Below are 121,942 nucleotides of genomic sequence, written 5' to 3' on the forward strand. Positions count from 1 at the left end.
ATAAGGGCTCTCCCATTGACTTCACTTTTCGTACCTGGAGGCTAGGCTATTTGTTTAGCTTGTCTTGTGCATGCAGTTCTGACAGTGTTTTTCTGATCAAGCGAACTCACCATTTGCTGCACACGCTGAACTTCTAACTGACTGTCATTTGTATGATTCTATCATACACTCTACACTCTGGCATAGCGGACCTGTGTGCTATAAATTTGTCTTATGCTTGTAAATAAGCCTATTCTTTGTTCTCCAAAATCAAAGTCACTGTATGACGTAATGGCCAACAATAATAGAGCACAGAGCCACATAAAGCAATGTGAAGTTGTCCGAGGAGAGTGCTGCGAATATTGATGCAGTCTTTGATCTGCGTTGGAGAGAAAGAGTGACTTTGCTGGAATGAATGAATGTAAAACCCCGTGTTGTTTATTTGGACAAGAGGAGAAAAGATTACGAATGAGATGCTGAGACTGGAGATGTTGTGTGATTTTAACATGAGTGCCGCAGATTCCTAGAAGGAGATAAGGAGCACATGTCTGTCTGTCTGCTGGCTCCATATTACCTCTCTCTGCCACTAATATTAAGGTTTCATCCAAGTAAGTTAATGTGTGTGTGTGTGTGTGTGTGTGACAGCAGGGGAGAGTATCCAGTGTGTTTCTTTGATCAGTACCAGCTGAACTGGGAGAGGAAAGAAAACATATGGTCCCTCCATCCTATTCTTCCTTTGCACTCTTTCTCCCTCTCGTTTCTTTCTCTCTCTGCTTTTCATCGCTGTCTTTTTATCATTTGGCTGGTTTAGTCTCTGAGGAGCGCCATGTCAGATGTTTGACAGGGACGTTTGAGAGAGTGAGCAGGAGAAAGAGTAAAAGAGGTAAAGGTCTGTAATGACGGGTTCCTGGGGCAGATCCTCTGTGGGGGACCTGAACTCTGGTGTGGTGTGTGTGTGTGTGTGTGTGTGTGTGTGTGTGTGTGTGTGTGTGTGTGTGTGTGTGTGTGTGTGTGTGTGTGTGTGTGTGTGTGTGTGTGTGTGTGTGTTTGGTGCAGTGGTGTAGGAGGCTCACCTAAACATTGGGTCTCGTTTCTGCAAAAGGCGTGTTATTGCATTCTTCGCCATTACCGACTTAATTACAGACTAATCACAAACACACACGTACAGCCACACATGTACACAAAAAGCACTTCACTCACACACACACACACACACACACACACACAGACATACATCTGGTTTCCAGAAAATCCATCGTCTTTCCAATGTGTTGCCCGTTAAGTGGTCTGTGTGTGTCAGTGTGTTGTTTGTGTCTGTGTTTCTACTTCACCGCTCCACTTACTCGTGTGTCCTCTACATATGAATGTGGAACCTGTGTGGAATGTGGAAAAGACAGTAGCCTCCACTTACGCTTCACTGCTTCACTGCTTCACTGCTTCACGTTTTTGTCTGCCGGCATTTTGTAACAGATCTGTTAAGTTCAACACTTGTGCCATCAGTGTGGAACTCATTTGATGAGATTACGAATGATGAGAACTCATTTTGGGATCACTTCAGTCATCTCCAGTCTCAGCATCTCCTTCGTAATCTTTTCTCCTCTTGATCCAAATAAACGACACGGGGTTTTACATTCATTCATTCCAGCAAAGTCACTTTTTCTCTCCAACGCAGATCAAAGACTGCATCAATATTTGTCAGTCGCAGCACTCTCCTCAGACAGCTTCACATTGCTTTATGTGGCTCTGTGCTCTATTATTGTTGGCCATTACGTCATACAGTGACTTTGATTTTGGAGAACAAAGAATAGGCTTATTTACAAGCATAAGACAAGAGAGACAAGATAAGTGTGTGTGAGTGTGTGATAAAATCATACAAATGACGGTCAGTTAGAAGTCCCACACAGTGTGGAACTCATTTGTAGATGAGTAGATGTGGTGAGACAACACTGCTATCTGATTTGATATCAACAATGAGTTAGCTGAATCAGGATTGGTAGAGAAGAAAGTTGGAACTGCACTACCCTGTTTAGAGCCCAGTTGAAAGATTTATTATTAGACAGAGGCAGATTCTTCATCCTGTTGCCTCTCGACTTCAGTGCATTGGATTTGAAATGGAAAAAAATGCTTATGAGGATCAAGTGTTGACTCTTAATTTATGTCCACACCAGATGAAAGGTGATATAATCTTTTTCATACACTGGTCCCAGTACTAAAGGGTTGGTAAGTAACTGGACAAATGATTATATATTGTTATTATATAACGGCTGTCCCCAGCAGGCACATACTTGTATTGCTCTTTCGTCTGTGCTGCAGCTTTCTTCATTTCTTGGTTGTTTCAAGGGCTTTTTGACTTCAGTCTCTGCAGGTGAAACACATGATTAGTTGGATTTAGGTCACGTGACTGACTCTGACAGTCAAGAGCATTCCTCTGTTTGGTCATAAACCCCCACCCACCTCCGGTTGCGAGAGCACCCCACAGGAGCACCAGGAGAGTTCCTGGTGGCCGTGACCGATCGATCACTTGATCAGATGGCCTGTCTATCTATTTATCCAGTTATTCATTTATCCTTCTACTCCAGTGTTGTAGCTGAATAGTCAGCAGCCACTCTGCTTTATGTTGAGGCTTACATTTGACATTTTCTGCATGTGTGTGCATGTTGATCTTGGTGCCCCTCACTCTACAGTTTAGAGCCTCAGGATAAAACCAGCAACTGATGGAGACCAGAACCCTCCTGTCTATCTACAGTACAATATGTGTGTGTGTGTGTGTGTGTGTGTGTGTGTGTGTGTGTGTGCGCGCGCACATGTCCACATTATGTGAATGTGTTGTGCTTGTACACACATACTTCTGCATCAACAGTTTAGGGAAACATTACCTGATGTGTTTAAAGGCATACAGAGGAAGAGCAAAGCTTCCATGTCTCATCTTGTCCTCTGCTGCATTCAGATGTCAGTGCTGCCGATCATTTCTTGGTATGTATGGCTGAAGCCCCTCTTCTTGTACAAACTTCTCAAGAGTGTCAAGAGGAGTTGCTCTAATGTGTGTGATCACCAGCATGTTAAGAAAAGCATGTTAGCAGGTAGTCGTGGTAACATTTGACCAGAAAAATAAACCCTCTACATATTGTAATGCAATCCTATGGATGGGTCACTGTGTTCATGGGAAAAGACTTCTGATATGAGCCTCTGATGTGAAGAATAAAATCGAGTGGAGAATTTTAAAGGAGTAGTTAAACTTTTTGGAAATTAGCCTCACCGACAGCAAATATTCTCCTGCATGTCAACTTTCTGTTTCTCAGTCCATAACGAAAAAAATGCAATATGGTTATGTTATAATACTTAATTAAACGTTTGATTGCGTCTTTAAAAATGACAATTGTGAAATAAATTGCTCTAAATTTACATTTTGAATATTGATTTTAAAGAAGCAGCATCCAACATTATGTAGAATACACACAATATAGCTGTAGTATGTGCCGGTACTGCTTTTGTAAGAGTAAGTTGTAAATACTGAATATGGCACATGCATTTTGTTTGCATTGAAAATGCTTTGAGATGTTTAAAGAGAAAAAAGAATAATAGTGGAATAAAATGTTTTGTATTCAGTTTATATTACTTTTTTGAAATCAATGGATCCCATAACTAATTACAAAAACTGCATTATAATTTATATTATTGACTACAGTAAAGTAAAGTAATCTGACCCAGCCCTTTTAATCACACAGTATTGGCTGTTTTATACAGTTTACAATATTGGGTGTAATAGTGACTATATCAGTAAAGGACATGGTGCCCTGTAAACGATAGAATTAGAAGCTGACAGAATGCCAGCAGGCTGGCTGGCAGACAGACAGATGGCCAAACTGAGAAAATGGGCGGCGAATACATCTGGCGCTCAGACTCAGACATTATGCCAACCTCTTGTGTGCATTCATGTGTGTGTGTGTGTGTGTGTGTGTGTGTTACTGCATGCATGTGTCTGTTGAAAGGTGCAAGGCAGATGGAGGGTTTACGTAAGCCCTAGAAATACGTGTGAAAAGAAGCAATACCAGTAGAGGCATGCCCTCCTCTCCCCTACCATCTATTACTTCCTCTGTTTTCCTCTACTTTCAATATGTTGCACATTTCTCTCAAGTCTCTCCCCCAGTCATGTCTTTTACATCCCATCTTTTTCTCCTTAGTCCATTTTGCAGATCTCTGTGACCATTGTGTCCACAGTGTTTAAAGGAATGTGTGTGAGCACATGATATGCATTTCTGCTTGAGCAACAACTTTTGCCACATCTTTAGAATCCCAAATGTCTCTTTGTGTTTCTGTGTGTGTGTGTGTGTGTGTGTGTGTGTGTGTGTGTGCGCGCGCTCTTTGGATGAATCATTGTCAGAACACATGTATACTTTATTGCCCTCTGGTATTAGCCTTTGTTGTGTGATGCAGACTGGTTCATGTGTCAGTGCCAAGATGGGCGTTATCATGTGACTACAACAAGCTTCTGCAACAAGTATGAGGGAGAGAGGGAGAGAGAGAGAGAGAGAGAGAGCGAGCACATGGTCTGTGTGATAAAGTATTTAATTAGTTTGTTTACAAGGTAGCTTAATTATAGGTTCTGCGTGAACCACATGTCTCAGAGGTAACATCACACAAAAACAGACAAACAGTTGTGGACATTTACATTTTGTTTGTGTATTTATGCCAATGCTGAGGAAAATTCGTCTTTTTGAAGTTCATCAGATAGTCAGTTACTTTGGTACTCTGGTGTTTGGTGTTGGTTAGGAAATTGCATGATGCATTTATCAGAACTTGTTTGCTGAAAACAAACTTTTCGGTTGGAAAAGAGGTTGATAGGAGAACATTCAAAAACCAGCTAAAAGAGGTTAAAACACTCTCTGAAACAAGTGTAGCAAGACTTCTAAATCATAGCTTTGCTCAACAATTCCCCCACTCTTCTAAATGAGTTAGCAAAGTATGTGCAACAAAAGGTAATCATAACAACAGTAAATTTGCTTCAAGCTTCAACAAAGCCTCTGTGGAGAAATGGATCTTGAGTAATTGGCCATAGTATAAGTGCTGTAATACACTCTGAGACATCTTGATAAACAGCTGTCAATCAGGTTTTAACCAGCTTGACATTATTTCCCTCAGTCTCTGAATCGGAGAAAGTCTTTTCTGCCCTCATGTTGTGACGACAGACGCTCTGAATCAGACTGATTGCCCTTATGGTCCAGAGTACTAACAAGATCTACAGTGCAGTCATAACAGGACAATGGCCCAGAGCAGCAATGAAGTACAAACATTCAAACAAAATGTGCTTTTCATCTCCCAGACAGTTGTCATTAGAGACCCTCTGGTTCCTATCCAAGCTTTTATTTCTTTTTATACTTTGGTAGCAGTCAGCAGTCAGTCTCTGCGTGGTGTAGCTCTGTTAAAGAAGAAGTCATGTGGTGAAAAAGCTTTGTCAGCGGCCAAGCCAATGTTAAAGACCTCCCCTCCTACGGCATCTTTAAGAGGCAACATAAAACATACTTTTACTCACTGGCTTTTAAACATATCCTGTATGCATGCAGTTTGAAATGTGACGGTGAGTGTGTTGGGTCAGATTGTTTTTCTTGCTTTCTTTCTTTTCTGCATTACGACAAAGTGTAACTGATGTGGTGATGTTGGGCTCCCAGGGGTATTTTGTAGAGCCGGGGAAGGGCACAAGGCCGGCCAAGGTATTGCTGACTAAAGGCTCTTTCAGAATGGGATAGTGTGAAACTCTGTCGCAGCAGGAAATGAAGTAGGATGTAATTGTTGCACACAAGAACAAGCACAAATATTTCTATAATTGTTGTTTGTTTTGGCCATGTCAAATGTCTGCTGCCTGCAGCTTGTGACCTCTTTGGGTCAGAGAGATAATAAACGTTTTTCTTTCTGTACCTTGACTGAAGTGCTCTGTATAGACACCCTGACAAATGAAGATGGTGGCCAGGCGAATGCACTGATGAGCGACAGAAGATCAGCTGATCACCACAGCCACCGATCCCCTCAGTCACACTGTTTCTTGCGCCTTTTCAGCCAATCCTGTTGATGTCCTGAAGGTCCTGGAGCTGTCGGAGGACATGGAGGGCGTTTCGTTGGAAGCAGGACTGTGCACCAGCAGGACGGGACGAGAGGAGACAGATCTCTCCTTTAAGATCGACAAGAAGATTCAACTGAGCGCGCCAACCAGGCAGCTCTTCCCTGGTAGGTCAACATAAATCTATGTGGGCTTGTTTGACAGAGTAGATAATAAAGTGTATGTATGCGTATACTTGGTCATTGAGAAATATATGTGTGCATCCCCTGCAGATTCGCCATTCCCTATGAATTTCTCAGTGATGACAACAGTTAGAGCCGTGAAAGGCTCACAGGTGTTTCTCCTCTCCCTGTACGACTCGCAGGTACGCATCATACTCGCTATGTCAGGATGGTGAATCCACACTTTTGCTCAACTGAATAAGTAACAACTCTGTGTCCATTGTAAATTATGTTGATAAAAGAGCAGCTTTTTCCTTTTAATCAGATAATTCAGCGTATTGATCCACCAAACAAACACGTTAGTCTGACAATTAGCAAAAAACTAAATCCATACCAACCAAGCCCTCTGCAGGAGGCACTCCTACTGGGATCAGCATCTCATGTTGTCCTCAAAGTTGAAATAAGTTAAGCTAGTTTTTTGATAATTTGATGAATATTAATTGACAGTAATGTAAATATTATGTAAAAACCATATTTCTATATTTATATTTAAACTGACCATTGTACAGTATATTCCAAATACAAAGAAACTAAGTACACCAGAGTTTTTTTTAGTTGTCTCTTAAGAAAACAACCTTTTCAAATCATCATTTTATCCCATCATCCCTCTTCCTTCCTCCTGTCTGTGTCTCTGTGTGTCTCAGGGCACACAGCAGCTTGGTGTGGAGGTCGGCCGTTCTCCTGTCTTCCTGTATGAGGACCATGAGGGTCGTCCACCTCCAGAGCTTTACCCCACCTTTAGAAAGATCAACCTGGCTGATGGCAAGTGGGTAACCAACACACAGGCACCCAGACACACACTTTTGAGTTGGCCTTGCATTCCAATTTTGACATAAACTTTCCCTTTTTTCTCTGCATCCTAAAAACAAATTCAAACATAAAACCCTCAGAAAAGAAAGGTTGGAAAAAAGGTTAATTTCCTCTTCTGTGCTTTCCGCCAGGTGGCACAGAGTAGCGTACAGTGTGGAGGGCCAAGCAGTGACTCTCTACCTGGACTGTGTCAAACTGGACACCCTGGACCTGCTCAGAGGTTATGACTCCTACGTCAGCACTGACGGGGTTACTGTGTTTGGAACACGACTCCTGGACGAAGATGTGTTTGAGGTATGACTCGGAGTCAGTGTGTGTGTGTGTTGACTGCACGTATGAGTTAATGCGTAAAAAGACACGGAGAAAGTCAAAAGGCAAAATATGAAGAGAATGGAGGTGAAAGTGTCTGATTCAAACACATAGCAAAGGGAAGATCATCACCTCGACACCACGCACTTTGTCATTTTGTTTAGCTTTAGTAAAAAAAAAAAACTTGGCAAAATATACATAGAATGAGATCACACAGTGAGCTCCATGTGTGTGGTAAGGAAGTACCTCCGCTTGTTGCTGCTTGTTTGATTCATCCATCAAATGGTGACAAGTGAATAAACATTAAGGCTTTCTCTGTACACTGCCCTGTAGTGGTTAAGAGGATGTACTGCATGTTTACCTCTGCTCCAAACCTCGAGTGCTTGAACTTTATAAAGCTGCAGATGATTTGAATTCATGCAAAGGCCAAGCTTATAACAAGCAACTTGTACATATCCTATAATGTGAATATTTATTTTCTGAGCTTATGAGTAGTTACTGCAGAAATGAACACAGTCCCGCTTAAGCTCTCAAATGTCACAAAATGTCCTCCAAATCTGTAGCTGTGTAAAACCGTTTAGGAGTTCTGTTTCTGGTGTGTCCTGAGCTGTGTGAAGTCATTTTGACTTATCTCAAGAAGTGACGTGAACTTTGATCTTTGTTTTCAGTACAATGTCAGGTGGTCCATCTGTTAAACTGAACAGCCCCCAGCCTATGTTTGGCTTGGACTCCCTTCCATGTGTGCGTAAAACAGAGCGAGAGGGAGAAAGAGTTTGTGTCTGTCCGTGGACTTAATGTGCTGGCGCCACTTGAGACTGAAGCTCTGGAGGCGATTAACTGCAGAGCCGCGATAAAAGCGGCACTTTGATCTGACTAAATGAACACATACAGTCAAAGATAAAGACATGCGAGAAAGATGACATGTATTGATATAATTAATGACATATCGTACAGTGAGGACCAATGATGACGCTAATGCGTGGTCGCACATTGAATCTGATCTTTGCTCTGTTTATGTGTGTCACTGTGATAACAGGGAGACATCCAGCAGCTGCTGATCGTCGACGACCCCAGAGCAGCAGAGACATACTGTCAGGACTACATCCCAGACTGTGACGCACCTTTGCCTTACGACAGCATATTAGCAGAGGCTGATGAGGTAAGTCTCCTCCTAACAGCCAATCGCACAGAGAGAGTTGAACCACATGTCCGCTTTAACACGCAAGGAGCAATAGAGTCGCGATAAAGCCTTTCGGTCTACCGGGCTCATTCCACGCATAACAAACACTGTGAGGCATCTCAGGTGTTGAATGTTGTAAATCCAGACTGTCGTTTTAAAACATTAAGGTGCCCCCAAGGTTTCGGTGCAAGAAGAAAACTATTACAGGTATTTATGGGCAGTTTAGAAGGCAGATATGACAAAATGACTCATGCTTTAATTATTTTTGGTCATATATCACACTCGAAAATCCTCTGGGGTAACATGAATTAAACAGAGACATTCGCTGCGTTGGAGAGTCAGACAGACATTTTGCTCTGCGTTATTTGGTTTCTATGAGCTTTTTATCTCCTTGCCCTCAGTGTGATACTTCAATTTTAAAATGAGGTAATAAATCTTAAAAAGCAACCAGTGTCCTCCGAGCTCTCACCCTCTCTTTCTTGCTCTTTATCCATAGTGAAACACACTACATGGTTTTGTAATCCAGTGTACTTTGCCAGATTCTTTGTGCCAACGCTCCACACTCCCGGAAAAGGTTTCAAATCCACCTCTGCTGCTGCGCTTTAATTTATCATCTGGTTTACAGCTCGAAACACTCCAGGATTCCTGGTTCTTGTGCTCAGTTGTTTCATCGTAACCCTTTGATGAAACCTTCATGCTTCAGGCTGTCCTGAAGGAGCTAAAATAAAAAGACTTAACTGTACCATTGTCATGTGTGGGCTGTATCATGTATTATTGACTTTTTCATGACATCTGTCTTGTGGCAGAGCACTCAGCCAGATAGTTCTGCCAAAAGAAGCAATGAGTATCCTTTTAGTCCTAAACATTACATTTCTGATCATTTTACCAGTTATATGAATCAATGTCTGGGTTGTGTGTCCATGAAAACAAAAAGTTACATGTAATTACATCATGCATCATCTCTGTTTTGATTCTTTTATGGTGCTCAGGTGGAGAGAGCGCCCAAGAAGCACGTGGTCGAGGAGTTTGAGGAGTTTGACTACAGTGAACACTACGATGACTTGTCTGTTTCCACAGTGACTGCAGGTCCTAATGTCACAGAGTATGAGGTGGGACTCAGCAGGAAGAACAGCAGCATGAGCTTTTCCTTCTGTCTATGTGGTTTTATCCCCTCTTTCTCTGGTCCCTCATCATTTGTCTCCGTGTATGTTTAATGGACAGATCGTAGAGTACGAAGACTACGACAACACAACAGATTTCTACCATGTGAATGAGTATGAGTATGAGGAAGAGTACGACGAGCGCTATGGACCGGCCGAGAGAGAAAAGGAGTACTCTGTTAACACACAGGTACCATCGGAATCATCACACACCAAGATTTGTGTGCAGTTATACATAAAGAAATCCTGTGTAGAGAAAATAAATTAACCCCTCTGTGCCTCTTATTCATCTGTTCATGTGTCTATATCCAACTGTTCTCGCTAGGATCTACCAGAGAAAGGACAGAAAGGAGAGCCGAGCTATTTGGGACCGGTGAGAAAAACGCACACAGACAGACTTAAAAACACAACTAAGTGTGGGCTTGATATTGGTCCTCAAAATGTTTTGGACACCAACTAAACATATCCAGAGAAAGAAATGCATCAAATGCTTGGTCACATTCCTAATTTTGTTATTCTTTGACTAGATGTTCAGTCCCTCTGATATCTATACTTGTTGTCCAGTGCGTGGTTGACCAGATATTTCCTCATTTGGATCAGGAAAATAATTTAAGACAGATTCTTGCGTTATGCCATAAGACAACATTGATGAATCAGAAAGTTTGGCCTATACGTTTTTAAATGGAGAAATGGTTTTATTTTTTTGCCGCATCAGTGTGAGGAAATACTTTGGGTTTTGAGGTGTTTCATTTACTATATGAACCAAACACTAACATTTTTGACTGGTTATTTTATCCACAAACAATTTCTCAATTAATTTTCTACAAAATTTTAAGAAGTAATTTATTGTTATTTGCATTAAAATGCCACCAGTGCATAGTCATACGATGAAAAAAAAAAAGGTCCCACTCAGTCCATATCTTATTTAATTTCTCACTGGGTCAAACTCTCTAATATGAGGGAACATCCTGTATTGGTCAGACTGTACGTATAGGGCTGGTGGCAAAATAGAAAGATTAATTGGTGTCACCTGATGAATGGTTACACCTTTACCAAACAAGTTAATTTCTGTGAAATGTCTGCAGGGAACCCAGATTACAGGACCACACGGGCCTCCAGGACCTGAGGTTAGTGAATTTTGCTGCATGTAACTTGAAACACATTTCTCTTCAGTATTCAGACAAGAACAGAAACAGTTTTTTTGCAAGTGGGAAAGATGGACACAACTACCACTGCAATGACTTTTATGGAAATAGAAGTTCCCAATTCCATCAAACTCAGCTGGCTTTTTGTGGTTTCTGTCTGTGTGTGCAGGGAGAGCCAGGGACTCCTGGAGTCACAGGACCGGTAGGACCTCGAGGAGATCCCGGGGAGCTGGTGAGGACTGTCCTGTGTTTGTTGTGTGAGTGACTGAGCCCACCACATGTTGGCATGTCTCCCTAACTATCCTCTTGTGTCTCCTCTCAGGGACCTCCGGGACGGCCAGGTCTCAACGGAGCTGATGGGATACCAGGTCCCCCAGGAAACATCATGCTCATACCGGTAACATGAAGATCCGTCTGTGTTGCCTGAGGCCTAACAAGCTGCAGTGATGTTGCCATGAAAGTTATTTGGTCCTATTAACCCTTAACAGAACCTCAGGGCAAATGGGAATGTTTGAATGTCGTAACTGAGAAATGGGCTGGCTGACGAATGCGCCACAAATTTCACTTAACCTTGAACCCATATAAAACACTCAAGTTAGCACTTCAGTGTGTTACTTGATATAGTATAAGTCAGCTGTGGTCAGAAAGCATGAGTATGTCCCTTTGTTCTGCTGATCTCCTTAAGACTTCGGATTTTTACTTTGGTTGACATCCAGTGATTGTGAAGGCCATAAGATATGATTCAAATAATTTTCCTGCTGATCAACACTCCACTAAGTTATTCAAATTTTTCCTTTAATTTCACCCATGTGCACCTTTTTATACAAGACTTGAATAGCAGTGCTACATATTGGCCACAGGGTGGGGTATTGAGTTTAACTTAAAAGCATCTTGTCTGCTTGTGTGTGTGTGTGTGTGTGTGTCTGCAGTTCCAGTCTGGTGGTGATCCAAAACTAGGAACTGTGGTTTCTGCGCAGGAGGCGCAGGCTCAGGCCATCCTGCAGCAGACAAAGGTGCACAAATGTCAGAGATATTACCATCACATGTGATAAATTGCACACAGAACTGAGTCTGACTCCTTCTTCCTGCTCCTCTAGCTGGCTAGGAAGGGGCCTCCGGGGCCACTCGGTCTCAGAGGAAGACCTGGACCACTGGTGAGTGAGATCACATCATGCTGTCATCTTAGTGTTTAGTATGTGTTCAACCGCTGCTTGATTTTCTCCAGATTTAGAAGACAGGGAAGTGCAAGTGAACAATGAATAACTACCGACTGCAGAATGCAGCATAATTATTTCTTTTTTTTTAGATGAAGCACAATGAAGTGATGTTACTGCTCTGCTACTTAGTGGAAAAAATAAATTACTTCAAGAAACGCAACAAGATTTAAAAACACCTAAGCAACCAGAACATTACTTGGAAATGTACTTAAAGTGGTAGTATATGCCCCAGCACTGGCACGACAATCTACATTTTATGCCAACAAATGCATAACAAGGCAGCAAAACATATCATATAGTGTGATTCAGAATATGACACAGTTTAGTTTTTCCAGTGCTTAGTTAAACACAGGTCCTTCTTTATTAATTGTGGTGCCTTTTTTCTGTTGCAAATGAACTGTTGCATGCAACTCCAGGGCAGTGACAAACATTTAGGTTCAGGAACTCACCCCCAAAGCAGGCGGAGATCAGCAGAAACCAAAGCAGAAGCCATAACAAGGGCTGCATGCTCCAGGTCATTAAGTGTTCAAAAGAAAGCTCAATATTGGGTGGATTCACACAGCACATGTGTAGGCACACACAGACATGCAGACCATGGACATCAAAGCAGAAAACTGAAGTTACTTTTTCTCCCCAGGGTGCAGCGGGTCCCTCTGGGTTGAAGGGGAGCAGTGGAGAGATGGGGCCAGCGGTGAGTCAGCTGGTTGTCACGGCAACACCTCACTCCTTTGTATAACACTGGAACTCATTTAAGAACCAGCTCGACCATCAGCTGTTCTCTTTCCACCCTTTTCCCCTCAGGGTCCTCCAGGACTGCCAGGTATCCACGGTCAGAACGGACGACTCGGGAAAAGGGTGAGTTATTTTACCAATGCTTATCATGGTCTGTGATCTGTTATTATGCTGTCGATTGTACTTTCTCCATAACTCAAATGCTTACAGTAGTATGTCTGTGAGGAATCTACCATGTCTAAGTTGTTTGTGTGTGTGTGTGTGTGTGTGTGTGTTTATTAGGGTCGAGCGGGTGCAGATGGGGGCCGTGGTGCAATAGGAGAGCCTGGAGCAAAGGTGACGAAGAACCGACGTCACAGTCGCACCATTAACTTGCTGGCTGTCATTTTAAAATATGATTTAATGTCTCTTTTTCTCAGGGGGATAGAGGGTTTGATGGCTTGCCAGGTCTCCCTGGCAACAAAGGACATAAAGTGAGTTACTTGACTGAAGGATTGAGTAGTGTTAAGCAGATAATTCACAACACCAATTTGCCAACTTGCGTGTGTTCATTTTCTCAGGGGGACAGGGGTAAGCCGGGCACTGTAGGTCCTCCTGGAGAACTAGGAGAAAAGGTGAGAGGCCGCTGTGTTTGTGGGTATTCATGTTTATGCAGGTTCTTTTTCCAGGATGTATTGATGTTTGTGTTTGTCACAGGGCTCCGAGGGGCCACCTGGGCCAAGAGGACAACCAGGTGATGCTGTAAGTGTTAACACACAAATAGAAAACACACAAATACAACATGCAAAGACAAAATGATAAAAGCACACACAATTACATGCAATTTTGTCTCATTATATCTAACTGATGTGTATTTCAGGGTTCCAGAGGTCTGCCTGGCTCCAGAGGTCGTCCTGGGCCTCCAGGCCAGGCTGTGAGTGTGAAATTTACACTTTTTCTATACATACAACCTCTGCACACACACACACACACACACACACACGTAATATTCATAGTCACACAAATTAATCTCTACCTGTGACAACAGTAAAAGACATAAGATACCAGTAATTACCCAGTTATCTTGCCTCTGTGTTTATCCATACCGTGAAAGTAGGGCTCTTCTCAACACCAGCAGAAATCTAGCTGTGGAGTCACAGTGAGATGATGCCACATTGATAAGGCCTAGTCATGATGTTAGTTCTGCATTTGTTAGCATGATGTTATGCAGTTCTTATCTCATCAGAGAAACTTACTCGGCCAAATACGACATCTCCAAACACCATAAGCAGTGTCTATCTGATATGAATAACTTACAGTGTGTTTGCACTCGTGGAAACACAAGTTAGCACTTGAAAGCATCTGATAGGACGCAAAGGAAGCACTTTTCCTTTTTTCAAAAGACAAATTCATGCTTGATGTTGATTAATTATTAAAAGCCTCAAGCAAGGAGGTGGCACAGCAAAAACCAAGGGGGTAGATGATAATTTTCAGCTTTATTTAGCTGTTGTCCCACGAGGCTCATGTAACAAGCCTCAGGAAAATTTCTGTTTAATATAGTAAGCAATGAACCCTACTTGTATCTTTTCCTTAGTCAGACAGGAAATGAAAATTTGCTTTAGGGATAGGGAGTTCATGTGACAATAAAACTCGTACAGGGGAATTAATAGATGCAGTATACAGCTCAGTCTTGATACATGCTCCAACAGTGTCATATTATTTATAATAAAAAGATGTTTTGATATGGAGGCCACACGAGTGCACTCGGGGACACAAATGAAAAGATTAGCCCCTTCCTTTAACTGTCTCCCTTTCTCACTAACACAGGGCATTCGAGGAATTGATGGGGTTCAAGGTTCAAAGGGAAACATTGTGAGTATAATAAAAGTAGCACACATCAGAACCTGATAACAAATTACATCCCATGACATTATTTCCTTTCTGTAACAGGGACCCCCAGGAGACGTCGGAGCACCTGGACAGCAAGGCAACCCTGGAATAGTGGTGCGAGCAGAGAGCAGATACTCACAGAAATGGTAAAAATGAATGAATACACAGGACTACTAATGCTCCATCTCTCCTACAGGGTTTTCCTGGTCCGCAGGGGTTAGTAGGGCTGCCAGGAGAGAAGGTAAGATACTTGTAGCTGGATTTTTCCCTTTGCCGTGAAGGAATCGTGATTGACTGATCTTTGTCTCACAGGGTCCTCAAGGGAAGAAAGGGATGCAGGGCTTACCTGGAAACGACGGACCCCCAGTAAGTTTAGGCATGTTTGTACTCATGTCTGAGGACATAACGCATTCCCTGGTCCCTAATCCTAACCTTAACATCACAACCACATGCCTAACTACAGATATTAACATGTCTTCTTGTCAATAGGGTCACCCCGGGAGAGAAGGTACTCCAGGTGAAAAAGGCCTGCCGGTAAGTCTGTTGGATGCATGTATCTGTGTCTGTGTTGCTGTTGTGTTGCTGTTGTCAACCAGCTTTCGACCATCCTAAAGGAGGAGGTTGACATGGACGCTTAATTGCTTTCTTGCCAAGCACTCTCAACTCCATTTAAAATCACAACTTGTATTTTTACACCTTTTTGCAGATTAAACAAACAGAATATATCATGTTGAATAGTGAGTTCTTATAGTAGGTTCTCTCTATTTCCAGTGTTTGTGTTAAGGTATCAATCCTCTTACTTGACTCTCATTTAATAAACAATGATGCGAATTTCCTAAAATGTCAAACTGTGCGTGTGTTGATTTAGGGTCCTGTTGGAGTGCAGGGGCCTGTTGGATATCCTGGACAACGAGGAGTTAAGGTAGTTTATGCAAACGCAAAATTTTCTTGCTACTGTGTAAAAAACGTACCTCTAGTTTTACCGATCCTCTGGCTTTCACATCACCTGATGAATTTCATGGTCCTCTGTTGGTTGAGAAAAGCTTTTCAAACCCGATTCGATTCAAGGAATAGCGTGTTTGTCCTTTTGAACATAAGGCTGTATTTTGTAGCTCTAGAGAAGTTAACTTTTTTCCTAGATATCATTACCTAGCCATCTTCTAGCCAAATAAATAAGCGGATGATTTTGGTTTTCACTGCCAACAGTCAAGTCTGTTGGCAAAGCATGGCAGCAATTCAATATGCTTTCTACCTCATGAGGATAACACGAGAGGCCAGTGATATTGTGTGGTGTGTTTTCCTGTTTTCTTGATGACTTACAGTTTGTTTCCCTCTTTGACAGGGAGCAGATGGAATCAGAGGATTAAAGGGAAGCAAAGGCGAAAAGGTGAAAGAAACAGAGAAGTGGTCTGTGCACACTCAGGATGTTTTGGCTTCTGACGATATCATATTACCCCCGCAGATCAACTGCAGTCAGCATGCTGTTTTCACTACTATCTGTGATTTTATGTTATTCGTTAAACTGTCTTGCTGTCTCCTCCAATTCATCTGTCTTCAGGGCGAGGATGGTTTCCCAGGGACCAAAGGGGAAATGGGAGCAAAGGGGGACGTTGGCGACAATGGAGTTACTGGTGCCCGAGGAGAAGATGGGCCTGAGGGGCCGAAAGGCCAGTTGGGTCCACAAGGAGATGCGGGCCCCTCTGGTATTCCTGGAGAGAAGGTACAGAGCTATGTTAGCATGTAGAATGCTAATCAAAATGGATCTAAATATCAGTAAATGTACAAAAAAAACATCCACAAGATGACTCACTCTGTCTCTCTTTTTTAGGGGAAACTGGGAGTTCCTGGGCTGCCAGGATATCCAGGGCGACAGGGGCCAAAGGTAGAATATTGATTGAATGAAAATAAACAAGATACAGATATAGCAGATATCATCTATACAAAGTGAATGTGTTGCCTTCCTCCTCTGCAGGGTTCTGATGGATTTCCTGGTGTTCTGGGAGCTGGAGGAGAGAAAGGGAAGAAAGTGAGTAGAGAGTTCAAAATCTTGATGTCAGGAAATCAGACTTTCTCCATTAACATCCTGTCTTTCCTGTGGCGTTACTCAGGGTCCTCCAGGTCAACCAGGAGGCGCAGGCCAGAGGGGTCCAAATGTGAGTACTGTGTCTCCAATTAAATTCGATACTTCAGTAGGTAATGAATTGCACAGAAAATTGTATAGACCATAGATTTACTGCACAGACAAGTAGAATTTTAGCACCTTGTAATTTTAACAAAGATCAAGTAATTGTTCTATCAGCATTTAACTGTAGCTTTGATGCTGCTTTGACAGTATACGAAAGAATTAAGGCATGTTGTGTTCTAATTATCAGTTAACTGTGTCTCGGCACAGCAGTACATACCCATTTCGGTTAGATATGAACGTACTTGGCGAATATGGAGTAACATCACTAGCGTTTACTACACCTAAAAATGTAAGTACTTTGAGTAATACTTTAAAGCAGCGATAATAAATAATGTTATAACATTTCATCAAGTGATGTTGTGTAATGTGACAGAGGTTGCTCATTGTGACAAAGACCCGATTCTGTCGTTCCACATAACTGCATTTATTTAGTCTTTCAGCTCATTGCTTGCAAATCTCTAAAAGCTGCACGCTTCCAGCATCAAACAGCAGACAGACTCAGTCTGTCAACACATTAGGGCATTTAGCAGCTTAAGGGTCAGATGTGTTTTTTTATGAGTTTGTGGAGACCAAAAACAGAGCTAAAAGAGTGTGAATGTTGGACTTAACATTTTTGAGGTAGACAGAAACTCAACTTCAAATGAACACTAATGCTGGTAGGTCTGTTGGATGTGTAAATAGGCAACTGTTTTCTAACAAGTTGACTATATTAACTTAAAATGTGATAATATGTCACTGTTGTGTTTACAGCTTGTTGCCACTGCTCTGAAGTAACTAAAAAAATCAGTTGTAGGTTTAGACTGGTTGACCACCTTGTAGCAGATCACTGAGTCATCTCTGTGTTCACTGAACCAGTGATCTAATAAGTCTATAAACGTTCGCCGTATAGTGACTCACTACCCACTGAACCACAGACTGGTTTGAACCTCACCTTCTGTCACAGGTCAGTAAAAGTTCATGGCTGTCCACTGTTTGGACTCATTCATGTTTCTTCTATGACAGGGTGCAAGAGGTGCCAGAGGGGCAAAAGGGCCTACAGGGAAACCAGGGGAAAAGGTCAGCTGACTCTCCTCTCAGCCAATAGTAAACCCCGTCAGTCATTGTTGATGGGTGAATACACTTTCACTATTAGCTGTGCTTCACCAGTTTCTAGCTGTCATTGCCTTCATGTTCGTCTTCCCTCCTTCATTTTCACAGGGCGCCTCAGGACACGATGGGCCCTCAGGATCTCCTGGAGAGAGGGTAAGAAAAACTGTTATTATATGTTATTGATTGATTGATCAGTTGATTGATCGCCTGTTATATTAAGTGGTTATGCTTTTTTAGGGACCTCAAGGGCCACAAGGAAGAAATGGAGAGCCAGGACCCAAAGGATCAACCGTGAGTTGTGACAAGACACACCTTGACAACAAACACAGATTCAGTTGATCATTAGTCATAATCTTCTTTTTAATGTAGAATGTCAGTAGGTATACTTCCTGCTGCTAAACCTCTGCTGCCCTTTTCACCATCTAATCCACTGTCTGTTGCTCCTTTTTCCAAGTCGATTTAAGCTCAGGTCCGTCTAAAATCTCAACAATATTTATAAAAACAAGACTAAAAATAATCATCAACAAGCCTTGACAGTGAGAACAAAATATTCCAAAAGCACATAATGTGAAGGTCCCAAAGCTTGGCAAACAGATGAGTTTGGCTTGAGTATCTGCTTTTTCCAGTCCCAGAAAAGTTTCCTGACCCAATGTCTAAAGGTTGAAGTGGCAAGGATTTTTTATTCTATATTGTAGCTTGGATGGCAGTGGTAGGTTGTTTTGGTGCAGGCTGCACTATGCCAGTATTTCATACTGCATTTTCAGATTTCCTCTAAGCGAGAATGCACTGGAAATAAACCCTAGTCATATCCTGCTATGAATCACTTACAGTGGCCTGCAGGGGACAGTTCCTGCATTCATATTTGAGTATTTGACAGCTCAGTGAATGATTAGGTAGCAGGGTGACATGTAAAAAAAGTGCTTGTGATTACTCAGGCCATTTTTGACTCATCTTTAACACCATGAATATTACATTTGGATTAATATTAATTTCTCACCCTGTCTGTGTGGTTCTGTATGCATGTATGTGTGTGTAGGGTCCAGCTGGGAAGGACGGACTTCCAGGTCACCCAGGTCAAAGAGGAGAGCCGGTGAGTGAAGTCAAATTTCATGAGAGTTCAAAAGAGGTCATCAGTTACTGCACGTTTCTGTGAGAGATGGTCTTCACTGTACACACACAAGAAAACCTTTTTTACTCATCTTTTTCTGTGACTGCAGGGATTCCAAGGGAAGACGGGACCTCCGGGACCCTCAGGTGTTGTGGGGCCACAGGTGAGCCCAACAATGTCGATCAGCTCTGTTATGTGATATTCCTCCTGCCTTGTGTTTCACATACTGCTGTACTTGACTCAATGGTTTGTGTGTGCTTCAGGGCAAATCAGGTGAACCTGGTCCAACAGGGGACCGTGGTCACCCAGGGGCACCGGGCGTACCTGGAGAGCAAGGTTTACCTGGGGCTGCTGGGAAAGAAGGTGGAAAGGTGGGTGCACACACAGTCACTCACACGTAAACACTGATCGCCGTTTGTGTCTGGATTGTACAATTTTTTTTTTGTTGTGTTTTTCAGGGCGATCCAGGTTTACCTGGGACACCCGGTAAGAATGGTCCTACAGGACTAAAAGGGTTCAGGGGCAGCAGAGGAGCACCTGGAATTATGGTAACACACACAAATACAAATGATTTGATTTCTTAATATTATGAATTATATAAGCTACATCGTATAGATTATGTGTTATCTTTCCAGGGACCCACTGGTCTGAAAGGAGGATCAGGACCTAATGGATCCCCAGGTGCCATAGTAAGTGACAGTATATAGTTTTGTTCCTACAGTTGATGTTCATGCCCTCTTTAGAGGATGCCCTCTAAAGCTGTTTTTTGTTTTTGAAATGAAAGCATGTTTCTTCAGTCACGTATGATTTCAGTACAATATTTTACACAAGTCCAATGAGACCAATCAGTCGATTTCCACTCAACAAATTCACACAAAAAACGGACATCTTCGAAACAATTTCGTGATTTCTCATAATTAGAACCAGTATCAAATGATTATGATTGTGATTTCAGCTGTTTTTATGCATCCATTTTTTATTGCCTCAGTACGTTTAATTGGCAAAAAGTTCAAGAATCAACACGTCCTGTCTTTAGGGGCCAACAGGTGAGAGGGGCCCTCCAGGATCAGCAGGTGCCATCGGACAGCCCGGTCGGGCCGGAGCAATTGGAGGACCTGGACCAATGGGAGAGAAGGGCGAGCCTGTAATTACATCTAACTGCATTTTTTTATTATTATTTAAACTTCATTCACTTTCAGTGACACTGAGGTGACTGAGTGACTTGATTTTCTTTAATGTTTTCAGCACATTCAGTAAAAGTTCAGAATCATAAATGCAGAAATACAATAACATGTGTTGAATATGGTTGTGTTCCAGGGTGAGAAGGGTCCGATTGGACCAGTAGGTCAGGATGGAGAGCAGGGACCTGGAGGGATGCCTGGGGCTACAGGCCCTGCAGGACCTCCAGGAGACGACGGGGATAAGGTAAACAGTGTGTGTCTGCCAGGTGGAGAGAGAGAGTGTTTGTACTTTGTGATAAATTGTGTGTTCTGAGTGTGTGTGTGTGTGTGTGTGTGTGTGTCCACAGGGAGAGCAAGGAGAACCTGGGCAGAAAGGCAGCAAAGGAGACAAAGGGGAAGGAGTAAGTCTAAAGCAGAAGTACATCACCACAGACTGTTTTCCATAACCAGAGTACATCTGACCATGTCTGAACATTTCTCTTTTTTTCTTCCTCTCTTTTCACAGGGCCCCCCAGGCCCCACTGGCACTCAAGGGCTAGTTGGTCAGCCAGGACTTCCGGTGAGTTTGCTTTTCTCTTTATATCCTGGTTATCTGTGTTCAATGTCTTGAAAACAAAGACCTCATATTGAACTGTATGCCAAATATGATGACAAGTTTGTGAAGTCCAAAACTTCCACAAGTGAAATTTCTTATGTTGGATGCCTTTTTCCCCTCTCACTGTCTGGCTGTTATAGCTCTGGGTTGAATTTTTATCTTGTACTCATAATGCATTAATCATAACAGGAATAATTAATTTTTTGGAAGCTAAGCTTATTTGCTTTCTTGTCTAATTCATTAGACAAGGGGATCGACATTTCCCTTGTATGTGTCTGTTAAATATGAAGCTAGTCAGGAGACAGTTAGCTTAGCTTGAGCATAAACTACCAGCTGGAAAGCCGGCTTATTAACACATTATATCTTGGTTACTTAATACAAACAAAAACCACAGAGTAAAAACTTCAGCTTGTGAGGACCAAGTATCTAGCTAAGTTAACAGTCACTGTAAAGTTATTTGTAGCTATATGGAGTATAGTTTGTGGTTTATGTGTACTGCTGTGTACGTCATTCACGCTGTTACTGGCCTACGTGTGCATGACAGCCTCCTTTGTGGGGCAAGCAAAGTCCACTCACTTCTCAATGTTACCAACTGCAGCTTTAAAAGTCCTTAAGACACTCACTCACTCTCCTCTGTGCACCAGGGTGTGGATGGTCTGGTGGGTCCCCGGGGCCAGCAGGGCATGTACGGTCCAAAAGGAGATGAGGGGCTCCGCGGCTTCAAGGGCTCTAAAGGACCAATAGGATTACAGGTGAGATTTGTTCCGCAGTCAGGCAACAGATCTTGGAAGCGATGTCTTCTGAATAGCTGGAGTCACCTTGGAGTTCTTCACTTTTAATCCTCTAATCCTGTGTGTGTTTTTCAAGGGCATGCCCGGCCTGCCAGGAGAGAAGGGCGAGAGTGGACATGTGGGACTAATGGTGAGTTGATATCCTGTCCAAAGATCTGTCCCTTATTTACATCACTTTTTTCCTTCATTTACACAAACTAATGATTGATGTTGTGTCTCTCACATTACATACCTGGTTTTAGGGTCCACCTGGTCAACAAGGTCCCTCTGGTCCTCAAGGACCTGTTGGGGGTCAGGTAAGTCTCACAGTAAAATTCATGCATCGTCATTTAGTCCAGCACCTGTTTTGGATTCTGAGGAACTACTGTGATCTACTCTGTGTTGTGCAGGGTCCAAGTGGTCGGCACGGGATGATAGGACAGCCAGGTATTGTTGGAGAGAAGGTAAAGAAATTGACAGTAGCACCTTTTTACATACATATTGTATGACAATGTTCCCAAACAAATAGTCTCCTCCTGGATTTCTTATACATATTTTATTTCTCTCTAAGGGGGAGGATGGTGAGGCAGGTGACCCTGGTCCGGTTGGTGTTTCAGGAAAGATAGTGAGTTTGTTTGCTTTTTATGGGGCCCACATTTTGATCAAACATGTCTTCAAACCTGCTTCCACAATCCACAGTTTTTAAGCTTCTCTTGCTCTTCTCTGCCTCAGTCCTCTTAATTGCTCACTCTGCTCTTTTGCTACTTTAGGGAGAAAAAGGAGACCAGGGGGAGAAGGGAGATACAGGCCTTTCAGGAGCAGCTGGTCCTCCAGGAGCCAGGGGCCTCACAGGGGAGGACGGAGCCAAGGGCAACGCTGTGAGAATAAATCCTACCAAAAATCACTCTTCAATACTGTACTGTTATGCACAGGCCGAGAAAGGCTAAGCACATGTATGAAATCTGTGAAAACAGCCTTTTAAATGATCAGGAGCTGCAGAACAAGCTGCCTTTAGGTTACATACTTGAAAATAATTGAATTATGCATTACTTGTTTATATAGATTCTAATACACTATTAATTATAGTAGGGCAGACAGACAGTACCTGGCAACATCACTACAACGTAATGGACTGTAAATAATCAAAATAAAGTTTATTTTTCTTAAACAAAGTCAAAAGATAGATAAGAAAGCTTAAAGAATACGTTTTGATCGAAGACATTAAGGTATTGTATTTTCCTCTTGAATGCCACAAATGTTATGAGTTATTATTATGAATATTATCCAGTGCAGCATCTGTATTGGTTTTTGTAAAATAATCAGCCTAAAAAGACATATAATGAAGGTATTACAACCAATTTAATTGTTTGTCTCAACTTGGCAGCTTCTGTCATTACTGCTCTCTGCGTCTCTAGCCTACTACTCTATGCTTTACAATGTAACACTTTCTCTGTCTTTCCTCAGGGTCCTATAGGTGTCACTGGGGACCTCGGACAGCAGGGAGAGGCTGGACCCAATGTAAGTGCCTGTTCTTTCTATTCATCTTCCCTTTTTCCCTTCTTCATCTTTATGCTTTTTGGCAGTTATGGAAAGATCTTGTCCAATTGTCAGAGCAAAAGTTAATCTAAATGTCTTTCTGGGTTAAAAAAAACAAAACAAAACATGATTTTCCTTCATTTTGAGAATGTCACTGCAATATTTTGTCCTTTTGTCAGTGTATTTTAAAAACAATTTTCTGTTTGATATAAATTAGTATATACGCATAAGTGCATAATTAAATGATCCTGATTCGTTTTGGTTGTCTGAAGACAATGTGTTCAGTTGAGGAAACTTTTAAGATTTAGGGAAAATTAAATCTGAATAAAACTGGATCTTGCATCATAAATCCATCAACTAATCATCTGTCTCGCTGCCCTATTTTTCTTTCTTCATCAGGGTGTGGACGGTCTGCCTGGCTCTAAAGGAGACACAGGAGACCCTGGGAATTCTGTAAGCTGCTCTTTTCTTTATCATACACCATGACATGACACAATGCTATGATTGGTCACATAAAAGTTTCTTTATACTGCTCAGGGACCACCAGGAGCTGCAGGGGAACCTGGACCATCTGGACCTCCTGGGCGAAGGGTTTGTAGTGTTTTTTGTCTTCATGTGTGAGTGCCTGCAAGAGCTTATGATGCACTCAGAATCCTCATTTTCTAACTTTTGTTTGATAAAGTAAAAGATGTAACCATCTTCCCCACTCAGAATGAGGTTGAGGTATTTTTCTTAATGTATTCTCACAGTGTGTGCGGTTTGTTTGTGCATCAATGCATCTGTATGACAGATTCAGGTTAAAATGTTTTAAAATGCTGTTCTTCAGGGCCACTTGGGAAAACCAGGGAAGGAAGGAAAGGCAGGTCTGAAAGGAACAAAGGTGAGAGTTAGAAACAACTCTTGAATAATAATATCTGAATGCTCACAGCTTCTTAAGGGCACCCTGCTATTTGTCTGTTTCAGGGTGCTCCTGGTTTGGAGGGTCCCATAGGGAAGACGGGTCCCGTAGGTGCCCAGGGACACCCTGGGAAGCCTGGTCCTCAAGGTTTAAGAGGAATCCCCGGCCCTGCAGTAAGTCACATAGTGAAGAATGAAGCAATGGAAGGGAAACATGAGAAAGATGGAGGCTCACGTATTCCCGTCTGTGTCTTTTCTCTCAGGGGGAGCAGGGTTTAAATGGACCACCTGGCCAGACAGGACCCCCAGGACCCATGGTAAGATGTCTCACCAACTCAAGTCCCACAAACGAAATCAAGAAATAAAATACTATTACAAATAACGTAGAGAAGATTAGTTATGACTAAAACACTGATTATACATCCTTAGTTGTTAAAATAGAGGAGGTTTAATAGATAGTACCAATCAGTTATTTCCACCGTCAGGGTGGTAAATGAATGAGTTTTTATATGCACTTGCTGCATTTTAACTTGTGTTTGGCCTCATCATAAATTACAACATCATATCAGGGTCCACCGGGATTGCCAGGACTAAAGGGAGATCACGGCAAGAAAGGAGACAAGGTGCGTGTGTTCCGTACACCCATAAACATTCACTGTCACCTCGACCTTGGCTTCGACCTTGAGCTCATTTGTGGCGTCTCTGCAGGGACACGGTGGTCTAATAGGTCTGATCGGGCCACCAGGAGACATTGGAGAGAAGGGCGACAGAGGACTGCCAGGAAACCAGGGACTACCGGGTCCAAAAGGAGATGAGGTGCTGAAAATATACACACACACAAAACCTAATAAACGGGTTATGTAGCCGTTTCCAGGCATAATGTTATCTTCTTCTGGTTGAACTTTATCTACACATAGTTTCTCTCCCCAACCTTTTTTTAGGTTGCTGGTACATTGAGCGCAATTAGACTTGATAAGTATAACAAGTGATTATTTGACACATAGAGTGTACCAAACTGAACATGTAGTACAGAACCTGTGTGCTTTTATTATGCATGTTCCTAAGCACGTTTCAGATTAATCAAGCTAATCAGCTTGACACACTGTGAACAATGGCCCAAGTAGTCCACTAATGCTGATTGCTGGTAGTAACAAGGAGAGACAGGGTCAGTAGAGGCAATTAGTTGATTTTTTTCATGGGTGGCCCTCAGCAGGTTAATCTATCTTAAAGGATAAGGTTGGCAATATTCTAGAGTTTCTTTTCATCCAATGAAAATAATTTGTGGTAACTACCTTTAGCAGTTCTACTTGTTATCTTTGTTTGACATTTTTTTGTGTTTTATATCAGGGCCCAGGTGGTCCAGCAGGTTTCCATGGTCCCCCCGGCCCCACGGGTCTGTCTGTGAGTATACAGGATAGTCTTGACAGTATATGTAAAAATATACATCACCTTTGTTAGCATCAGGATTATTGGGACATTGTTCATCTGTAACTCATTTCCTCTCTCACAGGGTGCTATCGGCCTAAAGGGCTCTAAAGGAAACCAGGTGACTATGACACTCATTGTTTTATGGGATTGAATTTGTTGTACTATCACGTAAGAGTCTCATCTGCCTCCATAAATTGATCCCTTTGCTCTCTCTGCATTTAGGGTCCAATTGGTCCCAGAGGAGACACGGGACCGGCAGGACCTCCAGGACCACCAGTGAGTCCTGCTTACTGAAATTTATTGCATCCAACAACCATCCAGCTCTCCTCAACGTATAATTAGTAAAAACATCATCTGTATTTCCTGTGCTCTTTGCTCACCTTTTCCACCAAACTCTCCTCTCCTCTCCTCTCCTCTCCTCTCCTCTCCTCTCCTCTCCTCTCCTCTCCTCTCCTCTCCTCTCCTCTCCTCTCCTCTCCTCCAGGGAATGCCAGCAGCTGCAATTTCCCCTCTGCCAGAGCGAGGACGGAGAAGAAGAACCCACACCTCGGTGGATGGTGCAGCACTTGAAGCGGAGGAGGAGGCAGTGGAGGAGGAATGGATGCAGGGGGACCAGGCGGAGCAGAATGGTTTGATGAAGGAGAAGGAAGGTCAAGGCATGGAGGAGGTGTTTGCGTCTCTGACCTCTATGAAAGTAGAGGTGGACGGCCTGCGTAACCCACAAGGGACGTACCACAGTCCCGCCCGCACCTGCAAGGAGCTCTGGTTCCTCTACCCAGAACTCCCTAACGGTACTTAATCAGTTTGTGTCTCAGGCGATTTGCATGTCTAGACTCATTTTATCTGCCTGACTTTGTTCCTAGCTGTCTGTGTGTCTGCTTCTCCATCTGATATCATCTGTCTGTGTGATTTTTCTCTCCTTTCTGATATTGTTGACAGTGGTATTAGCCTTGAGTATTTTTTTGACCCCTCTACCCTGGTCTCCCTTTTTTCTCTCTCTCCAGGTGAGTACTGGATAGACCCCAACCAGGGTTGCCATAGAGACTCCTTCAAGGTGTTTTGTAACTTCACTGCACAGGGAGAAACGTGTCTGTACCCTGACAAGAAGTTCCAGTCGGTTAGTTTTCATACAGACACAAACACACACACACAAACACTTCTTTTTAGCATTTGAAAAACTGTGGTTGCCAAAATCTTAATCACTTCTCAGAAGGAGACTAAACATTAAGTCATCATCTGTGTCTGGATTTAGTTTTGTTTTCTTGCCATCAGGTGAAGTTAGCAGCCTGGAAAGGGGAAAAGCCTGACACCTGGTACAGTAATTTCAGGAAAGGAAAACAGGTATAGTGTGATGATTTTGCTATGAATGTATGCCAGTGTATGTTTTTGCACAACACTTCATGGAAAATGACTTCAAATGTGAAATAGTTTAGTCACAATTACAAACACTGCTGCAAGCTTGGGGTATTTTTGGTTGAATGCCAATTAGCAGCATTGTCAGCTATAGAAATGTGCTCAGCATTTTATTAAGTCAGTTTTCAAAGCCTCATTTACAGCAGTTGGCAGATGCTGTTACTCAAAGTGTCTTACGGTGCTGCTCAGTTTTTATGATGAAGACAAATTAGATCAACTGAAGTCAGACATTTGACAGCAATCAGATCATATCAGTGATGAGCGGACCAGAACTGCGGGAGCTGCTACTGGGAGTAAAATCTTCTGATTGACTAACAAGCTTCATTTGATTCTGAACTGCAGATTACCATTTGAGTAAAGTCGTCCTTTCCCTGTTAGACAACCTTACTGTAATGACAAACAATAAGTGGTGCATTGATGGGGTGGGAATAAAGTCCCCATCCACCACAGCAGAGACCCTCTGTGGTGATGATTCCAGCTTGGTCATGGTTTCAGGTGTTTCAGGTGGTTGTGAGGGTGAAACAACAAGAAATTGTTGCTGCTGCACTGCAGAAGAGAAATAGGTTACAGTAAGGGTACACATTGCCACAATAAAAGCTGCTACTACGGGACTTATAGTAGTAGTAAAACAAAACAAAAGGCTAGCAGCTCCCACCATAACAGGTAATATGTTATCTAAGGAGTGTAGAGGGTATGAAAGTCTGTATGTGGAGACTAAAAAGTATCACCTATTGTTTCTGAATGTAGCACTTAGAGCAGTTCAGCTTATTTGATGAAGTCAATGTGTTTGCATGATTCTTGCAATTCTGGAGTTTTAGCCACACGGTTGAATGCACTTATTATAAGTCGTGTTGGATACAAGTGTCAGCTAAATAAATGTAATGTAAATGATGGTGAGGCACTCTGTAGTCCAGATCTCTCCCGGGGCTTGTACCGCCACTGAGGAGCACGCAAAATTGTTTTTGAAAGGATTTTCTGTGTGAGGACGGCTCCGGGCAAAGAGTAGATCAGAAATATGTTTCTGCAGCAAAGAGACGGCTGTGGCCTGAAGGGAGACAGGTGCTGGTCTGTGGTGAGCTTTGTAAGCTTTAAAAGTCTTTTAAAATTATGCGATGGGTTGTGGTCTTGGAAAAACAAGCCCCCATAAAGAAAAGTACATCAAGAGGAAGAGGAACAACAGCAAAATGGTGATTATGGTGATGATTAGCATGTTTCTTATAATGAGGGGGGGTGACAAAAACTTCTAATTGGCATTGAGCCTTGTATGATCCGCCAGTGTTGAAGTATTGCCAAAGTGTTCGAGAGACTTCAGAAGTGGGAAATGAGACAGAGAGTATCTGCACAATGAAATAAAGCGGGATTCAGGTGATAAGGATTGATTGGGAGAGTCTGACGGCGTCTGGTGGACAGGTGGAGAATGGCACTAAGATTTAATAGAGATGAATGTGGCAGGGAGGGACAGGGAGGCAGGACGGGCAAAATAAACACAACTGAGGCTGCTGTCGCTCAGGATAAATTGTAAGAACTTTGGTGGCGCCCTGATTTTTCATGAAACGCCACCATCAGGTCAAAGTGACTGTCGGCATCATTAACTGCTAGGCACGTAGATCAGTGCGAGTCAATGGTAGGTGTAACGTGAAGAATCTTGACAAGTTTTCAAGGTGACAGTAAATAAGTTGCTAAAATGGTGTGTTTTAATATGCAGGCCCCACAACCACACCAATCCACTGGATATATATGGAGCTAGAGAACTTATTAAGAGTTTTCAGCAGGGCTGAATTAATTGACGAGTTATCACCACAGTTGCAACATGAAACAACATGCTGTGTTTATTAGAGCAGCTCGAGGTGCTGAAGGCAGGTTGGGATCCTCTACTAGCGATAAGCTTCATTAAAATCAAACTTTGAAACAGGTTTATCATTATTATCATCCTCCAGACATCTTGCTTCTTATTAGATATGGTGTTGTTTTGTTGTGCTGAAATATGCACACACTTATTGTACAATTCAATCATTTTAATTTTCACGATCAGAGTAATGTAATTTCTTCGGCTCAGCAGTCATTTTTTATCTGTTTAATGGTGCCAGTGGATCTAAGTGTGTAACCTCTGCAACGTGAACGTCGTGGCAACTATCACTGCAATAAAATGTGTCGCCGTGGACACGCATCATCTACAAATAGTGTAGCTGTGCCTAATTTTAGTTTTAGAACGTGCAGCAGGTATAAATATTTATCCCAAAGCCTGACGTAGATAAGAGCTGTTAGGGTTTATAGACAACTTTACGACTGACTCCAGGTGTTAATTATTATTTGAATATATGTTATAAATTATACAGGGTTCACAAAAAGTTAGGGATATTCGACTTTCAGGTGAAATTTATGGAAAATGTAAAAAGTTAATGCTACAGTGATATTATATCATGAAAGTAGGGCATTTAAGTATCAGCATGCAATGGTAATTTCTTCATCTTAAACAATTTATTGAAAGAAAATCTAACAACAGTGGAGGGTAAATGTAAAATTGGGATGTGGCCAAAGGACGTCCACTCCTCTCCTTTCTGTGACTCTTCCAGTCTCTGTATCACTGTTCCAACCTCCTGATGACACTCTGTGACCCTCTAAGCTCAGTGGACACTTCTGTCTGAGGACCTGTTTGAAGCCTCCAGTGTTGAGGTGCTACTGATGGTGTCGTCTTGGTCTCATGATGTCAGAATGTGAACAGCATGATGAGGAGGACTGTTTAAATACCAACTCTAACTGAAGCAGGAAATGTATTGGTGGTGGTTCATCCTGAAATTTCACCTGAGAGCCGAATATCCCTAACTTTTTGTGAGTAGTGTAGATATTATATATTATCATTTATTTTGTCACGTTAGCTTGATGAAGACCTTGAAGAGCCGAAACGTTGCCTGTTAATTTGAATAAAACTTGGTAGTAATTGCCCGGTGTTTTCTCACCTGAATCTGTTTTCCTGGTGTAATTACAGTGTCCACAGCTTCCTTTCTGTGCACTTAATGTATGTTTACGTGTTCCCCTCCAGTTTTCCTACTCCGGGTCAGATGGCGTTCCAGTCCACGTGGTCCAGTTGACCTTCCTGCAGCTGCTGAGCGCGACAGCCAAGCAGACCTTCACCTACCACTGCCTCAACTCCGCCGCCTGGCTGCACACCGCCACCCTCGGCCATGAACACGCACTACGCTTCAGAGGCAGCAGCGGCGAGGAGCTGACACATGAGAACACACATTACATCAGTGCACTGTACGACGGGTGTCAGGTGAGCAACGCGGATATACATTTGAGTTTGAACGCATACGCCTGCGTTTGTTTCTTGATTGTTCGATTGTGTTTCTCTGCTGTAGACGCGCGCGGGGCAGGAGAGGACAGTGTTGGAGTTTGATGCCCCGCTGTCCAGCACGCTCCCCCTCATTGACGTGGCTGTGCCTGATTTTGGGAAGGGCAACCAGAAATTTGGTTTCCAAGTTGGCCCGGTCTGCTTCAATGGTTAACCAAGCCGGGGGAAGATTACAACAGGAGTAATTTAATAGGAAAAAGAGCCATGGACACTTTTTACATGCAGGGAGAAAACTACATTCAAGACTTAACCTGGTGCCACATATTTATAAGTTGATTTACCTACAACAGTGTTCCTTCATCTAAACATTCTTTCTTTTATACAGACATTCATTCACTTCTTAATTCATACACCTTATCATCTCTAACAACACACAAAGAGCAGCGCATGAATTTATTGACTGTCAACCGCCTCCTCATTCACACTGATTTTCCGTCGTTCCTCTTTGAAGGAGGGAGTGGTGCTCTCACAGTTTCATCCATATCTGTTCATACATCTATTTATCTATGCACTCAAGTTTCCATTTATACATAATCATACACAGTTTTCCAAACATTATCAATGAATCGTGCTCAAAAATGCAGAAACACCATATTTCAACAACGTCCACCCTCCATGTTGTTCTGTGTTATCAAACCTCAATTTGTTGTATTTTTTTGTATGTTGTCGTCATTTTGTTGTTATAATTATCTGTAATGTGATGTATATTGGAGTGTATTTCACGGTGCTAATCATGTAGCTCCTTGCGGAGTACATTTCTTTCTAAAAGGGAACTGGGGCAGTGCATTTTTTTTTTTATATATAGTGAAGCCGTGTTTTATATTTTTTCAACATTTCAAACCAAACTGTGGAAACAGATTGCCTCATGTCTTTTCATGCATAGTTTTGTGGGGAAGTGACTGAGAAACATATTTTAATAAAAATAAAAAGTACATAATGTACATTTAAGTTAATATGATGGGGTTTAGTTTTTGTAATGCATTTGTAAAGCAAAGCCAAGAAAATACCTTCTGCTGCTGCTTTCCAGCCAGGAATTCACATCAGTGTGCTACTTTTAGGTCTGCACTCTGGTCTGTTTTTCCTAATACTCGTACTGCCATTCCCTTGCCATGGTTACAGAGTGCTCTTGATAATTACATACAATATAATACATGCCGATTAGAAGCAATTTTCAGGGACGTCAATGTCAGTCAGTCCACCACTTTGATTGGCTGAAACTGGCTGAAATGACTCAACAACTACTGGAAGGATTGCAAGGAAATTTGGCACAGATGTTCGTGGTCCCCAGAGGATGAAGCCTACCGATTTAGATTATGCCTTTTTCACGTAGCACTAAAATTAGATTGATATTTTTGTTAATTGTCTCAAAAACTATCATTAGCCTCAGCAGTCATAAACTCTGGTACAGATGTTAGTGGTGCTGAGAGGATTAGTCCCATCGAGAAAGCGGCGTTAAAGTTTTAATTTGTCCAGCACTTTTTGTTTATGACACAAAATCTACCAAAACTGCCCACGTGGTGTTGGTAAACATGCTAACATGCTAAACTAAGATAGTGAAGACTGAGAACATTATGCTTGCTATAGTGGTTGTAGCCTTGTCTTGTTAGGTCTGTATTTGATCTATAGTTTCTACTATTAATATAATAATCTAAAGATGGTTAATGGGGTGCATGTAATGCATGTCAATTAAAAGCAGTTAATAAAAGAAGTACATTAAAAGTAAGAGTGGTCATAAAAAGAGGTCAGTCCATTTAAAGTGGAACTGATTAACTGACAGCGCCCTGAGATCCAGTTAAGAGCCCAGCAAATGCATTTTCGAACCAATAATGCAGAATATAAGGAGTTTAAATTGTCGGGGTAGGTTGAAATAAAGGCATACGTAACTTTCTAACTCAAAATATTTCAACAAATACATAGATTAACCCTTGTACTTTATTTTTTTTACCCCAAATTTGATTCAAAGTTGAAGCCAGGGTCGGCACAAAGGATTTTCTATTATTTCGTTGTGTTTAAAAGGGTTGTGTGTGTGTGTGTGTGTGTGTGTGTGTGTGTGTGTGTGTGTGTATAAAGCATGATAGTACACTGTATTTGATTGTGCACTGCAGCTTGAGCACACACCTCTCATATTCTCTGTCCTGCCCCAGTCTTCCCTCATTCTGCCCTCAGCGGTGACCCTCATCTCTCCCCCTGTCTCTCTCTCTCTCTCTCTCTCTCTCTCTGCTCTTTTGTCTGTCCTGACAGCTGCAGTACATAATGATGCTGAAACTTTAATGAGGTGCAGCAGATGAACATAGCTCATCCAGGAGTGTTTAGCGGCTAATTTTCAACAATGAAATATAGATGATGTGACATGAAAGTCAGTCACATCATAGTAAAATACACCCAGTGTGGGAGCAAGCATGGGAATCTGCATATTTGTACAGTTTGAGCTTCAGCCACACACTGTATACCTAACCTTGTCAGAGAGGCACTGGTCTGACACTGTTGAATAATTAATACCTTTTCAGTTTGTGTACTGAAGATAGATGTCAGAGCCCACAGAGATCATGTGAAAGCCAAGAGAAAGGTAAAAGTTTGATCTCTTCATTTGAAGCCACTAAAGGTTAGCAGTGTGGGGAGTGATAGTTAGCAATGTTGGTAACAGTTCATCGGCCCATTTTGACAGAAGTGTGAAGTATCTCTACAACTACTGGATGTGTGGTGCAGATATTTATGGTCCTCAGAGGTTACAAGAATACTTGAGGTGGTTCTGTGACTTCAACCAGGCGCCAAAAGTAGATCAAATGCTCATGCTAACATGCTAAAGATTAGCATGCAGACTAGCTAGCTGTGAGAATGATAGCATTAGCGGTTAGCATAGAGCACAGTTTAGCAAAATGCTTGAGAGAGTCTGACACTGACAGAAACACTTTACACTTTCCTGGCAAATCTATTTTTAGTAGAAAAATATGTTAATATCACTAAAAAGAGCTGAAGGAATATTGTTTTTGGTTTGGTACTGAAACATTAGTACTGCAATCAGTACTACTATGAAAAGATGTAGGGCAGCAACTAATTTTCATTATCAGATAATCTGCAAATCATTTTCTTAGTTAATCAGTCAATTGTTTGATGTGAACAATGTCAATAAAGACGCCCGTTATAATTCTCTAATGAGAAAAGCAGTCTTTAAATAACTTGTTTTGTTCAACCAACTGTCCAAAACATAATGACTGACTATTGTCTCATTAAACGATACATCCTCACAGTTGAGGGATTGTAATAAGCGAGTGTGACATTTATTAATGATAATTTTAAGTATTTTCAGTTTATCAGCTAATTGTGTCACCTTTAAAAATGTTCAAATGACACCTGACTATGCCTTTATGGTACAACGCTGGACTGGTGTGAGTCCATGAGGCCAAAACCACCCGTGCTCTCTCACATGCAGTCTGTCACTCAAAAGTGCTCCCTCACACCCGTTAACTAACTCTAATCCACTGCCTGTGTTGACGTAACAGATAATCATCCATTTCTCCAACTCCTCCTTCCCTACACCCTTTCTTTCACCTTCTCCAAGACACTTGTCCTCTCTGGTTGGTGCCTGAGTGGCTCTCGTCAGCATGCAGCCAACACTAGGACTGTGCTCTTCTTCCACAGCCAGAGGGGATTCAGTCACTCCAGTTTGGCCACCACACTAGTCGATTACCCCCGAGGACAACTAAGGGAGGTGTACAGTCCCCAGTGGCACCTGAAGTCGGAGTCTGCCCTCAGTGGTCTGCAGGGTCACAGCTTGTGGTTTCGCTTTTTATGTCTGTGGTGAGGTGGGTCAAGACCAGGGAGACCTGAAGGGAAGAAAAGGATGATGATGGGTCTAACTGAAGCCCTTTGGGTGCTGCTGCTGTTTGCTCTCTGCTCATGTAAGGTAAGAAGATGCTGTAATCAGTCCCTAATCTCAGTGTTGGAAGATGGAGTGAATCAGACAAGCCACAATTATTGCAGTATTCCAACTTTACATTAAATGTTCAGAGTTAAAGTTCATGGAGAATTTATATCTGAGCTCTTTGGAGAGAAGTCCACACATTTTTTTCAGATTTGTAACTGAACATTTGTGCTGGACTTGAAAGTATAGAAGAAGTGAAGTTTACTTTTGTAATATACACTTTGGCAAATAGTGTATCTCTTTAATTTCCCACATTTAAAGCATGCGTTTGTGTGCATGGGAAATGTATTTATATCTCCCAAAACACACGGCTCGTTCAAATTTTCCATTTGCTTTCACCATGGATCTTTCTGAGCCTTTTCTACAGTGTGTCCAAAGAAATAAAACGCTTCACGAATCAACAGCATAAAAAAGACTAGATAACTATGATATTGCTGTCAGAGAAGTTCAGACCAGCATCTTGAGAGTCAGTTCAGTTACTCCTAAAATTACATTCTCATAAATTTATTAAACTCAGAGAAACTGCTATCATCTTTATCTTTGATTGAGTCTTTTAATGTGTGTTATTTTGGGTTGTTGTTGTGGTTGATGATTCTAGGTTTCAGTTTTGTCTGATCTATTGTTTTGTGATGTATTTATCTTTGCTTACATGATATTATTACATATTTCCTACAAAGGCAAAGAGGGAGCTACCTGAATTAGTGACCATAAATACCCTGAAGGTGTGTCACACTGCTCACTTGTCATGTCGGCTCCTTTGTGCTCCTGCATCTCCCGACAACTGTGTCGCCCCTAAGTGCTGCTGATTGAAATATTCATGTTAGTTCAGCGTATTTGCTGAAGGGCGTTTCATGTATAATCCATGTGTATCCTGGGGGCTCTTTACTGAGACAAGAAAGCTTGAGCATGTAACCGCTGACGAGAACAAAGGCACAATAAAACATTTAGTGTTGGTTAGTTAAATTGTCGACATATGATCCCTCCAGGCGTGAAGCACCGAGCAGCCATGTTCATTTGTCGTTACAGTACAGAGGTGCTCGTCTTGTTATGGTACAATGAGAAGCTATTAGCACTACTGTTCTGGAGGGGGGCTTGGACGCCCCAGGCCCTTTGTAATAGCTCTAAAAACACACATAACTTTGTCTCATCAGCTTGATGACTTTTCCTAATTTTATGATGAATGCTAAAACATGAAACATTTCCTTATTTCTAATGGTTTATGGTCCTTTCCATATTTTGTCACCTTCATCAAATGTCCACTTTGTGGCAGTAGGATTAGTTATCACTTACATTTCTACACATCAAGAGTTCAAAGGAGGACAATGGTTGATTTTTCAGTTATTATCAGTATTGTCACAGATACAGTTGTGTGGTCTGCGGGACCCCAAAGATCGAGGAAGTAAAGCCAAAGTCAACAAAACACAAACTCAAAATATTTGCCAATTATTTTTCTGTCAGTCACAGTTCGATAAATCCACTGATTGTTACAACTCTAAAATACAAAAGAAGGAGAACATCTTTCGCAAACAATAGTATGTGGTGTGTTTACAGTTGAAAAGTGACAAAATAAAGTCTACTCTTTAGAATGTAGACTTAAACAAAAACTTTTTTTAAAAGATTTTTTTTTTTTTAGCTCGCTGTTGATGGACTCCTAAAAAGCAATGCACAAAGGGAATGGAGTTGCTGCTCACAGCTGGAAAAATAATAAGACATAAATATAACAAAATGTGGACGGTGGTAAACCTGTTTGTGACAAACAGCTCCATGGAAAAATGTAATTGGCATAGTCATTACAAAGTTGCAGTTTGACAAATCGGTGTCATTTCCTGATCGTTAGTATAGGAAGTATATACATTTTTTTATGTACTTACTGCAGAAACAGAAACTAAGACAATTGCATTTTAATATATACTGTGTACACTTGCTACGGAGTGTGGAATCAGGACATACTTCTGCTCTGTAGCAGATTTACCACCCAGCTCCTTTTCATCTGCACTCCCTGGTCAAACTAGAAAATACAACAGTGGCACATTGGCTGGATTTCATTTGTTGAGCTTGTTACTTTCATGGAAAAGCTGCAGACACAACAGACCAAATAACACCTTGTGTGAACACCTTGTCCTTCACCTCAGGTTTTGATCAAAACTAGCGTCAAACAGCTTCCATAATGAGTTTGAGGTTGGGAGCCACCACCAGCCACATGGTGGCAGTGTTGCATCAGGCTGCATTACACACAAAGCAAAAACACACGCACGCACACACACACACACACACACACACACACACACACACACACACACACACCAGGCGGAGGTCAATCCAGAGCATTGTTCTTTCATGTAGACATTTGCATTTAATCAATATAAGGAAAATAAGGGCAAATGGAGGGAAAGGAAAATAAATTAATGTGTTCATTGCAATAAAGGTGAAAAGGAGGACAGGAAAATAGGGTGAAAAGGAGTATGGGGTGGAAAATAGACAGCATAATGAGAAAAGGCTATATTTATATTTCTTAACTTCATATATCTGTATACATCTGCTCGTTCATTTGAGTAACATTGATCAAGATGAGAATGTGCTCACATGATGAATGAGCTGAGAGAATAGGTGAGAGCATGAGTGAGAGTCAGAGATGGAGGAGCGTGTCTGAGAGAGAGGGAGGGAGGGAGGGAGGGAGGGAGGGAGAGGCAGAGAGTTAGTGGATAAGTGAGAGAGCAGCGCTGGCTCAGCCACAGCATCTTACCGCCAGGCGAAGGAAGCAGTCCAGGAAACACACACACAGCTCAGCAGGACCTAAGCAGCTGTTTTCAGGAGCATCTCCTGCAGCCTGAGCCGAGTGTTGGATGCTTAGACTTGATACGTCTTCACATAGAGGCATCTGGAGTGGCTTGTGCTCCAGGATTTATTCTCTAACCTGTGGCAGTGGAGAAGCGGAGACTTCAGCAGTGGGACGATCCCAGCTGTGGTTTTATCACAAAACCCCGACTTTGGATTCTTAAAACTCTTGGAGCGTGTACACAACGTTTTACCTGTAGCATCATGTTGTGTACTTGCTGTTTTTAGCATGACTGCTGTCAACAGTTTGGACTGTGTGTGAGAGCCAGTCAGAGTTTCTGTTTGTGTGTGTGTGGTGTGTGAATGTGTGTGTGTCAGGATGAGCGTTCCCATGTTGAAGATAGGCGCGGTGCTCAGCACCATGGCTATGGTAACTAACTGGATGTCCCAGACTCTTCCGTCGCTGGTCGGACTCAATGGAACCATCATCTCCTCTGAGGGCACACATGAGCGGATCGTCAGTGTATGTATTCTGTATGAACACACACACACACACACACACACACACACACACACACACACACACACACACACACACAGTATTTCTAGAGCAAAAAAAAAAAATGTTTTTTTGTCACCAGAAGTTGATCTCTCACATTTTTTTAAATGTGTAGGAATCAGTTTAACAATACAGATGATTTTTTTAGTCAACCAGCAGTGAAAGTTATCTTGTGTTCTGTCAGTGTGCACTCATGCTTTAATAGCTGTTTTGTACACAAGATTACACATAAGATTATTTATGTATCCTTAAATACAGAGTCACTGTTGCAGGTTTGATACAGTGTATAGGGAGAAATAATGGTAACCTGTGCTTTTGAATCGTGGCAAAAACACCTAGATGATTAAATTTAGGGATGAATACATCCAGGAACATTTAGCCTACATGCAGCAGATATTTGATCTGTTAATTGATGCAGAAAATAGAGCAAAGACACAAAAAAGAAAAAGCTTAGAGGGACAGATTTAGAACAGAATTTGAAAATAGAGCACAGCATGCTGCAAATAAGAAGCATAAATAGCTAATAAATAAATAAATAATAACCTATTCTGTTGATATGAGTCATAAAGGGCACATGTACAGTATCCAACGACTGCTATACACACATGAACACTCACACACACACACACACACACACACATACAGAGGGGTAATGGGATTGCGCTCTCTCTGACTTACTCGGGTGATATTTCTCCTGGGGAAGGCTGACTCACCCATGGGACAGCCAGCAATTTGTTGCCCTAGCAACACCCTGGCAACCCCATGTAGATGCTGGACCACTGCACATGCAGGTCTCTTAACTCTTTGTATAAACTGTGTATGTGCATTTGTGTGTGCGTGTGTGTGCACTTGGGCTTTGCATGATTTAGCTTTCTGGCTGGAGAAGCACCTCGCAGCTGCTATGTGGCGGCACTTTGCAAGTTCAGCAAAGTGCATGCAGTCTCATGCAAGTGGACGCCTACACATAACCACACACACACACACACACACACACACACACAAACACGCAAGAAGTGGCAGAGAACAGATGGAGTTGTTAGAGGTGCAGTGTAGCTTCTTCAGGCTGCTGCGGGAGAAGATGGACAGAACATTTGAATTCTTAAGCTGTCGTGTTAGTGCAAATCAGTTTGATGATGTGTGAATGTAATTGTGAACAGGCTTCCAACTGTCAGAGGAGCTCCAGTACTTGACACCACCATGTTCAAAATGATTTAAATGAGTTATTATTTAATACTGTTAACCATATAAATGGATATGAATATTGTTACGGTGTTGTTTCATACAGTTGGACTGCTGTATATGTTTAGGTTGGTTCGGTCAAGTTTATGCGTTACTGAGAAACATTCAGCCATTACTATTAGCTAAATATATCAACTGGTAATCCATTACCTAATCCATTTATCTATTTCTTTTAGCTATCTATTTTAATATTCATCCACTATTTTTAGCTATTGTAACCATTTTTTCCATTTCTTTCAGCTAACTGTTTAGACTTGCCTGCTTGCTTACTAACCAGTGTTCACTCATTTGCAGTACATAGTGTTCAGGTTTTGCAGCTGACTCCATATGTGGATATATTTTTTTAAATCAAATTGTCTGTCAGACCAGTTGAACTACTCTACAGTCTTTCCACGTACCCTCTGGCAAGTGCCCCCCTGGGTACAAATCCCCCTGGTTAATAATGATTTAGACATTCATATTTCTGTGTGTAAAATAAGCTGTGACATTATTTGGGGTATTGCATGTTGTTGTAACTCCTGTGCTTCTGCCTCTGTCTGTTCAATTCATGCAGGAATTTTGCTCTGTTAGCTCTGTACTCTCTCTCTCTCTCTATTTGCACTGATCACAATCAGCTGGGCTGCCTGAGTAGATTTTTATCATTTTTCCCCTGTGTGAAATGAGCCCTTAGGTGCCGTATGTCCTCCTCTATTTAATTACATGGAGCAGTCGGCACAAATGCTGCCTATATTCTCTTCCCGTCCACGTCCTCCTGCTTTGAACACCCCCTACCCCCATTAGCTTCATTGTAAACGGGGACTTCAAGGTTACCACACCAAACCCAGCTGATTGATTTATCAGATGTTTCCCTCCAGGCCTCCACCTCCCCTTCCCGTACCTCCTCTCCCAGCTTCCTCCTCTGTCGTTATTCTTTTCAGGGTTTGTAGGGCAGCTTCTCAGTGAGATTCCCGTGACAGGCTAGTGTGTGTGTCAGGTTGAGCACAGCTGTGCCTTTACATTGTTCTAAAATGTTAACACTAAGTAGGTCAAACTGAAGACCTGGTTAAATCTCACTAAAATGAGCTCATGATTTTACATGTGTTCTAATTTAATGTGTTGGGACTTGGGTCCGACGTTTAAACCGCAGGGAACAATTACTGTCACCTCGGCACTACCTAATGAAGTCCTAAATAACCCCCAAAAAATAAAAACAGAAACACGTGTCATTATATAACAACTAAGGCGGTATTTTACAACTATTAATACATGAAAAATAAATCTAGATGTCTTGCTAAGTCCTGCAGCCTTGAAAATTACATCCCCAAATGCAGGTTGTTCTCATTAAAAAGTATGTGCTCTATTCTTTGTGGTACAAAAGATTTAGAAAAATGAATTTGTTCTCTGGAAGCAAATAATGGGCCTCAACAATTTCAATCTTTGAAGGAACTAGTCATAACACTGACATATCACCTTTTAAGTTGATATGGTGAACATACATTCTCTTAGTTACACATACAGCAGATACAGAGAAACATTGGCATTAAATTAGAGTTGTGTTCATGGTCACCTGATGAATTTAAGTCCAGTGTTCACTCTCTTTTTGCTAAATTTGCTAAATGCTGCTAATCGCTCCACTACGCTCTCCAGTTATTGTGTCTGTTTGCTGTTTGATGTTGAGCAGGTAGCATACCGTCACTGTTAGAGCCCATTCGCTGAGAACAGCTGCCTGCTGCAGCCAAAAACAACACTGAGAGAGAGAGAGAGAGAGAGAGAGGGCGGTGAGAGTGAACCAAAACAGTTAAGTTGTGGGAAAACAACAATGAGCTGAAATGATGTAAAGTTTGGAAGAGCTGAGGGGAACAGCAGAGTCTCTGTGGATTTGTCACTGTGAGCGACCCCTTTCACCTACATGTAGTCATACGATCCAGTGACGATAAAAAGTATTGATTATAACTGCTTTTAGCTGTTAAGTTTGGGTTCAACGTTCAGATTAAAAGTTTTAAAGTTTCTCAAATTCTGATCTTGGAGTTCAAGTCATGTCCAAAGAACAGGTTGCTGAAAAATGAATCAACCCCGTCGTCAGTCATGTGATCTAAGTGTCTAATCAACCTCCTTTGAATGTTGGATGCTTTGATTTTCTATCTGAATTTGTAAATCCTAAAAAAACCAAAAACCTTTGATGAAATGATGAATTTCAGTCAGATTTTGATTGACATTATTATATAATAATAATAATAATACTTATCATATTTATACTTACTATATAATAAGGTATTCAGTTGCTACAGAAATAGGTGCCTCTATAATTTCCTTCATTATCATTCAGAAATCTTTTTTCTAGTCTGAACAACAAATGAGGAAAGAAACACTGCACACACTAAAGTATTCAAGTGAGAAACATGGAAACATATGTGGATGAAATATATATTTAATATGTGAATGAAATGGTACCAGCGAGAGCAGGAGTGAAGTTGTGCATTAGTATGGACTGTGAGTAGGGCAGAAATCATTTTTGTGCAGATTTGTGGGCGCTCTGGGGAGCCGGTGACTTTTTGCCAGAGAGAACAGCAGCTCCGGCTGTGGATGGAGAGGGTGGAAACTCTCCAGTGCTGCTGCTGGCTTTCCTGGACACAAACATGTGGGAGATGTCACAGCTGATTTTAGCTGCAAATGAGAAATATCTAATTTAGACATGGATGTCTATAGTGCAGTCAAGTGCAATAAAGTGCACAGAGCACGCACTCTCTGTTTTACAAACCGAATTGGACACTTAAATCACAGTATGTGTCCGGGCGAGGGCTCCTTATAAATCCTGCTGTGATTTTGCCAGCTAGATAGAATTAGACAGACACATTTTTAAGAGGAAAATATTTGTCCACCTTCAGGTACAGCCTCACCAGAATGTCATGCTGGGATCTTGGGCAAATGTGTGTTGTGTTAAAACATGCACAAAAGAAATGGTGTGACTCATTGGGTCCTTCTGAGAAACCTTTCACAAAATACGAGACAAAAGTCACATAAAATAACAAAAAAACTGCAATCACACAAAAATCAAACATGGACTTACTTCAAGGGCAATGAAATAATATCTTAGGAAGTCATTTAAAGATAATTTTCTGCCTTATTGATATCCTGCACTCCTGCACCTCTGCAGTATGATTCCTGTTTGAACACATGGGCAGGATTTATATGCAGCCTGAAGGGAAGCAGCTCCTGAGGGATGTGATTCAGATGAAACTATTCCTTAACATGCGTGTTGTCATGGAGCTGGTGGTGTTTGCAGCTGATAGAAGCACATTTGATCAATATATGGTTTCTGGGTGTATTTTTTTTAATCTTAGTCACATTGACTGGATGAAAGGACATTTGCTTTTCTTTTCTTTTTTTTTAACATTTTAGATTCAATCAATCTCCAGGTTTTTAGAGGTAACTAAAGGAAGTTGCATTTTGAAAAGTGTTCGTCGGAGTGAGAACATTTTTATTTTCAGTACAACATAGTAATGATCATTTCTCATCATTTTTCATAATGGAAATGTATTAATCAATTGATGAATTGTTTAGTCTATAAAATGTCCACAACCACAAATCCACACCCTCCTTGTTTAGTCATAGAAATAGTCCAACACCCAAAGATATTTAATTTAGAAAGATTTTAAATGAGTAAAAGTAGCCAACTGTGACATTTTAGAAGTTGGAACCTGTGGCTGTTCTCAACTTTCACTTTACAAATGACTTCGATCGATTATCAATATTGTTGACAGTTCCTACAAATTACTTATTTACATATTATTCTAGCTCTATAACATAGTATAACGTGTCACAAAATAATACAGTGAAGGCCATTAGTGGAGAATTGTAGATTTTTAATAATAATAATTTAGTTTTAATAAGAAATAAATCAAGGAGGATGTAAAACTCATTTATAAAAGCATATTTCCAATTCATGAGAACAGCGGTATCCCCAAAAATGGGAGCTATTGACAAAAAAAAAAAACTTAAATCCCCTGATTTACTTTGAGTTTTATTTTACCAACCTTCTCCTCTGTTGAATGCACGGCTGACATGGTCTCCCTGCAGTGACTTGATTAACACTGAGCCTGATTGTGTGCAGGGTGTGTACCCGGGCTCAGAGGAGGGCTGGCAGGTGTACAGCACGGCTTCAGATCCTGATGGCAGGTGTGTTTGCACAGTGGTCGCTCCGGCACGAAACCTCTGCAAACGAGACCCTCGGAGTCGACAACTACGCCTGCTGACTGAACAGGTGTGTGTGTATGTGTGTGTTTGTCTTTGTCTGACTCTAGAGTGCATCCCCGCATGTTTCGGTGGTCAACATTGCGATGCAGCGCGGGGGAAAGGCAGCGTACTGGAATGAAATATTCACTGGACTGTCTCTTTGTTTTGACACTTGCCGAAAACACACATGAACTGACACAAACACATTCAGGTTTCACTGACAGATGTATCCCTGATACATCAGTAGCTGTATCCTCTAAAGACTCCTAGTCATTCAACATGCCAAACTAGTTTAAGCTCAAAGGAAACATTGACAGATGGGTGGGAAAGAAACATTTTGTTCTATATTGCAGGGCGCAGCGCTGTATATGAGGTTTTTTAAGCTTGAATATCTATGTGATTCATACGTGTGTGTTTATGTAGAGATATGCATGCGACTGCGTAAGCATATTTCACTCAACGTATATGTGCTTCCTGAGAGAGAAATAAACGTGATTTGTGACAGAAGTTGATGAATTATTGAACACCATCAGGCCAGCAAACATCTCCCAAAGCACGCACCACTGCAAGGCTCACACATCAGGATATATCAAGCCTGTATTCTCGCCAAAGTAAAAATGAACCACAGCGCACTAAAGGTAACATCATCAGGATTATAACTCTTTTTTCATTTGCTGCTAGAGTTACATCCTGTACTAAAGAGTGAGAAAAGAGAAGATGAACACTCTGAAACAGCGCTTTCTCTTCTCTCCTTGCTCTGTTCCTGTTGGGAGGGTTCTGTATTTATGAATCCTAATTAGCTCAGCGTTCCTCTGGAAGTGACACCTAGATCCTGCTGTGAGTGTGAATGTGTGTGTGTGTGTGTGTGTTTTTATATGTTGTGCTCTCTGATTTTTCCACCCGTCTCTAGCCTCCCCACCATGTGTTACAGCGGGAGATATGTTGTGTGGGTGGGTTTTTGCCTGGGTGTTTGTTTGTTTGTTTGCCTATCACTTCTGGATATCTGGGTCATTTTGATAATGGATTTCTTTTTTTTTTTTTTCATACTTGTTTTTCCATTCAGTATCAAAAGAGACTAGAAGGATCTGGTAGCATTTCAGGGTTGTTAATGAGAAGAAGCGTAGGAGTGTTTGTTTCTTTAGAGGAGAACTCACTCTTGGTGAGACACTCATGTTTAAATGGATCTAATGTGAAGCTCCATCAAAAACAAGTACAATCTGTGTGACTTAGCATCATGTTATTGAGCTATGGTGGTTGGAATATTAAAGGGTCAGTTCACCCGAAACGTAGCCTGCATGTAACTCCAAAACGTATTTTTTCACAACTCTTTTGATTTTATATGTCAATTTTTGCGCCATCTGTCCCTGAGTTTTCTGCTGCCTCCCCTCTAAATTGAAGTGAATGGAGTTTTGTCTGTGGTGCCTCACAAAAAAATTACATGAAAGGAAAAAAAAAAAACAGTTGCAGTGTGTCTCACCCTTAATTTGGACTATCACACACACACACAAGCCTCGCTGTAAAGGGTTTAAACTGGAACCACTTTCTGCTGAAAAAACAGTCCCTATGACAACACAATGTTTTTTTTGTTTTTTTTGTCTTGTTTTTCATTTCTAGCCACACTCACTGTGTTCCTCTATGAGAGGCAATCTAGGACTGTTCTTTCAGACTGAAATATACCAAGAACTACTCAACAGATTGCCATGAAGTTTTGAACAGACATTTCTGCTCCCCTGAGGATGAACCCTAATGACTCTGGTTAGCCTTCAGTGCTTCTTCTGTCCTCATGAGATTGAGCGTTTTAGTTAATATTGAAATGAAACGGTTCAGAAAAACAGCAAACTGTGACCAAAAAGCATGACTGACAGGCAGACAGCTTAAGATGGAGTTTCACGCAGATGAGCGGTTAAGGTCAGGTGATACGAATGGCAGAAAAGGGGTCACTGCGGGAAAGGAGGGAATGGCTGGATGTGGGAGTCAGGTGGAAAAGTCTGAGGCCATTTGGTGCACAGGTAGAGAATGTCAATGAAGGGGCCTGGGGAAGTGGGAACGTGACTCTAAATGTCATTTTTCAGGACTGCAAGTTGCACACATGAAATTCATTTTTTTATCTCTATTGTAATGGGATGGAAGCAGAAAACTCACAGATGGATACTCTTGGGTGGATAAAATATATCTAATAAAACCAAATTTATCTGCATGGCTTGACGCAAGTAGTATGTAAGAAAATGTGTGTCTTTGCAGTTTGGATGAACCAACGCCTTTTTATCACATCACCACTCTGTCACACTGGTACGCAAACAACAGGTGTTTGGAAACAATGGGAGCAAGTAGCGGGTGGCAGCAATGAGACAACAGCCAAAATCAATCAGAAACATTACAGGCAATGCATTATACTAACAGTGATCACTCATAATATCAACCATGTATGTGTGTGTGTGTCAGGTTCAGAATGTGAGTCAGTCCATGGAGGTTGTAGACCTGCGGACATCCAGAGACCTGCAGTATGTCCGAGACTCTGAGCCCCTGTTGAGAGGAGTGGATGGACGCTTACACACTTATGTGGCCAACCCCCGCACTCTGACGGCTAAGGGCCTGCAGGTAAACACACAGACATACACACAGAGTCAGACGCCCAGACACACACACACACACACACACACACACACACACACATACACACTGTAAGACGGTCGCTGTAGGGAACACATAACCTTTGGTGTGAAAACATTGATTTCACGCATGCCAAGCTGAAGTTTCCTGCCTGCACTCAGACACGCGAGCATCTTTCATGAAGGGGACAAAATTTGTCTTGAAGCTGTCAATTCACTGGCTTCATGTCCACTGTGTAAACTCGTCACAGCTTTGTACAGAAGGTGCCAGCAAAGCTGCAGCATCACTGCACACATTAAGACTTCGAGCTGTCCGAAAAAAAAAAAAAGGGATCTGTCTGGAACAGGCATGACATTTTAATATTAATGATGAAATTTACATAATACTGACACACAAAAGCAGAAGCCGTCAGTGTACAACATGCAGCTTTTCTCAGCTTTTAGTGTCGACTTTTTAAATTTGCAGGAGAGAAGATAGATTATCTCCCTTGATAAGGTTTTTCTTTTATTACGGGAAAACTAAATGTATTTCATTTCTTAAATTAGGAGTACTAATCTCATCAAGCTCTGTGTTTTCTGCCAGGCGTCTGTGCCAACAACAAACCAGCAGGCAAGCGGAAGATTATCTCAAGAGCTACGGAGAATGAAAGGCTAAAGATGTGGTGAATGAGGGGTGAATGATCTGAACACTTAAATCAGCTGTGACATTTCTGGTTTAATGTCTGCAATTGGCAGCTCAGGACTCCTAATGACCCTGACACTCAAAGGTAGTAAAGCCCTGCACGCTGTCTACACGAGCATTGATTTGGGGATTTGTGTCTTGTTTGACGTCAGTGTGAAAAGTGGGCTAAATTTGGCTGACAAGTGAAAGTTTTTTAGATATCTAGGTCACATGTAACAGTCGTTTTAACAGCATTTCAATGACTATACTTCAGTCTGTAGTTAGGACATGCTTCACATTTAAGTGTAGTCATTTTCAACCAATGTAGCCCTCATTTAAACCAGATTTCTTTTGATGTGCAAATGACCAAATCAGGGTTTACTGAGTAAAACATCTTTGACCACAGGATCTCATTAAATCTCATTAGGCAATCATCGTTGTTTGCAATAAGTACAGACCAGTAAGAGCTCTGTTTTTTAAGGAGAACGGCTTCATGATGCAGTTAGAAAAAACATGTCTCTCCCCAATCCTGTGGATGAGGAGTGAGGCAAAGGTATTCACTTATTTTAATTGATCCTGACTCACTTGAACAATTATCTGCAAAATCGCAAACATTCAAGCCTTTTTCAGTCTTTAGGTGGTATAAACTCTTTTCCAGGAAGTACTGATTGTTTTTAGTCCTTAAATGCAAGGACAATGATACATTGATAATGATAAAATTTCTCAAAAGATGTTACTATGCTAACTCCACAGCAACCATACTGTTTGTTCTTGTCTTTGCCACAGTGAACTGCATCTTTAGGCTACCCTACCTTCAGGCCATGATACTACCAGAGAAAAAACAATCTTTCATACTTCAGTGGCACCAAAACTAGAAAAGCCATTGATACCGTGTTTAGGAATAGTTTGACATTTTGGGACATTTGGTAATTTGCTAAAAAGCTACAGCAGCATTAGTTTTTTTTAGCATAAAAACAAGGAAAAGGGGAAACAGCTAGCCTGTTTGTCTATCCAAAGTTGCTAAAATCAGTCTACCATCACCTCTAAAGCTCACTAATTAATATGGTGTATTTCATTCATTTTATCTGCACAAGAACCGAAGATCAAAAACAACAATTTGCTGTTTTATGGGGGTTATATGCCGGAGCTACTGACTTATATATTGCCACATATTTATCGTACAAATGCTTCTTGCCTTTTCTGCAAGATAGCAAACAAGTGCATTCCCCAAAATGTCAACTATTCCTTTAATTTAATCTGTGTTATGTTTACCAAACAGCAAACATAACACAGATTTGTTTAAAAATATTTATTATATTTCATTAGTAATCAGAAGCTCATAAACCCAATATTATGGAATTATATATCCAATATTTAAAAGCATGAGATGCTATATTAACTGGACAGAGGCACAAATATAGATACACTAAACAAGCAAAATGCTCACAAATACACACACACACACACACACGACCCCTTACAGTATTTCCCCAAATAGAGAAAATTTCCGCCTCCCCATAAATCCATTCTGCCTTTCATCTTTTGCCGAGCATCTTCTTAACAACATCGTGGGGCTCTGGGGTCTGTTTTTAAGTTTTTATGCAGTTAGGTTATGTGTGTGTGTGTGTGTGTGTGTGTGTGTGTGTGTGTGTGTGTGTGTGTGTGTGTGAGTGTGTGTGTGTATGAGGGGGAGAGAGAGAGAGAGAGACAGAGTGCACATGTTGGTCCTTGGGGGTTTTCACAGTCACAAGCTTTTGCCTTTGCACTGAGCACTGAGAGGCAGAAGAACTGGTGAATATTTATGCGATGTGCAGCTACAGTAAGTTTATCAATAACTAAAAAGTATTTCCATCCCATGGGGAGAGGAGAACAAGGGAGAAGGAGAAGGAAAGGTCAAACCGAGAGATTAAGACAGACAGCCAGATGGATTGATAGAGGATTTAAGTGAGACTGAAGAGAAAGGGAAGGAAATAGAGAGAAAAAGATGTCTTATTGCATATTACCATTTTTCCCCGTGGGAGGGAGGGATGAGAGGAATGAGCAAAGTGCAGTAAAATGGGAGGTAAAGGTTATGCAGAGAGCTTGGGCGAGATAAAAGAGTGAAACAGGAGGGGAGAGATTAGAGAGGGCTGAAGATGAAGGAGGAGACATGGTAGGGGAGGGATTAGCCAGGTAAGGTGTTTATCATCTAACAGGCCATGACATTTTTAGCATTTTGTCAAGATTGATATTAATACATATTAATGATACAGTTTTATGCAAATAACGATGCCAGTCCCAGTCAGTGGGGATGAAGTTTAAGGTCAGCCCAAGCATGTACAAACTGATGCTAAAGCAGGTTACAGTTATTTTGGGAAAAGTATTTAGGTCCTGATTAGAAGATAAGGGGAGGAATTAGTCACATAAAGTGTTTGACTGACTGCCAAGCCTGTTTCCTGGGTGTGTTGTTTCGTTTGTGCGTGGGGGTATGTGATGTTCTGAGAAAATGATAAGGTTTTGTCTTTGCTTTTTGACATTTCTTTCAATCCCTCTCTTTTTTTCCCACATCAATTCTATCTGTCTCTAAACTGCAAACACTTTTTGGGGCATTTTAAGGTGGAAAGATAAGTGCCAGAGCTAAAATAGAGACATAAAGGGGTTTATAAAGAAAACCTTTTATCCTCCTGCTGCAACTCACAGCTGTGTCACACATATCATTCACACACTAGATATTGATCTTCCTTCAAGCTGATTGCTGAAAAAAATCCTTTTTTCTGCTTCCACACTGGCTCAAATTTTCAAAAAGATATATTTTCAGTTATAGAAAAAGCTGTGACTGTGGATGGAAGGCCAAAATGCAAAAACAAAAAAAGCTTCTTATCTGGGTTGCAGTGCCAGCAGAGTAGCCACATCTTCCATCTCCTCCTGCAGGATTGTGAGGCGCTCCCAGGCCAGATGGGATATGTAGTCCCTCCAGCATTTTCGAGGGGTGCTTTCCATTTGGTTTGCAAGGCTCCTCGCTTCGCTCACTCGCATCTCATCTTCACGTTTAATCTCCCAACGGATGTGAGAGAGAGAGAGAGAGAGAGAGAGAGAGAGAGAGAGAGAGAGAGAGAGAGGGATGCAGTTGCTCATGATGTACATCATCTCAACTGTTAAAAAATGATGAAGGAGAAGAAAAAAAATAAAACAAAAAAAGGAGAGCTGGGATATTTGTGTGAACAAGGTCAGTCAAACAAGTGTAATCACACCCATTTTCAGTTTTAGACTGTTCCTTTCTAGACTGTTCTTCGTTCTTAGATGTGAAAGTCAAACACAGGAAGAAAATGCAGACGTTCTGGCTTTGTCTTCTTCATTGAGTGATAGTTCATTAGATTCATGGTTTTTTAAACTTTTTGCCAACTGGAGCACCAGTAGTCAGAGGCGTCGACAGACCTGCCTCACTGAAGCATATTCACATAGAGAACTGAGTAAATGGACGTCTATCTAATTGATAAACGTGTGAGAAGAACTTTTGTACTTTTTTAGATACCTGATGACTGCTGCACCAATACTAATTAAGAATATTACAGGGCAATAAAATCTGTGACAGTGTGTCTGTATGTATGTGCTGTATAACTGAATATTTTTTTTCTTGAATGAGTCAAGATGCTCTTGCAACAGAAAATAAGAACAGAGGAAGAAAATAAAATTTGCTGATGAAAGGAGGCAAAGTTGCAAGAGAATTTTTATAATTTATTCATCATGCAGACTATACACACATCTAATCATTTTATTTTATGAATAATGAATAACATTAGAGCTGCCGTTGGTGCTTTCTTCCCTGTTTCTACAAGTAGTTTGTCTAATCTACAGAATTTAAATCATCCGGTTGCATTAATATTACAGATATGCTATTCCTATTATTAGCCCATATCAGATCAGCTGAACATCATTAAACAGATTCACAATCAAGGGGTGTTGCTCTCTGGTAAAAAATGACTCCACAGAATACACTTGTGGTTCCTGGGGAAGCCTCCTCTCTCCTCACTTGATCAGTTTCTGGGTCACAGGCTGCAGGATGGAGCAGTGAGGACGGGAAGAAGTGTAATTATCTGAATGGAAAGCACCTTGAGTCTAGTCTGGGGTCTCCTCCCAGTGAGACATGCCCAGACTTCATCCACAGAGAAGTAATGACACTCAGAGGACGTCCTGAGCAGATGCATAGACTAATTCAATTGGCTCTGAAAGCGCAATAGCTTTACTGCGTGGCACCACACCCAAAAGAGAGAGGGAAATAGCTGCTTTATCAGATTAAACCGCATTAATGTGAACCCCATTTTCTGTCTAACTTGTTTTTCTTCCCGTCTTTCATGCGCATACAGGAGTTAAAGGGCCAGATGTCTCAGCTACGGCCTCTTCTGTCGGTGGTGGAGCAGTACAGATTGGACCTGCAGACGCTGGCCACCCTGCGACTGGAGCTCCTCAACCTGTCAATCATCCTGACAGCCATTCAGGAAGAGATCGGAGCGTACGACTATGAGGAGCTTCAGCAGAGGGTTTTACTGCTGGAGACGAGGCTACACAGCTGCATGAACAAACTCGGTACGTGCTGGAGGGTTAGTAATACTCGCTAATACACAGAAACATGTTACTTGTGCTGCCTTTCACATTTGATGTAAACAAAACACAGAGGGTCTAACAGAATCATGTTGCATTATGGGAATTGGAGGATCCAGTGTTTTGGGAGCCAGGAACCCATACTTTGGATCAAAAGCTGGGATATCTCAGCTTTACCAGTTTTGTCTGGCTTTACAAGTGTTTCTTGCAAGTCACCTAATTCTATATAAGTACAGTACTAAATTGCTGATATTCCCCTTTAATTGAACACCGATGACATATGACTGATAATAACATTGGACATCATATTGTTATTAAAAACTGTTGATGATTTTGTGATTCCTGAAAGTCAGGAATAAGGAAAGTTTGATAAGAAAAAGTAATTTTTGAAATAACCTGCAGTATAACACAGCTGATGAACTCTGCTTATCTCCTTTCTTGCTGAGAGGTAGATAATCAGCAGCTACCTCGAGTGCACCCAAGTGGAAGACAACCAGTTCTCCCCTATTTCCAGTCTTTGTGCTAAGCTAAGCTAACTGCTAGCTGCTGTCAGTAGCTTCTTATTTACCGGACAGACATGAGAGGTTTTGAATTTCTCATCCAACTCACCAGACAGCGAATATGTGTATTTACCGAAATGGTAATTTACTGCTTTGAGATGCATGAGTTGGACAAGGTCATAGATGAGGATAGAGACAGAAGTAGAGTTATTTAGGCATATTTTGATTTAATTATTAGATAATGAGTGGAATAGAAAATTTGATAGTCTGGGAATTATTGAGTCTATGAATAGATGGCATATAAGTATATTATACTGCAGAGGTGGTTTGAGAAATTCATGTGGATGTTTTGATACTGTTTTTGCAGCAAACTGTCACTACTGAAATGATACCATTATACTGCTGACCTCAGTTTGCAGCGCAAGATCTACATTTTACAGCCTGTTTGAGTTTAAGAAGAAGTTTTCTAAAATGCTTTTCTCAAAATTCCACCTCTTTCCAGTCATGTCTCTCTCCCATCGTTTTCTGTTACGGAGACACAGTTCATGGTTGGGGCACAAACATGTTTTATTTGAAAAGTTCAATAAATGCTGGTGATCTGGCTTGAGACCGGTGGCAGGTGACAGCTGCTCATAAAGGAGCTGGCCAGGTGACCTTGACAGGAATCATCACTCACTCCAAACCAGAAAATATGAACACACGTTGGGCCTTGTTCACTAAAATGTGCGTAGAAATGACCTAACTTTGCACACATAATAAGTCTTACCACTGTGCGCATGTTAGTGAATCAGAATAATTCTAAATTGACAAGCACTTGCTCGCTTTCTGCTGTCAGCATATTGCCATGCCCCCATGTCGCTATATGAGGAAATCCATTTGCCTGGAGGCAGGGATTAAAGTGGGCCTAACCGATCCGTATCAGTGTTTCAGCACAGTAATGCTTAGTTGATCCATCTCTCAGGTGCTCAGCCTGGGTGTGCACGTACTTGCAGAGCTGATCATATTTAGTATCAGTAGTATTTAGTATATTTAGTTTCAAATCAATAGCCACAGGCAACATGTTTCATTTTTTGCCATTGTGTGATAGGCAGTATTTACTCATTAGTTTTACTCATATTTTCTTCTTAAAATAAAAGCATCCAGTAAGATTTAATGGAACTAATTAATGGAAAGACTCTGCTGCTTTATTTCAAAAGATTTGACTGGATAAACTTGTAGTCTCTTTGTTACATACTTGTTCGCCTGATGGGAAGAAAAGCACAGAAGAGTCATTTACCATTAGATCCCGACTAATCATGTCGCCCCGACAGGATGGTTAATATTTAATAATAAAGAAATTATTGTTGTAAAAGTGCCCTTTCTGACTGTGGAGAACGATGCTTCATTCCTGCTGCTGTGTGATAACCACCTATATTTGATAAGTGATATAAATATAGGGACTGGCACCTTAATGTTAAATTCATCCAGGGCTCAGCCCGGTTGTGAACTCCCTCGCCTGGTTGGGTGCTTCTTCGGTGCACCACATTACAAATTCCACTTTAACTCCTGCCTAGAGTTGTATCATGAAGAAAGCGCCTAACGCAAAAAAGCTAAAGAATTTCGCAGCTGAAGTAGTTGAACCAATAGTGTCTGAGCTAGAAGGAAAGAAAAGGCTTCTTTTGAAATTGATGGGAGTAGCTGATCGTTATAGGCCAAGTCAATAAAAACAATGAAAACCAAAACTTTAATTTCATGGACATTTTCATGTACTCCATTATAAGCTGGGAATGGGACACTCAGCTTTTATAGTTAAAATTTTAATTCTGATAATAATTGTTGAGGATGAACAGGCGCTAATTTCATAGTTATTTAATACATTTGGCCAATGCATTAGTAAATGTTGTCTATTTTAATGAATTCCATTTTAATTTGCATTTAGTTAAAAGGTGTGTGTTTGTATTTTCTAAGACAGCCAGGCTTTCACCATTTGTGTGTATGTGTGGTCTGAGGCAAGTCTAAATTTGTTCACAGAATATGAACATTTTTAAGGAAATATTGATAAATTTGAGCATAAAATGTTTGCTCATGGGTTTTAAATGTTTGTGAATGAGGCCAATTGTTGCTTTGCTTCCACAATCTTCTCATTTGCAGATTAAACACAATATGTCCATCATTTGTCAACAGGTTGTGGTCGTCTGACTGCAGTGAGTAGCCCAATCACAGTGAGAGCGTCGGGGTCCCGCTTTGGCTCTTGGATGACTGATGCTATGATTCCCAGCTCTGACAGCAGGGTATGTGAACAATATGTGTGTGTGTGTGTGTGTACATGACAAGTGAAGCAGGTGTTGTGAATCTGGTCACTAGGCAGCTTAGTTCTGTATTTTTCCTAATGCATTTTTTCTGTCTTTCTGCCTTACTTTTAACGTGACTCCTGTGTGCATTCTGTCTTCACTCGCGACAAGCTTCACCCATTTCCCACACACACACACACACACACACACACACACACACACACACTCTTTTCAGGGAGCGAATATTAAGCTAGTTGTCAAGGCGACTGTCTCCCAGTTGCCAGGTGTGATTTATATCGCCATGGTGACCCTTGCCTGTTCCCTATTAGAGTTTTTCCCTGGTGATGAGAACGAGCTACACACAGCAGCACTACCCCAGTTATTACATTCAGTTTCCCAGTTACCAGTGTGACTCGTACTGTTACAGTTAAGAGGTTATGGGTGGCGTCTCCTTCCCTGCTCCCGTGTCAGTTTGCATCTTTGTCCCAAAAATAAGAACCTTTTTCCGTCTCTGGCGTTTAATGTTGTATACGAGATGTTTCTGAATCCGAGTGTGACATTCAGCAATGCTCAAGTAATGCATTTTATGGAAATCCAGTAAATGTTCTTTCTGGATCTGTATTATAAATAAGCCAGTGAAACTATAAAAAAGCTGTAATCTGCTGAATTCACTTTCATCCTCTTGCTTTTCCTCGAGCTTAGAGGAGCCCTGTGGAGTCCCCTTGTAAACAAACACAGTTATGTTTACATTAAGTATTTCTTACCAAAATGCACTGTGTGTATCGTTGAGGCCTAACAAACATGTCAGATGCAAATGTTTTCTTCCTCAATAAAACATTTGCATCGCTGATTTTTTGAATATTTTCAAATCTCCATGCTTCAGTTTGAAGAAACCTGAGAAATTCTGATAATGCAGTGTCATTCTTGGGTGTGTGTCACGCTTGAAAACAATGCATATTCAGCATTCAACAGCCCCTCTTGTACTGGCATAAAAAGCATTTTTCCATGCACAAAGCACGGAAAAAGAGCGGCTATAAGACAGTATATATTAGTGTCACTGCAGCTGGTGACCGTCTTTTATATACAGCGAATGAAGCACCATCTTTAAACGTGGTATCCAGTTAATCCCTCCATTGTTTGAACCCGTGTTTTCAAGTGAGCAGCCTACTTCTTCTTAGCCTTTTGTTAGCACATTGCTACGTTTCATAGTGCATTACCACCACCAACCGTACAGTAGTGGAATGGCATGAAACTGTGACCGTATCACGTCACATGCTTGTGCGTGTGGATGTGCGTCCGCATGGTGTATGCATGAGATCAAAACAAAACAGGGACTAGCTCATTAAAACATTACACCATAGCACTGCTGTTGGTCAAAACCTCCACTGGGTAGCTACAGTTGTTCTACAGTTGTTCGCTAATTTGTTAGCAAACACTGCCAACGTACATTTCCATATCCAGTTACAGAAGAACATCATTGCCCTTTTCACTAGGTAGTCAGCTCCACTCTAACTGAGTTGACTGCCCGGTGAAAAACCTTTTGCAGGTGTAAAAGGCCGACTGCTGCTGTTGTGTAATCTAAATTCCAACTCCAGCATTTTACAAAACATGATCTAAATGTCATTTTCACTACTTCACTGCGCCCTTCCACCAAGTTTCATGACAATAAAGCCAGTATTTTTCCCAAATTTCTGCTGACAGAAAACATAACAGAGCTAAACGTGTGTTTTTATTGTTTAAATCTTATTTTCTTAAATGAAATCATAACAGATCAGTAGATTTCCTGGCTGGATAATCAATATTGTGTGGAGCTATTGCCACACACACACACACACACACTCTGTAAGTAAAGTCATTCTCATACATCCTTTGGTATCCATGACTACAGTGTCTGCACAGGGTCCCAGGTTGGCATTTATGAATTCTTCATTAACTCATCAGTGTGTGAATGTGTGTTGATGTGTGTGCACTTATTATATTTTAGACACTCACACACACACGCACGCACACACCTGTCGCTGTATTTGAGAACAGCTGCTTAGGTGTGGAAACCCCCCTGATCTGTCAAGATGTCTCTGCTGATAGTGTGAGAGGGAGGGAAAGGATGAGAGTGACACAGCGAGGGAGAGAGAGAGAGAAAGAAAGAGAATGGGGCTTGTTGGTGAGGAGGTGTGATGCAGGGACAGGAGACAGGAAAACGAGGGTGGACGGAAAGAGGAATAAACAGAGTGAGGGGCATCAGGAGAAGGGTGATCAAAAGTAAGACAGTAGTGGGAGACCAGTAGGACGGGATGAGAGAAAAATGGGAGGCAATTAAGAAGTAAAAACAGAAAGGAGGACAGCAAAAACAATCCACTGTACAGATTTACACTCACACAGGCCCAAAGCACTGACACGTACACACAGGACCGATAGACATGCAGTTGTGGAGAGAGATGGTAGAGTGAAGGGGCAGCCACATAACTCCACTCCTGGAGCTGTTAGGTGTTCAGTGCCTTGCTTGAGGGCATTTCAGCAGTGCTCAGTGCCCACGTGGGTCTATGTAGCGCTGATGACGCAGTATGACAGTCACCAAATCTGTCCAATCAATGGGTTTCTTGTCCCTCGTTATGACTTCATGTTTAATCCTCTTAAATGCAAGAACACGAACTGGATCAGACATAAAAGGCAGAAATGTATAATTGTTTTCTTTTGGCTGGACCAACTGAACCAAACTGCAGTTGTGAGAATAACAGCACACAGCATGGGATATGATACCCACCTGATTTGTCTAACTCACTGAACTTTAAAATAAATATTTGAAAAAGAGAAGTGTGGGTTTTATTCTCTTTTACAGTGTAGGTGTGCTACGAAGCGAGCACATCCCAGCATGGGAGTATTGTATTAGGATAGACTTCAAAAAATCCTTCCCTTTAGGGGAGTAGGCCACCTGGGAAGGAGCAGAAAGAAAACGGTGCGACAATCTTTAAAACTAAAGTGAGACTTCTAGAAACGGTAAAAAGCTCCTTTTTTGCTCGCGCTGTTTGTGGTATAATCAGCGTCTGGTGCTTGTTTATATAAAGTAAATGGTGCGATCAAATGCAAGAAGATTACAGCTGCCAGAAAACAAAGGTACTTGTGAAACTGGTTTTTAATGGAATTAAAAAAGAGAAAGTTTCATCAGAAGAGCAGGTGAAGCAAGGAGAAAAACAGGGAGGAACAGGAGGTATTTAGAGGAGAGAAGAGGGAGAGATGAGTGTGTTGGTGGTTGTTTGGTGATGTGCAATCAGTCGTCTTTTTTATTGTCTTTGCAAACCGCAAGCTGAGTCTCAATTATATATTGTGCTATTAAGATCTCGCAGAATCACTGCAATCAGATACCTTTGTCTCAAACTCCCTTATTCAATGGTAATTTTGAATATTGAGACAACAAATTAACTCTAATTTTTAAAATGGTGCTTCCACTGCAGGACATCTTCTTTTCTTTGACCCATGGAAAAAAAAATCCTTTTCATCTGCTTCCTCTTTTCTGCCCTCTGTACTTTTCTCTGTTTGCAGAGGGAATAATGAGCATCGTTTTCACCAACAATGCACTCTCTTGCAAGCACTCTCTGCTCTTTTCTTTCATCTATTTCACCTCTCGCCCCTCTTTGGGTAATTAATCCTCCAAGCTGTCTACGCTCAATTTTCCTCCCATCTCGTTTCCTCTTCCCCCTCATCTTGTCTTGTTCTCTGTCCGTTTGTTTCTCCATAGATCTCTGATTGTTTACCATATTCACTGAAAAACCATCTAGCAGACTTTATTGGCTATAGCTAGCCAATTAATCTAAACTGTGTGTGGGTTTAAAATGGTCTTCAACTGACCTGTTTTAAAACAAGAGCCCTTTTAAAGGCTCTTAAATATTCACTTGATGTCGAGACATAGGACACATAGGACACTGAGGCTAAACCTGCATGGTCTTAGAAAAAGTCAGGAAATGAAGAAACAACATTGCTGTTGCTGTTTTATTGCAGGAGCCAGTTAGCTTTAGTATCATATTGCAGTAATGATGAGGAGAAATACACCATCTGGCTGTTATGTGGATGTAACATAACTGTCTGGATGCTTGTTATAGAAAAATATGGCCCACTTCGACGAGCAACACAGACATTAGTTTTATGCTTTATTTTCAAACTGTATGTTTTACTTTTAGAAGAGAAAACTATTTGGGGATGACAGATGTCGTTGATAACAAGCTATCTTGTGTAACCTGTTTCTCGTTTGCTGGAGTTTAAACTTCCTCCAATACAATAAAGAGCAGGACAAAGTCGCTAACGTTACCATAAAATCTCTGATAGTGTAGCATTCAGACAGAATTTCGGTTGTAACCAAAAGCCACAAACTATGTCATTATTTCAGAGAACTCCTGGTGAGCATGGTAGGTGACCATTGTGGATCTCTCTGCACATAAGATAAGATAAGATAAGATTAGATAAGATAAGATAAGATATTCCTTTATTAGTCCCATGACAGGGAAATTTACAAAGTCACAGCAGACACAACTATGTACAGCTACGGTAGAGGAAGTATTGAAAAATAGAAACAATATAGTATACAACACTATTTACTGCCTGGTGGGTGTTAATTTAGTTTCCTGGATACAGAGGTAAACCATGTGTTTCCCTCTCTTCCTCCATCAGGTGTGGTCTATGGACGGCTACTATAAGGGCAGGCGTGTGCTGGAGTACAGAACCATGGGGGATTTCACCAAGGGGCAGAACTTTGTGCAGCATCTGTTGCCCCACCCCTGGGCAGGAACCGGCCATGTGGTTTACAACGGGTCACTTTACTACAACAAACACCAGAGCAACATCCTGGTAAGAGCCTGGCTGGAATAGAAACACAGGAGACAACAGTTTGATAATTAAATGATCAGAGTGATGCGTCTGTCTTTCCAGGTTCAGTACCATTTCCGCTCTCGTAGCGTGTTGCTGCAGCGCAGCCTTAGTGGAGCCGGATACAACAACACGTTTCCCTACAGCTGGGGAGGATCCTCTGACATCGACCTCATGGCTGATGAGATGGGACTCTGGGCTGTCTATACCTCTATCCCAAATGCTGGAAACATTATGGTACAGTCTACCCCAGTGTGTGTTCTTGCACTAACTAAACAAAATAACAAGCAAAGTGAAAATGTGTTTTTCACTGTATTTGAATAAGGGACGGCTAATGTTCAGTGACTAAAACACAGGGAAAAACCCACTGATGACGCAGACATTGTTGCTGTCAGCAGGTTCGCTTTACCTTCCAGAAGTCATAAACTCCCACGGTTTTTAGAAATCCATTAAAACAGCTGACAGACAAATTGCTCCATTGAATAATAATGTAATCTGCCATATAGAATAGCAAGTGCACTGCAGTTTTCCTAACACGGTTTGATAAAGTATACAGCTAATTTTGTGTACTACTGTGCACTTGTTTCAATCTCCTGCTTATGAGGGGGAGGGCGGGGGATGTATGTGACATGAATCTAAAGACTGATGAACAGATTTCAATAAAATGCCAACAGTTCAAGCGGAAGTAAAACATCTTCACCAACATAAAATGATAAACAAAACATGATCCACCCATCTAAAAAAAACGTATTACTAATATTTAATATCTTGAACTCCATATTTGAGCAAGGAGGAAGATGCCGTTTTTGCATAATATCCAGAAAATTGGCAAAAGAAAACATAAATGAATGCACATTTCCATCCCCTACTGGTGTGATGAATTTGTGAGTATCAGGAGTTGAGCTTATCGAGATAAACAGCTGGTGGCGCTAATGCTCCAGTGGGGTGCCATTAAACCATAGCACAAGAAGAGGGTGCAATGAGAGAGTGAAAGAGCGCCACTCAAACCTCACATAAGAAGTGAGTTGTTTTTGTTATCTTTTACTTAAACTGTTTAAACTGTGCGTAAAAACAGATGGATGGAAACGCACTTACATCTTATTTACTGTGACCAGGCACAGTGGATCTGTCAAGCTCTGACAAGCCTGTTTGTACATAAACAAAAAACAAAAAAACATTTCTGTGAATGTAATTAGTTTCTTAAGAATCCTGACCAAGACCCATACAGAGCTGGTGGATTTTTTTAAAATCATACTTAAAAGTTATCTACACTACGACGTTCAGAATAATCAGTCTGAGCAGAAAATGATGTCTCCCCACTCTGTGTGGGTTGTAATTGAGCTTCTCTGTCCCTACTTTTGATCAACAGGACGGCAGTGTGTGCATGTTAGTGTGTGAGAGTCTGTGAATCTGTCAGTGAGTGAATCCGTGGCACAGTGAAACCAAGCCGAAAATCAAGTCAGAGCAGCTGCTCAGCGACAGACTCAGCAAAGCTATTGAGCTAATAGAGGCAGCTGCAGAGCCACCATGGGGGGAGTTTGGATGCACATTCCTTTTAGTTTGAGATGCTGAGATATGATATTTCGAGAACCTTTAAGCACAATTATGATAAAGGACACTTAGTTACTGTCCATCAGTGGAGTTAACTAATAGCTAGACACACAACATAGGCCTCCTCTCATTCAGTTCAACAAACATTGTAAGGTTATAAAAGCAGGAAGTTTCAACATTGTCATCTTGTGCAACAGCAGTTTTTAATGGATTTTTTTTTAAACTACGTGTACGGTTTTATGATCTTGTGCTCGCTGTGGCCATTCCTCCCTCTCTGTCTCCAGGTGAGTCGCCTGGACTCTCGCTCGCTGGAAGTCCTCCAGAGCTGGGACACGGGGTTTCCTAAGCGCAGCGCGGGCGAGGCCTTCATGATCTGTGGCACCTTGTATGTCACCAACTCCCACCTGGCTGGGGCCAAGGTCCACTTTGCCTACCACACCAACTCCTCCACGTACGAGTACACCGACATCCCTTTCCACAACCAGTACTCCCACATCAGCATGATGGACTACAACCCCAGAGAGAGAGCGCTGTACACCTGGAACAACGGACACCAGGTTCTCTATAACGTCACACTGTTTCACGTCATCCGGAGTGATGGATAGATCCACACAAAGGAAATGTTAAAAAAAGAGGGTTAAAGTAGAGGCAATGGGTTGTTTAAGGGCACTGCAACACACACACACACACACACACACACTCGCAATGGTCATTCATGTCAGCAGGAAAGTAAGAACTGTCTGTGTTTGAATTTGAATGACTTAGACTGCAAGAGCTCACTGAGCTAATAACTAGACAATACACGGTTGTTGAACACATGTCTAAAGGTCACAGACAAGAGTATTCATCACGGCGACGTTGAAAATTAACTGCCTCTGCCACGGGGACGCTGATAGAAAGAAGAAAGTCAGACAGTTTGAGCTCATCCATATTCTGTTGCGTTTCATTCCACTTGTGTCTCAAGACGTGATTTTGGAAGTTGAGGCTGAATTGTCTAAAAAAAAAAAATGCAGCTCGTGAACTGAATTTCAACTAGCTTCAAACTTCGAGCTTTGACGACGGACCTGCTGGAGATATTTTGGGTTTGTGATGTGATCGTGGACGTGTTCAGTCAGCATGGTTGTTCATTCAATAAACCTTACTGTCAAACTTTGCCAAGACTGTTGTCATCTCTGTTTTGGAGCAGGAAGAGTGGAGAGGTGACTTTTTACCTTTTTTTTTAAGCATAAGCCTATGTGTCTGTCTACATATATGCATGTGTGTTAAAAGTGGATAGAATCTAGGTTTGAATCTTTTTTTGTCATGTGTTCGACCTTTTCACATAATAGAAGCTCAGCGAGAGGCAATAACAAATGAGACCCCAGCTGATGGATGCTTAAAATAAACTATATTTATTGCTAACTAAACAAAAGTAACTTACAAATCAGACAAAGGGAATTGGAGGCCCCAGTCAAACACAAAATAAGGAAGGGAAATGTCAAGGATCAACCATACAAAAGGCCTCGCAAAACAATATAAAGCTTACCTAACCAAAATAAAACCAAGAACAGGACCACCAGTGACCTCCAGCATAACAAAAGAGCTTTGTGCCAATAGGGGGAGATGATCTCTCTCTCTCTCTCTCTCTCTCTTTCTCTCTCTCCCTCCACTCTGCATCCATATTTTACAGACGCGCAACCTCAGTCAGAACAGGTGCTCTCTGGAGAGGTGAGACGTTTTAGAGGACACAAACAACCACACCAAGAGTGAGGACGCACCAACAGACATAACACCCTCACCAGAAGTGAAGCGATGGCAGCCATTTACATGTTACATATGTCCACCTCTGGGCAGGAGGATTTACAGTATAACTAATTAAAAAACAGCCACACATGCTCATCAGTGCACTTCATGAAGAGCAAGGCTTCAGCAAGGCTTTCATATAATCTGTGGGAGATTTTTGTTCCCTTACTTCAGCCTTTAAGGCAGTGCCTCCTCCCAGGCAGCATTAGTAACCCCGTAAAAACGCCCCCAAGACGTAAGTCCATTACCTTTCTGCTGTTCCATGACCCACAAGCTTCATGTGACGGGATGAAATGAATGGGTTTGATTAGAATATTAGTCACAGGCTAATCGGGCACACAAGACTGCAAATATGAAGCACGTTATTAGCCTTTGTAAAGAAGAAGAAAACATGTGGCAACAATGACGTCAGTAACGAGCCCTCCCTCACAGAGTGTAGAGGGGTAAAGGATCTCCACAAGGAGATGATGAGACAATGTTGGTTAGCAATGTACGACAGCAGTGTGCCACCAGCTACACCCCTGACTTTGAATGATGAAACATGGAGAAAGTGAGAAATGTGTACACTCTACTTACATTGTTCATACGCAGTTTCAAAACTCAACGGCTTCACAACACCTGAGCCAACACGTCCGACACGACTACCTGACTACCAGGGTGAATTGTTAGTGAAACATTTCCCAGTTCTGACTGGTGTTTCTCGTTTGATAATGCCAACATGTTAGATCGCGCCAGAGAATTTACCCAACACACTGTGCAGTTGCTGTGTGGCTTGTCCCAGGAGCTCAAATTTACAACTCTATCATCCAGAGAGGCCCTGTGCCCGTCCAGACACCTCAGGCAGAACCATGTTAACTGAATGCTGAAAAGTAGCAGCTGTGTTTGCAGCAGGAAATGATCAGAAGTTACACCAACAACCAATAAAAGCCAATAGACTTTTTGTTATATTGGTAGCATTGCTGACACATCCACACAGACATATTACATAAAACATAGCTTTGTCTCCTGTTGTGCATAAGACCAGTGTTAATTGTGAGTTTTCTTTGTGTTATAATAGATCTGAGCAGTGTTATTGACCATTTGGGTTCAGAGGGGAACGTCGTCTTGAGTTTTGGTCAAGTGCAGCTGCAAAGGTTAACTTGATCATTATTATTTAAGTGAGCTGTTATGAGCAGAAATTAATACTGTCTCAGACACACACACACACACACATAATCATATGCTAGCATACAGTATAAGGGCACAGATACAGGCAGCACAACCCGCACAAACACACACAAAAGATGTACAGACACAAAGAAGAGGAGGCTGGTATAACAGACAGCAGAGGTCTCTCTGATAATGAAATGAAACGCTGGATCGATAAAAAACGATGGAGGATAATAAAGAAGCCCGGTTATATGTGGATCTAATTGTGGAAACATCACAAATGGCCATTCTGTTGCCATGGTGACTGTGATGATGTTGTGTCTAACTGCCTCTAGTACGGGTCACTGCTTCGAAAACCAGATATGACTCCTCCACTGATTTTCTCCCACCTAATTGTATAATTTGAGACATTTGAAAAATAGAGTGATGACATTTTTACGTTTTATTTCACTCAAAAATGAAGCGAATAAAAACTTTTCTATACAGACGCATTGCTACCCGTACACCTGAGCAAAAATCCAATCTCATATATCAGTAAACTGTGAATTTCACAGCATTTGGGGACATTTTTTTCAGCCTGCTTCGCTGAGTCCTTCTTCAGCAAGTGATTTCCAGCAGCCGCCCTGAGAGAGAACAGGTGTGAACCTGCCGCATCCGTTCATTTCCTCTCCAGCAGCAGTAATTAATAGATCATAACCAGAATAAGGCAGCGCTCTGATAATCACAGTATTTATGGAAACACCTTAACAAGGTTGTCTTTCTTATTTCAAGGTTGTACTTTAAGTATTGGAGGAACTGGGCTACTTAATTGACCCTTAATTAGCCTCAAAAAGTGTGACGCTAGTCTGATGAATAAATATTGGGCAGCGTATTATCAGACTGAAAGTGTAGAGTATGAGAGCGCTGCTGCAGGTTGTAGTCTGGTTTATATTGTGCTGTGGGTGCTGATACATTGTGCAAAAAAAGATGATGACACCTCCATAATAATGACTGCTCATTCTATTTCCAGACACAGTGATATTCACAGTGTTTCTGTTCACAGGTCAAAGGTGAACACAGCTGCCTCTGACGAAGCGAATATTCCCAGGATGTAAGTGTAGTGTCACTTTACCTTAAAGTTGCATATTTTTTGTCCACTTGGTCGCAGCAGAACATGTTGTGAATTCAACATTGACATATTGTCACATTTTAGGTTGATGCTGCAAACTTCTGAGCTTATTTACACGTCTGGCAATTATGAATCAACATTTGGCGTCTTGTTTTTGGCCACCTGATGAATATTAGATCAAGATTCAGCTGCTTTTAGCTCTGTTTTATACAACAGTGTATCTGGGCCATTGTAGGTAAGAAAAAAAAATTGTGCAGAGCCGAATTCTCTGAGATTGAAGACACACTAATTTTTGAGAAAAAATGAATATAATTGCGAGAAAAAAAGGAAATTGTATTTCTTTTTCTCTGTTTGTTAAAGGAACGACATTGTTTCAGTTTGCAAGGCTGAATCAAGCTCATCACACCACAGACACTGAAAATATGTCTTATGGTGATTCTGTACAAGCAGATTTTCCTTACTGCTAAATCCAGTTTGATCGTCCACTCCAGGCACAAGAGGTGACATCTGTGGTGCATATTGATGAATATTATCATTACCTATCATTGGAAACTTATTTTTCTTATGATTTAAATTGTATGCTTACCTTTTAAGGAAATTAAACATTTTGCATGTTCAGCTGACCTGCTCTGCTCTGCTCTGCTCTCACTAAGTGCCCTCTAGATTAGCAGCCACGTGCACCAATTGAACACTGTCTCCCTTCTCCAGATAATTAGCACTAAATCACGTTGCTCTTTCCAGAAAGCCTCACAGGAAATCATTAGGAAATTACCAACCTGCAACTTTGTGTTATCTAACAGTCCAACAACTGTAATATTAGCCCAAACTTGCAGTGCATCATCTGCTTTTTGGTTTTTATACAATATTAAAAGTATATTTAAGGATAGATTCTCCCTTCAGCATTGCCTCATTGCAGCCTATTGCACACAGTAAACCACAAGTCCATGTCTAGTATTGCAGTTTGTGATGTTATCCTTGCAGACACGTTACATAACATGTTGGCACACATTCTATCTCTGCTTTCTGACACAAGTGAGCATATTATTGGATTCACTTTGCATCGACAGGCCGTATAGACTCCCTGAGAATTTATTTTGCTTTACTTCCACCCCTTTGCGCTCCTCTGCCTTTATTTCCTTCTCTTGTCTTTATTTGCCCACCTCCCTGCTGTCTTTGGCGAGGCCCCAGTCAGTTTGGCACGATCCCTGCTGCAAGGTTCCCTTCTCTCCATCTATCACCATCATTGGCTCCGATTTTCTGCATCGTGGAAGTGCTTCTCCGGAAGACCTGCCGGATTTCCACACAGGGGCACACACACACACACACACACACACACACACACACACACACACGTCCTCAGACAAAATGCTGCCTGCTGCAAAGTAGACGCCGGATATATCATTTTTACCCTTTTATTTATTCATCTCTAGCTGTCCATCTATCCATTGGCTTTTGTCTCCTGGGCGAATATCAGCCTGATGAATAATTTACTGCTGTTAAAAGAGACCACCTGAGGGGGGCAGAAGAGGGGGAGAAGGAAACGGAGTGAGGAGAGGTAAAGTGAAGAAGGGCAGATAAGAAAGAAAGAAAGAGAGTATGACCTTTAGTAGAGAAATATAATCCTGATAAAGGAGAGAGGGAAGCCTGAACGCACGTTGATGCAGAGTTGAGCGCAGTGAGAGACACATGGCCTGTGATCATGTTTAATTAATGATGGAGGGATCAGCCTATTAAACAAGACGACTAGCCTGGGGGGGAAACATGGGCGGGTGGGGGGAAGAGGAGGTCGGGGAGGTGGCAGATTGTTTGCTCTTTTTTGTTGAACGTAAAAAAAAAAAGAGAGAAAGAGGAGAGTAAACGGGTAACAGAGAGGATGAGGAGGTCTGATGGAGAAAAGAGAGGCATCAGGTTCCACCCGGGCTCGTCTCCTGTTCTATTAATAGAAGTCAGAGCACATTGGGGAGGGGAAACCAACCAATTAGAATCAAGCTGCACTACCAGTAGTAAACCCTCACCCAGTAATACACACACATACATACACTTACAAAGATGTCAGACTTGCTGTTGTCACTTATTGTCACCTGGATCAGCTCTCCGTGGGAGGCTGAGGTGTTATCCGACCCAGACCGCTAATGACGACCCCCACTGATGTTCTGTCGGCCATGTTGTGCTGCAAAAGTTGAAATTCACTCATCTGAGCCTGAGGGGCTGTGATGCACTTGGGAATGTTGTGGTAGCGGAGATGTAAATCAGAAATGTTGCAGCAGTTAAGTAACAAAAAGACATACAAGGTTTAAGTCTGGTTCAAATGTCTCCTGTGTACCCGCTGCTGCGGCGCAGAGGAAGCATACTTTTATCTCAGTGTTGAAGTGAAGTTGCAGATTCTGCTCCTACGTTTTGGGTCTAACATGTCTCCCGTAGGTGTTCAGGTGACTTGAGATCTGGTGGCCATGAAGGTCATGCTGCATTCACGTAAGGACAACAGAACAGGAAGAGCAAGGAGAATTTCCCATGACTGCGGCTTTTGCTGTGTTTTGCATTTGGAGCGTCTCACTAGTAAGTGAAACCTGAAACAAACAAACAGAGTAGAGCATCTTTTAAAGTAGCTGAATTGATTCTATTAGTGTTGATGCTGACTTTTATATGGATGTAACTGGATGCGATGGAGGCTTTGCAGTTTTTGCCAAGTGGAAGATATTGTACAAATCCCTGATTTCTCAGGGCACGATTTTCTCCACTCGCTGCTCATAATTATGATCTAAACGATATAACATGAACATAACAATAGCATCTGATTCACATTATACTTTTTAAACCCTTCACTGAGCTCTTGTGTCCTGCTCCGTGAGATATTTTACAACAGCTGTGGCCAGACAAAGGATGTTTTCATGTTGTCTGTCTGTCCCGTTCTCGTGATATCTGAGGAACGCCTTCTGGGAATTTCTTCAGATTGGCACAAACGTTCATTTGAACTTAAAGCACAACTGAATAAATTTTAGTGATCAAAGGTTGAAGGTCACTGTGACCTCACAAAACCTGTTTTTGGCCATAAGTCAAGAATTCACACAGTAATTATAACAAAATTTCACACAAATGTCTCGCAGGATGAAATGATGACACGATGACAACAGTCAAAGGTCGTCTTCACTGTGATATTAGGATGTTTTGCAAAAACACTTTTCTGTCCGTCATTCATCGCCGTAACACATCTTATAACATATCGTTAATTTATTTTATATTAACTTCTTATTATCCGTCACCGCTCTGAAGTTGTTAGATGGGTTCGATATCTGGACCCCCTCCCAACTCCATTTTATATTCAAACCAGACATTTGTCTGAGAAAATGTTTTAACCCTAATGACACACACAATTTATCATAATTCTGTCCATATACAGAACTCGATATAGACAGGAAGGACAAACAGACACAAAAACCTTTTTTTTGAGTTTCATAATCAATAAAAAAAAGTCAACTGGGATGAAAGTTAGATTTAAGATTAGTGCTGTATCAGCAACGTTTGAATATGAAAAGCTATAAAACCTTAAATGGCAATATAAACGGTGTGAACACATAAAACAAAGCGCACACAGACTGCACTGTAGAATCACTGGGAAGCGTAAACTTAATGTAGACAGCAGTATTCTCCTGTCAGATGGCTGATAATGATGAGGGTCTTATTATTGTGTCTTGCATACAAATATGTTCAGCCTGCTTGGGCCTATAACTCATCACACATTAACGTAAAGCAGATCCAGACTGCAGTGCATACATTTTCATACAATACCACCAAAAGTCCAAAAATCTTTCCAATTTTTGATGTTTTTTGTCATATTCAAGGTATCAAACCTCAATAACTAGATAAAGAAATACCAGTTCTTAGTTTTGCGACTAGAGATCTTTGGCTCTGTGATATTGTTTTTAAAGGAATAGTTTGACATTTGGGAAATATACTTTACAGCTGCCGGCTGTAGCTGCATGTTGAACGGACGGACCTGAGTGTTTTATCAGTTTTCTCGTCAATGAAGCGAACAAGCATAATTCTCAAACTACTCCTTTCATTTTTGCCTGCCTAATGTTGTTTTTAAAATGTCACAAAATGCCACTTTGTTCCCCCTGAATGAACTCCTTTTGTTTTTTCTTGACATAAATGTTAAGAGTATTGATCTTCCGCAGTAAACCCTAACGCACATAGACTCAGCTGAGTGTATGGTTTCTGGTGTTAAGTACTGGGGACAGACATGAAGATAAATAATTGATTGTGATTATGTACACGATTGAACTTTAAGTCAGCAGAAACATGCAGCAGCGTTGAGATGATCTTCTTTGTAGTAACCGTTTAGCCCTGGACGCCGAGGTTCCCTTTCAGCCAACATTATTGATTCTCTGCATTACTCCATCCTCTCTACCTTCCCTCTTGTTCCCTTTCATCCTCTAATTTGATCTCTCTCCCTCCCTCGGAGTCTCTCTTCATTGAGATGCCGTCCCCTTCCCCACATCCATCAGAGCATCGCCTCCCTCTCCCATTCCTCTTATCTCATTACTCTCTCTAATTAGCCCCAAACGAGCCCGTAGGAACCAATAACACGCCTCCACTCACGCATATCAATGAGATTCATAGCACACACACATCTGTAAAGTCATTTTTGATTTGTGTGCATGTGTGTGTGTTATTCACATTAGTCTTTTTGATATATGGATTTGCTGATGCGGCCATGAGTTTTGGCAGACTTTACTTTGGTTGATTATGCAAGAGAGAAGTGTGTGTGTGTGTGTGTGTGTGTGTGTGTGTTTGTGTGTTTGTGAGCGCTTGTGTGGCCAGCTTGCATCTCAGTTGGACACAGGAAATGAGTGTTTGGTCAGGAACAGATGATTGTGAGGCACTGTCCCAGGCAGAACTCTGTACCAGGTGGTTGCCAGTATACACGCACGGGCGCACACACACACACACGCACACACACACACACGCTGACCACTCACAAATAAACCCATGCACAAACAAGCAAACAAACAAGTCCAAGTTCATTCATGCGAATAACTCTGAGCCACGCCAAACCTAATGAGAATATTTCATGTTTTTATAAACACCTATAAACTCACTAGATTTCATGTTTTTCTTTATAGTTCTGCATGGATCGTTTGGACATATGCAGTAAATAAAGTGACATTCAGATTAAGCATATCAAGTGGTGTGTTTGACTGTGGCGAGCAGGTTTATTAGTCAGTTGTGTGTGACTGAGATGGGAAGTAACCCAGGCACAGCTGCAAGTGCAGCTAAACAAACACTCATACATAAAAGATGAGTTCCTCTCCCCCCCCCTCACATGCACACACACAAACACACACATCTATACATATATATATATATATATATATGTGTGTGTGTGTGTGTGTGTGTGTTTACCTGAGTTTATTGACTAATCTTTTTGTAGGATTTCATTCACCACCTCTCTGTGTACCCAGGAACTGGACAAACAAGGCTTCTCAGTTTCACTTGTTATTTTAAACTGGTATGGATCTGTGCACCTGTGTGTGTGCATCTGTGTTTATTTCTGTCTTTTCTCCTCTCCTCTCCTCTCCTCTCCTCTCCTCTCCTCTCCTCTGGCCTCAGTTTGTCTGAGAGTACAGAAAAATACCTTTCGGTGTTTTTATCATCGCCGCTCAGCTATGAATCTGTGTCCGTGTATGAAATGGGTTATGCCGCTTCTAACCGAGCCACAGCTCAGCTGGCGTTGTGTAATGAATTAACAGCATTGCATATTATGACTGTTTGTGCAAGCGGGTCATGGTGAATCAATAGCATCTGAGTGGAAGGCAACAAAATCTCTCATCCTCATCTTTGTTTCACAGCTGTATCTGTCTTTTTCTTTTCTTTATTTGTACATGTCTTTATCTGTACACCCCTCCAACCCTTCTCTCTCCCTCGTTTTCCCTCATATACCCAGAAGCAATGAGTGACTTGAAGGGCAGAGGGTGAAAACACAAATTAACCACAGAGAGCAAGTGAGTGACAGAGGCAGGGAGGAGAGGGGAATGGAGGGATAGACCATGTAAAAAGAGATGGGAGAGGGAGATTGTCTCCGATATTGATCTGGTAATCCTCGTTGTGCTCTCTGGCGATTCTAATCTTCCTCCTACACAAGATGAGGAGACGCAGGGAAAGGGCGAGAGAGAAAAGGAGTACATGAGGGTGGGAGGGATGGAGCGAGGGAGAGAAGTGAGGAGGGGATGACAAGAGAGGAGGAGCAGTGCCATCCAGTGGTGCAGAGGACTGCTGCAGCATCGAGGGTTCCTCCCACTGCTTCATTGATAACATCTGTTAATGGTTGCTCATCTGTGTTGGTTTGTGTGTTAACAAAAATGGCTGCTCATTCATAACTACACGAACCAAACCAACCTGTCGGCTCCTCTCAGTCTTTGGCTCAGAGGAGGCAGTGAAACAGTGAACATATGGTTGCTGTGACACACTCTGACCTTGAGTGTGGTATTTTGGGAGTAAAGCACATGCAAATAGAGCCAGCCCCCCCCCCCCGTGACCCTTAAGGATAAGTAGTATAGAATTTGTAAGTTTTATATTGAGATATGCAAATTAGGCTTTCTAATTTATCCTGCTTGCATATATTCATTTGTATAATTTGCATACATTTCCAGAGCTGATATCTGGACGCTGGATGAAGTCAGGTTAAAAATTCTTGTTTCAATTTGTTGACATATTAGAGTCAAAGGTTTTAATATCACACCATAAACCAGAAAATACTGTCCACAGTCATAAAAAGATATTTAGGAATAAAATGTTGTGTAAATCATGCTATTAATGATGTAACTCCTATGTAAAAGCTTTCAGATTATAGATAGGAATAACACTGTAAGGTTTGGTGTAAGTACGTGCTACTGAAGTGGAGATTTCTGGTTCTGGAGTATGAGAAAAAACTAATTTTGAAATAACGGCCTTTAAGGATATGAATTTTTGAAAAATCTATAGACGCAAATAGGCTAAGTGTAGTAAAATAAACCCCATGAATGTGTATTTTGTATGTTTTCTCTCCACTTGTCTGAAAGAAGAAGCCCAAAATTGCCCCAAATCTCAAATTTGACCAGTGTATAAAAAATAAAATGTGCCTGTAGTGTCTCACTTTTGCTGCATATAATTGATATTTTTATGGATAACATGACACGTACGTATTGGAAGAGGTGTTTCTTATAGTGATGAAGCCTCAGAGGAGAATTATCATCTAACTCTGCACTTCCCCTCAGCTCTACAGAGCATTTTGGTTTTGGTTTGCATTGTTTTTGGTTTTATAGGTCGCAGCTTAAAGCAGCAGTTGGTAACTTTTCTGAAATATCTTTGACATATTTGCTGAAACTGTCACTGTGTCCTCATAGAAGTACATGAGACCATCAATCTCTGAAAAAATCTGTGCTCCTAATATCATTTGCAAGAATCCACCACCTGAATTTTTATCTGCTTGCGGCATAAGCAGATTCACCATAATAACTTCTGAAGATGAAATGCTGTGCTTGCTTTTTCTCGTTTCACACTCATCACAATTTTACTACTGCATCTGTATCAACCTAGATTACCATTTGTTAAATATAACTGTAAAACTATTTCATTTCTTAGGTTATATTAAAAACAAAATGAGCATGGTTTTTGAATGAGACGTTCAACAATCAGACTTGGGTGAAATGTTCTGGTGTCCACATACTTTTGGCCACGTAGTATATCAGCATACACTCTGTTCAAAGCTCTTTCTCACACACAGAAACCTATTTTCTGCCTGCCTCTCTATCTCCTCTACGCTCCCTCCAGCTACACTGTGATGACCTCAAGAGTCATTTATTAACATGGATTATATGTCGACAGGAACAAAACCTGGCAGAAAACCAGCGGATACACTTCACTCTCTCTCTGTCTCTCTCTCTCTGTCTGTCTCTTCCTCTGAACCAATACTCCACCAGAGGCCTGACACAGAGATTGAAATGAAAGGAAAGACAGACGCAGAGAGAAAAGACGGAGGAATATATGAGAACAGAAGAAAGATTGACCATCACTGGCCTTTTCTCAGCTCATCATTCAGAAGGCTCTGGGTTTGATTTTCTCTCTGTGCTCGAGATGAGCCATCAATAACTGTGCTGTTAAAGTCAAGCGGCGAGTTACTCCGCTCGTCTGGTGGGGAGATCAGAGGAAAGGAAAGGGAAAAGGAGGACAGGTAACTCTGTTGCTGTGCAGAAACACACATCCAGTCTCTTGGTGTGTGTGTTGTACTCAAGCACAGGGGATTGAATTCAAATGGACCCCTTTAAGGAAACACTGACACTGGTGCAACGTCTAATAATGTCCCATTTTCCCCTTTGTTACACATACTAGCAAAACACCTGCAAAACTGATGACGTTCCCATCAGCCTCAGCTGCTTTTACAGTTCTTTAGTTCTTGAAGGCTGGACGATCTTCACATACCTGGAGAGAGGGGAAGCCAGGTGTCAACAACAAACATTCACAGATTGAAGCTCGGCATTCACCATGAAATTCCTGCCTTCTAAGCAGTATGAGAGCACTCTTGCTCTTCTCTTAAAAAGAAACACGACTTTCAGTCCAGCAGTTTTGTGTTTTCTGGATGCTGTCAAATAGACAAAATACCATTTTTGTCAATTTTGACTCAACATGAGATCTGCCAACTTCAAACTCTGACGGGAAATCAATGACAGGCCACTCTATATACCCACAATGCCCCACCTTGGCCTCGCTGTGAGCAGCGATGTAGCCCATGAACAGGATGCTGGCATACATGTTGAGGGAGAAAACGGAGGTACCAAAGTCGCAGTGGACCAGCAGGATGATGACCGAGCTGCTGGCGGAGGTGGTAATGCAGGTTGGGAGGCAGAGGCAGAGCAGGAAGTCATAAAACTTCATGATGAAATCGTTGAGGAGGACACCCACCCGCTTTAAAAACTGGGGGTTAATGGTTAAGATTTAGACATTAACATACAGCACATTTTTAACCTTAAAAAAGGATTTGACCTGATGGACAGAAGATTCACCTCTGACTTGAATGTGTCCAACTAAAAAACAAACAGAGTATTGTTTCAGTCTTCTAACTCATAGCCAAATAAAAGGCTGTCTCAGAGTTTTTTCAAATGTGCCATCTTGGATGATTATTGAGAGTTTCTGCAGCTACACGCAAAGGACGCTGTAAAAAACTGATATCAACGAGGAAATGAAAACACCCGCTGTATCATTTCTTCAGGGAATTATTAACTCATCCTGAAAAGGCATAAATCACCTGAACAGGCAGGAAAGTGACTGTGACCTGAGATGTTAAAACTCATCAGAAACACCAGAATGTAGATGATCAGGGCTGAAATGTCGATCTGATCATAATTAGTCTATTGGTTGACTTCTGTCTGGTTAGTAACTGACATGTTGAAGCATGAAGTCACCTCTCCTACTGGGTCACTCATTTTTCTGGTTGATTTTAACAGATTACAGAACAGCATAGGCACAAAAACACACCCTCTGTAATGCTCAAGATTGTTTAATTTTTAACACTAACATAAGACCTACAGAAAAACCACAAAGCACGAGCAAGTACAGACATGGAAACAACACCAAAACAGCAGTAGTACCCTCTCAAGATATATCACTTAAAGGAAGCAGAGGATGGTTTCAAATCAAATATTGTACCATCAACTCTGTGTTATGTATCCTGCTGAATGTTCAGCGGATCTGATATAAACACAGATTTGTGGATTTAAAGATAAAATACCTGCAGCAATTACTGTACCTGTCTGCACCTGTCACTGTCTAATAGAAACACTTCTCACTTACTGCTTCCTCCTTTGAAGCCTCGACAGCGGACACACATGCAGTCACACACACACACACACACACACACACACACACACTGCTGGTGTGATGACCTTTTATCTTCCTGTCTAGCTGTAACGAACAAGCCACAACGACCACTGCAAATACTTTATAGCCACGTCTGTGCTTCATATGACGGCAATGACTGTTCATCAGTCCACGTTATTCCAGACTGAAATATCTCAACAAGTATTCAACAGATTGTCAATTAAATTTGGTGCAGATGTTCATGAATCCTAATGACTGTGGGGAAATCCTGACGTTTGTTGATGCAGAACCACAAACCTTTCACTCATTGAGTGAAAAGGTTTGACATCTGCTCAAGTGGAGTGGCACAAACCTTTCACCATGACTCTGACTTCTTTGGTTTTGAAATTTGCCAACAGGTGTTAAAGGTCCTTTGAAGGTAAATTTTCATGACTTTAGCACTTTGGTACTTTGGACTTTTGTGATGGTGTCTGCACATTTTTTCTGTCCATCTATCGACTCATTATCTGCTGTTTATTCAGGTCCTGGTCTGAAAGTAGCCACATCTTCGCTGAGCCATCAGGCTTGATAGGATATACACTATAATCCCTCCTGTGGTCTGGCTCTGGGGTCCCCTCTAGTTCGACTTACCCGTGTGTCACAGGGATGCATCTTTATCAGACGTCTGAACCACCTCAGCTTTTCCAAAGTGTTGCAAAGGAACAGCAGTTCTCCTTTGCACATTAGGTTTAATGAGTAACTAGTTAAGGATGACTGTGAGTGTTACACATGGACTTCAAATACTGACGCCATGAGTGCAAATCCCATCATAAAAAAGGTTCAAAGGTTAAAGATTTTAGAATATAACATTCGTTTTGAGCTTAAAACTGTCACTGACGTTAAAAATATCAGAATCTGTTTTAAAAAAATAGAGAATAGAGGAACTCTGTAAAACCACCAAATTCCCAGAAACAGAGCGATGATGTGACCTTGGCTTGGTAAAATCCCTGAATAATAATGCAAAGCTTGCCAATGGCACATGCTTCCACAGACACACCCATACACAGACTGTTTAAAAGCCCTGTTTACAATTTACTTAACAGACTGACCGATAGAGTCCAGCTCAGCTGTGGACCCTCCTCTCCATGATGATGCTGCAGGTAAGAGCTCAGGCAGACTCTATGCAACCTGCACGGTTAATGACGAATTATCTTAATGATCTCTGCTCCTGTTTTCATCATCCTGCCTGGATGTGCGTTTATAAATGATTCTCATAATGTTTAATATTTTAAATTGAAGTAAATTGTATGAAACCTTAAAAAATAATGAAACACTTTTATGACCTAATGACTTATTCTCATAATGTGCCGATTAGAATTAATGTTAGTAATTATAAGGTGTTATTAGTTCCAGAGCAGCTATGTACTATCCAAATTCAGAAAACCAAAACAAACAGCTGACTGTGAATACAAATACTTATTCAGTGAAGCAAATGCTTGTGTTAAAATAAACAGTTAAAAATTAATGTGATCTATAAATTGACGTCTATTGACAGGGAGTTAAAGTTTTTCCTAAATCGTTAAAGTATTTCATTCAAATTAATTTTAACTTAATTCAGCCCAATTGATTACAAAAATATGCCTCTCTCTCTCTCTCTCTGTTGTCATAATGCATATTTGTTGTTTCATGTTATTGAGGGTATTAGTGTTGACTTTAGAGTGTTGTTAGTTTTTGTTAGTTACATATTAACAGGCACACTCAGTTCCAGTGAGCAGATGTGATCTGTTTACAGATTTTATATCTTTGATACTAGCAATTACAATAATAGTAATAATAATTATATTAGATATTAGAATATCTATCTATCAATCAGTTTTGTGGTTGTTTTAAAATGAAATTCATTGAACCAAACCTGATTTAACACCGCCCGGTTCAGAAAGGCTCAGGCTGATATCAGACGCAGCTTTTCTGTAATGTAAACACCCAGTGGGATGTGTTCAAACTCACACAGTCAGCAGGAAAAACACAAATGTTGTAACTGATGTTTGCTGCCAGTGACGTAACTGTAGTTTCCTACGAGGCGAAACAGTCAATGCACACAATAAAATAAAAGTTATCTAACTTATAACGCGACAAAAAGTAAAGGAGTGGAGATGGGCTTGGTGGATGGGGTTAATAATACTTTAAGATATAATGTCTCATTTCTACATATTTATGGGTCTGTCTCACACTAGATTTCGCTCTGGGCATGTAAACCCATGTATTCGCTGCTTCTCTGCAGCTGTTGTGTGTGTGTGCCACTTAATTCAGAAAATCCCCACAATAAACACATTAAATTAGCATTCAATTCTGCCCTGTGTGTTAATATGCATATGGGGAAGTTATTAAGAAGAATTGTAAATCAAATGATAATGTTTGTGCAATTACTCAGAGTTAATGAAAATGTATTCAGAGGTATTCGATGAATCCTCCTTATTAGTTATGACAAATGGTTCTCCCATTAACATTTTGTCACAAAACATTAATGAAACATCTGTCAAGTCACAAAATTATTCAAAATATCAGTAAAATGTTCACAGACAACGTATTTCATTTGGGGACATTTAGGGACATTTTTGGCGCAGAGTGGGAATGAAAGAGGCTCCATTCTCCCTATTACAAGCCAGTGTACCATCAAAATGATGCTGAAGCTGTTAAATAGTTGCATAATGCATATACAGAAAATACAAAGTCCAAACAAAACAAACATTTAACAGCGAGGCACTGACTTTGGCATCATCAGTTAATATTAAGCATCAATAATGAAATTCTATTCACCTGTTTAGTATCGGGAAAAGAAACTTTTCTCCTGGTGCCTCCATGATTTTGAGTGAAATATTTAAACAAATTGTGAATTGGTCAACATTAACTTGTGTATAGACGTTCACGTCCTCCTCAGAACTAATGTTAACAACTTTGGTTTCTTTAACTTTTCATTTAGCGGCATCATCAGGTCAAAACTTTAATTTTAATAAAACTAATGACATCATCATCAGCCTCAGCTAGACTTTGTATTTAGTTCTAATTAGCAAATTAATAAGCTAACATGATAAATTAAGATAGTGACCATGGTAAACTTGTTTTAGTAGCCTATTTATTCAGTCTCCATATCCCAACTTAATGAAACAGTAATAAATTATTGGAGTCCTGTTTTAAACATCTAATGTTCCCCAGACTGAAATGACTGTTGCTCCTGCAGTCATTGAATCGAACTGTAGAGAGGATTTTTTCTTTCCACTTTATTTGCATTGCCTTTTATGAGTAATGTCTATGGTGAAATTAAATCTATTAATCACTGTAAAAGGTGCTGTAGATATCATTTATCTCTTCGCTTTCACATCCAGGTAACATTATTCGTAGCTCTGCTGGTCCTTATGACCTCAGTTCACTCTGACCTGCAGTTTCATCTGCCCATCGACTGTGATGACATCTATCGCCGTGACAACACCACCTCCAGTGGGGTGTACATCATCTACCCGGGAGGTCCCACCACACCCCTGCAGGTCTACTGCGACATGGACACTGACGGAGGCAGATGGACTGTCAGTACAGCTCCTGGTTGTAGAAACACATGACAGTCATGTTAGGGTCATTCATTTGCTCATTTTATCACTGAGCTAAAACATTTCTATATGAATACTACTACTGTAGTGTTACTTGTTGGTAAAATTTTAACATCTCACCTCCTCACATTCTCCCTCTCAGGTATTTCAGAGGAGGATCGATGGGACTGAAAATTTCTTCAGGCCCTGGAAACACTATAAAACTGGATTTGGGAATGTGGCTGGAGAATATTGGCTTGGTGAGTTAAAAACATGGAGTGAGGTGAGAGTTAAAGTATGAGGGGTGTACTGTGTCACTCTCTGCCCCTGGAAATTAGAATGGCAAGCTTTCTCTGTATTTTTAAAAGAAAAGACATTTTTAACCTTTAACCCTTTAAGTCTTTTTAACCTGGCTTTTAATTTTGATCTTGAGCAATGTTGTGGTCTTAGTTTTCAAGTTCTAATCATTGTTTTCTTTTTTTATTATTATCATTTTCATCCCTGGTGTTCATTTTATTGACTGTTATTGATTGATTTCTTGACATTTTATAATTTTTTATTGTATTTTTGCTAGTTTGTTTTATTGTTCCTATGTGAAGCATTTTGAGCTGCATGTGTAAATGCAGGTGCTATATAGATAAAACTGAGCTGATTAGGTGAGGGGCTTTGGTGCAGGAGGTGAAATGAAAGTGACGGTTGTGCACCTTCTCAGGCCTGCACAACATCTTCCTGCTGAGTATGAGGAAGGAGAACGAGTTACGCGTCGACATGGAGGACTGGGATGGAGAGAAGGCATCCGCCCAGTACTCCTCCTTCTCAATTGGTTCTGAGAGCTCTGGATATCAGCTTCACCTGGGCAGCTTCACAGGGGGAGGGGCAGGTGAGGACCACTGTGATCTTCTTTTGGGAAGTTTTGGATTGAATGATGGTTCTGTAAATAATACAGGATGTTTTTTTTTATTGAAAAACATTCCTTTATTCCTTTTAGGCTTTTTAGAATGAAGACTGATTTTCAATATATAGAAAAATGGGTCCTTTAATCATTTGTTTTTCCAAGTTAAGTTTTGTTGTGTCCTTACAAAAGTGGATATGATACTGTGAACTAACAGCCCTGGAAACCATAATGACAGCTCACACTGATTTGTGTGATGCCAGTGAAAATCTTGTTCTCCAGAGACAAAAAAAAGAGCTTTCCAAAACAATAGATTCATTTCTAAAATAGTAGGCCTGTGTAGCACATTTATATGTAAAAATAAAAAACCCAAACTTGTTTATCTTTAGGATTTATTAAGCAGAGCATCCAGTCTGAAAAGGTAAGAGATTGTTCAGCTGGTATCAGCTGGTATGGGACTGTGCAAGAATTATTACAGTAAGAAGGAAGCTGATTAGATCTATGCAGTGTATCACTTCATTTGTTTGTTTTCTGTCTGAATGCATATATACAGAAAGCTACAGAAGGATATCAGGCAGCTCAGCCATCATGAACTATGCAGAAGAACAGCACTGGATTACAGCATCACACTGATATCAAAGCCCTCGCTGAGGCTCGTAGGCTGAAGTGTATCTGAGGAGTCAATCCAAAAAAGCTCCCTTTGGCATGTCTTTCTTTCCATATGTCCTCTTCTTGACCATTCAATGTGCTCAGTGCCCTGGAATCATAGAGAGGAGATAGGGTGCGAAAATTTACTAAAATCATGGGCAACAGGATAGTTTACATCATTGCATCTGATGTAGCTCTTGTGCTCAACAATCCTTCGTTTCAGTATCATCAATAATTTCTTTGAACCTCTCCCTTTGACTTCTTGTATCAAATATATACAATACTCACAAAAAGTTAGGGATATTCGACTTTCAGGTGAAATATATGGAAAATGTAAAAAGTGAATGTTACAGTGATATTATATCATGAAAGTAGGGCATTTAAGTAGAAGCATGCAATGGTCATTTTATTCATTTTAAACAATTTATTGAAAGAAAATCTAACAGTGGTAGGTATACCACAACAAAAAATGTTCGGTGCCTCAATAAATTGGGATGTGGCCAAAGGACGTCCACTCCTCTCCTTTCTGTGACTCTTCCAGTCTCTGTATCACTGTTCCAACCTCCTGATGACACTCTGTGACCCTCTAAGCTCAGTGAACACCTCCGTCTGAGGACTTCCTGTTTGAAGCCTCCAGTGTTGAGGTGCTGCTGATCAATAGTTAGGTGTCGTCTTGGTCTCATGATGTCAGAATGTGAACAGCATGATGAGGAGGACTGTTTAAATACCAATTCTACCTGAAGCAGGAAATGTATTGGTGGATTCATGGATCAAACCTGTTGTGAATTTTGTTGTTAAGCTTCTTGTTAGAGAACAGCAACTTGTGCAAAAAGTACTGAGACACTGAACAGTTGGACATGTGCATTCAAAGGTTTAGAGAAGGTCACATTAAGTTCACCTGGAAAGGTTAGAATGCATTTTAGGTTCATCCTGAAATTTCACCTGAAAGCCGAATATCCCTAACTTTTTGTGAGTAGTGTATATGTTTTTTCATTATACTGTAAGTAAGAGGACTGAAATAAAATAGAATATAAATCCAGATTAAAAGTCCAAAAACTCTAAAGGCACAAAAAAGTTGAAAGTAATGCATCTCTTCTTTGTTACCTGATGTTTTCACAGCAAATTACTTTTATCCTTTTCAACATCTTACATTTAACACACTGGATCTTCCCTTTAAAGCACAAACATGTTCAGGTGATTATACGCTATTGAAAACATAGTTATGAATACTATATTCCATTTTTGTTAATAGATCCCCCCTAAAACCTAGACACTGAACCATCTATAGTAGGGCAGCAGCCCTGGATGGACAGCAAGTGCTTCTGAGTTTCAAAGAGCAACTATGACCTCGTCTAATGTCGTTTCTGTCTTTATTTCTAGAGGACAGTCTTTCAAATCACAACAACATGAAGTTCACCACCTTTGACAAAGACCAGGACGCGTGGGATACCAACTGCGCTCAGAGTTATCTGGGTGGATTCTGGTACAACGAGTGCCACATGGCCAACCCCAACGGCATGTATGCACCTAATGGAGCCATCGCATTTGAAAACGTCCACGTCATTTGGTACCATTGGAAGGGCTGGAACTACTCCCTCAAGACTATTTCCATGAAGATCAGATCAGTCGCTGCGTGCGCATGCAAACATTAACCTGATTAGCCGCAGATTAACTAGATTATGGTAATACTTCACCCTCCATCAGGTGAGGAGAGTTTGTACAAGGGGGAGAATCATTTCTAGCACCTGTGTTGTTCCTAATGAGTTTTATACAAACAATATGTACTGAAAAATGTGAGAAAAGTCACTTTTCTTTCTTCATTGAATGATTCAAAAATACAATCAGTCAGATTATTTTATGTCAACAAGCTGAATGCATCTGCCTCCAGTGTTATCATTATTCTATTTTATTTTATCATGACAATTGTGGAGAACCACTCAATGTAAATGAAATAAAACACAAATGTTTCCACATGCATCCCTAATTGACTGACATGAATACTTAGAGCAGCACCCAAAGTAAAACAGAAGTCACTCCCTGCCCCTGATCACAGGAACACCAGATATCTATTAAAAATTTTATAGATGTTAATGTTGGAGCAAGTCGTATAATTTTAACAGCTGCTCTCCTCTGAAATGAAAAATTAATGTTTTCCCCACAATCTCCATTTGAGTGTGAGTGACTGAGCAATAAGCTATGGAAAGCCCAACAGCTCAAAAACACACTCCTTTCAACACATTAACAACACTAATCATGTACAAACAACATGTTGTCAACGTGTTGTCAGCACATTCACAACATGCTGATTTTACTCATGGTGACATGTTGACAATGAGTTGATAACATCCGACTGATAACTTTGGTAACATTAAGACAACTGATTTTCCACACATCAACATGTTGTCAACATGTTAATAGCATGTTGTCAGTACATTCTTAATGTGTTGACAAAAGCTGTTCGCATGTGGTTAATATGTTCTTAATGTGTTCTTAACATGTTGAAAATCTTTTATATTTGAACTGTTGGACTTTCCATATCTGTCATAATTGTTACTTGTCCTAACCTGTAAAATCTTTGGCTGACGCATGTAACATAGCTAATCCACGTCCCTCTGAAGATTAAAACAACTGACTAAAACTGTCTCATAAACACCAACAGCACATCTCCTGCAACGTTAACGTTAACAGATGGTTTTTTAATAAGTCTGAGGGCTAATGTTAGCATGGCTAGTGAATGGTAGCAAACGTTTTAACTAACATTCACTTGCTGAAGTTGTTCACTGGTATATAAACTGGATAACAGCGGAGTAACAAACATGCTGCCTCTGGAGGCCCACGACAAATACTCCAACATGACTGGTGATGTTGAAGCTGTTCCCGGGAGGCTCTCCATTTTGAACAAAAAGAAACTTCTGTCATTCATCTCGACATGATTGAAACTAGTAGACATTACATCCCTCAAGATTGAAAGACTGACATACTGCATGTTCAAAACAGAAATATAAATCAGTTGTGTAGTATACACTAACTGCATATTGGAAACTGAAGAATCTATTATCTCCACTTTTTTCAGCTTGTATGTGATGTACCTCATTATTTATCTGATGTTTGATAAGTCTGATAACTTTTTATGATAGCCACAATAATTAAACTATCTGAATAAATAAGCCTACCAGTTTGTAATCCTCTCCTCACCTGCTCCTTCTGCTTCAGAAATCTTCAAAGCCAGAGGTTCAACTGTTGAATGCACTTTGACTTTAAAAGTTTGAAAAGCCAAGTGTTTGTTAGCGTTTGCAGGTTAATAACAGACAGGATACATGTTAACTAAACACACGGTGTCACCCTTGTGCTGCCTTTAAGGGACCGACAGGTGTGGTTTCAACAGGTGAGCTGACGTCATCTCACACATGCAAAGAAAAGTCAAAAGATGCAGTGACGTGGTGCTGGATGAAGAGGAAGGCAGAGACATTACACCGGTTATATTATTACCACTAGACTGCAGTGAAAACATTAACATGTCACTGCAGTAAACTAAATAACACAACAGAGAAGCAGAAGTTGTCACTTCAGACATGAATCTACGCTCTTTTTTCCAATTATTCCAATTTTAAACAATAAGGTTAGTGGTTCAACATCATGCAAATGCTCTCTTGTCCCTGCAAAAATGGCACAAAATGACCACAATTTAAAACTTTACTATCAGTTGTATATTTTACTTTTGTTTCTTCACACGGTCCTTTAAAATATATATTAATATTTCACTTGTACTTTAGTTAAAGAAGAAGACATGTTTGTGTTTGTGGTTACTGGGATCACAAATGCAACTTGAGAAATGGGTTAAAAATCTTTTTTTGATGCATTTCTTTTTTTTTGGAAAAGTCTTTCAGGATTGTGGAAATACCTTAAAAACAGCAGGAAGTGTTGTTAAATGATTTTCTGAGCTTTTCAAGGATCAGCAGGAAAATCTGCTGCCAAGACCTTAATTTGAAAGGCGCCTGGGTACCGTGGCTGTTCATTTAGTGTATTGGAGTGAAACATTTTCATCTGGAGTATAAAAATATTACCGATCAGCACACATAAATGTACTTCACTTACTTTCCACCACTGTCAGGATTCATCCTGCTGGGAACATGAATGTCTGTACCGAATTTGATGCCAACTTATATTGCAGACGGGAAGATTTTCCATTGGATCAGTGAAACCTTTGACCCGCTGGAGAGTTGGGGCATGAGGAGGATTCATCCTCTGCGGAACATGAATATATGTATGTCAAAAATTTCACAGCAGTCCATCCAAATACTGAAAAATGTAGTCAGTCAGGATTAACAATAGTTTTACTACGACTTCTACAACTGGTCGCTGTAGTAGTGACAGACATGCATATCACTTGATTGTCATTCAGGAAGAGCCATCATACAGATTTAGAAAATTAAATTATTATCATTATTATTGCTATTATTATTATCCTCCATTTTCTTCTGGGGTAAAATACCTCAAAATTAAACCAGCTTTAACAATAATTAAGTAAACTTTCAAGTAGGTTAGTGAAGATCATCGAAGTCAGGATTCATCCTGCTGGGAACATGACCTAAATGAACGAATAAAAACCAGGCCAAATTAACCCTTGTCATTATTTTACAGGTCCCACCGCCTGGTGATTTATTTAGGAAATGTCCGCAGCGATTAATGATTTATTTTTATTTATTAATCTCGGGTGCATCCTCATAACTGGAGTGTTTTACTGCCAGAAAACATGTGTTTATTTAAAGGTTCCGCCTTACTGGAGCGTTTATGATGGAAATAACCTCAAGCTGCGTCTTTAAGATAAAACAAACAGAAACGCCGCTGGTAGGTTTTCCCACACCAGGTCCTCCCCCTTCTCTCTCTCTCTCTCTCTCTCTCTCTCTCTCTCTGTCTCTCTCTCTCTCTCTCTCTCTCTGTCTCTCTCTCTCTCTCTCTCTCTCTCTCTCTCTCTCTCGGACCCAAACTTGTTTCAGGAAAAAGCGCCTGAACATTTTTTTTCTCTCTGGAAGAAACAGGACAGGCGCGTCCGTGCCAAGGAGAAGGCGTAGACTTCCTCCAAACATTTCCTCCGCCATCTCCGCTTTCGAGACTCAGAAAGTTTTGTGTGTGTGTGTGTGTGTGTGTGTGTGTGTGGAATCTTTGAGAGGAGAGAGGACGTTTTTCTCTTTCTCCTTCCTCTCCCCCTCCTCCCGTCATCCATCCGTCCGTCCGTCCGTCCACCTGGTTGTTTTCTTTCTTGTGCTGTAAAACAACAGAGGATTCCTCCATCTGAAGTGTTGCAGACATGGACTGGGGAACAGATCTTTGGGTAAGTTGACAGCTGACACAGAAGAAGCGAAACCTTCATGGAGAAGTCATTACCAAAAAAAAAAAAAATGCCTTCACTCATGTAAAAGTTGTCCTGCTATTGTTTTCCGACGACACAGTGTGAACTCAGGACTGCTGTTTTTCCACGGCAGGCCTGAGTTATGTGAGTTTGAACCAGCAGCAGGAGGCTTTTTCTACAAAAACTGCAGCCAGAGGGTTTCGCAACTCCTGCTGCATACCTAATCATAAGTAGAGGGGAAAGAGGAGAGGTTTATTGCTCTCTCTGGCCACCTTATCTACACACTGTGGGCTACACACCTATTTCTATCTCATTCCTTCTTCACGCATGCTTGAGCCCGAGCTTTGCTTTGTGGCAACACTTCCCTGGAGGTGCTGTCCTCTGTTTTGAAGTTTATCTACTGACTGTGTCTGTTCGGTGTCTCTGAGCTGAAGACCACAGTGACAGTCATCAGGTCGGGCGACCATCCCCATCACTCACTCCAGCCCGACACCAGTGTCCTCTGTGGAGTCGGTGAGCAATAAAGTTAAGGGGGGCTGAACTGGAGTGGCCGCTCTTTTAGTGCTGCAAGTAACTTTTGTTTTCATTTTGATGCGTTTCCTGGTTCCACAGTCGATCGTTTGGCCTATTAAATATCAGAGTTTGGTTAAAAGTTGTGTCCAAGCTGCTTATTTTTGTCCGAGCAGCAGTCTAAAACCCAAAGACATCCTGTTTACTACCTCATGCAACCCAGAAAGGCAGGAAATCCTCACATTTGAGAAGCTTAAACATAAGAATGTTTGGCATTTTTGCTCCATAAACTATCTGTCAATCGTCAAAATACCTCCTGATTAATGACGATCAGTTGATCACTAAGAGCACTTATTTCAGCTCTACACTGGTTATAGATGGGCTGATGTGGATCCTGACAATGCATGCTATGCGCAGTATGTGTTTCAGACTAGATACCCTGGCTTGAACTGGTCATGATCGTTGGTTTAATAGTTGGCAATGACGACCAGACAGGCCTAATTTTCGCAAATCCTGCTCAGATTACGGTCAAAGTCTAAGTGCATGCCTCTGAGATTATTCCACAGCGAAACAGACTGGGTGAGGCTGTTGGGCAGTTTAATGCTGCGATTGTTGATAAAGAGTTATTCAAAATCATTCAGCTGCTGCTGTTTGTCGTGTGTTGATAGGATATGATAAACAGCAGCATAGTCAAACTATTGTGGGAAAATTCAAATATATAATGGCTAGAGCTGAAACCATAAACCTTTAGAATGATAAATCTATTATTAATCTATAAAAAGGCCCATCAGACTCTCCTAAAGCCCAATGTGATACCTTAATGATGCTTGTTTTGTTTCACCAACCGTCCACACCTGAAGATATTCAGTTAAAAATCACATGGGGCAAAGAAAAGCAGCAAAAAAGCTCACATTTGAGAAGCTTGTGAATCAAGAGATTCATCGTTTTCTCATTTCAGCTGCATGCACGGCTGTTTTGACAATCAGTGCGATCATTGTTCAAGCATAAATGTCAAACATAAACCAGTTCTACCTCAAATGTTTCTGCTTTTCTTTCTCAATTGATAGTCATCTGAATATCTATGAGTTTAGGACTACTGGTCAGACAATACAGGTAATCTGAAGGCGTCACCTTTAGGACATTGTGATTGGCTTTTTACTCTACCTGATGGTTTATGCTATATCAGCTTGTCCCAACATCACTGAAGCTTTGTGACGTTTACACTCACGGGAAGATGAAACTGCAGGACTTAATGGTTTTTATGGCTGTATCATATCAAATAAGAATATTCTAATTGATATAAATCAAAATATTCTTCTTTATCAATTTAGACACATTTCCCCCATAAATCTGCCCAACATATCGGGCAGAATTGGAAACTTTGTCTAGTTCGGAGGGTTTGAACACTGTTCAATACTGCGGCTCATCATGACCGACTCAGCTGCCAGTCGGTGAGATTTAAGGTGTCAAAGCCACCACCTATCTGTAAATATGGCATATACACACAACATAACCCAGTTAGACCACAACGGTTTTTGACAAAAATAACCTAATAGCTGCTCTGTAGTTAATCTGTCAAACTAAGATATTTCATAGGTTTAAATGGTGCAACCCAATTTAGTAAATCAGCCAGAAACCAGAAGTTACCATTAACTTAATGAGGACTTTACAGGCATCCTCGCACAGATTTCTGAATATCTGATGCAACCTAATCTGGCTTTTCAAGTTCAAACTTTTAATGTAGCCTCGGTAAATGTTTACTAAGTGGAGATTTACACTTACCAAACTAATTCTTATGTAGAGATGAAGTCCTAGCCCACTACGACCCATGTGACCTGACATTTGATGAAGTCCTTGATAACAAGGACTAATAGTGTAAACTGTAATGTAATTGTTTACAGGTCAACTAAATCAGACAATACAATCCTTTTTAATCTCTATGAGGTGTGTACACACAGTAGGCCTCCCTACATCACTGGAATACAACATATATACACATATATGTACATGCAAGTGAACTGGGAAGATTCAAAATTACATTTCACAAAAATAATATAATAATAATAACCTCAAAAGCACAAAACATACAATAACATTTGGATAAATGATTAGAGGATCTGTTCTAAACTGCATGAATACTCCACAATCATTTCTCTATCGATGCATGCATCAATAAAACAATGTCATATTTACATTTTAAAGGACTGGCAGCTAAGATTCAGTGTAGTTTGTCTCCCTAAAACTGTCATTTTTGGAAGTTATGGTAGAGAGTTATGATGCTACAGTGACCTGCATAGTTGCTTTCAGCAGAGCAGAGCTACAGATATCCCCCAGCAACAGATTTGCTGAAGTCTTTAGTAGCTTAGATATTCAAGTTTTAATGGCGCAAAACCCCCAGTTTGAACTATTTATTAGTCATTAAGAGCTTCACACAAACTTAGAGATGGATTTACGGATAGCTGGTGCAGCCCAATCCCTATTGTTTTGCAGCTTGCATTATGATTAAGGTGAGCTAGAATGTGACCTCAGATCAGCCTGGATCAGGAAATACTGCTGCTGCTGCTGCTGCTGTGTTTCGTCACAGTGAGGGGTGGGACTAGTCCGACTGGTTCCAGGATCTGGAGAGGCCCCGGGGACCGTCAGTCACAGGGCGGAGGTTCACAATGAGCTAATGATTATCTCATTCCTGAACCCTCACTGCCTCACTATCAGTGTTTCCCCCTCTCACAAAAACACATCCAAATGTACCACAGTAATGTAAAGTAATGGGGTAAAGGAAGAGACGTGCTAAAAACATGTTCTTGAATTTCCTCATCACCAACGGTATTTGTTTGTTTCTTGTCCAAGTGTTTACCTTTTCCTGGTGCAGGTTTTAACAAGGAAAAAAGCACCTATTTTACTCCATCATCCTCTTATGATTTTAATCCTGTTCCTTCCTCCTTCCCTGCCTCCTCCCAACCCTCACGTATCCAGGACATTGCTAACTGTGTTACTGTATGATCTCCATTTAGCTTCCCCCTCCTCTGAGGACTCAGTATCTATGTCTCTGGCTCCGAAAGACCCTGCAGTCTCTACGCAAACACACACACACACACACACACACACACACACTCACACAGACAAACAAACCAAAAGGTGGAGTCTGTCTTTTTATCTCACAAGAGACACAACAAATGAGCAGCTGTTGCTTTGTTTGACCATATAATCACGCTGTAGGTCTTCAGCGAGACCTTTACTGTATGTCATGACTGTGTAAATGTAAGACGGAGAGGACAAATGCTACCTGTCCGACAGGTTTGAGAGTGTGTGTGTGTGTGTGTAAGTGTGTTTTGAAGGCATGCATGAGTGTAAAGAGCAAGAGAGGAATGTAGAAAGGAGAGTCTGCCTTTATTCTCTGCGACACCTTTGTGCTTTTTGTGTGTGTGAGAGAAGGGAGGATACTGTGTGTGTGTGTGTGTGTGTGTGTGTGTGTGTGTGTGTGTGTGAGCGTGTGTGTGTGTGGGGTTATTCTTAGGCTTCTAGTTTCCATTTGTGGCAGATCCACTGCCTGATTAAATGCGATGCAAATGTAATGCAAGCAGTCCAATTAGAACCGAAGTGCAACTATTTTAATTATGGATGAAATAAAAACAATTTTTTAAAAGCAAAAATTCAAACAATGTGAAGATTGACAGTATCTTTTTTTGCACTTTGCTGCCGTCTCAAGATCAAACATTGCATCAAAAGAAGCAGAAGAAAAAGATAGATGGATAAATTGATAATGAAAACAATCATTAGTTGCTTTACAGTGTATCTCAGTGCCAGAGGTTTTTTTCAGCCATCTTTGTCTCAACAGTTTGCTACGACCTTTTATTCTCCATCGCTCTTGGCAGTCGACACTGTAGGGAAGGAAAATCAGATCTGACAGAAGCAGAAACATCTACGGATCCTTATCAACAAAACACTGAGTATAGTTTACAATAAGAAAGTAGTGAGATAGACCCTACACAAAACAGCTCAACGCATATCACAACAAGAACAATAAAATAAAAAGTTCAAAAGACAAAATATAAGAATAAACATAAGAAAAATGTCCATACTTAGTCTAGTTTAAGGGAACTGAAACATAAAGGACACATTAAACTATTAACACATTCAATTATTAATTAAACATTTCCAGTTTAGTCTTACTTAAGACAAAGAACAGCAAGAAATACAACTAGACAGAGTATTTTTTCATTGCAGATTCATTTTCTGTCAATTCAGTTAATCAACTAGTTTGAAGTCTGACTCTGAGACGCCAGCAGACACTTGTTATGTTCCTCAGAGGCCTGTGCTGCAGTCAGCTTCACTTCTTCTTGTCTTGTTTCGGAGGCGTTTTACTTTCATTCTGGTTTTAAGTAATAAAACACATGATCACTTAGACCGAGTTCATGTGACTGAATGGCCAGTGCACAGTGGTACACTTTCTGAAAAATCCCTGTGGGCATGTTTGTGGTCGGTCAATGTGCTGTTGCTTTGTCTTAAATTCAGACTGTGCACAAAAATGGCTTAACGTCCTACATTAATGTAACCACAGTCAACGTTAACTTCATAGTCATTGCTTCATTTCAAATCCAAAGATCTGAAGTACGGAGCCGAAACAATGAAAAATATGCTACTATCCAAAAGGCTTTAGACTGCACTGTGTCAGAGTGTGTTAGAGGTTTGCTGTGACACATCGAGGTGCTTGTCAGCAGACGTCTGCAGTGTTTGTGTGCACATGCATGTATGAAACTACATGGTTCTCTATGCTGTTCCTCTCTTAGGACCAGTGTGATCACATCGACAAGCACACGCAGTCAGGCCTTGACCTGGTGGAGCGGTACATCAAGTTTGTGAAGGAGCGCACGGAGATAGAGCAGAACTACGCCAAGCAACTCAGGTGTTCTGAGCGTGTTTCTGAATGTTTGTTTATATTTACAGCATAAGTGTATTTGTGTCTTCGTGTGTAATAGAGAGTAACACTGCTTCTTTTACACTGTCAAACAGGAGCCTAACAAAGAAATATGCCAAACGAGGGAGCAAGGAAGAGCAAGACTGCAAGTGAGAGAAGAATAAAATGTCCAGTTTCCATTATGTCTCCCTCGCCTCTCTAATATTGCATATTTGAAAATTACAATTGAAGGCTCGCTAATCTCCCTTAGATACTGCTGCTGTTAGCCTGTCAAGCTTTCCACTCTTGCATGGCAAATATTCAACTCCATCTCCACATAACTTTTTATTTTTCATGCTGACTTGTTTCAAAATATAATATTATATTATTAAATATGTGCGTAATGTAATGCAAAAAGACTGAAGCAAGAGCTACATGTCCAAGGCAAAAAAATCTGCATCCTAACCAGCAATGCTTGTTTGTTTGAGTTTTACAGTGCAGTAGTAGGAGTAAAACTTTTATATATTCATTTGTTGGTTTGGATGTTTACTGTCAAAAAACATTCTTCACACAGTGGCTGAGTTACTGTTTTAATGTTATTTCAAAGAGCATGCTTCACCAATGCAAGAGAGATTTATTTCAGGATGAAGAATAAGTGATGAGTTTGGAAAATGCAAGTTTAGCTTCTGAGGTTTAAACTTCCCCAAACCATAAAAAAAGAGCAGGACAGAGTCTCCACAGTTCCTCTAAAGTCTAATTTAGTGGCATCATGGCTCCCATGCTCTAGTCTTAAAAAGGTGTTTCTCTAAAGTAGCCTCTCCCTTCACTAAATTATGTCGTTCAGAATCAGTATCAGGTTTATTGCCAGCTAAGTTTTTGCATTACAAGGACTTTGGTGTGTAGTCAAGAAAAATAAATATAGAATAGACATATTTACAATACAGAATCCAAGAAAAAAATGTACACTATATCTATTTTTATGAGTAAAAGAGGGAAAAAAGCAAAATAGAAAAGAAAGTAGTTTACTTGAAAATAACGCTAGTGCTACTACGCTAGTTAGACATGCTATGGTTCGCAATTTGTACAGAATAACATAGTTTTCATCTGTTTGGAAGAGCTAAAAGAAAAAATCCATCATCCACCAAAGCCCCATGCACATTGACAGGCCCGTTGTGCCTATTACGGCTGCTAAGCTATCATTGGACAAGACCTGTTTGAGGGTCAAACGGTCAAATAAATGTCAGTTTCCAGCTGTGATGATTTTCCAAATGGTCTCTCCTCCATGCTGCAGATTCAGCAATCACGCGTCATTCCAGGAGATCCTGAACGAGATGAACGATTACGCCGGCCAGCGGGAGCTCATCGCTGAAAACATGATGACCAGCATCTGTGTCGAACTCACCAAGTACCTTCAGGACCTCAAACAGGAACGCAAAACGGTGAGAGAGGGAGGAGGAACACACGAAGGAGGAAGGGAAGTTTGGCAGATTGATGTGATATGCTGTGTCATCATCTTAAACTGTAACCGCTTCCTTCCCCAGCACCTGTCTGATGCCAAGAAGGCCCAGCAGAACTTAGAGACCGGCTTTAAACACCTAGAAAGTGTGAGTTATCTTGTTGTTGGATCACATTAGTGTTATTTACAGGGTTGGTTCGCCTAAATTAGGAGAAAAAAGCCTCAACTGCCTCTTGTGGTATCTTGTTTTGCAGGTTTAAAGTTTTCTAGTTTCCAAACGATTTCTTGAAAGTTTCCTGTAAAGAAGTTAATTTAGTAGTAATTAGAGGGGAGATACAGCCAAAGCTCTTAGACCTTTATTTTGCTAGTTTGGCAGTTTATGTTGAGTCAAAAAGCAGTTTTTGACTGAGGAATTTCCTTGAAAAGAAACATTTATTCATCATTTGTTCATTGTTGGAAACTTTATACTTCATATATGTTGAGTTGTATGTTTGCCTGAAGACAAATTGCACATTTTTGTTCAAGTTCAGCGTCCTGCTATGCACAGACCACAGGGCTCTAAGTTCAGCTAGTGTAACAAGTACTTTTAGTAGAAATTTGCAAATGCATTAAATTAAGTATTTACATTTATTATTTAATTTAGAATTTTAAATTTGTTATACCAATTACTATTTCCTCAAGTTTTCAAAACGCTTGTTTCTGAGATTTCTGTCTCCTCCCCAGTCCAAAGAGATTAATTAAATTTTACAGTTTGTACTGAAAACATGCTATATTAAAAACTGAACAGCAACATCTTTTCCCTTTTTCTGTAGTAAAGACAATAATAAAGCATAGTGAGTGTCTCACTGTAAGTCATTACATCTAATAAATAATTAACGTTCTGTTAATTTTAGTCGAGCCTTTGCAACACTTTTCTGAAAAGATCAAACGGACCAGTGAAGGTGTCCACCTGCATGAGGAGGATAAACACCAGCCTGGCAACCAAAAAAGCATTCTTATTAATGGCTTTAACTGACCTCAAAGCTATAAGCTGGTATTTAATGAGTTTATGAACTTTTAAAAATAGTATAGTAATTTGTAATGTTTTGAGCACCACAAACCAAATTTCGTTTCCCCCTATTTCTGGGGCTGGCAGAAGTAATCCCTGAATCACAAAGTCATTCCAAATTAAACGTAATCTCATCTGTGTTACTAGATATCACCAGAGGAAAAAGAGTAAATATATCTATTGTTTGTAATTTGTGTTAGCTGACCCTTTAGCGTGCAGTAACATAACGTGGTGAACAATCCTCTTGCATATTTAATACCTCTAGTGGGACTGAATTCCCTGAATTTTGCATCGATAACGATACTAAAGCTAGTGTGTGTGTGTGTCTGTGTGTGCATGCCTGCAGACTAAGAAGCGCTTTGCCAAGGAGTGGGCGGAGGCTGAAAAAGCCACACAACAAGCAGAGAAAACAGAGAACGACCTCAATGCCACCAAACTCGATGTCGAGAAAGTAAACACACACAACTCAACGCTGATGTGTTTTGTTTTTTTTTCACCTTTGGTTTCTAAGATATTTTCAGTAAAAAAAGAAATCCTTGAACTGTCCTCCTCTGTCTCCCTCTGTGACTCTTCCCCCCCCTTCGTGTTCCCCGTCCCTCCCTCCACTTCCTCCCTACATCTGTTCCTGCATTTCTCCTACTTTGCATTTTGTTTTGCATCTCTTCATTTCTCCTTCTTCCTGCATCCTTTCATCTTCCCCTCCCTCTCTCTCTCTCCCTCTCTCTCTCTCTCTCTCTCTCTCTCTCTCTCTCTCTCTCTCTCTCTCTCTCTCCCCATCGTTCGCTCTGAAGGCCAAGCAGCATGCCCATGCCCGCACACACACAGCGGAGGATTGCAGGAATGACTATGCAGCACAGCTCCAGAAATACAACAAGGAACAAAACTTCTTCTACTACACAGAGATACCGCAGATCTTCAATGTGAGACAAAGACACACATTCACACCACAGTACAACTGGGCAGAGCTCACACACCTGGCTTAGTGACATAATGCAAACCAAACACACCCTGGTACTGTCTTTCAAAATATAATACTTCTCCAGTGTTTTCATATGGCTTTTAATGCGTAATGTACGCTGTGTAAACACAGACTTTGAGGAGGTGTGTTTGTGTGCCGAACAGAAAATGCAGGACATGGATGAGCGGAGGATTCAGCGGCTGGCGGAGGGCTACTGCCAGTTTTCAGACATCGAAAAGAAAGTGCTGCCCATCATCTCCAAATGTTTAGAGGGAATCTCTGCAGCAGGGGGGAAAATTGATGAGAAACAGGTACATTTGATGACTGGAATAAGGGGACTGTGAATAGGCCATGTCTGTCTGTTCAGTGTTATATCTAAGATACCACCCATCTGCAAGTCTATGCTCTGGTGCCTAAATTAATAGTTTGGCATTTTGGGAAATTTTATCATTTACTTTCTCGCTGAGAGTTAGATGAGAAGATCCTTATGACTCTCAAATCCGTCTGTAAGATATGGAGCTACAAGCAGCAGCCAGTTAGCTTATCTTAGCACAAAGACTGGAAGCAGGGGGAAACAGCTAGTCTGGCTGTGTCCAAAGGTGACAGTCGCACCTCTGAAGCTTGCTCACAAACGTTGGAGGTGGAAGTGAAAGTGAAAGTTTTTTGTCTAATCTGTACAAAATTTGCCAAGCTGTAGCCAGATTGTTTCTTGACTGGGCGTGGTGACTTCCTGTGAGGCAACAAGACCAGCAGGAAGACGGAGACTGCAGGAAGTCACTGCCAAGAAATACACACAACCCCTGTTTTGTGACCTGTGGACAGAGCCAGGCTTGCTGTTCCCCTGCTGTTTTCTTGTCTTTATGCTAAGCTAAGCTTTTGATATTCACTGTGCACACATTAGAGTGGCATCAATCTTCTCATTTTACTCTCGACAAGAAAATCTACAAGCAAAATGTCAAACTATTCCTTTAATAATGCTTCCTAACAGGTCTCTAATAATTTAAAGGTGCCATGTTGAGTTTCCGAATGTATTAAATGCATTTCCTTCCTCATAAAACATTTACAATGCTGATTTTCATAGGCTTTTGAATGCAGCATTGGTTACATTGTTTACTAGCTTGCAGTTTTCTTCTTCCCTGTCTTTGCTGGCACGCTGCTGCTTTTCTTGGCACCATTGACAGGACTGTGTATCATCTCACCTGCATGCACATGCGGTGCATGTCCATGTGTGTCCTTGTGAGATGAGCAAAACAGGGACCCACTCATACAAAAAATAGCTCCATAAGACTACCTCCGGTTACCCACAGATAACCTAGTGTGACCTTTGTAGATTTTTATAGACATTTTTTATGCATTATGCACATTTCTCATGCAGTATGGAGTATGTTGTGTCAATAAATGTAAAAAAGGAATAACACATATTACACATACTGACTTAATGGAGGCACAAAAAATCTTGAGTAAACATTTCTCTAAATTTGAAAAGCCTACAGTACTATTGATGATAACAGACTTCTATACAGTGTCATAAAGTGTGATGATTACCAAATTAATGGAAACTCTATTTTTTTCTACAAACTCACTAAGTTTACTTAAGCATTCAGATTCCTGTAATAACTACCTTTGGTAATCTTAGAGGTGTTGATTTATCTTTTAGGTAATTTTAAAGCCAGTGGTTCACATTGTTTGTTGATGTCGATGCAGTTTTCATGATGAAGTTTGTTTTTTAGCCTCTCCAATAGTTATGTGTTCATGTTAAAAAAGAGCAAACATATTCTTACCACTTCAAAAATCCAGTTTCAGTTGGGCTCTGTTGTGGGTAACTGTGAGCCCACATATAGAGAGCCAATGCTGACTTAACATCTGACTTTGATGTGAATAAGAGTCTGACTCATGTCTGTTTGTCTCCCTTCAGGACTCGATGCTGTTCATAGAGCAGCACAAGTCTGGTTTCGAGCGACCTGGAGATGTGGACTTTGAAGACTACACTCAAGGAATCAAACCAGCCACCTCTGACTCCAGCCTCAATCCGCCCAAAGTGCGCGCCAAGCTCTGGCCTTTCAGCAAGAAGCACAAGGTGAATCCACACTCTGTTTGCATTAGATTAGTTTCTCTTTGAGTTTGCATTAAAAGTGCAGTGTCTCAAGGACAAGATATTCCCTGCCTCTCCCCTCTCTGCTTCGCCTGCTTCTGCGTTTGACAACCTAAAAATCCTCTCTGTCTTCTTCTTCAAATGTGGCTTAACAAATCTGGACTAACAAATTGTTATCGGGCTAAAATTACTCTGTCATATCTAATCCATACAATTTTATGGATACAGGGGTGATTTGTGGGGTGTCTCGTTGTGAAACAATACATGCTCCTACTTTGAAATAAAGGCAGCATGAGTAGAGACGGGAAACAAAAATGAGCACATCACATTGTTAATGTAAACCTTCAAACACTTTACTGCAAGATTAAATTGTATGAAGTGAGTTCCGTAATCTGATTTAAATTATTTCCATATTATTGACCTCACTCCAATTTGAATGAAAAGTTTTGTTATCAGTCTGATAACAGTCTTCTTTTGTATATTCTATAATGTATCAGGTAACTTACTGTAAACTGCAATAATTATACCAGCAGATTGTTGTGTTTTTAAAAAGGTAAACTGACCTTATTGTAACTTTTTTCTTATTGTCCAAAGGAGAACCAGTGAATTATTGGTCAATGTTGATGCTTTCAAACGTTTTGTCTTAGAGTTAAAGGTGCAGTATGTAGGATTTAGGGGGATCTATTAGCAAAAATGGAATTCAAAACTATGCTTTCTGTAGTGTAAAATCACCTGAAGCAAAGAGTTGTTGTGGGTTTTTTTTAGCGTAGAATGAGCCCTTTATATCAACAGAGGGAGTGGGTCCTCTTTCATGTAGTCCACTATGTTGCATTTCCATGTTTCTACAGTAGCCCAGAACAGACAAACAAGGGCCAGCCATGTTTTAATGCTGAGATGGCAGCTCGAATTTGGTGGCATGAATGCACCGTTTGGAAGTCAAAGAAAGAAGAGGAATATTGTTTTGTGTTGTGACAAATAGAGGAGCACCCTTATTATCTAACAGAAGAAAGAGCGAGGCAATGAAAATCCTCGTCGGTCGGCGTAAGTTCTCCAATTGGTGAATGTAGGTGAGGCGAGAGGTTGCAATCTGCAATCTCACTGCTAGATGCCACTAAATCCTACACACTGCACCTTTAATCTTTAAAAACTAGTCACAAATATATCGTTTCTTTTCCAAAAAAAGTTCAAATAATATTCTAAAACAGCTGGGCATTGTAGTTTTAAGTAAACGTTATTCAAACGGGAGAAAATAGTGTATCTGGTGGGGACTATTTTCAGCTGCAGATTAATACACATTTGGCGTGATGAAGTGATTTTTCTTCGGCACCAGTCCAGGATGGTGTATGAGGTACTGAATTAAAAATAAACAGTTCCCATGTTCAACACAAGACAGAAACATGTCACCCAGTGCAACGGTTTGGCTCACTGATGTGTTGTTGGTAGTTTCTGGACTCAGTCTGTGGCACAGAAGAATAAGCTGCATCAGGTTATTTCAGTATTGGTTTTGGCTCTTAAATTGGATTCACATAATCACATGAGATAAATAAATATTACCAGATTTATCCTTTAATAACCAACATGTTTTTATTTCAAACGATAAATACATCAGCATTTCTCAGGACACTAAAGAAAAGAAGGTGTCAGGTTACAGCTAAATGTGCTTTTGTAGGTTTGACTTGTTGTAGATATGTTTGACAGCTGTGAAGTTTAAAAATCAAATCCGTGCGTGGAGCAGAATCCAGCTCTGTTCATGCTCCTTTTGACCGGTGAAGACGTGAAAAATGACGCTCACACTGTCTCATAACAATGCTTTAAAACAAACACTCACACACACACAAAACTCAACACACATTCCAGTCATGTCTTACCCGACCACCCTGTTGCCCTCAGGGGCCAATTCTAATTCCAGTCTGCTGCACAGACTTGCCCCAAAACGCCCCGCGCTCTCTCCTTAACGCTTCATCCACTTTGCTACAGAAATCTCTTGACTTCTCTCTCTTCTTTTCTCCTCACTACCACTGTGATTTTCTCCTCTTCCTCTGCCCCCTGTTTTTCCCGTCTTCAGTTTGTCCCTCCGTCTTTCTCTCCCCCGTCTCCTTTCCCACCGGGCAGCCACCCCCTCTCCCTCCCCCTCTCCAGGCTGCAGCACTCCCCCCTCTCTCTCTGTCTGAGAGAGTTTAATCGCTCTGTCAAACCCAGGATTTCCACCTTAAAGATATTGCACAAACAGCACTCGGTGAGTGACGGCATCTGCTCAGGTCCAAACCCCATCCTCCTCCCACTGTCATGTTCTGTAAATGTCTCCCCCCTCATGTTTTTGTGTCATTGATCCTATGCATTTAAACAAGCTGTTATATTTAGACATTCCTACTGTGCCTTGTGCTTTTAAAACAACGGTTACTATGTTTGTTCCTGCATATGTGTGTTTCCCATGTAGTGTGTTTGTTGTACCCTCACACAGAGTGTCCCTCTCTCTCTGTCTAGATGTTGCATGCTGGAAAACACATGGTAACACCTATTAACTTTACGTAAAGGGTAGACTGAAAAGGTTTTTAAATATTCTTCTGGTGCTGGATTCTTTTCAAAGGGACATACAATTTGAAGAGTAACTCCACACTGGATCATGCTGCACTGACCTCTGGGTAAAAAAAAAACTATAAAGGCCCAGTCACACCAGAAAGAGGCTACTGACATGGCAGGGCGAGTCGGGGAACAACTATGGCTGCTGAGCTAACAGCTAACAAGTTAGCCACCCAGGATCATATAAGTACCAGTCAGTCACAACCAGGAATCTTTTGATTTTCTCCGCACTGTATTTGTATTTGTGACTGTATTTCCAGGTAACCAGACATGATGTGTACACACACAAAATATGAATATGTTATTGTATCTGAAAATAATATAATTTGGAGAGAAACATAAAGGCTCCTGGAAATACTGTCAGTCAAATGTAATGGGGCATACGTGAGTTTTGGTTTTCAGTCACTAACAAGACAATTCAAGTTCACAGAGATTATTCAAACACCACTGTCTGTGTCTGTCAACTGTGGATACTGTGTTAGATAAAAAATGAATGGATCACCCCAGCTTACAAGCTACAATAGCTATTTTGGCCTTGTCCCATTAGAGTCCAGTTCAAAGTTCATCAAAGTTAAATTCGATGCAAAAAAAACCACACAGATTTTGACTTTGCCACAAAGTGTAAATCTACTAATGTCACTGATTCCACTAAAAGAAAAGAGTTGATTTTCGCTGTGACATTTCGCTGTTAATCTCAATTCTCTAATGTCATATCATTATTTAACTTTGTTTCTGTGGAGAAAAAAAATTGACCCTTCTTTAAAAAAAAAAAAAAAAGCAACTTAAATCTCATTTGCATTCTTAATAATTTCCCCTTAATCATAATTTTTGATAATTTTTCATAGATCAAATGTAATTCTTGCACTTCTGTAAAAGCACATTGGTGTGGCATCACAGGAGAAAAAGCCTTACAGTACGCACCAGTCCAGGACATTAAACACAGGATGTTAGTCATGCTCCTGACTCTCTCTGTCTGTAACCATGTGCGTTTTCTTTGATTTCCCAACACTACTTGTTTGCCTTGAACGGGGTTTGTTTCAATCTTCTCTGCTGTTGTGTTTCTTCAGACCTTTCAGTCTGTGTGTAGATTATTAGCAGCACAAAAGACAGACAGAAACAGGGAGGAGTGACATCGGTGGTAAGAAAACAAACATATATACATAGCATAAAGATATGACAACACATTATTCTGTGTGTGTGTGTGTGTGTGTGTGTGTGTAGCCACCCGCTGCAGAAGATTTCTCTCACCTTCCTCCTGAACAGAGGAAGAAGAGGCTGCAGGCGAAGATTGAAGACATCACCAAAGAGCTGCAGAAGGCGCAGGACCAAAGGTAATGACATCGTCCACAGCGTCACAGGCACCCCCAAGCCCTGTGTAATTTCATTATGACGAAAAGCTTCAGAGTATTGGTTTGGATTGATAATGCTCACTGTGCATAGATTGGACCTTGGTGAAGTATTTTAATAGCTTGATTGGTGAAAAGCCAATCACTTCAGAGTTGAGTTACCTTAAAAGGGATTTACTTTAAAACCATCCTCAGGAGCTGGTGGAAATGTCAAAAAATAACCTCTTTATCCTACTGCAAGCATCAAACTGCCACAATATCTGTGTCACTTTTGCAGCAACTCTGCTCTTATATGTTTTAAATATCAGTGGATCTCCTGGTTAATTAGTTCAGCCTGACTTAATTGTAGATTTTGGGAAGCACATGGACGAGAAACGTTCTTAAAATCCCCTGAAGTATTTTCCTATGATGCCGCTCTAATTAAAGTTAAAGTTTGGGAAGTTTATTTTAGTTTATTTTTAGTTTATTTAAGTTTAACACTGAGCTAATCTGCTTCATCAGGACAAGTAAAGAACCCCATAAGTGTAATAAACTCTGTGATAGAAGAACACATTTTGTGAATAATAAAATACACTCAATAAATCAATTCTGTCCCAGTTGTTCTCAGGCGACAGCCATGTCGAAATATAAGCCGCTCTCAAAGTTAACATAGGTTTCTTACATGGCCAAACTTGTCCACATACTTCTCTCCATCTGCACTGGGGCTGTTTTTCATGGTTCAGGCATCAGCCAGTTTCAATCAAGAGAAATTTTGATGCTAATAATATTTTGGACAATTGTGTGCTCTTGCTTTGTTGTTTCAATATCACAGTACTCCTGTGCACAAAAACCAGGTCCAGAAAGAAATAGATTTCCCAATTTGGTGTGAAAGAACATGACCTCAACCCCATCCAACACCCCTGGGATGAATTGTAACTGCCCGACCTCAATAATGTCACATACAATGATTCGACATGTCCCCTCAGCAAGTCTCCCTACTAGTACAAAGTTCTGCCCGTCCCTTCGGTCCTTATCAGCAGTGCTGCACAGGAGAAAAACTTCCTTAATGAGCGCTCACATTTCCAAAACAATAACACCTTCCTCTCCCCGTCTGACCCCAGTGACGCACTGGAGAAGATGAAGGGTGTGTACGAGCAGAATCCACAGATGGGAGACCCCTCCAGTCTGGAGCCTCAGATCACAGAAACAGCCCAGAACATTGGCCGCCTGAGGGGGGAGCTCACCAAATATGAGGTTATACACTCATAACAGAGACATGCATGACAGATCAGATTACGGTTTTTGTGCATTTGTGCACATCTTGACATCTACTGCTAATTCGTTACAGACGTGGCTATCAGAAGCAGTGGGAGGAGAAGAATCTTCCAACACCATCAACAATAATACTCAACATGGGTAAGATCTCTATTTAGAGGGGTGGTGTGACATTTTGGGAAATAAGCTCATTTGCTTTGCTGCTGAGCGTTAAATGAGGAGATTAACACCAGTAAATACGGAGGTGCTGACAGCAGCTGGTGAGCTCAGGTTAGCATTAAGAGTGGAGGAATGGAGAATATTTACAGACCACTATGACCTGCAAGGCAAGGATGATCAATGAGGGTGGCAGAGCTAGCAGTACCACTGTGGAGTTAATCTGTTAATATGGTTACTGCTGGGTGGTGCAGTGGTTAGCACTGTAGCTGGCCGGCAGGTTTGCACTTTGAGCCTTTCTGTGTGGAGTTCTCCTCATGTTAGTGTGGGTTCGATACTCCAGCTTCCTCCCACAGTCCAAAGACATGCAGGTTAGGTTAATTGGTGACACTAAATTTCTTGTAAGAGTGTGATTGGTTCTCTGTGTCTATGTGTTGGCTCTGTGATTGGGTGACAACCAGTCCAGGGTGTACTCCGCTTCTCGGAAAAGCAGTATAGATAATGGATGAATGGATGATCACTGCTGGCTGACCTCTACTGGTGGTGCGAGCTATTACAATGCCATTAATAGGCCAAATAAAATGTGGGATTTACAATGTTTTTATTAAACATTTTACAATGGCCACATTTTAGTCAGAACTGATTATTTAATATTACATTTGTTGTCTTTTTACTACAATGTCATAATCATATTTCTGTAGGCTTTGTGAACAGTAACTTATATTGAAGGGATCTTTAAATGTGGTGTTAGTTTAATTAACCAGAGCTTATGTTTGCACGATTGTTTCTAATGAATATGCTGCAGTATTTGCTCTTACAAGTGATTCATTTTTGCATAATTCAAATCAGTTTGTTGAAACTAGAACTGTAGTTTTATTTCCACTGTGCAGATATGAGAGTGGTATCAGTCTGCTTATCTAATTCTCAGGAAGTCATGAAGTGAATGAATGAAAGTGCGTTACAGAACATACTGAGGAAATGACATGTCTTGATTTTCATCTTGGGTACGTGTATGTCTAGTGTGGTAGCAGCAGACCAGACTCAGAACATCTACACAGAGTTTGAAGACGAGTTCGACGACATAGAATCCCCTATTGGCCAGTGCACGGCTCTGTACACCTTTGAAGGTACATTTCGATATTTTATTTATTCACACTCAGCTTGTTCGATCTCATTTTAGCCTTTTATGTGTCTTACCTGTGTGTGTTTGTGTGCAGGCAACAGCGAGGGCACCATTTCCATTACAGAGGGAGAGCTGTTGAGTATAATGGAGGAGGATAAAGGAGATGGATGGATGAGAGTCCTTAGAGCCAGTGGAGAGGAGGGCTATATACCTTCATCCTATGTCAAACTCACCCTGTAACACACACACACACACACTCAGAGCTTATGATGGAAAGTTAACACCCAAAGGTGAATACAAAGTCATCCATGATAATTGGAGCTGCTCTCTGCATCTTTTATCTCAGCCAGTGACGTGTATAGTGAGATGAAAGTGAGTGATTAGAAAGCTCGTTATCAAGGCTGATTGCAATATCATACACTCCCCGTCTCTGCTCGCCGCGGCAGGCGAGGCATCCTCCAACCACAGACTGTCAGTCCTGTCTGATCTCTATAGATTTCACCTTCTTTAATACCAAACTTTTGAATGTATACCTGATGCTACATGTCCTTATGTCGATATATCCGTTCACTTGACTTTCCCACTGCCATCTCTAACAACCTGCTGAACTTTTTCTTTTTGTAACACCAACCCTCTGCTAAAACCTCCTTCCCGACAGGATAATGTGAGTTTTTTAAATCATGGTTATGTGATGTTTTATGACTTATAACTGGATGAAAACCACTACTCTGTAGAGAGTGCACAAAATATAAGATCTCTCAATAGACTGTCATGGTAAAGGATCAGTTATTTTATATGTCTACCTTTTAACAATAGTCAGGTGCCCATATGAACACTGAGGTTTCTTTCTTCCCACTGGCCCTGAGGACATCCCCTCCTAATGTGCTTCTAATATAAGTGACAAAGCCTTTCTGAAGCCAATATAAGGTGTCAGCAGTGTTAGGTAAACTAATCAAGTGGGTATCTTCCAAAGTTTGAGTTTTTAATTTAAAAAAATCTGTCTTTACGTTTTCCTGAACAGCATTTTCCCGCAGAACTGTTGAGGAATATCAGACAAAGACAGATTCCCTCTTGGTATAAATAATGTGGCCTGCTGGAGCCTTTTATTAGCTTCAAATAAACTTAGGGATATATTTTTTACACAGAGCAAAGGCTGTGGATTTTGTAGATTTGAAGCCCTTAAGGAAGGGATCTCTTCAGGGCATGTACATAAGGGCACTGGAGTATTGTTTTTAATACTTGGAAAAAATGTGAACATAACCTTTTAACTTCAGATGAAATAATTTCTCTGAGTTACATTTGCAAGGAAACTTGGCTTGTAATGTTTTTTTGTGAATTTTTAGACACAGTGGGTATAAAACAAAGGAAAAGCACAATGGCAATAATGATCAAATTTCAATGTTAAGTAAAAATACAGCATTGACAGTGTTATAATTCCTGGCACTAATATTTGGTGAACTGCCTGTGGAAAACAAGCAGTTAAAAAGTCCTCGTCTACTTTTTGAAATCCAGCTTTCTGGAGCATTTACAATTCTGTCACTAACTGGTTCTGTGATGGTTTTCAGGTTTCTCATGTATGTATACTGGTTTTACATGGTTTAACCACCTGTTTTTATATTTTGAGCCTCTGAATCTCACTCTTATTGGTTTTCTCAAGCCCTCTGAAACAATTAAAACCGTTATCATTATTCTGACTTGAAAGTCATGACCTGTTCAGCCAAATTTAGAAATAATTAATGACACCAGAATAAATTTCAAAGGGAGGAAATGGGAGTTTTTGAAATTAAGCTCCTTGCAGGATGACTAAGAGTGATGAACAGTAAAGGAAAAAAAAAAAGTTAAGCACTTTTAAAATAGGAGCGTTTTAGGATCACTCCAGATATTGTTTGACATAAAAATGCTCTTGCTGCAATTTTGTGTCTGAATCTTTTTCCACAAAAAAAAGTTATTTAGTTCTTTGTTGTCACTGCTGAACAAAAAATGGGCACACGTTTCCACATCACACTTGTAGAACTGGACACTGGTCTGTACACTTTTTAAACGAAGATTTAAAGTGAGCACAGAGACACTTTCCTCCTTCAGCAGACACGTTTGAAAACAGCCTTTTAAAACTGACACTTTTCAAACTCTGTACAAACAATCTGCAGAGTGAAGCTCAAACATCCAGAGAAGTAACAATAAGTAGAACACTTGTCTGAGTAGAGGGGGCTTTAAAAGTCTCACTGTCAAAGAACCACACAAGGTTTATCCATCTGTTCCTCTACCACTCTGAATGATCCATTTTTTAAAAGAAAATGTGTGTATTTACTTGTATCATTTGAGTTATAAAGTGAAAAAGAGAAATTATTTCTTGTCTTTTGTTTCTTTAGTGTCATTTATGAGAAATGTTACATACGAAACCTGGCAACAATGAATAAACAAATAGATTGATTGCATTTATTGCAAACAGTGAAGTGAAAAATACAATTTCCAGTGTGGTCCCTTACAGCAGCAGTTCATGTACAAAGGGAACTAACTCAGTTTTAATAGTGTCTGTTTGTTCAGAATCTCAAGTATCAGACAAGTGGTGTGGGTTGATAAAACAGTCGGAGTGTCAGAAATGCACATTTGAAGTATACAAAGAATTGAAGTAAACAGATGCAGGTTTTTGGGTAAACAATTTCAGATTCCCTGAAAAGGGAAAATGAATACAACGCAGCGCTTTTCACAGTAAAGACCTACACATCCCAGATGTAATTCAGTCTTTTATAAGTGAAGTTGCCGCTTGACAGTCTCTCTCATCTCAAAAATAACTTTTCCCTTTATGCATATGTGATCTCGGGGGTGAGGACTCTGCCTTCGCCACCAAAACACGCTGAGGCTCAACTAAAAACATTTCATTTTCATCTGTGCTTCTTACTTTCCTCCTGTGAAGAAAGTGCTGATTTCACCTTTCACTCAGTGAAGCAGGCCCTGTGGCTCAGGTTAGAGAGTCAGGCTGTTGTGGGGTGATCTCCACGGGTTCCAGTTTATCCGAGAGGACACAAAGAATCTTGTCAAACTTCTCGTAGCGTTCCTTTCTGTCAGCTGCTGCCCCCGACTGACCCCAGAACAGCCGCAGGGCGAACTCTGTCCGGAAAGCCTCCAGCAGCTCGGGGATGGGCTCCCAGTCTCCTGCACATGCAGAGTGATGGACATTTATTCAGATGTGAAACCACAAATTATACATCAGTTTCACAATGTATAGCGTCTTTGAGTAGAATTTTTTCTTTTTTCTTTTTAACTTCTGCTACCTTACAATAGGCCTCATACGAACAGATTCATTTTCAAGGGGCATGTACGAATGATTTCAGAGAATTTGTTGCATTTGCTAATTGTCTTGCACTTTCCCAGTGACTTAACAAACTTAACTCTCAGTGGCCCGGACCTGTCGTATAAGTACTGAACAGAAAGTCTGCCTTTGTCGACAGCAGGGAAAACCCTAATTACAGTGCGATGCCTCAAATCTGAATGAAACTGTTACAGAAATCAACTAGTCACTAAGTGACTATAAATAATGTACAAGACACTATATTTAACTAAAGTAAACTCATTATTCTGGTCACCATATCATTGGGTTGCTGTTTTCTTTTTCAATTTTATTGACATATTTTTGCGTGGCAACTCCTCCTTTTAACACAAAAAGTAAAGCATCGCTAGCTGTAAAATCTCTCATCAATCTCTGTGACAATCACATCCTCTTGATGTTGAAACAAAACAATGATCCAATGATCAAAATTTCCTAATGCACTCACTCTCCTCATGACCAGGTGACACTCAGCAGTTCAGAGAGTTTTAGGATAAGAATACAGTAATATTCTTTGTCTGTAACCGTGTCTACACAAAGAGGCCATTACTGTACGTGCATGTGTGTACCTGTGAGCAGAGAGTGTGCGTGCTGCTGATAATCTTGTGCATGTAGCGCAGCACTGCGAGCAGATTGGAGGACATCGTAGAGAAGCTGACAGCCTCGCTCACTGTTCTCCACCGGGTCCTCACCCTCCATCACCATCACCAGAGGAACCAGGTGTGGCACAGCTATGGGGCCGTGGACTTCAGAGTCTAAAGAAGAACATATGAACACAGAGAACACATAAGACTCAACTCAATACATTACTACTGGGTTATAGTGCTATTTATGTAGCACCTGTTTTAACCTGCCTGGAGTAACAGGTGTTTTTACTAGTTAGTTAAAGGGGAAGTGTGCTGATTTTACGCAGGTTAACAGGTCTGTTTTGTGGCTCCAGAGGGAGCTGTGGGCAGTCTGATAAACTCTCAAGTGATGGGATCAATTTCAAATGCGGCTTTTTTCTCCCTCAGTCTGTTTAATCTTACACTGGATACAAACAAAACAAAATGACCACAGCTGCTATCAGTAGTTCTGTTCATCAATTCTTTCTACACCTCAATAGCTGATGTCAGCACTTCCATCTAATTGGATTAGAGGCTACACCTCCAATTTATAATAGCATCTGGGTTTGAAAAGTGGCACTGAATAGAAGTATCTGCCAGATAAATGTACTGTAATGTAACACCCACTTACTGTCGCCCTCGTTCAGCAAGTTCATGAAGGGTTTGAGTTTCTTTTCATATAAAACTGCAGTCTCTGTGTGGTTCCTCCTCAGCGCTCGCCATGTCATCTCCAGTCGCATTATCTGCATGTGTCCGAGGACATAACATACCGAGATGGTTGGAAAACTTGAACCAGCTTTCACTTCTCCTAAGTTTACATAGTGCAAGCACATTTTTGTCATAATTACACCACCTGAGGCATCTCCAGAGCCTTCATCACAGCTGAGAAGGAGTAGAGGTTGTGGGTGTTTTCTTTCAGGGCCTGAGCCAATAAGATTAATTTATGTAAAACTGCTGCCCTCTGGCTGACTGTCCCTGTGCAGCCCAGGATGTCCACTGCGACTCCCAGTGCTATAAGATGATGCCTTAAAAAAAACAAAGATTCATCGATTAGAGGTGTGTGTGTGTGTGTGTAAGTGTGCAGAAGAATAAAGCAGCTGGTGAGGGACAGTTTCCTCACTTACCACTAGTGGTATCCGGCCAGATAGAGTCAGAAAATATATAATTCAAGTCTTGAATCCATCTATTTCCATTTGTCTGTTTTTAAGTGTGTCAGCTTCATGTACCTTTCCAACAGATCCTGTCGTAACTGGCCTCCGTGTGGCAAAGTGACAAGCTCCAGCCCTGATCCAACTCCCATAAGCCTCTTTTGCTCATCAGTCACCCCAACGATGCGTGCTACCTGCAGTACCACAACAGAGACAAATCAATGGCCGATCAGGTTTAGAATCTAGTTCTCTGAGTGATTATTCAAGGTACTCTTAGTAAGTGGGAGTTTGGTTTGTAGAGTTTACTGAAAACACCACATACACAAGAACCCACAATTATCAAACTACCAACAATGATAACTTGGACTTACACAAAAGACAGAAGTAAAAATTCCTCACTTTAGCTCATTAAACACAAAATTAAAGCCATTTATCAAATTTTGTATGTATGATGTAACCAACTTAGAGACTTCTGGATTTTTAAAAGTAGGTTCTAGATAGCTGGAGAACAAATCAGATATTTGAGACAAATCAGTATCCAAGATATCTAAGCTAAAACTGCCCTATTCTAAATGATTTGTTGCTTTAGCTAACATATTATTCATCATATTTGCCAATTATTTGCATTTGATTTGAACATTTGATTGGCTGTTACCTTTATTTTGCATTTATGAATTGTGCAAATAAAAAGCAAATATTGATTCTGATTCTCTACTTGGCACAAAGGCAGATGATTGAGAGCTACCTGGCAGTCAACACTGAGCATGTGCAGAGCCATGGTCTCAGTGTTTGAGCGGTTGAAGAGCTCTTTGAGTGCCAGCAGGACGTTGGGCTCCAGAGGTCGGTTGTTCTCCGGCAGGAGCAGTGACTCAAACTGATCCACCTGGAAACACGAGTGCAATTCCACCTATGATGGTGTAAGAAGGATATCAACAACACAACATTAGTACACAACTGACCCTCTGTGCTGTTGCATACTGTATGAGGAGTTGTTAATTACTGAGGCCACTGAATATCTGGTGAAGCTGTTGCTTTCTAAATCATAAGAAAAACTTTAAAAAAGCACTTTTAAAACAGACAGCTGTTACAGGGCATCACTCTGACATCTGGTGGCTGACAATAAGTCAGTAATTCAGCCCTCACAGGTTAGAAACAACATGAGAATTGATAAATAGATTCTCTGAGGAATGTGTCAGATTGAACAAAAGTCATGGTCCATCTAGGAGCATGGAAAGTTTCCTTTTATGATGCTGAGGTTGCAGATACACAGGGGAGCTCAGATTGCTACACACATTTACAAGATTATAATCCTGATCAAGTTCTCTTAATCACCACCTTTAAAGTTGTGGGATTTTAGGATAATTATTACATTCCTGTAAATCACCTCACACTATTTTAGGATGGTATAGATAGCTTAACTATTTGGTCTGTAAAACATCAAAACATTTTCGATAATGTCCATCAAAATTATTTTGGAAGCCAGCACGTCATCTTGAAAATGCCATTTTTGTCCAACCAACAGCCCAAAACCAATCAGAAATCGAATTTACTGTGAAATACGAAAACCAGCAAACAGTCACATTTGAGGGGTTGGAACTACAGAATTTTTGCCATTTTTAGAAAAGACTTTTTTATTTGCTGAATAATTCTTTGTTGACTCACTAATCACCTAATGATTTCATTTTAATTGCAATTTGATATGAAAATTCCTCGCTACTTTGCATGGCAACAGTACACACCTTTGACAAAAATGAGAGTCTGCTTTTTATATTAGAAGGAAATGAATGGAAAACAATGGCTGCCTGAAACAGTAGGAAAGGAACATCTGAAAAGCTACAATTGTGATGCATGTATTTAAAAACTGTACAGTGGACATGGTTTGTCATTAAGGAGCTAATACTTGCAAGAAACCAGAAATAAATGTGAAAACTATAAACTGTGAAAAAAAAAATAAATAAAAATGTATACAAACATGAGGCTTTTCAAAATGCCAGTCTTCCACTTCCTCTGCTGTCTTCATATGACGTTCTTTGCCAGGCAGCAGCGGTAATGGCGCTTCGTTCTCCTGTGCTTCCAGAAAGCCAAAGGAAGTCTCTGTGAGGCGAGCGCGGCTCTGCCACTTCTCCTCTGCACGCAGTCGGTCCACGTGACCCTTCCGCTGTTGTGGCACCTGTGCAGCAAGTGGACACAAACTCTCCATAGAGGATGTACAGAAAAACAGATGACAAAAAAAAACATGATCAAATGAGCAGGGGGTTCTTTACCTGGACGACCAGCTCATCGTAGAAAGAAGAGGGGTCAACGTCCCGGTCTGTGGGTGGCGGAGGGATGGCGTTGGGGAAGACAGCAGAGACCCTGAGAGGTTTAGGAGGAGCTCTGGGGTGCAGCTGTCCATCCGAACCTCTCAGAGTTACACCACCACCTGCAAGGACGGGAGAAGGAGTCAACTGTGGTACTTGAACCCTTAAGCTGCCTGCTCAATCACACTCACAAGTTGAGACAAACTTTTTAGTGGAGAATAAAAAGTCCTTTCAGGTTGCAAGAACCTACAAATTCACAGAACAAAAATGAGAACGTGGCAGTATCCTAAGTGGTAGCTACGGCCTTGTGTAGCACTCTTCATACTAGAACTGACACTGCTGATGTGTCACTCTGAACAAGGTTGAGGAGTTTGTAGTGCATGAAATCATGGCAAACCCGCTATTTGAGAGTTTCTGAGAGTTTTACTAGTTTTAAGTGAACAACTACATTTAAATAAGCAGCAAATAAAAGTTCTCCGTGTGCCTGGCAGGATGATTAATTTCAGAAGTATGCCTGAACTAAAACATACATGCATATGTCCCTGCAAACACACTGCATCCTGTGAAGGGATACTCAACAACATATCAACAGTAATCTTCCATTATGCATACTGCTCTGGTTTTGTGCTCAGCAAACAGGCCAAGTTATTTTTAAATGGGTATTCTGCCTTAGGTGTAATTGTGTATTGTGTCACAGCTGTTAAGTATTTTGTGGCGTTTTTTTCCTTTTTTTTTTTTATCTCACCATAAATAAAAAGCATTAAAATATCGTGCACATTACCTGGATGGGAGGGGCGTGTATGTCGTGGTCGGGGGCTCAGCAGGGGTTCACTGCCAGTGCGAAACACTGGGGAAATGGGCACGGGGCCAGTGTCCTCTGACTGAGTGTTCTGGGGGACGCCTGGAGTGACAACAGGAGGTTCGAAGATAAAGACCACAACGTCATAAGCATTCTGTGTGTTCTGATGATGGCTTTGCTCTACGCTTCCTCTCAAATCAGCTCTGGAAATACATTATTGGCTGAGCATCAGGAGAGGAAGCTGCCTCCAAATGTCCACTAGTTGTAGTCTCTGTTGTGTAACAGTTCAGTTCAAATGTCCACAAACATAAATTAGAAATCTTCCAGCAGTCTGATCTTCAGCAGCCACATATCCACTACAGAGTTGTTTTGCTGGTATTTCTGTGTTTTAGCATATTGAAAACAACTTTGAAGGTCATTTATAAGAAATGAAGAAACAGATCTTTTGACGGTACTCACATCATGAACTATTAATTTTGCATCAACTATCAGTAAACATTAGAACTTATGTACATTTACAAGTGAAATACACACTTCAGAGATAAAACTAAAACCTAAGATATAGGATTGGAAACACCACCACATGAGCCACAAGCAACACTCTACTCATGCGTCTCTTGGACAGATGAATGACAGTGGCTTGTCTCCAGAAGCTGTGACAGAGCTGCATCCAGTGGACATCAGGGCTGAGTGATGGCAGCCACATGTATGTAGAGGCTGCATGTGTATGATAATATACCAGTTCGTAGGTTGCTGTCAGATTGTGCAGACTGAAGTGAAGGCCTCCGTCCCAAATTCTCCAAGTTGGCAGGCTGACTTCCACTCCTGCCACGCATAAAACAAAGCTCATGAGAATATTTACCTGGATTTGTGTACATGGAGTATGTTTCTACACTACATTTCAACAGACTTCATCCCACCTTAGGAGTGGATTGATGACCTGCAGTGTGTCGGAGTGTGCAGAGCAAAAGCTGCGTCTTTTGTTGGCTTCATTGTGTTTTTCTCCAACTGCACCTCTACTGCTGTTGCTGCTTTTGGGTGTTGCATGTCGCTCTGTGATGACACGCAGAGGAAGCGTCCGTGTGATTGGGTGAAAGATCACAGCGCCTGAGGCCTGGGAGATGGGCCGACGCCCGCCCACATAGAATCGGATGAGAGCAGGAACATTGTCAAAGCGATCCTCCTCAAACTGGAACAGCTCCCGAGAGTATCCCTGTCGTACAGATGGAGGCACACACATAATATAGCAAGCAGAGCCTTTAAAGGGATCGTCCAAGAAAAATCTACTTTTTCACAAACAAATACTCATTCCCAAGTGACTGGGAAGGTAACTAGTGTAGCTTGCAGCATTGTGGAGGTCAGTTTGGTCTCATAGCAGTTACAATGCAGTTACAGCTAAATTTTAAAATAAGGAAGCAAAAGTCCATTAAAAAAAAAGGTCAAACCACTTTAGCAGCACAATCAGCTTCTCTGCTAATGATCTGCATGCTCATTATGTTTGAAACAATCGGCACTTTGTCAATTAATTGGGAAATATTTCTGGCATTATGTTTTTTTTGTATTGACTCCGGGTTGTGTCCCCAACTTATTGTTGTAGCTGCTGTGGATCAAAGCTAATTATAGCTGCCAAGATTGTTTCTGGTTTGATGGTCTGCACAGAAAATGTACTAAAAACAGACATATTAACAATTAGTTGATTATTCCCATCCTGCTACACATGGACACACACATCATAGACGCACCTTTTTGGGACGAAGAATCACTCGTATGATCTTAAAGTGCATGGGGCCGTTCATCCAAAAGCAGCTCAAAACATAGCTACCGGGGGCAGAGCTTGAGTCTCGGACCAGGAAGTCTCCGTCCCTCTCAAACAGAGACTCTGCAGCCTGGAGACAAGTCAGCAGGTTAACTGGGTTTGATGGGCATGGAGGTTCACATGGAAATGGGAATTACTTGTATTTGCCATCTTACTGAGAGTTTGTTAGGTACAGATATCTAAAATGAAGGTGTTTCTAATGTTCATACTGTTGAATCAATACCTCTTTTAAAATGTTTCAACCAAAACACACATTATAATCTTCATAAAAATTGATTTATTGGAGGACTGTTATATCAGACTGCATTAGCTTTAGCTAGGTGCACTTAATAAAATGGCAACTGATGTAAGAAACTTGGGCCACCAGGTGGTTTAGTATAAATACTGGAAACACCTAGTTTGGGTCTTTAGCTTTGCTTAGCTTTATGCTAAGCTAAGCTAAGCTAAGCTAACCACCTGGTGGCTACATCATATTCAGTCACTGAGACATGAGACTGGAGTTGATCTCATCTATTTCTTAACAAAACAAAGCAAATAAGCACATTTGCCATCTAACAGTCAATCTATTCATTTAAATTGTGTGTATAGAATTTTTTATGTCTAAATACAGTGACAATAGTATGGTCCATTGAGCACCTCTCGGCTCAGCGGTCCATGGTACCATGCATGGCCCCTTGGGTCATCGGTGCTGAGCTTCAACTCCTCCTCCAGCTCCTTCTTCAATGACTCCATCTCTCTCCGACCACCAAATAACTACAACACACAGAGCAGAAGCACAGCAGAGACCAGAGTTACCCTGCATGTTTTCTATGCTCACCTATTCTATGTCAGATGGTTTGAAGGAAAATATGTAGAAAAAAATAGGCAGCTAGAAAGAGCAACTGAGAGAGACAAAGAGGGCGTTTGCTTAACCTCTTACCTTCAGCTGGCTAAAGTATGCGCTGACACTCCTCCTCTTGCTGAAAAACAGGAGAGAAGAGGTGATTTGGCCGCTACTAAACTCACCCCAGGGAGCCACAGATGATGGTGCCATGTTTTTCCTTTGAACATGAACAGTACAAGGATTGAAGGCCACTGCCAAGGTCTGGGCCAGTCATTAACGCCACATAAACTGAGGGACTTTTAATAGCCTGCCTGTTTTTCCTCCTTCCTTCCTCCCCAAGCTTCCACCTTCCTGCCTCTGTAAATACAAGACTCACAGATGGACAGGTCAGAGAACTCACAGCAGGGCTTAACTAGATAACTCCTAACCATCTAATGAACTATTACTCAGTCTAGTAAATCTGCATCTATGTCTCTGTGTGTGTGAACCTGCGTAAACAACGTGGTACAAGTCATGAGCTTACAGATTTTTGGAGGGATGTGTTCAAACAATGGTGTGGGGTGTCCTTGTTTACCCCATTTGACCCTGAGTATAACTTGCACACAACAAATACACCACATGGCTTACAATTCAATTCATAACCACTCCTGCCATTATTACACAAACTGGGTCATACCAGTAATTTATAAATCGAACCACTCCCCAGACAAAAGTCAAGTCAAAACAAATGCCTAAACTTTTTTTAAATCATGCACACCTTTCATATTTTACTTATTGAGTTTGCTGATCATTTTTATTTTCTGCAAGGTTTAGAGAAGTTCTTTCAAGGGTATCTGGATAACAACAAAGGCCTATGACAGCGTTTCCCAATCCTGGTCCTGAAGCCCCACTGCCCTGCATATTTTAAATGTTTCCCTGCTCCAACACACCTGATTCAAATGAATGTGTTGTTTTCAGGCTTCTGTGGAAAATGATGACAAGCTGATCATTTGAATCAGGTGTGTTGGACCAGAGAAACATCTAAAAAATGCAGGGCAGTGGGCCTCCAGGGCCAGGATTGGGAAACACTGGCTAACACACTAGTTGTGCTTAGTTTATGCCTTTAAACAAAAACACAACTAAACAAAAATTAATGAAAATAATATATATATATATATATATATATATATATATATATAATAAATAGTTTGAAAATAATAATCTGAATCTGCCTTTTTTCCTATGACTAGTACCCGATTTCACAATTCTTTTCAGCAACCTTCCAAGGAAGTTATGAAAGTAATTTTGTTGACTAAATGCTATTTCATAGGTCTGTCTAAGCTGCCAGTAATACATTTCTAGTGGAAAAATGCTACATGTTTTATCGCAAACTCTCCAAGTACAGAAGTCAGTCTAAAAAATACCTAACACTTCTATGTTTTAACTGTAGATTATATAAAGCCATCCGAGGTTAAAACCTCCCAGACAAAAATAACAAGCACATGACCTCGGTGGCACTGTAGCTCCGGCTGTGCCCACTGACCTTCTGCATTACTGACTAATCTGCCAACTGTTTTCAAAATTAATTGTTAGGTCTGTAAAATCTCAAAATAGTGAAAAATGGCCATCATAATTTCATAAAACCCAAGGTGGCGTCTTGAATTTGTTATGTTATGTCTGACAGTCTGAAACCCAAACATATGCTATCTCAAACAATGCAAAACAGTAAACTCTCACGACTGGCAAGCTGGACCTGGGATAGGTTTGGCATGTTATCATTAGCTGCTGATGGATTCTGTTTAATGGCTAATGAATTAATCAACTAATCATTTCAGCTCTGCACTAATATTTTACACTTGTGTATTGTTCTCATTTAACTAACCAAACCCATCTAAAATGTCACCATCTAGAAAAGTGGTCTATAAATAATGTATTATCATTACTATCATTATCATTAAGTGTCTTGCACTATACTCAGGTGGGTTCCCTAGTTTACTTTATTACCTAAATGGGGTGGATAAAATATTTGTAAACCTTGTTAACCTTTTAAAAACTGTTTTTAACAAAAACTCTGCATTGAGCCCTCATAAATAAGCATTAAGGCCTGTTGTGTCTGACTGAATTATCTAGATGTACCAAATATAATGGCAATTGTATGGTCACAATTAAAGAACACACACAGCAGCAAGAACATACACATCAATCCACAGACATCCTGTTAAATCACAGTTTTAAGGGTTTTTTTTAAATGAGGTAAGAAGGTGTAACATCCTGTTTGAGGGGCGTTGGCCCAGGTGACAGACCTGAAACACCTGTGCACACTAATGGAGAGCCACTATTGAGAAATGCAGCCGGACACCTCATAAAGAAACGCTTCAAACACTTAAATTCAGCTTCACCAACCAACTGGTTTTCATCTGAGTTAAATTTTACTTCACAACAAGCTAAAATTTGCTCCGACTTGGAGCGACGGCGGTTCCGAGTTGTGCAACAGGTAGTTAACACTAGCTGACGCGGCTACAGGTAGCACGAAGTTAACCAAACCACTGTTTGACTCTGTTTTTGGCCTAAAAAGCAGACAAAAATGTTTAACAGCTTGTGTAAGGACGAGAAATGAGTGTTAAGAGAGAAACGTTGCCGCACATCAGAGGTTCAACAAACGGTAAAAAAAAAAAAGTAATCGAACGTCTCGCGCTAATTAAAGAACTCTGAGCGTTGTTGACGTAGATTCGAACGGCAGCGGCCAACGGTCCTACCTGTCACTGCTCCTCACTGCCCGCTCCTCTTCCTCATGTTTTTACGGCTTGTGGTCCAAAGTTAAACCGCCACCAAAAAAAAAAACAAAACAGCTGAGGAGTCGTGCTCCTCAAGCCCTTCTCCGCTCCGGTCCCTCCTAGCCTGCCCCCCCCCCGCTCCTCCTCCCTGCCCAGGAGTTTCGGACTTGTTTCCACAAGTTTTTCCAAAACCCCTCCTCTCCCCGCCCCGGGCCCCGGCGCTGAAACACCGCTATCTGCCCGGCATTCCTCGGATACCTACACAAGCCAAGGTAACACATCACCTGGCTACAGTTACTGTTAGACTGTAGGTGCATGTACGGACGGTAAATCCCACATATGCTACTGATTTAGTCTCTTAAAATGTTCCCATGTCGACCTGACTGACTTTTTTTATTTCACAAACTGTCATTCCACCACAGAGGCTGTTCTCGGGTCATAAAAGAACTAGTCCACGACAGCCACACAAATTCTCAAATGAATCTTTAAATAACCAATAATTGTCGGTTAAATTCTACTTATAGATATGTTCTCTGATGTTAACTAGTTTAAAAAGCCGCTAGTGCCTGAGATTTTGTGACAGCGCATTAATATCTATCTGTTGTGCGGTCAAGTGTGTTAATCAGATGTCTCACCTGATGTCGAGCGTGTGTCAGCCAATCAGAGCAGAGGACCGGAACTATCTGCTTCGTTGAGACCCAAATGTTTGGTTTACAACCTCTTGAGCAGCCTGAGGTTTAAGACTGCTGAGCAGAGATGTGCCTGAACTTGACAGCCTCCATTTATACACTTACAGCACTTGTCAGATGTTACATTTAAAGAAAAAAACTAGAATATCCCATGTGTATTTCTCCTGGGATACAAGTCACTGATACCTGAAAGGAAACAAGCTAACAAGATATAAAGGGCTGGTTCACCTAAATTGCAAAAATCAAACAGCATTGTGTCACTATAATGTCTAATAATACAACTGCACACATGGGCTTCAGTAAAATCTGTTCTTTCTGCTTTTTGATGTTTTTGCATTTTTCCCTGCAGTATTTCATAGAGCTGTAAAGTGATTTCAGTGTTTACGAGATTGACAGAAAAATAATCAGCAATTATTAGATAATTATTTTTATAGGCTATGGCTGGAAACCAATAGAGGTAAGTGAGCACAGTTTTTCTAACTTCAGTGAACCGACTCTTTAAGAGTAAAGTATATTTTTTTAGATACATGTTACAATGGTGAGCCTTCAGATTTGTTGCAGCAGTGAGCAAGTAGCCATTACAAAAGGCAATGACTCATATGCATAATGGTTAAATGTGGAAAATCTTTAGGATTATTTTGGAGGGTTTGCGGCCACGAATGAGACCGTTCACATATATTATGGGATGCTAAACAGGAAGTAAAACTAACTTTGGATATAAAATTAAACTTCAACCCAGAGTTGAATCTCAGGCATTCAGTTATATCACATTTGTTGTTTTTTGAACAATGAAGAATGCAGAGATGTTTCTTTGCCAAATACAAATTACAGATTCATCCAAATTACAAAAAGAAATTTCTCACTTGGTTTGCGGTTTTCATGCCTCCTTACACCAGTGCCTCCATCCCAGTGAAATGCAGGTCAGTTAAATTCCATTTATGATGATGGCTGCACTGAATAGTCTTTTTTTTCAGGGCAATGCCAATGATTAATTGGGATAATCCACAAACCTTTTTGTCAACCATTTTCCCAGGGACTATTTCTTTAGTAGAAAGTAATTCCCATGAAAACTGAACAGTCAGGTCTGTAATTATCCAGATTTACTGGAACAGTGTTTCTGCAAAAACAACTTGCAGACACTCCCTTTGAATTGTGGTGGCAGCAGAAATCTCAGATTTATCCATTATCTATACCATTTATCCTTAAGGGTCGTGGGGGAGGGGGCGGGAGCCGAATCCTAGCTGACTTTGGGCAAGAGCACACCCTGGACTGGTCGCCAGTCAATCACAGGGCTGACGCATAGAGACAGACGACACGCTCACATTTACACCTACAGGCAACTTAAAGTCACCAATTAACCTAACAAAACAACAACTCAACAGTGGTGCCCTAGCACTATGGATAGAGTGAGCCTATTTTTGTGTTTTAGGTGAACTGGACCTTTAATGCTGGGAATTATCCTGCACTGAACAGTCTTCTCTGTAAAGACTCACAAACCCAGACGCCGGCATGTGTCACTCAGTCCTTGACTTCTCACTGGGAGGGAAGTGTGTCCAAAATATCAAAGTCCCAAGGTGTGTTGTTTATAATGTTAGTCATCAAAAAGCTGCCGGAGGCCTGGTCGATTAAAAGTAGGTGAAGTAATATCAAGATGTTATTTTATATCCATAAAGACTTTTCATTCATATGAGCTTTTCAGCCTGTTTATACACAGCTGGTTGATGTGTGCACCTACTTCACCATACACACACTCTGACATACATTTTATGAGGCACTAGTAAATTATTAGCCAAACATTAGTGTGGTACATGGTACGAGTGGACCTCTCAAACATGTCACTATCATGGACACACACACACACATACACCTGAAACACCCATTGTGGGTCAGCTTACCTGTGTTTGTCCTGACAGCGCTCTGTCTCGTTGATAGTGTTGTCCTCATTCAGGGGGCGGAGCTGGGAACAGGAGGCAGAAAGACGATGTTTCTTATCAGCACGATGGAGGCGGGGCAGGACACTCTGACGGAACAGATCCTTCCTCGGCTTCACCTGCAGCAAATGGTAGAAACCCAAACGAGCAGAGAGTCCTGCTGATCATATTGTCTCTGTTGTGAGGAGACATCTACTGCTCTGTGCAGTCACAGGTTTGTGATGCCGCAGTATGTAGTGCTCTCACCAGATCCATAGAGGATCCCAGGGAGTACTTTCGGCTCACCCTGCGCTCCACTCGCACACCTGGGGGGGACAAAAGAACATTTTAAATAGTTGTGTGCAAAATGCTCTTTAGCAGAGAATTAAAGAAGAGATGGTCTGTACCACTCTCATGCCTGGCTGTTAAATATGAAGCTGAAACAAATGAGATATAAAGTGTTGCTTAATTTATAAAGTATTATAAGGGCTTTAGAGGTTCTTTGTCACTTTCAAATAGAGCCAGACTAGCTGAATACCACTTGCTGCTGCTATGTTGAAAAACATGTTTTGGTATCTGTGTACAAAAATCAGACATTGTATTTGCACTTATGTCAATATATATGACATAGTGCAAATATATGCAAAGCCTTGTACAAAATAATCAAGCTGGTGTTAAGACTGTTATTGATTTATGTTGTGCTTTATTGTGCTGCATATTTAGCGCAACAGTTTTTCAATTTACACAGAACAATCAGTCTGGAGCTTTCTGGGCTCCTGAGGACTGGTTGTCTTCTTGAAAACATCTAATTAAAACATTTTTAGAATGAGTTATTGAATTAGAGCCCAGCTCCTGTGTGCATGTGTGTTTACACGTGACCCGTGAATTTCACCAGAGTGCGGGTCCAGTGTCTGTCGGTGTCTTGAAAGCTGACTGAGGATCGTTTCTCTGTGTGTTGCATCCTCTATCCCTGCATCTTTCAGTTCTCCATCTGTTACATTCAGCAAACCCTGGAGGGGGGGCGAGAACAGGGAGAGTGATGAAGAAATAAAGAGACAGTTAGAATTGTGACGACTGAAGCACAAAACAGAAGAAAGAAGGGATATCAACAGGCACATACAGATGCATCTTGCACACTCACGTACCTCCAGACCGTAATATTCACTCTCTAGTGTCTTGGTGTACTGGGGTAGGCCGATCTGTCTCAGCCACCAGGCAATGGAGCGATTATTCATGTCTGAACAGCAAAGGCAGAGGAGATACTGATTACATACCAACACATACACACACACACACACATGCTTGTACATGTTTTATGTACAAGTTTCTGAGGAAAGTATACATGGAGTAAATCAGCTTACTTTCAGAAATCACCCAACCAGACACAGAAGCAGGAAACTCTTGTGTTGTTTGCTTTGCAGCAGCTACAGTATGTCTCACCTACCTGTTTACAGGGTCCAACGAGGCACTCTGGGATATCCGTACTTCTCTCTTCCCCCTTCTAATATTTCTATCTCATAATGCCTCTTTCATGTCTCACTTCCCCCACTGTTTTCCTTCCTTCTTTGCAGCTGTTCTTATCTAAGTTGTAGCCTCTGCCATTAAGTCTGCCTCTCACTTTCTCTTTGTGGTAATAGTGGAAGCCCGCTCCCCCTCAAACCTGCAGGGTCACTCAAAAAGCCAATCAGATTGCACAGTGGGCACACAGTACCCCCAGGAAAACAGCAAATCACAACACAGGAATTAGCATGAGCTCCCGGGAGGCGGAGAGCACAGGTTGAGGCATGTCATGAGAAAGAGATAGAGTTCAGAAAAACAACAAGGGGGATGTAAAAATGTTTGACTGTTAGGCAGCTGTCAGCATGTCAAGTCAGAGACAGGCATGTACGCAGTGAGGTGTCTGGCAACCCCTCTGTCCAACAGTGTGTCAGGAGATACAGTATAAGCCTGACACCTAGTGTTGAAGCAATTAGTGACACATGCCTCTTCTTTCTGAATGAGTTCAAGGAGCACTCCCTATTTTTCAAGCAATACCACGGTGTGAGTACTGCTGCTCCACATCTAGAGGGTGAAAGTAGTGCACGTGGTAGCAGTAGTGCCTGTTCCCATACTTAGCCTCAGTTAGCAGAGATCTTTTGACATGGATCCGAAAAGGGATGTTTACTCTCAGTTCTCTATGGTAAATGGACTGTTCACACACCATACACTGATCGCAGGGGCTACCTAGGGGAGCTTTTCCTTGCCACTGCTGCCTAATATCTGATGCTTGCTCATGTGGGGATTCTTGAATCCTTAATTTTGAATTCCTGAATCATTGGGTCTCTCTCTTAAGTAAAGAGTTTGGTCTAGACCTGCTCTTTATGGAAAGCATCTTGAGGTAATATTGTTGTGAATTGGTGCCATATAAAGAAAGATTGATTGATTAATCAATTGATTGATTGATTGACCAGAGGAGCCATTCTGGCGTTCAGTATCTTGCACATGGACACCTCAATATGATGACTGGAGGAGTTGAGGATCAGAACCACTGCCCTTCTAACCAGTGGATGGCTTGCTCTAACTTGGGGCAACACATGTCCAGGTTTCTTGGTCATGGCAAAAAAAAAGTGCATGGGCAACCTGGAAGGTTCTGCCACAGCTCACACTTGTTGAAGTTGACCAAACTAGATACCTTAAAATGCAAAACACAGCATTGGGAGGTTTTTGATCTTTCTCCATGACAGGACCAGTACATGCACTGATGTCAACATTTCCTGAAAGACAATGTCTGGCAGATTCGACCAAGCAGGGCCTCTCTGGAACAACATGTAAAGAGGCCACTTACCAGGCAGGCAGATGAGGGTCTGTGTGAACCTCAATGGACCACCCTAGCAGAGGCATCAACAGCCTGCTATGAGCTTGTAGCATGCAAGCGCCTCAAGGATGTGTTAAGCGCTGCAAGTGCAAAGTGGCATTACTTGCTTGCACTTACTCCCCTGTGAGAAGGGGAGTGTGAAAAAGTGTTAACAGTCGTGTTAGTCGTTATTATTTTTATTGCCGGCAGCAACCCGTCTCCTCAGATCTTGCATCATGCTGTAATACGATCACCATTTTCTGTATTATACAACCATATATATATATATTTGCGTCTGTGTTTGTGTATGTTTATATAGATATATAAAGCTATATATCTATTTTGGTGACCCTGTGACTTTTTTGTGTTCTTATATGGTCAACCAAGTCAAATATCAGCTCATTGCTCATTGTCGTATGAACTTCAGCTTACCCAAGCTAAAAAGCTCTCCTGTGATCTGTGACTAGAGGTTAGTAACAACCCAGAACTTTATCCAGCGATATCTCCATCAGTTGTATTGCTGATAAAATGAGAAATACACCAATGGACAGCTGAAGATCTTGTGTTTTATATATGTACTGGTTGTCATTTTACCACAACAGCTTTTCTGAGATTAAAGGCTTTTAGAAAGCATCCTTTAAAAAAATAAAGAGAGAAAACATGTATGTGGTCTTCTGACATCTGATTTAATTAGCTTGAAGTCACCTTGATAATCATCAGGAGACATAAAATCAGTTTTCTGCGACACTCAGGAATATTTAGCACCTATTTGGAGGCCATTTTAGAAAATGGCTGCCATAACCCTCAGCAGTAATTAGTTATTACAGCATTCACAATATTTCCCTCTTAATTGTTGTGAAGTAGAAGTACAAAGTAGCACATAATAGAAATACTCAAAAAAGGTGCCTCCGAACTGTGTTTGAGTTTGAGTTTTATTTCAAAGCTGCTGTCTCCCTGTGTTACATCAGAACGTGATGCCTTGAATTGCTGATTTCACTAGTTGACGCTTTTAGTTGATCCAGGGGCACTAAATATGTGACCTATAGTTTATTTTGTTTGAAATGTTACAGGTGAATGGGTTTTGAGTTTAGGGATTCCGGCTGTGAATCCAAATATGTGCCCACATGCCAGTAAAATCCACTGCTCTCAGTGTCTGAGCAGCTGCTCAATTATTCATCGAGCAATTTAAATGATAACATGACAGCAGTCTGTCTCTCTGCTGTTC

General features: G+C 41.0%; 5 protein-coding genes across 8 annotated transcripts; 4 read left to right on the plus strand and 1 right to left on the minus strand.

The window, feature by feature from the left end:
• Positions 1-1,006: 1,006 nt before the first annotated feature.
• Positions 1,007-30,464, plus strand: LOC139225666 (collagen alpha-1(XI) chain-like; the record flags this gene model as incomplete). Its single annotated transcript, XM_070856480.1, has 66 exons — positions 1,007-1,037; positions 6,031-6,198; positions 6,304-6,395; positions 6,897-7,018; positions 7,194-7,356; positions 8,408-8,530; positions 9,541-9,660; positions 9,773-9,901; positions 10,037-10,084; positions 10,797-10,838; positions 11,026-11,088; positions 11,179-11,253; positions 11,786-11,869; positions 11,954-12,010; positions 12,711-12,764; positions 12,875-12,928; positions 13,088-13,141; positions 13,225-13,278; positions 13,366-13,419; positions 13,502-13,546; positions 13,665-13,718; positions 14,612-14,656; positions 14,735-14,788; positions 14,871-14,915; positions 14,987-15,040; positions 15,164-15,208; positions 15,543-15,596; positions 16,017-16,061; positions 16,233-16,394; positions 16,503-16,556; positions 16,647-16,700; positions 16,783-16,827; positions 17,862-17,915; positions 18,057-18,101; positions 18,186-18,239; positions 18,985-19,038; positions 19,166-19,219; positions 19,320-19,427; positions 19,515-19,604; positions 19,692-19,745; positions 20,093-20,200; positions 20,374-20,481; positions 20,585-20,638; positions 20,743-20,796; positions 21,477-21,584; positions 21,700-21,753; positions 21,866-21,919; positions 22,013-22,066; positions 22,174-22,227; positions 22,373-22,480; positions 23,067-23,120; positions 23,538-23,591; positions 23,676-23,729; positions 23,965-24,018; positions 24,102-24,209; positions 24,299-24,352; positions 24,605-24,658; positions 24,744-24,851; positions 25,383-25,436; positions 25,546-25,581; positions 25,686-25,739; positions 25,948-26,254; positions 26,468-26,580; positions 26,736-26,804; positions 29,917-30,150; positions 30,236-30,464. Coding segments are annotated over 66 exons (5,166 nt in total), but the record flags the coding sequence as incomplete, so codon positions are not given.
• A 6,463-nt stretch (positions 30,465-36,927) lies between these two features.
• On the plus strand, positions 36,928-61,094 carry LOC139198613 (noelin-2-like). 2 transcript variants are annotated; one of them, XM_070827509.1, is made up of 8 exons: positions 36,928-37,448; positions 42,814-42,963; positions 45,378-45,533; positions 50,549-50,768; positions 53,447-53,553; positions 58,213-58,389; positions 58,471-58,644; positions 60,243-61,094. In XM_070827509.1, the coding sequence occupies exons 1-8, from the start codon at positions 37,305-37,307 to the stop codon at positions 60,561-60,563; spliced, it is 1,449 nt and encodes a 482-aa protein (XP_070683610.1). In that variant the 5' UTR covers positions 36,928-37,304; the 3' UTR covers positions 60,564-61,094. The 2 variants fall into 2 exon arrangements, with proteins under 2 accessions (XP_070683610.1, XP_070683611.1); XM_070827510.1 differs by having other exon boundaries at positions 36,928-37,442; positions 42,799-42,963.
• A 16,194-nt stretch (positions 61,095-77,288) lies between these two features.
• Positions 77,289-80,797, plus strand: LOC139198831 (ficolin-2-like). Its single transcript, XM_070827788.1, has 4 exons — positions 77,289-77,409; positions 77,573-77,669; positions 78,122-78,289; positions 80,330-80,797. The coding sequence occupies exons 1-4, from the start codon at positions 77,383-77,385 to the stop codon at positions 80,599-80,601; spliced, it is 564 nt and encodes a 187-aa protein (XP_070683889.1). The 5' UTR covers positions 77,289-77,382; the 3' UTR covers positions 80,602-80,797.
• Positions 80,798-83,942: 3,145 nt separating this feature from the next.
• LOC139222455 (cdc42-interacting protein 4 homolog) lies at positions 83,943-104,062 on the plus strand. Its single transcript, XM_070854267.1, has 14 exons — positions 83,943-84,281; positions 89,597-89,712; positions 89,820-89,873; positions 90,995-91,142; positions 91,245-91,307; positions 92,554-92,658; positions 92,999-93,127; positions 93,330-93,476; positions 95,081-95,242; positions 99,059-99,168; positions 100,284-100,416; positions 100,511-100,578; positions 101,614-101,720; positions 101,811-104,062. The coding sequence occupies exons 1-14, from the start codon at positions 84,258-84,260 to the stop codon at positions 101,954-101,956; spliced, it is 1,512 nt and encodes a 503-aa protein (XP_070710368.1). The 5' UTR covers positions 83,943-84,257; the 3' UTR covers positions 101,957-104,062.
• A 385-nt stretch (positions 104,063-104,447) lies between these two features.
• Positions 104,448-118,812, minus strand: sh2d3a (SH2 domain containing 3A). 3 transcript variants are annotated; one of them, XM_070854264.1, is made up of 17 exons: positions 118,777-118,812; positions 118,152-118,210; positions 117,870-118,024; positions 112,629-112,668; positions 112,346-112,462; positions 111,636-111,779; positions 110,814-111,106; positions 110,633-110,718; positions 109,876-109,995; positions 109,059-109,216; positions 108,767-108,964; positions 107,540-107,701; positions 106,873-106,988; positions 106,500-106,671; positions 106,278-106,389; positions 105,611-105,796; positions 104,448-104,869 (listed from the first exon to the last, which is right to left on the minus strand). In XM_070854264.1, exons 2-17 carry the CDS (start codon positions 118,158-118,160, stop codon positions 104,676-104,678), a joined length of 2,262 nt encoding a protein of 753 aa, XP_070710365.1. In that variant the 5' UTR covers positions 118,161-118,210; positions 118,777-118,812; the 3' UTR covers positions 104,448-104,675. The 3 variants fall into 3 exon arrangements, with proteins under 3 accessions (XP_070710365.1, XP_070710366.1, XP_070710367.1); XM_070854265.1 differs by lacking the exons at positions 117,870-118,024; positions 118,152-118,210; positions 118,777-118,812 and adding an exon at positions 115,268-115,395; XM_070854266.1 differs by lacking the exons at positions 117,870-118,024; positions 118,152-118,210; positions 118,777-118,812 and adding an exon at positions 115,235-115,266 and having other exon boundaries at positions 112,629-112,664.
• Positions 118,813-121,942: the final 3,130 nt, after the last annotated feature.

The sequence above is a fragment of the Pempheris klunzingeri genome, chromosome 3 (assembly GCF_042242105.1).
Source record: "Pempheris klunzingeri isolate RE-2024b chromosome 3, fPemKlu1.hap1, whole genome shotgun sequence".
Classification (NCBI taxonomy): domain Eukaryota; kingdom Metazoa; phylum Chordata; class Actinopteri; order Acropomatiformes; family Pempheridae; genus Pempheris; species Pempheris klunzingeri.

Coding starts and splice junctions, on each gene's coding strand:
- sh2d3a (XM_070854264.1), bottom strand. Junction 110,719..110,813: donor GTCATCAATCCACTCCTAAG/GTGGGATGAAGT, acceptor TATGCGTGGCAG/GAGTGGAAGTCAGCCTGCCA. Junction 109,217..109,875: donor TACACGCCCCTCCCATCCAG/GTAATGTGCACG, acceptor CCGTCCTTGCAG/GTGGTGGTGTAACTCTGAGA.
- LOC139198831 (XM_070827788.1), top strand. CDS start 77,383: ATGGACACTGACGGAGGCAGATGGACT. Junction 77,410..77,572: donor CTGACGGAGGCAGATGGACT/GTCAGTACAGCT, acceptor TCTCCCTCTCAG/GTATTTCAGAGGAGGATCGA. Junction 77,670..78,121: donor GGCTGGAGAATATTGGCTTG/GTGAGTTAAAAA, acceptor GCACCTTCTCAG/GCCTGCACAACATCTTCCTG.
- LOC139222455 (XM_070854267.1), top strand. CDS start 84,258: ATGGACTGGGGAACAGATCTTTGG. Junction 92,659..92,998: donor CCAAACTCGATGTCGAGAAA/GTAAACACACAC, acceptor TTCGCTCTGAAG/GCCAAGCAGCATGCCCATGC. Junction 95,243..99,058: donor CTTTCAGCAAGAAGCACAAG/GTGAATCCACAC, acceptor GTGTGTGTGTAG/CCACCCGCTGCAGAAGATTT.
- LOC139198613 (XM_070827510.1), top strand. CDS start 37,305: ATGAGCGTTCCCATGTTGAAGATAGGCGCGGTGCTCAGCACCATGGCT. Junction 53,554..58,212: donor TTCCCAGCTCTGACAGCAGG/GTATGTGAACAA, acceptor TTCCTCCATCAG/GTGTGGTCTATGGACGGCTA. Junction 58,390..58,470: donor AACACCAGAGCAACATCCTG/GTAAGAGCCTGG, acceptor CTGTCTTTCCAG/GTTCAGTACCATTTCCGCTC.